The sequence below is a fragment of the Piliocolobus tephrosceles genome, chromosome 9 (genome assembly GCF_002776525.5).
Source record: "Piliocolobus tephrosceles isolate RC106 chromosome 9, ASM277652v3, whole genome shotgun sequence".
NCBI classification, from domain to species: domain Eukaryota; kingdom Metazoa; phylum Chordata; class Mammalia; order Primates; family Cercopithecidae; genus Piliocolobus; species Piliocolobus tephrosceles.
The window spans coordinates 98,544,939-98,689,117 of NC_045442.1; the positions used below are offsets into that span (position 1 = coordinate 98,544,939).

The 144,179-nt window shown below is 37.8% G+C and overlaps 3 protein-coding genes, 1 long non-coding RNA gene and 1 pseudogene across 4 annotated transcripts in view; 3 read left to right on the plus strand and 2 right to left on the minus strand.

Annotated features, from left to right (window-relative positions):
- Positions 1-23,430: 23,430 nt before the first annotated feature.
- Positions 23,431-25,215, plus strand: LOC116418916 (myosin heavy chain IB-like). The gene is made up of 2 exons (XM_031936185.1): positions 23,431-24,063; positions 25,008-25,215. The coding sequence occupies exons 1-2, from the start codon at positions 23,431-23,433 to the stop codon at positions 25,104-25,106; spliced, it is 732 nt and encodes a 243-aa protein (XP_031792045.1). The 3' UTR covers positions 25,107-25,215.
- Positions 23,471-82,194, plus strand: ITGB1 (integrin subunit beta 1). Its single transcript, XM_023218147.2, has 16 exons — positions 23,471-23,695; positions 46,929-46,995; positions 49,843-49,928; positions 52,389-52,611; positions 54,133-54,303; positions 56,562-56,800; positions 58,942-59,097; positions 59,927-60,022; positions 60,323-60,412; positions 62,055-62,195; positions 62,356-62,555; positions 70,528-70,766; positions 70,984-71,206; positions 72,196-72,428; positions 74,117-74,283; positions 80,954-82,194. Exons 2-16 carry the CDS (start codon positions 46,929-46,931, stop codon positions 81,017-81,019), a joined length of 2,397 nt encoding a protein of 798 aa, XP_023073915.1. The 5' UTR covers positions 23,471-23,695; the 3' UTR covers positions 81,020-82,194.
- On the minus strand, positions 37,505-40,692 carry LOC111546689 (annotated as a pseudogene).
- A 1,458-nt stretch (positions 82,195-83,652) lies between the features above and the next one.
- Positions 83,653-94,379, plus strand: LOC111546660. Its single transcript, XR_002732858.2, has 2 exons — positions 83,653-86,983; positions 92,639-94,379. It is a non-coding gene; the product is annotated as an uncharacterized LOC111546660 (long non-coding RNA).
- Positions 94,380-97,307: 2,928 nt separating this feature from the next.
- The window catches only part of LOC111546654 (coiled-coil domain-containing protein 7), a 218,018-nt gene continuing 171,146 nt past the window's right edge, over positions 97,308-144,179 (minus strand). Inside the window, exons 12-22 of the mRNA XM_026446846.1 lie at positions 140,982-141,065; positions 130,525-130,608; positions 130,223-130,306; positions 129,900-130,004; positions 129,743-129,808; positions 129,416-129,499; positions 128,000-128,083; positions 127,201-127,323; positions 124,029-124,154; positions 121,460-121,549; positions 97,308-97,357 (exon numbers count right to left, since the gene is read on the minus strand). Coding sequence (XP_026302631.1) covers positions 97,308-97,357; positions 121,460-121,549; positions 124,029-124,154; positions 127,201-127,323; positions 128,000-128,083; positions 129,416-129,499; positions 129,743-129,808; positions 129,900-130,004; positions 130,223-130,306; positions 130,525-130,608; positions 140,982-141,065 — 980 coding nt within the window. The remainder of the gene's footprint in view (positions 97,358-121,459; positions 121,550-124,028; positions 124,155-127,200; positions 127,324-127,999; positions 128,084-129,415; positions 129,500-129,742; positions 129,809-129,899; positions 130,005-130,222; positions 130,307-130,524; positions 130,609-140,981; positions 141,066-144,179) is intronic.

A 144,179-nucleotide genomic window follows, 5' to 3' on the forward strand; every position in this document is an offset into this window, starting at 1 on the left:
GGCCCTACCAGGGCGTGAGAGGCCGCAGAGTACTGGGCTCCGAATTAGGACTTTGTTCACTTTGGAAGTTGAGGGACAGAATATCACCCTTACAAATGGGAATTTAAGTGTAAACAGCTCTCTACTTTCCCAGGTGACTCTGCTTTAAAAACAAGCATATAAACATTTCATTTTTAATGAAATAAAATTATAAGACTCTACCTTTGTAGGTAGCTTTGTAGGTTTGTCTAAATTAATACAATAAATGAGTTCCTTTCTTGGCTCAAAGGGACTAGGTTGGGAAAAAAATATCATTGTTCATAAAATTTTAGAGTTGGAAGGGCTCTTGGAAATCATCCAGTCTGATGACAGGGAAACCTGGCTGCCCATGGAAATGACATGGACAGCCTTCAAGAACAGACATAGCTGGGCACGGTGGCGCATCTGTAATCCCAGCTACTCTGTAGGCCGACGCAGGAGGATCCCTGGAGTCCAAGAGTTTGAGACCTGCCTGGGCAACACAGCAAGACCCCTATAAGAAATATTTCAGGACGCAGTGGCAGGCACCCGCAGTTGCAGCTAATCGGGAGGCTGAGGCAGGAAGATCACTAGAGCCTGGGAGGTTGAGGCTGCAGTGAGCTAGATTCGCCACTGCACTCCAGCCTGACAAGAGAGCTAGACACTGTATCTGAAGACAAAACAAAGCAGAACCCCAGGCCCCACCTGGGCCAGCTGTATGGGATTCCCAGGGTACTGGCATGACACATTTTATTTACTCAAACGTCAACTTCTTTCTTTAGTTTATTACCTCCCAAGAAAGATCAGTGAAGCTGGAGAAGCACTGACTGCTGAGAACTGTTCGACTCTTCGGGGAAGATGCGAGTTCAGTAAATAGATAACAGAGGCAGAAACGGCAGGCGCGAGAAGAGTCCGTGGCATAGGAGCTCCTGGCCAGGACGCCAGGAGCAGAGCGCCAGGGTTTATCTGAGCAGCGTCATCGCTTCCTGCATTTCTGAGAGTCCTGCCCTGGGAGGAGTCCGGGCGCTGCCCCTGCCCCCACAAGCCCATATTCCTCCTCTCCCGCACTGCATTGCAGAGCTAGGACCGCACTGAGAACCCAGAGAGCCCTGTTGAGCCTTGATGCAGCAGCGGATCTGACAAATCCGCCAGGTGCACAGAGCACCTGACTCATCGTGATGTGTCAGTGACTTGGTGACTGGACGCGGTTCAGCACAGAGCTCCTAGCCCCATCCCTCCCCGAAGGCGATGACAGAGGTGTAGGCTCCTAGAAGCCGCCAAGCCTTGCAGCAACGCTGTTTGCAGGAGACGCACCTATGGCAGAAGTTCAGCCAGTAGCTTCGGGCTGGCTTTTCTGCTTCATGCAAGTGAATACAAAATTGTTTCCTTCCCTCCGTCCCACCTCCAGTGTAGTAAAGCTGATTTTTCTTAGCAGAGAATGAGCAAACGTTAATTTTTTTAAAAAAGATACATTTTTAAAAAGCAAACAAATCCAATTCAAAGAAAGATGCATTGCTGTGACTGAATTATCCAATAAGATGCATTTATTCAACAGATATATTGACTACCTACTAAGCACTAGACACCGTTTTAGGCATTGTGGAACAAAACAGGCAAGTATTCTTGCTTTCTGAAACTTACATTCTTTTTTTTTGAGACGGAGGAGTCTTGCTGTGTCGCCCAGGCTGGAGTGCAGTGGTGCAATCTCGGCCCACTGCAACCTCCACCTCCCGAGTTCAAGCAGTTCTCCTACCTCAGCCTCCCTAGCAGCTGCGATAACAGGTGTGTGCTACCACGACCGGCTAATTTTTGTATTTTTAGTAGAAATGGGGTTTCACCATGTTGGCCAAGCTGGTCTCGAACTCCTGGCCTCAAGTGATCCGCCCACCTCTACCTCCCAAAGTGCTGAGATTACAGGCCTGAGCCAGGGCGCGTGGCCTGGAACTTACATTCTTAAAATGCAAATCATAAATCTTGAATCTTGATAATTAATGAAACACACATAAATGATGGTTTCCTTTCCCCGAATTAAGAGTTTCCTAATGTTTATTTAAGTCTTCATATTTTAATATTTAAAGGAGCAGCAATTTAATTAAGTGGGAATATTTGAAATAGTGTGGCATCACAGCAAATAGGAAGAATTAAGTTAATCTCACTCTTCCATAATATAATAGAACCCCTTAAAGTCACACATTAATGTGAAAAGCAAAGTTTAGTAAAATCTATGATTGAGGATCAAAATTCACAAACTGTCAAATGTCACTTTTTTTTTTTTACTTTGGAGTTAATCTAAAAACTACTGATTTATTAATATTACCAGTAGCTACCATTTATGGAACACTATCTCTGTGCCAAGCACTGTGCAAATATGCATTTTAAAAAATTAAATTATTGCCATGAACCTTTGAGGCTGGTCTTGCTCTGCCCATTTTACAGTGATAACTGAAATACAGAGAGGTGAAGCAACAGGTCCAAGATCACATAGCTCTAGAATGAAATTCAAACCCGGCATCTGGGATTAATGAATAAATTCTAGTGCCTTGCCAAACCTTCTTATGAATCTATCATGGATTATAGACAGGAAAATTATAACCTAGTGGTTAAGGGCTTGGTGTCAAGCACACTCGATTTGCATCCTGGCTCTGCTGCTACAAAGCCAAATCATAACTGCCTCGTTGGGTTATCCTGGGGATTATAGGATAATTCACGTGAAGCACATGGGACAATTCTTGGGTCTTAGCTCCCAACTAATGTTAACCATGATAATGACGGTCAAAAAGATGTTGCAAATCAAAACCACAGTGAGATACCATCTCATACCAGTTAGAATGGTGATCATTAAAACGTCAGGAAACAACAGATGCTGGAGGGGATGTGGAGAAATAGGAATGCTTTTACATTGTTGGTGGGGGTGTAAACTAGTTCAACCATTGTGGAAGACAGAGTGGTGATTCCTCAAGGATCTAGGACTAGAAATACCATTTGACTCAGTGATCCCATTACGGGGTATATACCCAGAGGATTATAAATCATGCTACTATAAAGACACATGCACACGTATGTTTATTGCAGCACTATTCACAATAGCAAAGACTTGGAACCAACCCAAATGTCCATCAATGATAGTCTGGATAAAGAAAATGTGGCATGTATATACTACAGAATACTATGCAGCCATAAAAAAGGATGAGTTCATGTCCTTTGTAGGGACATGAATGAAGCTGAAAACCATCATTCTGAGCAAACTATCCCAAGGACAGAAAACCAAACACTTCATGTTCTCACTCGTAGGTGGGAATTGAATGAGAACACCTGGACACAGGGCGGGGAACATCACACACTGGGGCCTGTCGTGTGGTGGAGGGCTGGGGGAGGGATAGCATTAGGAGAAATACCTAATGTAGATGGCGAGTTAATGAGCGCAGCACACCAACATGGCACATGTATACCTATGTAACAAACCTGCACATTGTGCACATGTACCCTAGAACTTAAAGTATAATAATAAATAAATAAATAAATAAATAATGATGTTGGTTGTAGGCCAGAATCTTGACTTAGGTATAAACCCTCTTCCTATTTTAGTCTCCCAAATTTTGAAGTTTGAGTTCCTGAATCTTTAGAGGATAATAATGATGGTCATCAAATTGCTGTTTTATTTCTTTCTTGACTTATCATCATTGTTATCAAGTAGGTAATAGAGTGGTATGCTAAAGAGCAAGGGCTTTGAAGCCAGAATAGGGTGTAAATCTTGGTTCTGGAATGTGCTTAATGTGGAACTTGGACTCATCATTAAAGTTTTAAGCCCCTGTTTCTCAAGCTGTCTACAGTGAAGGATCAGTGTTTTTTTTTTAACCTTTGCGCCTTGCTTTTTTCTCCTTCCTTCACTTTTTCTGTTCTTCCTTTCTTGTTATTTCCCATCTGTTAGGGACCAATACTTTTACAAAATGCAATAAAAATATCTTAGCAATGTCAAATTGCTATACATATTCCTCAATACTAACTCTCAAGTTTTGTTCTAAATTCATTGTGGACTGTTAACAGTTCTTTTTGTTTTTTTTTTTTTTTCTTATTTTTTCAGAAATAGAATGGGTGGATCGGGTGCGGTGGCTCATGCCTGTAATCCCAGCACTTTGGGAGGCCAAGGTGGGTGGATCATGAAGTCAGGAGTTTGAGACCATTCTGGCCAACACGGTGAAACCCTGTCTCTACTAAAAATGAAAAAATTACCTGGGCTTGGTGGCGCGTGCCTGTAATCCCAGATACTTGGGAGGCTAAGGCAGGAGAGTCGCTTGAACCAGGGAGTCAGAGGTTGCAGTGAGCTGAAATCATGCCATTACACTCCAGCCTGGTGACAGAGTGAGACTTCATCTCAAAAACAAAAGAAAGAAAAAAAGAAAGAGAATGGGTGGTATTTGTTTCCATGAATAAGTTTTTCAATGGCGATTTGTGAGATTTTGGTGCACCCATCACCCGAGCAGTATACACAGAACCCAATTTGTGGATTGTTAACAGCTTTTAGATCACACTTTGAATGTCATTACTCTAAGCTTTTGCTTCCTGTGTTTCCTAATTTATAATGTTGGACCCTAATATTTATTTCACGTGATGATTGTCAAAAATCAAGTGAAATAATATAAATAAATTGCTTATTACATCAAGTGTCTAGTATATTGTGAACACTGAGAAATTAGGAGCCCCTTAAGATGCCTATGTCAAAAACAGGGACAAAGAGACAGGTTTGTAAGAAGTAGACACTCAAGTATTCATAGATGAGTTCCATCTAGGTTAATTTTCTGCCCACCCCATTGGACAGCTCAGTTGTTCCCTTGGGGGACATATCCCATAACTCCTGTTTTTTTCAGTGATGTCTTAAAAGGGGTAAGTGACTAGCCTGGGCCAAGCCACGAGTCGTCCCAAAGCTCTGCACATTCTGAACTCTCAGCCTGCTGTTCTATTTTGCTCAGTATACGCATGACCCTAGGATGACACTAAAAATAAGCAGTATAGACATTAATATGCCTATCTAAAAAAAGTGAGTACCTTATGATCAGGATTTTAATTGTGGCTCAGGATTGTAATTCTCCCTGTAAAGCACAGTCAAATTAAATTGAGAAAATACCACTTAAATAGTCTATTTAATAACAGTGCTATTACTGCATTGGCATCCATTTGGCTTCAGGAGTGGGATGAATAGAGGTCCTTGCAAGGCTAGAAGAGGGCACAGTGATGCCCTGTAATGACACCCATCGGAATGATTCATGTAATAGACAGTGATGGGTTGTCAGGAAGTGCAGCTGCATCACAGTGAATGTCAGCAGCCTTCAGGCAATATACAAAGGCTGTATGAGCATCTAAGTGTTTAAATCATGGTGCTGACATGAAACAGGAAGGGTTTCCCTGCTCATAGTATTCAATTGATTCTGGCACAAGCTGCAATAAAGCACCAACAAAACATAAAAAAGGAAGATAGCAAATATCACTAAGATGTGTCTGATTACTCTAATCCTGAGTGATAGCCTCAAAATTCTCAGCAAAAATCACATCGTAGGCCGGGTGCGGTGCTCACACCTGTAATCCCAGCACTTTAGGAGGCCGAGGTGGGCAGATCACCTGAGGTCAGGAGTTTGAGACCAGCCCGGTCAACATGGTGAAAGCCTGTCTCTACTAATAATACAAAAATTAGTTGGGCATGGTGGCACATACCTGTAATACCAGCTACTCGGGAGGCTGAGGCAGGAGAATTGCTTGAACCTGGGAAGCAGAGGTTGCAGTGAGCTGAGATCATGCCATTGTACTCTAGCGTGGGCGACAAGAGTGAAACTCTGTCTCAAAAAAAAAAAAAAAAAAAAAAATCACCTCATGGAGACAGCATGAGGCATGAGTAAAAGCTCTCAGAATTCAGATTCATACCAAATGTAAGTGTATGTCAAAGTATACCCAATAATCACTATTAAAACTACTTCGCATAAAGTATATCAGAGAACAACAAATCCTGTTGTAAATAGTATTTAACTTTTCAGCTGTGATAGGGAAAACTGTAACACTGAAACATATCCGAAAGATAATATCTGTCAAATTTCAAGCACCTGAAAAAACTTCTATAGGAAATTGTTACCAAAACACCAAAGGTTTGGTCTAGGTCCTGCTGCTGTTGGCACAGAAAGCCAATGACTGAGAGAAGAGTTGCCAAGGAAGAAGGCTTTAATTGGGTGCTGCAGTTGAGGAGATGGAAGCTCAGTCTCAAATCCATCTCCCCCACCAGCTAAAACTAGGTGTTTATATAGCAGAGAAGAAATGTAACAATGTGTAAGAAAATAGGAACTCAGAAGGGGCAAGGAAGCAATCATGTTGAATGAGGGGTCCACATCTATCCCATTGTTTGGATGTGGTGATCTGGGGAGTTCTAGTTCTTTGGTACTTTTTTTTTTTTCACCAGGCCTGATGGTCATTTCTTGGGGAAGGAACTCAGATAAAACAAATACAAGTTTCAAGCTTTAAGACCAGAGGGTCAATTTCTACGTTTATATTATAAAAAATAACAATAACAACTATCTATGGGACTATGGGTGAATTTCAAAAGTCTCAAACGTAAATAAACTGTTAGAGGAAAAAGACGTGAAAGTCAAATAAAAAGTCAATACGAGTCAATTCAATGAGAAGAAATATCAATACAATGACAGGTTATGTGGTCTAAAACAATGAAACATATCCTAGAATTGATCATTTTCTACTAGTTGAATTGGCAACATCAGTTTCATTATCAGAGGGTACATAAAAGTAGTGGTGTAGAGCTGGAAGAAGAAAAGTTCTAGCTTCTAAAGCAACTGGAATAGAGGAAAAAGAACATTAAAGAAATGACATGGAAAGTAGCACAAGAAGAGAATAAGGCAGGCTGCAGGTAAGCAACTAAAGTGGCTATGAGTAGGAGCTTCCAGCCGCACATATGTGGGTTGAGATTTTTCTCTAAAATCGGGTTGGTGGCTGGGTGCAGTGGCTCACGCCTGTAATCCCAGCACTTTGGGAGGCCAAGGTGAGAGGATCACTTGAGCCCAGGAGTTCAAGACCTGCGTGGGTGAAATAATGAAACCCTGTCTCAAATAATAATAATAATAATAATTTAAAAATAATAAAGTAAAATGGGTTTGGCAATGTCTACCTTGAAGATTTAATGAGATAATATATGGAAAGGACTTAGCAAGATCCTAACATGTGCTTGGGTAGTTCTGAAGCCATAACCACAGACCTGAAGTCTAAATGACTCTTAAAAAACTCATGCTTTTCCTTTGGTCCTTTCTTGGAGAAAGATCTCCTGTTGTTTAGCTTTTAAGCCATCCTAGATGTCATCCTGTCTTCAGTTTTGCCTGCCATTTTCATTTCCTCTCTTTGGGATGGCTCACATACTCATTTCCCCCTTCCCAGCCTCACTTTGGGACTTCTGTGCCCTTCCAAGGTTCATAATCAGGAAATGGAAGAGTGATTAGTACATATTTCTAGTTCAGAAGTCCTCTCAAGAAGAAAAACAACTAGAATGATACTGATGATTACACTTTATAAGTGAACAAACAATAATATCCATGAAAGATTTTAAAAATAATTTTATGCATAACTAGAAATGCTGGGAACTAATGAGCTAAAACAGTTTGAAATTATATATCAATGTGTACTAGGAAAACACTACCCACAATAAAATATTTTTAAATGAAATTTGGATTTGAAATTTTTTTTTTGAGACGGAGTCTCGCTCTTGTTGCCCAGGCTGGAGTGCAATGGCGTGATCTCAGCTCACCACAACCTCTGCCTCCCAGGTTCAAGTGATTCACCTGCCTCAGCCTCCTGAGTAGCTGGGATTACAGGCATGCACCGCCACGCCTGGCTAATTTTGTATTTTTTTAGTAGAGACAGGGTTTCTCCATATTGAGGCTGGTCTCGAACTCCTGACCTCAAGTTATTCGCCTGCCTCAGCCTCCCAGAGTGCTGGGATTATAGGTGTGAGCCACTGCGCCTGGCCTGAAAATTTTTTTTTAATTCTACACTGATACCTTAGCAAGCTCAAACCCAAGCTGCAACTCTACTTGTAAATAGTGCAATACTGACTTTCTTTTCTTTTCTTTCTTTCTTTTTTTTTTTTTTTCCTTCCAAGACAGGGTCTCCCTCTGTCACCCAGGTTGGAATGCAGTGGCACCATCATAGCTCACTGCAGTCTAGAGCTCCTGGACTCAAAGGATCACCTCAGCCTCCCGAGTAGCTGGGATTGATGGCATGCACCACCACACCCAGCTAATACTTAAATTTTTTTGCAGAGACGAAGTCTCACTATGTTGCCCCAAGTGGTCTGGAACTTCTAGGCTCAAGTGAGCCTCCCAACTCAGCCTCCAAAAGTGTTGGGATTACAGGTGTGAGCTGCTGCTCCTGGCTGATATTGTCTTACTACGTAAATGACAGTAAGATTTAGATATACAGTAAAAAAAGGAAAAATAAATTTATTTTCAATGAGTTATAGTAAGTTCAAAATTTCAAAATGAAGGGCAAGTATTCAACCTGACACTGGTAACATTAGAATCTAATCAAAATGGGATAACAGCAAAAGTTATTTCCTTTCTACCTATTTTTGCATATATCCTGATTCACCACCTGCAAGACTTTTACTATGCTTGAGGTGCTGCTACTAATTTACATTTTAGGCCTGTTTTAGATGAGTCATCCTGTGAAAAAAGCTGTGGCCTCAACTATATGTAATCTTTTATGCCAAGTAATATTAAGTGTTTCTTGGAACATCTGACAAAAGGTACATTCTGCTCTGCCAGCCTAGTGCTAACAAAAATATTTCTCCTTAATAACCCAAGGTAAAGAGCATATATATTTCTGAAAATCATAAAGTCCTGGGCAGGATGAGAAATCATTTTACATGTTCCTCAGGCTTAAAGTTTGGATTAACTATTAAGTAGCAAATAAGACTCTAGCCTGTTGGTAAACATCTCCAGAGATGATTATTGCAAAACTTCAGAGACTCATTGCTGTTCAACAATTCTTTGTCTTCTTCAAACAGAATTCAAGGGTTGGGTTTATCCTCATTTCCTCCACTGTGAAGCGGAAGAGCTGAACACCGGCCTCACCCTCACTGCAGATACTTGACGTTGACAAAGTGGTCTAAATGCATTTAATTTTCCTCAAGTGTCTGCTGTTTTCTGTACATAGACATACAATCGCCACCTGATGAACCATCCCTAAAGCTTTATCTCTCACTTGAACAATTTCACTGTCTTTTCCTTGCTTCCCTGCAGAATTACCTCTCTCCTTCGCACACACACTAACAATTTTACCTTTCGATATTTAACTTACTGTAAACTTCCATTTTCTGTATCAGAACTATCATTTTTAAATTATTCTCATCACAGGCACCAAAATTCAACTTTTTTTCCTCTAGAGGTGGGAGATTTTTCACGAGAAAATAATGCTTTTTGCCTTTCATTCAAGTGGCTGTTTTCAGTGATTAAACGAAAACATTCAGGCTGTTTTTAGATGTCTGCTAACTAACTCAATCCTGGGGACACGTCTGCAGAACTCCTGATCATGCCTCAGCAAAGATACCAATTACTCCAGTTTCTACTACAGTTGTTTAATACTAGTGAAAACTGTAGCTGCGAAACTGTAAATGTCAACCAGTGATTTCTAATTCCTCTGAAAATCAAATTTCCCTCACAACTTAGGCTGGCTTCAAACAGCAACAACTACTATTAGACTCCTAATTTAATGTTATCCTGTCTTCTATATTGCTCCTCTCTCCTATTTTTAGCTTCTTGATTAAATTCAAGTGTAGTCTCTTTAAAGACCTGCTCCTCCCGTGCCAATTTTAATCAGCAGGGTGTGGGTCCCCAGGTGCACCCTGGCAGATTGAATATTTTTCAGAGTGCCAAAGTGAAAACGGTTGAGTGGCTTTACTATACATAGTAATAGCCTAGTATAATGTGAAGGCTCTTATCAGTACCCAGCCCTCAACCCTCCTGGTTCAGTCAGTCCACTGGCTTTAGTTTTTTCTCTTAGCTTTTACTCTTTTGCCCTTTGATCTCTGTGGTTCTTCTCTGAACTCTCATCACCAAGTTAAACAGGCCTAACTCTTCTGAAGGGATGAGTGCTATAGACAGCATTCTTAGAAGGCTCCGACCAGCCTGTCAGTAATGACACAACAGAGAAAATAACAACGTCTTGAGTGTTAAGGTTACTGACCAAGGCCCCGGGGTAGTTGCCACTGCCCAATCAGGCCAGTGAGACTGACCCAAGGGTGCTCAAGTTGGTGGTATCCCAAGGTATTTTAAAGGAAAGGAGCTAAAATATGTACCAGCACCATCATTTCATAACATCTAGTGTTTCAGTTAATTTTTGCATTACATATATTATCTCATTTAATTTACTATCCATAAGAACCCTGAGAAAGAAGTTCTTACTATCTCCATTTAACAGAAGAAAAACCTAAGGCCCCGAGAAGAGGTGTTAAAAAATCAGAAAGAGATTCCAGGCTTGTCTGACTTCAGAGTGCCAGCTTTTACATCAAAGCATGCTGTTCTGCAAAATACGGTGGGCTGGGAAAGGCTTCTCAGCCCACCAGGATGCTTTGGGGTCCTATTCAAATGGTCAAAATGGTGTATGAAAAAAAGAAATGGTATATAGCTTGTGGCACGGACTATCAGGTGTTTTCACACTTACTAGAAAATTGTCCTCTATAAATATTGAATTTTCTTCTTCAATGAGTGGTTCTGAGTCAACCAGAGAGATGTAAATGTTTTACAAATGTTTTGCAGTAGCATATGAAGCCTCATAACTTTGCAGAAACCAGTAGCTTCTATTTCACTTTCCTTACCCCTGTTTAATACTGCTTGGAAGGGTGCGAAAAGGTGACTAGGGATATAAGAAAAAATAGAGAGGAAATTGATATGGTACCAAAGATATAACATAGAAATATTTTTCTAAAATAGACTTTGGGGTGCTCGAACAGGATTTCTAGGAGGCTAGATTCAAGTTAGTAGTAAGTTGTCCCTGCAGTTTTAGGATCTGGGAATATGCTTGATTACTATAGAAAGCTTTGGCTGCAACTTTTATATTAATGGGGTCTACAAGCATACCATTTTCAGACTAACATTTGTCAATGGCTCTATACTGTCAGAGTTCACCTGTCTCTATCAAATCTGTGGACAGATGGTCCCTATTTTGAGTTTATGTAAGTTATTTTAGGTTAATGTTATAGTTTATTGTTTCTGGGTTTTCCATTCTACCTTTTTCCCCCCGACCCACTTTCCAATATACCAACATGATTTTGATACTAATTCTGTTTTCCACAATTAACTATCCATGCAGATTATCTGTAAATGAGTAAGTCTCTCAGTACCACCTAGGACTCACTCTTGTAAAACGTTTACATCTCTCTGGTTGACTCAGAGCCACTCATTCAAGAGGAAAATTCAACGTTTCTAGAGGACAATTTTCTAGTGTGAACACAACTCATAGTCTGTGCCACATACCATATCATTTCTTTTTTCAAAAAAGTAGATTTTATAAAGATATAATTATAATCACCAAGTATTATTTAACGTCCTTAAAAGTACCATCAATACTGTGCTACATTTGTTTCATACTGAAAGTCAGAGTTCTTGTTAAAATAAGTCTTTTTCTCTGAAAATCAGAAATTGCCATATAGGATAATAATATATTGCACATAAACTTCTAATGATAAGCATAAGAATTTGCTTCCTCAAAAAGGGGAGTTATTTTGAGGTAGGTACATTTTTCAAACATAGCTCCTAATTCATTTTCTGCTACTAGAAGTTTATGTTTGGCAGGGGGAGAGATGAAGTGATGAATTTATATTTTCATTAATGTGTAATTTTGACAACTAAAGTTAGAGCATGTAAATTACCCTTCATGTTATTTTTATTAATATTAATAATACAATTATTGTATACTACAATAATTGTTCAATTGTAATTAAACTATGCAGTGTTTCCATCAATTTAAAGAAAAACAACAGAAAAGATTAAGTGGAGTGGGCAAATTTATTCAAAGCATAAAGTTAGAGTAAGATTAGAAGGAAATTCAGGAATATGAAGGGAATTTTATTTGTTGAAATGTTGACATTATGTAGTACATATTAATTTCTGTACATTTATTTTTATTTTTATTTCTTTTTGAGACAGGGTCTCACTCTGTCACCCAGGCTGGAGTGCAGTGTGACTCGATCTCGGCTCACTGCAACCTCCACCTCCTGGGTTCAAGCAATTTTCCTGCCTCAGCCTCCCCAGTAGCTGCAACTACAGGCACCAGCCACCACACCCAGCTAATTTTTGTATTTTTAGTAGAGACAGGGTTTTGCCGTGTTGGCCAGGCTAGTCTCAAACTACTGACCTATGGTGATCCGCCCGCCTTGGCCTCCCAAAGTGCTGGGATTACAGGTGTGAGCCACTGCGCGCAGCCTGATTTTTGTACATTTAAAATGCAGCATGTGTAATATATAATTTTAACTCTATATTATGAAAATTTATAAATACACAAGTAGAGTCACATGTCATGACCCATGGTATGTCTATCACACGAGATCAACAACTATTAATGTTTTATCATGGTTACTTCATTCAACTTTTTCTTCTTATCTCTCTGAGATTTCTGGTTATTTTATCATTTTTCATGTCATTTTATCCTTATTTGTCTGAAAAACTGTGACATTTTCTTACATACTCATACCAGCAAAAAAGTGATGATTTCTTAATATGATGTAAAACACAGTTAGTTTCCAAAATTCCCCCAATTATCTCATAAATGTCTTTTTATACTTGGTTTGTTAAAATCAGGATCTAAATAAGTTCCACTTATTCCATTTAATAGTTATGTCTCTTAAATCCTTTTTTCTCTTCATATTTTCATTCATTCATTCTTTTTTTTTTTTTTTTTTTTTTTGAGACAGAGTCTTGCTTTGTTGTCCAGGATGGAGTGCAGTGGCATGATCTCAGCTCACTACAAACTTCACCTCTTGGGTTCAAGTGATTCTCCTGCCTCAGCCTCCCAAGTAGCTGGGATTACAGGCATGCACCACCATGCCCAGATAATTTTTGTATTTTTTCTACAGATGGGGTTTTACCATGTTGGCCAGGCTGGTCTTGAATTCCTGGCCTCAAGTGATCCACCCACCTCAGCCTCCCAAAGCACTGGGATTACAGGTGTGAGCCACCACACTCGGCCTGTTCATTGGTTTTTAAAAAACTTTTCAATATGTTTTTACTTTTTAAAAATAATAAACTCATGAGTTTTTATAAATTTAATGTGCTTGAATAAATTGCAGTCATTTTTCCTCTTAGATATTCCATTTCTCATCTTGGACAGTGGAAGTCTTTCAAGCTGGCCCCATGTTCTTCTAATATAACCAAACTAATCTTAAAGAGTCTCCTTGTTTTCTGGTGTGTGTGCACACACACACATACAGACACACACACACACACACAATCCATCTTATTCATTTCTTATTTCAAGTTTCAAATCTATAATTTTCAAAGCACCTGGTTGGTATTTCCAATGGACCACAATTTTGATACTAGATGTGCTCCTTGCTTCTGAGTTATTAATGTTTTTAAGTCTTCTCAGTGTACCAAAGTAGGAAATGGTATTTTTTTAAATTGTGGCAAAATACCCATAACAAAATTTATCAACTTAACCAGTTTTAAGTATAGTACAGTTCAGTAGTGTTAAGTACAGTCATGTTGTACAACAAATCTTCAGGATGCTTTGCATATTTCAAAGCTCTATACCCATCAAATAACATTCTCCCAGTCCCTCAGTCCATGGCAATCACAATTCCATCTTTTGCTGCTATGAATGCTCTACTCTAGGTACCTCATATTAGTGGAATCATACAGTATTTGTCTTTTTCTGTGGCTGACTTATTTCACTTAGCATAATGTCCTCAAGTTCATCTGTGTTGTAGCATGTGTCAGAATTTCATTCCTTTTTAAGACTGAATAATATTCCATTGAATGTGTGTGCCACATTTTGTTTATTCCATTCATCCATCCATGGACACTTGTGCTGCTTCCACCCTTTGGCTGTTGTGTATAATGCTGCTATGAACATGGGTGAACAAATACCTCTTAGAGATCCAACTTTCAATTTGTTTATGTATATATCAGAAGTGGAATTTCTGGATCATATGATAATTCTAGTTTCAATTACTTGAGGGACCACCATATTGTTTTCCATAGCAGTTGAGCCATTTTACACTCCCACCAAGAGGGCACAAGGGTTCCAGTTTCTCCACATCCTCACCAATGCTGGTTATTTTCTGGAATTTTGTTTTGTTGTATTTTGTTTTAATAACAGCCATCTTTATGGGTGTAAGGCGGTATCTCACTGTGGTTTCAATTTGCATTTCTCTAATGATTAGTGATGTTGAGCATTTTTTCATGTGTTTCTTGGCCATTTGTTTATCTTCTTTGAAGAAATGTTATTCAAGTCCTTTGCCCATTTTTAAATTGAGTTGTTAGTTTTTTTGTTGTTGAGTTCTAGATCTTTGTATATTCTGAACATCATGCCCTTATCAGTTATATGATTTGCAAGTATTTTCTCCTATTCTGCATGTTGCACTTTTCAATGTATGATTATGTCTTTTCAATGCACAGAACTTTTAAATTTTTATGAAGTCTAGGCCAGGTGTGGTGGCTCACGCCTGTAATCCCAGCACTTTGGAAGGCCGAGGTGGGAGGATCACTTGAGGTCAGGAGTTCAAGACTGGCCTGGCCAACATGGTGAAACTCCATCTCTACTAAAAATACAAAAATTAGCCAGGCATTGTGGTGGGTGCCTGTAATCCCAGCTACTCGGGAGGCTGAGGCAGGAGAATCGCTTAAACCCACCAGGTGGCGATTGCAGTGATTGAAGATTGCACCATTGCACTCCAGCCTGGGTGACAAGAGCGAGGCTCTATTGCAAAAAAAAAAAAAAATCATAGTCTACAAAGTCTAATTTGTGTATTTTTCTTTTGGCGCCTGGTTTTTGTTTTTGTTCTTGGTGTCTAGGAAATTCTTGCCAGATCCATGCTTCCTTGCCATGAAGCTATCTTCCTGTGTTGTTTTCTAAGAGTTTTATAGTTTTTATTTTAAGTTTAGGTCTTTGATCTGTTTTGAGTTGATGTTTGTACATGATGTAAGGCAAGGATTCAACTCATTCTTTTGCATGTGAATATCCAATGTTCCCAGCACCATTTGTTGAGGGGACTAAAATGTCTTGGCACCCTTGTTGAAAACCGTTTGACCATACCACACACGTGAGGGTTTATTTTTTGGTTTCCTATTTTGTTCTATTGGTCTACATATCTACCTCTATGCCACTATCACACTGTTTTGATTACTATAGCTTTGTAATAAGTTTTGCAATCAGGAAGTGTTTTTTCTTTTTCAAGATTGTTTTGGCTATTTACGGTCCCTTGAGATTAAATATGAATTGTAGAATAAATTTTTATATTTCTGCAAAAATGCCACTGGAATTTTGATAAGGATTTCATTGAATCTGTAGATTAGTGTCAGTAATATTGACATTTTAACATTAAGTCTTTCCATCCATCAGGATTACTTATCTTTAATTTCTTTCAGTGATGTTTTATAGTTTTCAGTGTACAAGTTTTTCACCTCTTTGGCCTAAATATTTTATTATTTTTGATGCTATTGTAAATGGAATTGATTTCTGAATTTCCTTTTGGGATTGTTTATTATTAGTGTATCGGAACACAACTGATTTTTGTGTGTGTTGATTTTGTATCTTGTAACTTTGCTGAACTGACAAGTTCTGACAGCTTGCATATGTGTATATGTGTGACGTTTAGGGTATCCTACATATAAGTCATGTTGTCTTCCAGCAGACATAATTTTACTTTTTCCTTTCCAGTTTGCATGTCTTTTATTTCTTCTTGCCTAATTGCTTTGTCTAGGAATTCTAGTACTATGTTGATTAAAATTGGTGAGAGTGGGCATCCTTGTCTTGTTCTTGATCTTAGAAGAAAAGCTTTTAGTCTTTACCATTGAGTATGAGGTTAACTGTGGGTTTTTCATATATGGATTGAGTAACAGGAGTTCTACAGAGGTAATAGTCAAGTTGAGATCTGATTGACAAGAAGTAGTCATGTAAAGCGCATTTCAGACAGGGAGAATGGTAAGGACAGAAACTCCAAGATAGGAATAAATTTAATGAGGTTATGGAATAGAAAGAAGGTCAGTGTGATTAAAATATAGTAGGCAAGGAGGAGATATTTTTAGATGAGGTCAAAGAAGAAGAGAGGTGGTGATTTTATTTTAAATGCAAGGAAGAGCAACGTAATTGTATACACAAAGCACTGTGTTAAGCACACAAACACATAAGATATAGCCATTGCCCTTAGGAAAGATACAATTGTTAAGATCTCTGATAAAAAATAAGTAGTTGACAAATTTTGGAATGACAATTGAAAAATCTTAGCCATGCCTGTTTGTAATGATATATAACTCTGATAATGTCATATCCTCCTTTCCACATATGTATACATAGTTGTTGAGTGATCAAGGGGGCCTAATAGCACTCCCACACTACCCATTTCTGTGTCAATTAAGAGACAGACAAGGAATAACACAGAGATGAAAACACGTTATTACTATTGAAAATATCGATATTGGAGATCATGGCTCACATATGCAGATAGATTGCATTCTCATTCTTTAAAAACAATTTTTTGGCCAGGTGCGGTGGCTTATTCCTGTAATCCTGGCACTTTGGGAGGCCAAGGTGGGCAGATCACTTGAAGTCAGGAGTTCGAGGCCAGCCTGGCCAACATGGTGACACCTCGTTTCTACTAAAAATACAAAAAGTTAGCTGGGCATGGTGGTGGGCGCCTGTAGTCCCAGCTACTCAGGAGGTTGAGGCAGGAGAATCGCTTGAATCCGGAAGGTGGAGGTTGCAGTGAGTCAAGACTGAGTCACACTACACTCCAGCCTGGGCAACAGAACAAGACTCCATCTGAAAAATAAAAAAATAAAAAATAAAAAAACCAATATTTTTCTTTAGAGATAGGATCTCATTCTGTCACTAAGACTGAAGTGCAGGTATGCATCATAGCCTTGAACTCCTGGGCTAAAGTGATCCCCCCCATGTCGGCCTCCCTAGTACCTGGGATTACAGGCACAAGCCACTGTGCCTGGTTTGACTTCTTATTCTTGAAACACCAATTACAGACTTGCTTGCCTGGTCACAGTGGAGCTAGAACAGGGCCGACACTGTCTCTGCAAAATTATACAAGAGATCAGAGACAGTCAAGTGGAGAGAACAGATTCCAGACTCTGGAGCCAGACTGACTGGGTTCCAATCTTGGTTCTGTAACTTACCAGTTATGCAATTTAAAATCTGTTGTCTCAGTTGCCTTGCTTATAAAATGTGGGTACCTTTTTTTTTTTTGAGATGGAGTCTCACTCTGTCACCCGAGATGGAGTGTAGCAGCACAATGTCATCTCACTGCAACCTCTGCTTCCCAGGTTCAAGCGATTCTCGTGTCTCACCCTTCTAAGTAGCTGGGGCTGACTACAGGCACGAACCACCATGGCCAGCTAATTTTTTGTATTTTTAGTAGAGATGGGGTTTCACCATGTTGACCAGACTGGTCTCAAACTCCTGACCTCAGGTGATCCGTCCACCTCGGCCTCCCAAAGTGCTGGAATTACAGGGGTGAGCCACTCTGCCCGGTCAAATGTGGATACTATTAAAAATACTTTGTTGACCAGCCTGGCCAACATGGCGAAAACTCATCTCTACTAAAAATACAAAAAAAAGCCAGGCATGGTGGCAGGCGCTTGTAATCCCAGCTATTCGGGAGGCCGAGGCAGGAGAATTGTTTGAACCTGGGAGGCAGAGTGAGCTGAGATCACGCTCCAGCCTGGAAGTGCAGGTATGTTATTACACTCCAGCCTGGGTGACAAGAGCAAGACTTCGTCTCAAACACAAAACAAAACAAAACACAAAAACTTCACAAAAAGGATTATATACTGCAAAGCATTGTGCATCTTGTTAAACTTGTCTAATTTTTATTTAAAACTGATGATTATTCCATTCCTTAGATGTATTTGAATTTATTTAATCAGAGGATAATTGTTTAAATGTAAGAATGCAGTTCCATCTATCCTGTAATCTAGAGATCACACATCAACAACATTTACTGGTGAAATTGCAAATGAAGTGCTTCATTTCCACAAGTCAGTGTTCTGACTATAAGAGAAAAATTTTTTAGTTGACGTTTTTGGCATGTGGAAGCCACTGGAAAATTATAGATAATGAAGTATGTATTTTTATCATAAAAGGAGTAGAGTAATTAAGGACTTCAGTGTAAACTTAGTTAAATGAAGAGTCAGGAATACAAAAATATTCTAATATTAACCATCAAAACTCTTCAGATTAAGATTATTTCATTTTAGTACAATAACACAAAATGCAAAATTCTTTCAACTTGAAAGTTTACCCAACGGCAGCCATAAGCAGTTCTAAATAGGGAATTCTTGTGGTCATAGAGGGAACAACCTATGACATCAGCCAACAACAATGCAGAAATCTTAAAGTAGAAGCGTCACAGGACTTGCTCTTCCAAATGCTGCATGACAAATATTACTAGGAAATATACTTAACATTTATTTATTTTTATTCTCAATTTAAATAAAAATTTACAATGGTTTTAGTTACGGTGATTTTTAGACATGATTTGAAGTCATTTAAGTCCTAATACGTAAATTGGAATTTGAAATTAAAAGTTCGTTTCTCTTTGAAGTTTATCTTACCTTGAAAAGTAGACATAAACAGCACACTTTTTAGTTGTGCGGTTCCATCACAAAAGATGCTGCTTTTTCTGTTCTACCTCTTGCAGGTTAAATAACATGCAGTGACAATCATGTTATAAGAAAATATTTGGAAGTACTATCTGATGTTTTAAATATTGTTTTAGATAAGACTAATCAATATACAACTCACAGTTCCAGGGCAACCACAGAGACATTTGTTTAGGCATGTAGTCTCTAAAAGAATTAATGGTATAAGTGCTTAAAATAGTTGTTAAGATCTCATTCAAACCACAACAATGCAGATATATAAGTAAAATTCTGTCTAGAATTTTAGGGGTTTCATGGTATCCCGTTCATAGGCATGAGGCAAGAACTCTGCCTAAGATAGTATGTTGTGGGGATTAATTTGTGTGTTCTAGGGGAAGAGGGTGGGAGGGAGGTGCAGGGAAGGTGTTCTTACTTACCCCAAATGCCTTTTTTTAAGTAAAAAGTATCCTTCCTACTCCCTAATGTATCTGGCCTGAAATTGAGCTGTTCCTAACTTAAAAATGCAACTGCTAACTTTCCTCAAGATGCAGTTAAATGAGAAAAGAAATAATATTTTTTATAGTCACTAGCTGTAACACATTGGCAACACAATCATTTCCTGTAATGAGTGACCCTGGTTCCTAAAAATAACTCCAGTGCTATTCAATTGCTTATATTGGGCATTTTTTTAATTCTTATTTGGGAAGGACATTCCCTTCCACAGCTGAAGAAACTCAGTGTTTGAAAAGAGCTGCCTAAAACACTGTTCCCCGTAGGCTGTTAAAAATGTTCAGCATCTGAATGCTGGTAAGGAATGCTCACACCCATTGGAGGCAATGCTGTGTGGACTCGAAAAGGAAAAATGGGGCCCCTATATATGGAAAACAGGAAGCAGAACTAGTTGAGGAAGCCTTACTCATCTGTGACCCATATTCAAAGCCATAGTCCAGCCAGTGTTAGTTACCTAGAAAAGGAAAAGACTGAATGGCTAGCCTAAGCTCTAAGGGACACATTGCAAATCAGGTTAGACTGTTGTGCCATTTTTCCACCTTATTTTCAAATAAGCAAAGAAATGAAGCCTCAGTACAGGCTGGTGGATACACTGACATATGCCATACCTAGTCAATTGCTGGTTGCCTGATAGCAAACTTAATTTTTTACAGTTCCTCTGGCAATACTCCATTATGAGTATTGAAGAGTGCTCACTAAATTGAAGCCCTCAAGCAAACAAAAAAAAAAAAGTTGCAAATTCAATACACTTCCAGTTTCTCTGCATTATATGACTATTTGCATGTTATTTATACATATGGAGACTGAAAAAGGAGGAACTGGCAGGACCGTCTCACCCCTTCTTGTTTTTCAAAATGTCAATAATTCCCAGGGCTGCTTTACACCAATACACACAGATTCACATTTTTAGAGATGGGTCTCACTGTGTTGTCCAGGCTAGACTACAGTGGCATGATCATAGCTCCTCGGCTTAAGAGATCCTCCCACCTCAGCCTCCTGAGCAGCTGGGACTACACACATGCACCACCACACCTGGCTAATTTTATTCTTCATTTTTCAGCTGGGGCTGCGGGTCGGTGGGGGCAGTGGTCTCACTATGTTGCTCAGTCTGGTCTTGAACTCCTGGTCTCCAGCAATCCTCCCGCCTGAGCCTCCTGAGTAGCAGATTCACATTTTACAACAGTGATTTTACTTTCTCAGGTAAAGGAATGGAGTTATTCATGATTCAGAAGCACTTCTATGTTAGTATTACAGGATGTTATCAGAGACCTCTATTCCCTCCATCCCTATCCCTTCATCTTTTTCTTTGTTTAATGTTTAAAGGAGTTACATTCAAAGAAACTGGAAGTGACAGATGAGAAAAATATATCTAGGTTAGTCTACAGAAACAGTCCTTAGAAAAGTGGCTGAAGACTTACTTAGCCATTGTCAATCAATTTGCTCCAAAGTCATCACATATATTTATTATACAATGGTATTTAAAATCCAAGTCCCATTGATCAGCCAGGGTACTGTCAAGACTTTTTTCTTAACAAAATCTCCTAGTAGGGCATTTTCATCACACAGCAACTGCCTAATTCTTCATACTCACCCCCATGCTGCAACTCACATTTTCCCCTTACCATCACCAATGTTGAAATTAGTCTTCCCCTATAAACCTGGAACCTGATTTGCAATATATCATGAATCTCTTTTGAATTTCTAAAATTCTTCTTTTTATTCCTTATTATCTGGACACCCTTCTTTTATAGAATGATCATATAAGTTGTCATCTATACTAGGACATACTTTTGAGAGTGAAAAGGGGTGTTAATCAATAATAACATAAGCCAAACTAATAAAAACCTAGGCATCCAATAATGTCTTTCTTGCTGAGCAACTTTGAAACTTTACTTTGGAAAATGTTAGGTGAATAAAGATACATTTTGAAGAGCAAGTAGTAGTATCACCAGTGACAAAACCAAAGGAAGCATCAACTTTAATTATTTGACATAATAATGACTTAAAGATGGCAGAAGACAATTGATAATAATTGGGAGACAATGTAGGTAAAGTATGGATTTGTCTTGAATTTAAGACACTAATGATGTTTTATTAGGTTGGTGCATGCAGCCATCTGGTCAACCTTAGACATGGGAAGGCAAGAGCCCTCTGGTTGACCTTAGACATGGAAAGGTGAGAGCTATCTGGTTGATCTTACACATGGGAAGGCAAGAGACATCTGGTAGACCTTGCACCAACCTACTATGATAAGATCTAGCAATGTGGCTTGCAGTATTCCTACTTACCAGGATTTCCTGTTTAGCACGTATGCTGACCAATCTTTGCTTAGAGTATTCAAAAATTTCATAGTTAGCTCACTGTCCACCCATTATTTGTATGAAATCACAAGTAGACTCGTACTCTTGACTGATCACTGCTTTTCTTAGAGATAACCTGTTTCTTTAATTTCTTTTTCCTCAAAACTCATGACTTCTGTACACAAATTGCTACCTCACACATCAGTTTAGTCAAGTCCCGGGAGAGCAAAAGGACCCATTTACTTATTTATCAGATATTATCTGAGCCCCTATTATGTGTCCTCACAACAGTGCTCGACAGTGGTGTTAAAAAGGTCAGTAAATTGCCCTGGAGGAACTAATTTAGTTAAGAGTTGTGCATATGTAAACCTCATAATGTTCTTGTAGCAAAGATTAGCCAGTGCCTCCACCAGTCATGTACAGGGGAAAAAATTCTGAGAATTGCAGTGCAAATCAGGCATGGACCAATTATGCTTTTGAATTATACAGTTTTCTGTGCTGAGACTGGGGCAATTCTGATGAATTCTCAACAATGGTAAAACCCGTACCTTTAAAATTCAAGAATGTTGTGTTCTAATGGCAGTTTGACCATTGAGATATTAACACAGGAACATCATTTAGCCTCTTAAGCTTGAACATCCATTAAGTGGGAAAAATAGTGCTTATTTCCTAGAGGTCTGCAGACATTGGCTAACCAATAGTTTTTTGATTTTGCTGGTAAGTAATGTGCAAATTTTCTTAGATGTGATCGCTTCATTTTCTCTTATATTTTAGATTGGCAGCAGCCAAATGGGCGTTCCAGCCCCTAATCTCCTGCAAGATTCTTCTCAGTTTCATAAATCTGGTAATTTTTTAGCTCTTTTCCCAACAGGGTGCTGCAGCTCACCAAGTGGAACCTATAACATTTTCTGCTACCAGGATAGCAGCTTGCCAGCAGCATATACTGAAATTACTGGGTTTCAGTATGATGTTGGCTGGTACGGACTTCAATCATCGAATCGACATGCGCCCAGCCATTCTCATAATGAATGTTTCCTTCTCTTTCAAACGTTCTGTTTCCAGCCCCCATCTCCTTTTTTTTTTTTTTTTTTTTTTTTTTAAGAGGTTTGAAACAGAAACTCCACTCCTTAGGAAGAAACTTTTCCTTCTCATCCCTGTTCCTCATAAAGGGACCTCCAGATAAATCTATCAAAAGCAGGACCCAACTCAACAGGTTTTCTAAAACGTTCCCCAGTCCCACCACCCTTCGTGGCACCCACGGGTTTCCCAAGTCTTCACCTTTCTCTTAGACACTCGCAAGCACATTATCACTCCGGAAAAGCAGTCCTGGCTTAGCCAGTTCCCTTCCAGAACGACCACGTGGTTTTTAGCCCCACGGAGTCCTGCAGGGTATGGGGGGCTCATGGTACCGATTTGCCTCGGGACTGAGGGGGCTTCCGGGGTGCAGGATCTCTCGTGCTCTAAACGGGACATCAGTGGACAAACGGGAGGGAGGGTCGGACGCGCGGATCCGAGGAAGCGGAACTTAAAGAACACGGGCCCAGCAGGCTACACCAGGAACGCGCGGGGCTCTAGGGAGCAACCGACCCCTCCCGCCCTTCGCAGAGGAGGAAACTGAGGCACGACGACTGTCTCGGCGGAGTCCCGGCCGTGCCCTCCGCAGCCTCCCTCAGGCGCGCTCCCGAGCGGGCCGGTTCCTTTGTCCCGGTCGCGCTTCCTGCCTCCTTCTGCACCTCCTCCTCGCCCCGGGGCCGGGCTGACGCGGCGGGAGAGGAATGCGTTTCCGGAGGGAGAAGGCGGCGGCGGCCTCGGGAGCGGGATCAGACGCGCAGAGGAGGCGGGGCCGCGGCTGGTTTCCTGCCGGGGGGCGGCTCTGGGCCGCCCAGTCCCCTCCTCCCGCCCTTGAGGAGGAGGAGTCGCAGCCACCCGCCGCGCCCGAGACCCAGGAGGCCCCGCCAGCCCGCAGGAGAGGCCGAGCGGGAGTCGCGGAACAGCAGGCCGGAGCCCACCGCGCCGGGGCCTGGACGCCGCGCGGAGAAGGTAGGGGCCGGCGGGCCTCGGGTGTGGGGGCGCGGGCCGCGGCCTCGGGTCTCTCGTGCGCGACCGCACTTAGAGCCGCCGGCCCTGGCCGCGCCGGGACCTTTGTGCCAGGCGTGGGGGCGGGGGCGGCCGCCGGCGGGTGGGGGCTGGGGCGGGATTCCAGGCTAGTCCGGGAGGAAGTCCGCACACCGCCACCCTCCTCCGGTCCCCGGCGCTGGCAGCCTCCGGGCGCCGAGTCGGCCCAGCCGCGTTCCGAGCGCGAGGGTTGCGGGCCTGGGCGCTGTCACGTCGGGGCTGTTGGAGTGCGGAGGATCGGGCCTGAGCGGCCCCTGACACCTGCGGTCTCCCGCCAGGCTGGGCGAGCGCAGGTGGGAGCCAGCGAGGCCACCCGGGGCTCAGCGTTTGGGACTCGTCGCTCCCCTGGACTGGTCCTGCGCCTTTGTCTCTCGCTCCCTCGCTGGCTGCTGTCTTTGGAGCAGCGTGGAGCCGGCCGTCGGCGCCCGCCGTTGGCACTGGTCTCCTCCGGCTGCCAGGAGGCGGCCCTGGGGCCAGCGCCACGGTGGGGGGAGGCGGGAGCCGGGATAGAAAGTGGCCTCGCGGAGCCGCTGGGGACCGGGGGCGCGTCGGCGGCAGGGCAGTACACTTCCCCGTGTTTATAAACGCGAATGCCGGGAAGTCGGGAGTCTCCGTCCCCTGCCGGGCACCCCGGGAACCCCGGGACCAGTACACAGGGCCACGGCCACTTTGCCCTCAGACTCGGTTCGCGAGCCTGAGAGCCCGTCCTGTGTCTAGTATCATTTTTACCGCGTGTCATTTCTTAGGCTTCATAAATTGGATTTATGAGATTCCCACTCTCTAAGTAACTTTCATGTAATCAAATTCGTGCTTTTGAGTCCAAAACTTTGCACTCATTGGTATGATCATTAGTAAGTTGCACTCTCTAAGCTTCCGTTTCCTCATCTGTGAAATAGGAACAATACTACCTACACTAATAATTCATTTTTATAACAATGACAGTGAGGGCCAGGTTTAGCTCTAGGCATTTTACATGTATTATTTAATTCTGGAACCGCTCTAATGAGATTGCTACTGTTTCTATTTCCATTTTCCGAGTGAAGAAACGGGGGCACAGGGAGCGAAAAGTAAGTTCCCTATGGTCATCGGGAGCTCCTGGAGAAGGCATGGGGTCTAGCTCCAGAGCCTACGTTTAAACCAAAAGTAACCTTTCTAACTATAGTCGTGAAAATCAAATGCAAAATGTAAAACACTTAGCTTGAGAGTAGATGCTCAATGAATATTGACTCTTTTTCAGCCCTTCTTTTATAGTAAAAAGATTTCTGGGAAGGTAATTGGTAACATCCTTAGTAAGGTTTCTTTGGGCCAACATGCCACATGGATAACAGGTGGGTAGAATTACTAGGTTATTTTGTTTTGTTTTGAGACAGGGTCTCTGTCGCCCAGGCTGGAGTGCAGAGGAGCCATCACAGCTCACTGCAGCCTCAACCTCCCGTGCTTAAGTTATTTTTCCACCTCAGCCTCCTGAGTAGCTGGAACGACAGGCGCTTGCCACCATGCCCAGCTAATTTTTTAGTTTTTTGTAGAGGCAGGATTTCACTATGCTGCGCAGGCTGGCCTCAAACTCTTAGGCTCAAGCAGTCCTCTCTCCTGGAGCTCCCAAAGTGTTGGGATTACAGACTTGAGCCCTTGAGCCTGGCCCTTAGGTTATTATTATTTTTCTTATTGTAGTTCTGATGCTACAAAAATAACGTGCTAGAGGAATTTAGACATCTGTCTTAAACCACATATGCCCTTTATGATAGGGTATACAATAGACCACTTTTAGAAATGATTAAGGAACTTTAGTTGGCAGTTACCTGTTCAATTGTGGACATCAAGGCCCAGAGGGGTCAGGACTTAAGAGTCTCACTATAATTCTCATATTTTTAAATAATGTTGGCTCATTGATCAATATTATGTAAGTGACTGAAGATGGTGAAGTGTTAAATAAAAAACATTGGTATTTTGATTACAGGCATTTGGGGAGAAAGCCATTTTACTTATCCCAAAATTGAGTATGAAGGTGGAAGATGTTATTAGAATACTAGCTAAAAGGACAAAGAATGTGGTTAGTAGTTTAATTCTGTAAAAAGGAAGCAAATAGACTGTTTAACTCATCTATGTTGACTTCAGACCTAGACCTACAATTTTAAGTGTTTGTGATTTTCTTAACAATGTAAAGTTCTGTATTAAAGTTATTTTTTAATACCCTCAACATTCTGTACATGAAACGCATGGAATCAACAGTTCTGAAAGTCACTGCATTTAGTAATTTTAACAATTAGGCAGCTTTCTTCTTAGCTTTCTCGTCAGTATAATTTAATTTAAATCAGCCCCAAATTACCATCACGAATGAAAATGTAGTTCTACATTGGTGTTCTTCCTAACTCTGGGAGTGACACTGGGGACATCTGGTCATACTATAATAACGAAAAGTGGTCAAACAACTTAATATGGTGCCAGTTTTACTAAGAGTGCTTGCCACTGATTTTAATGTCTTTATTGTTTGACTTCTTGATGAGTAAGTTGTGGCTTACAGCAGGGAGTGGTACAGTGTTCTCTCTGAAAAAAATATTCATTCATATTCTGTAGCTGCTCTGGTTTGCCCTTAACCATGCTGCTAGTGTGATAAGCTGAAAAATCTTGTAACTGGTAAAAAGTTTCAGAGAGCTTTCAAGTTCCAAGAACTTAACTTTCTGAATATGTAGCAAGCTGCATATATCTGAAAGGATTCATTTGGACTTCTGTCAGATTTTAGCAGATTTTCTCACTCTGCGAGAGAGTTAGGATCTGTTAGGTTGTGGGTGGAATCCTAGAGATTATGCCAGGTAAATATGTAAGTGTCTGTATTATATTAGCAGTGTTTACTCTGACTTGGTTTTAGGTTCTGAGAATTTGGCTGGTTGTATTTTCAGAGGTGGGAGGTGTGGAGTAGAGAGGTTAAGATACAGAAAGGTGCATTCGTCTTCTGAATCCTGAAGTGTTTTGCTAGGGGTATCTATAGCTGTGGAAAACTGAAAGAATATTATGGTATGTACCCAAGTTAAAGGGGGTACAGTCCGTAAACGTCAGAATATTAGCAGCCTTCCAGTATGCCTGTCGGTAGGTGAAAAAAAAAAATTTCTCTCTTTCAGGAGCTGTGTACAGAAGGATCCAAACTATACTTTATGCATGTGTTATTGCTTTAAAAGTGGCTGTGAGTTTTTAGAGGTCGACTAACTTTAAACTTGCCGTTTGATTTGTGACTTTAGAAAGTAGAGTTAACTATATTTAGCAATATGCCTAAGCATGTGCATATCACCTCACAAAACGTGTGTGTGCATGAGAAAAGCTCCAGTACACATACATATGTATATAAACACACATACACACAAGCATATGTATGTATGTATTTCTTGTAGGACCGGTCTCATTGTACATAATTTCAAAGTGCAGGTTCCTGATCTCCAGGGATGCGTAAAAAGACTTACTGAAGTATGGGAAGAAAATTTTAGGTCTACTATTGTTTGTTGATCTCATCACTTCAAAGTTTAAAATTTTGATTATGATTTATATCTTACTGTATTGCTGTAGAAGTGCACGTATTGGAATTTATAAATTGCATGTATTTTGGGTATATGTATGCTTAGAATTTTTTTAGTGATAAAGGTGAGTGATCAGAAACCTTTGCAGATCCCCTATATGGAGGATGATTTGAGTGGAGTTCAAGAACTAGTGTATTTAGGAGGGAGAATTGAAAAGACTTGATAAGAGAAATGAAAGAAACCCAATGTGACACTGGTTTCTGGCTAGGAGGTGCTGTTCACTGAGGTGAGAGGGTGACCACAAGCCGGGGCTGCTAGTTGGCTGGAGCAGAGGGGATATGATGACCTTATGAGGCTGAGTGGTTTTTTTTTAAGGTGACCAGGGACATAGGTGGAGATGTCTAAATTGCAGTTGAATACACAGGGTGAGAGCTAAAAAAAAAAAAAAAAAAAAAAAAAAAGAGAGATTTCAATTTGGAAATTCTCAGTCTATTAAGTACTGGTTGAAGCTATAGGCTGTGCACACAAACACCAAAGGAGGGTGGGGAGTGAAAAACGGGCTGAAGGAGGACCTGGGAACACTTTTAACAGTCAGGGTGGGTAGAGGAAGAGGAATCCAGAAAAGCATTTACCTTCCCCAGTTTCTTCTCTGAACTTGTAATTCCTTTGAGTGACATTTTTGTGAGTGGCATAGGTATTTCTGGGTTTTTCCGGTGATTGGCATGTTTGAGTTAAAGACAAAAAGACTTCATTGGTCACATCCCTTTGTGGTAATTTATTTTCAGATACCTGATCAGAGAAGCAGTTTGATGTAGTAAAGGCTTCTCGATTGGGAGGCAGGAAACCTGGGTGTCAGTGCAGGGTCTGCCACTGAATTTCTGTGTGACCTTTGTCAGAGTACTATACTTCCAGGGCGTTGGTTTCCACATTTACCCTATAAAGCAGTCTGCATGTTTCTGTTGTTCTCTTGTTCCAGGAGTTGGAGAATAGCTGCTGCCTGATGTAAGTAGAATGCAGTTCTCTCTCCCCATGAGCAACTGTTTTTTTTTTTTTTTTTTTTTTTTTTTGTATCACCAGAGAGTGTAGGCGCTGTGCCACTTACTCCTTTAAGGATGCCTGCCAGCGCTGACCAGCAACATCTGTCACAACATCTGTCACAACAGCTCTGCATCAGGATGTAGCTCGGCTGTACATTACATTTTATTCTATCAGTACAATGAGTACCAGTTACCTGAAAAATGCTTTACTCAGTGGGCATGAATCAAGAAGTCGACATGGTCTTTGATGTTTAGTCTGTTGTCTAGTTGGAACAAGTTGTGTTCAGTTCAGGAAAACATAAATACCAAAGAGTGTTTTATACAATGTACTGTACCATAAAATATTCCCTAATAGTGTTAGAAAAATCTCAGCATTTTCTTGTGTGGTTTCGGAACACGTTGTGTAGGAGATGAGGCCTGAGCTTGGAATGGTATGAGTGAAGGTTGGATGACAGATGGTCACAAACACCAAAGGAGGGTGTGGAGTGAAAAACGGGCTGAAGGAGGACCTGGGAACACTTTTAACAGTTATTACAGCATAGGAAGAATCCAGTCTAATTTCACAGATAGTACTTGGCCACTTTGTTACTTATTAGGAGTTATGTATAATATCATATATGTATCACAATGATATATGAAGGCTATATTTTAAAATGAAGGCCTGGATTCTTGCCCTCCAACACTAGCCTGATGAGAGACACAGACTTGAATAAAATTAGTTAGAAGTTTGAACAGAAATAACACTATATTATTGAGCGTCACTGAAGGTTTGTCATTCGCTGTGCTGGCCACTATCAAGGCTATTTTGGAACCACAAAGAAGGAGTAATTAAGTTGATTGTGATTGGTGAGGAGATGAAGAGGCAATAAAGGCGAAAAGGAAGAAGAAAAATCAGCATTCTGTTTTGTGTAGGGAGTAGTTTCAGTGGAGTGATGAGGAAAATATTTACATACAAAATTAGGTATGTACCATTTGAAGTATGGAAGTCACATTTTTCTGTATAAATGTTTATTGAATGAATATGTAAATAACTTAAGCTTTCATAATCTATGAAATTAGGAATAGTAGATTATTCTTCCCCTATGCACAGTATTTTATGGTTTATGTATGATTTTCTTCATATGATTTCAGTGCTTCTTTTAAAGGGGTGGTACGGGGTCATGTTTGATTATTGGAGGAGGAAATTGGAGTTTGAAAAAGCATATTTGGTAGTATAATGTTATATTAGGAAAATGTTACAAAAAGTATAATAGGGAGTAAGATTTATGCTTATTAAAGAAGCATGGATTAAAAAGATTGAGAAACATTTATTAAAGAATCACTGAGGTTCTTGTTTTAGAAGGCCATGGTTAATGAGTTGGAGAACAAGAAGCAAATTTGGTAATCAAGTAAATTATGAGCTGTTGACCACTTAGAAAGATATTTGCTGATAAAAGCTTTCATATAATGATGTTTTATCTTTCCAACAATTCTATGGTAGATACTATTTACAGCTTACTGATGAGTAAATTGAGAAACTGTTTTCTTCCTATGTTTATCATGGTTTTAAAACATTTATCATATATTTAAAATGCTGTATGCACTCCACCGCAGACAGGATGGAGAGGAAGATGTGACAAAAGATGTGGTCAAAATTAGTTTTAATCAAGGAAGCATTTTGGAATGATCTGCTTAAAAAGGGGATATAATTATGCAGTTTGAGAACATAATTCTCCTTAATTGAAATTACGGGGAATAAGTCTTGCTGTCAGGTGCTTATTGATATCATTGATCATGATGGTTCTTTTGCTAGCTCCACTCACAGTTATCTTTGTAAACTTGGCCCAGAGTAAACTTTCTCAACCAAAACCGTTTCCAACTTCTTTCCTCCTCACAGGGAAAGGCAAAAAAGTCTGTAGACAGAGAGAGTGAAAAGAAGGAACAGAATACTAGGCTGGTTTGAAAAACAATCAATTGCTAGGTAATAATGTCTTACCTTTTGAGTGGAAGGAGCTGGGAAGAATTAAGTTCAGGCAGGTTTTTTGCTCATTTTGCATCAGCCCTTCATATTATGGCTTAATAGCTTTGTTTAAAGTGTATTTTTCTGCTTTTAAGTTCATCCTCTGAAGCCTTGACTTAATTTTGTGTCCCTTTACCCCCATTTGAATGAAATGCTTCATTTTTTTCCCATTTCTCACATGAAGCTATTTTTTTTTTTTTCAGGGCAGGGAGGGGCTGGTGGTGGTGGTGCTATACCAGTTGTCTGTTTATGAGATCACCATTAGATGACGTTTCTAATTGGCTTGAATTATTTGAGTTTTGTGTGATTTTCCTGTTATGTTGATTCTGTTCTTCATGTTTAGGAGTTCTGTAGAGGATTCCAGCCTAAGTTTTCTTCCTTTTACATTTTGTGGTTTTACTTTTTGATCACTGTCAAGATCTATTTGAGATTTTCTGACTTTCTTGAAGTAGCATAATGAGTTCTAGATTTTCTCTTATTTTTAAAGAAGATTCTTCACTGACTCCCATTCACTTTTTGTTCTGTAGAAGTCTTTCCTAGGTGTTAAGTTTCCAGGCTTTACCTCCCCTTATCCCCAATATACCGTCTGTTAGGCATTTTGTTTGCCAAAGCATACTACATCCATTTTTTATCTTTCCGTTGCACTTGTAGATTGGGTGTTGCTAAAGATCTTGCGTATTTCATTTTCCTGGAGAAGGTGGGTAAAGTCACTAGTGATGAATTTTATCTTCAATCTGTTGTTGTATAATTTTCTTAAGGTATCTAGCCCTGTTGTGAGCTGTTCTCAGATTTCAAATTGTTTTGTGAACCTATAGCTTTGGAGCAGCCAAACCTTTATTGTTAGAGCTTCTTAGCCCAAGCTAACATCATTGTGTGAGAAGGGGTTAGTGCTCTTTAAAAAGCCATTTTTCTTCTGGGTGGGAGTAGTGCAGTTTAGACAGTTTTCTAATTCAGACTACTTTTCTTTTTTTTTTTTTTTGAGACAGAGTCTCGCTCTGTCGCCCAGGCTGGAGCGCAGTGGCCGGATCTCAGCTCACTGCAAGCTCCGCCTCCCGGGTTTACGTCATTCTCCTGCCTCAGCCTTCCGAGTAGCTGGGACTACAGGCTCCCGCCACCTCGCCTGGCTAGTTTTTTGTATTTTTTTTTTAGTAGAGACGGGGTTTCACCGTGTTAGCCAGGATGGTCTCGATTTCCTGACCTCGTGATCCGCCCGTCTCGGCCTCCCAAAGTTCTGGAATTACAGGCTTGAGCCACCGCGCCCGGGCCAGACTACTTTTCTATTTGTCAAGGAGAGGAGAAGAGGACTTCAAATGTGGTGTTACATCTTTGGGATCCCTTAGCCTCTTCTCTTTCATGTCTCCCATTTTTTTCTTCTCTATTCTTTCTGATAAGTTTTGTTAATCATTAATGCTAGCTTATTAATACTTGGGCCATAAACACCTCTTCAGTCACCAACACACCTCTTCCTGCCAATGGAAGGAAAAAAAGTGTTGAGTTTTAATTGTTCTTCCTGTAAGGAGAAAGGGGCCCTTTCCATGGGAGGAACTCTTCTCCACATGTCACCCTCTCAGATGGTACAGAATTCAGAAAGATTTCTCAGTTTCTTCCATTCGTGTTTTTCCCGTTTTTATTACTCTCTATGTGGGATAAGTGGGAGGAACCTCATGTCTTTCAGTTTGGCTCTGTGTTCTTTTTCTGGAATATATTGATTTTTAAATGCTAAAATCTGTTACTGACCTATTTTTTCCCCCCTTTTAAAAGCAGATACAGAAAGTAATGATGGTAGAACAGACTTGGGATGAATCCAACTTTATTATAATTTTTAGGAGACATTTATGATATACCTCTATAGGTATCAGAATCTTTTCTACTGTTAAGGTGAAAAGATTTGAGATTTTGTGAAATCCTTTGTGTATTCTTTTTATTTGAGTTGGTGTTTAGGTGGCTTATTTTTCAACTCTGAAATGAACATAACTTGTTACATTTTTTTAAGGTTATTTTTTTCTAAAGTGTAAGTGTTAAATTTCTACAAATATAGTCCATATAAAGTTTCTAAAGATTGTATCTGTAAATTTAAAAGGAAATGCCAAATGAATTATTTGTAAAATAGTTTTAAAAAGTTAATAAGTAATGAGCGTGTATTTAAAAGTTTGAACATGATATAAAACCGTACTTTTATGGATAAAGATTAGTTTACAGTGAAGATTAAAACAATTATGCACTATTTTTGACAATGGAAACAATTGCATATATTTCGGTTAAGCACTAAAATGAGATTATTTGTGGATGGTGTTTAAGATTGTTTATTGTTCAGGGAATGAATTATGACCCCTTAGATAAAATTGCATATGGTAGAAAATGACCTTAAGGTGAAATGCTTTTATAGGAACAAGACACAAAACCTTTGTCTGTACTTATGAAATATGGCAATTAAAATGACTTTTCTTGGCCTCTATTAAGTTCAAATGCCCAAGAAATAAACTCATAGAACATTATAAGCCCTTTCCATTTCTGTGCTCTGAGTCAGTTCTAACACTAGAAGGATGTTCTTTATAAAGTAGTGATTAAGTAGGCTTTCAAAAAATTATAGTTTAATGAAGTCAGGTCATAGCTTTTGGATACAGATGGTCAGGTTTCAATTCCACCTGTGCAACTTTTGATTCCACTATTGCAAGTTGTTTAATCTCTCTGTGCTTTTGTTTCCTCATCTGTAAAACAAAGACACTGCTTTCTCCACCTCATAGAGTTACCTGGAGGAGATAGATGCTATTATTTTATTATTATTATTATCATATCCATTTGAAGGTGCTGAAATAAAATTCTAATTTTTCAAAGTTCTAAATGAAATAACTTTTTGTTACAAATTACTTTAAATCATCAAAACTTAGTGTATTATGCTCTTCTTGCCTGTGCCTAGTCTGGCCCTCTCAATTCAGAAATCGGTCTTTTTTTTTTTTTTTTTTCAGTAATCCAAAGTGAGCAGCAGTCGCTGAACAAAATCATATTGCTAGTTGTGTTTGGTTAATGAAACAGAATTCGTATTCTAGTCCTTTCAGGGGGGTTTCCTTTCTCGTGATGTAAGAACCTCGTCTTAGTCTTTCTGCTGCTATAACAGAATGCCACAGACTGAGTCATTTATGTCAAGGTTCTGGGGACTGAGAAGTCCATTATCAAGGTGTTGGCATCTAGTGTCTTCCTGCTGCATCATCCCATGGTAGAAGGCGGAAGGGCAAGAGAGCAAGAGATGAGGAGGAGGCCAAACTTGGTCTTATATCTGGAACCCATTCCCCACTCCTCTGGTAATAGCATTAATCCATTCCTGTGGCAGAGCAGAGCCCTCGTGACCTACTCACCTCTTAAAGGTCCCACTTCTCATCACTGTTGCTTCAGGGATTAAGTTTCCAACATGTGAACCTTGGGGACACGTTCAAAGCATAGCAAACCTCAAAGGTTCCTCCTTATTTCTATTCATATTAGGTATGTTATTCCCTCCCCTCAATCTTTTCTTTTTTAAGGGTTTCTGTGATATTAGTGTTTAGAGTATTTGTATTTTGTCTACTCTGTTAGTATAAAACATCTAAGGTTTTGCTGCTTTTATTACTTTATGAACACATTTGTCAGGAATCTGATTGTTAGAAAGCACATTAAATAGAATTCTACTTGGATGTGGAATCTATAAAGTACAAAAAGGTTTTGGTGTTGAGGATGTCAGTGTATGAATGGCTATAACAATCCACATTAATCTATTTTCTGTAGTTGTGTTACTTCTAACTTTCAAACTTTATCCTTTCTTTCGTATCTTGTGTCTTCCCTAAAGTGGATCCAGTCGGTTTTCTGTTTATAATTACAACTGAAAAAAGCAAAGCATTCAACCGTGGTTACTTGTTTATTCAATTACGTTGTTATTGTGCGCCTCCTATAACATTTGGTAATAATCATAACAAGTAACACCCAGGTACTTACAATTGGCCAGACATTGTTTTAAATGTTTTATGCTTATCGACTTATTTAAACTTCACAAAACCCCTACGAGGTAAATACGACTGTCCCCATTTTAAAGGTGAGGAAACTGAGACACAGATTAATTTGCCATTGTAACTCTGCACTACACATGTTCTACGATGGTAGATGCCACAAATGTCTGCTGTCATGAAGTTCAGTGTTTTATTTTTTGATACCTCAATGTATCTCCAGTTGTTTTTATTGTTAGTTTCTTCGTTTATTAAATATTAAGACATTGCACTAGATACAGAAAACATGGAGAAATTTCTAGATGATGACAATTTTTAAGGCAAGTCAACCATACATATCATTAGTAGATGTATAAGAGCTACATATGCCCCAAACAGGAAACTTTTTAAATGAAGATTATTATATATGTTTTAACATACATATGTGTATGTACACACACACACACACACATACACACACGGCTATATGTGAATCACCTGGCTTAGTCTTTCTTTCCTCCCCAGTTCTTGCCATGATTTGAGGGCTTCAAGAGTTCATGCAGATGATACTTCTCACACCTTGGTCAAGCAGTTTTCTTCCTTTTTTTTATTTAATGAAATTTCAGTTTATTCAGCTAAAGACTATGCCTGATAACCTAGTGATAACCCATAAGTTTGGTAGTCCACAACATTTTTATAAAGCACATAACATTAACATTCAGATGAGGCATTATAAAAAGTTCTTTAAAGAATGAAGTGGGCCGGGCACGGTGCCTCATGACTGTAATCCCAGCACTTTGGGAGGCAAAGGTGGGTGGATTGCTTGAGGTCAGGAGTTTGAGACCAGCCTGGCCAACATAACAAAACCCCTTCTCTACTAAAAATGCAAAAGTTAGCCAGCTGTGGTGGCACACACCTGTAATCCCAGCTACTCGGAGGCTGAGGCAGGAGAATTGCTTGAACCCAGGAGGCAGAGGTTGCAGTGAGCCAATATCACGCAACCGCACTCCAGCCTGGGCGACCAAGAAGTGAAACTCAAAAAAAAAAGTCTTTACTGTAATTCTTTTAAAAAACCTTGGTTCGTCTTGAAAGATTGATGAATTTTTGAAATACCTGCAGAAAAGGAAAATAAATTCCACCCCCCCCCCCCGCCAAAATACGTAAGAACCACTTACTGGCACTTGTGTTTGAAGTATCTGGAGAAAAACAGGACAGATTTTAAAAGGCAATTAATAACAGCTGTACAAGGACTTGTTTCATTTGCTTTAGCACCAAGTAAAGTAAGAGTAAATATGCTGTGGAAGACAGAGTTGGGTTTTTCCTCCTCCTCTCATATGCCCCACTTCTCCTACCAGGTCCCAGTACATCAGCAGCCATCCTTGTTGCCTCACTGAGCAATCACTTTAGATTCCAGTTTTTAAAGGCTTGCTCGGATGAAACCAGTAGAGTTCTTTCCCCCTTAAGATAAGGTGGCAGTGAATGTTAGCAGGTATCAATTTCTTTGATCAGGAACGAAGAACTCCTTCAGAAAACTCACTTTTTTGGTCTTTGTTAACCTGTCATGTAAATTCTTTTTATTGGCACACCTTGTTTACTAATTATGATTGATTGCTATTTATGCCAAGGGAACATTCCCCAGGCCTGCCTGATCTGTTTACTAATGACAAAGTATGCTTACTTTACGTAATTCCATAGGTTTTCTCTTTTATTTTTGGGAGGAGGGGTGTAATAACTTGTTATTTATCAGGGCAGATCATATATTTGGATAAAAAAGAGAAACCGGCAAGTAGATCCTAAAGTACGTTTCTTAACCCGAGTAACATCTGAAAACGTAGATTTCAATTATATTTTGTTGAAAATTCATTCAACTTTGATGCTTATCCAAGAACTTATAATGTCAATTTCTCACAAAAATTATAACCCTCAGTACATACGTATTTTATAGCAAATTGAAAATTCTGAGTAAATTGAAAGTATGTTTAACAACAAAATAAATACAGCATATATGTATGGTTAGCTTAAACATTTATTAGTGTAAAGGCAGCAGTGAATTTGTATCTTAAAACAAATCTGTAAATCCAGTTGCTTTTTTTCTGAAATTTTATGTAGTATCACTATGTTCCACAATGCTAGAAATGTCTTTTTTGGCATTAATCTATGCAGAAATTTCTGATGAGATATTTTCCCCAAATGACATGGAACTTTTTAAAACTTTTCCAAAAAATATGGACATTTTATCAACCACTTACTCTTAATGAACAAAAAGTTAGATTACTACCAATTGTTCTTTTAATTTTGCTCTAATGTGTTTTAAAAGTTTAGAAATCTCTGATGGTTTTGCAGGTAACTGGATAAAACACGCTAGATGATTTCAAAAGATTAATCTTAGGTTCTGACTCGTTTGGCACATCCTTAGTATCCAGAATAAAATCAGTAGAAATAAAAGTAATATAACTTTCAAAGAATTCATACATACTGGAAGTCTTAGGAAAAGCAGTTTTTTTGTTTGTTTGTTTGTTTTTTGAGACTGAGTCTCGCTCTGTCACCCAGGCTGGAGTGCAGTGGCTCTATCTTGGCTCACTGCAAGCTCCGCCTCCCGGGTTCACGCCATTCTCCTGCCTCAGCCTCCAGAGTAGCTGGGACTACAGGCGCCCGCCACCGCGCCCGGCTAATTTTTTGTATTTTTAGTAGAGATGGGGTTTCACCGTGGTCTCCATCTCCTGACCTTGTGATCCGCCCGCCTCGGCCTCCCAAAGTGCTGGGATTATAAGCGTGAGCCACTGCGCCCGGCCAGGAAAAGCAGTTTTTAAATGCAAGGACTGGGAGGTTGGCTCATCTTACTAGTTACACGCATTTCTCCTCATGAAGTAATGGCAGCTTTCTGGCTTCTTTGTGGAACTTTAGTTTGTAGAAGAGCTTGGTAATATTCCAGGACTGGCCGGGCGCGGTGGCTCAAGCCTGTAATCCCAGCACTTTGGGAGGCCGAGACGGGCGGATCACGAGGTCAGGAGATCGAGACCATCCTGGCTAACACGGTGAAACCCCGTCTCTACTAAAAATACAAAAACTAGCCGGGCGAGGTGGCGGGCGCCTGTAGTCCCAGCTACTCGGGAGGCTGAGGCAGGAGAATGGCGTAAACCCGGGAGGCGGAGCTTGCAGTGAGCTGAGATCCGGCCACTGCACTCCAGCCTGGGTGACAGAGCGAGACTCCGCCTCAAAAAAAAAAAAAAAAAAAAAAAATATTCCAGGACTGGCTTTGTTTGGGCCTCATAAGCCTTTAGTCTTTTGATAACCGTCTCCGGTTTATCATCCTCACGCTGAATGAGAGGATCGCCAGTCACATCATCAGTGCCCACGGTTTTGGGAAGGTTGAATTCAATGTTGTAGACTCGGCCACTGGCAGGATGAATCTAGTGAGCAGTAAGGCATTGTTTAATGACCTCAAAGGGCACATTCGGGCTAATCACTGTGTCTGAGAAGCTCTATCTAGGGCTTCTGCCTGTGGAAGTGCCCTTGGAAAACCTTCCAACAGCTAGCTGTACTAGGTGAGATTTTTCAGCTCATATAGGGCCAGCCGAGTCATGACATCATCTGGGATGAGTTTCGTTTGGTCAGTGAAAGTGTTAGCCAACACATCAATTTCTGTGCCCCGCAGCATGCTGTCCCGGAGCAGGTCTCCACTGGAGAGGTGCTTCACAGTGTTTGGTGACGTGTGACAACTAGTGCTGTTGCCTGAGCCCAGGGACCCTATGATCACGGCTGCTGCCACGTGGACGCCCCCTTACAGACCAAGGCCCACACCGCGCCCGCACAAGGGCTTTGGCCCAGCCTTGGAGCTTACCTGCTCTGCAGCCCAGGCCCAGCCGGCTGGCAGCAGTGCTAGTGAGTGGGGACTGTGGCTCCCAGGCCTTCCCTGAACTCTGGTCTAGCAGTTTTCTTATCTCTCAACTTTAGTGGCCATTGGCCACTGTACTGGAAACCTCGTGTGTCTTTCATCCTCTTGGCTTCCGCTCTGATTCCAGCTGGTGCTGCTGGGAACAGTCTGTGGTCACTCCTGGCTGACTGCATGCTGCCTCAGGTGCCTCTCTTTTGCTTAACCCTGTAACTCCTCTAACCGGCTTTGTTGTCTGTTCCTTGTCTGTTCCCTCTTGTCTGTCCCTGGGCACGTGCACTGTAGTTCTTAGAAGTATTAGGGGAGTTAATGCCCCTTGAGGCAACCTTTTACCTGTGCAACTGGAGTTGATACATTTCCCTGTTGACTTTCATTGGACAGACTTTCTAAGTACTTCTCAAAGTTTTCCACAAGGTCAAGTCTCCAGGCACTCAGTATGTTAAAGATAGTATCTTTGTATTGGCTTTTTCTCTTTTTCTTGGTTCACTGTGTTCAAAGTGTCTCTCTCTTTTCCTGGGGTCACCTTCCAGTAAACTGCCTGCACGCCAGTTCTGGTCCCAGGCTCTGCTTTGGACAGAACCCTAGCTAAAACAGTGACCTAGTACTGTATTTTTAATACAGGCTTCCCCCCTCCTCTCAAGACTGCCTGTCTCTGAAATTGTAAATTCTTAATTGTCTTAGGTTCCAGCTCTTTTCACTTCCTTGTTTCCGTGGTCCCCTCTCCTCTCACCTCCCTGGTGTGATGTCTGGTCTTTTGACTTTTTCCTCTTATTTGTTAACTTTTTGTTAGCACTGTGCCTTCTTTGCCCCCCACCCCCACCTTTCTTCTTGCACCTGCCCTGCAAACCAGGAAGTAAATTTAGTGATTCCAAATTGGAGTCTGAGGGACCATGGGAGGTATTCTCAGAGATTTGGGCATTTCTACAAGAATTGAAAACAAATTGTACTTTCATGTTAATAATAAACATTTAGTTTATCTGGTTGACCATCTTATAACCCAGTAATATAACTTCAGCGTCTATGTTTGTACTTGGAAGTTAATTTTAGTTTCATAATGTATAAGAGCCATGAGCATGAGACATTTTATATCTATCTTTAAGTTGGCTTATATACTTAAAGTAATTGAAAATTTAAATTGTCATTTGGGTATCTATAGTAACACTTTTCTGTTTAGAGAAGTTCTGCACATTAAGTAATTCTGAGACATTCTTCTGAGTAATGTCAGAGAAAAATGTCACACAATTCAGTAGAGTTGAGCAAATATATTTTTACTTTTTAAAATTTTTTGAGACAGGGTCTCACTCACATTACCCAGCCTGGAGTTCAGTGGTGTGATCATAGCTTACTGCAGCTTCTACTCTGGGACTCATGGCCCTCTCCCCTGGCCCCCACCCCCACCAAGTTTTGCTGTGTTGCCCAGGCTAATTTATTTTCTTACAGAGCCAGGATCTCTAGCTAGGCATGGTGGCTCATACCTGTAGTCCCAGTTACTTGGGAGGCTGAGGTGGGAGGATTGCCTGAGCCCAGGAGGTTGAGGCTGCAGTGAGATGTGATCATACCACACCACTGCATTGCAGCAAGATCCTGTCTCCAAAAAAAAAAAAGAGAGAGAGAGAGACAGGGTCTCGCTCTGTAACCCAGGCTAGTCTTGAACTCCTGCCTCAGGCAATCCTCTTACCTCAGCCCCTCAGAGTGCTGAGATTGCAGGCATGAGCCACCATGCCTAACAGCAGAGTTTTGAGCATAGACTTTGTGCCAAGTATTTCTAGTTGCGATAGCTATAAATAAGATACACCCAGGCCCTATTTTCTTGGAGCCTAGAATCCATCAGGGAAGACATGTTAGCAGATAGAAGTGAAATGAGTGTTACAAATATGCCTGTATAAATTAGGGTGTCCAATACCTGGTGGATCTCACCATTGCAGGCTCTCACTGTAATGCTATTGCGTTTTCCTAATTTTCTGCAACCCCTAAGCCCTACCTCTTTTCCTAGGAGTTGTTCTTTCTATTTCAGAAAAAAACAGCCATACATGAATGAACTCTGTTTGCTTTCTCACCTCCTGCTCTGCCTTAGAAGAAAGGCACCCATGTCTCTGTTTAGGGTGATCCATCCCCTTGGGCTCCAGATGCCATCCCTCTTTCCTCCAAGGAGGCCTGGCTTCATCACTTACCTTTTCTCTTTCTTGTGTCTTCACCTCTTCAAGTTTGCCCCCAGCTCTCCTTTCTTCGTAAGTATTCTTTTCCTCCCAGTCGCATCCATGTTCATAAGTTCAGTTAGCACCTAGGTTATGACAACTCTCATGTCTGTGTCTCTAACTCGACTTACCTCCTGAGATCCATACTCATGTTCTAGCTTCCCAATAGGCATCTTCCCTAGATTTCACAGTAAACCTCATTTTCTCCCCTAACTCCATTCTGCCTCCTATATCTTCTTTATTCAAAAGTGACGATTATTCTAAATTCCTTTCTTTACCCCATCCTTCCTTTGCAAGTAAACTTCAGATCCCTCATAGCTACCTTCTGATCATTGTTCGTCATCTTGTTTGTTGCTGTTATCTGAATTTGGACATTTGTCACCTCTCACTTGAACCTTTGCAGTAAATTCTGTATTTGTCTTCCAACTCCTGTCTTGCCCCCTATCCTTTTCTCCACTGAGTTTCTGCCATATATATGTAGACGTGTTACTAGCCTGCCCAAATTTTTTCAATTCCCCTCCTATTTATAGAATGGAATCCAAACTCTTTTAGCATGGATGGTATTTGGCTCTCTGTAACGTAGCTCCTCCTGCCTGCTTGGTCTTCGTTCCTGTTATTTCCAACTCATAATTTAAGTCTCAGAAATATTTCAAAATTCCTTTTGGCCTTTTTGATATTTTAAGATTTTAATATAATATTATTTATACTTACAATAGAAAATTATAATGAGAAAATAATCACTCATTCCACCAAGCTATAGCTACAAAAACATACATTTTTCTAGTCTTTTTTTCTATAAAAAGAGAAAAAGTGAGACAGTTCCAATTTGGGGTTGCAGGGAGCTGCCCAAATGCATATGCTTAGAAATAAGATTAGGAAGGAGTTTCGCCTTGGGACTGCATGGCTTTGCGTGTGCAGACCTTTTGCCTGGAATATCTTCTCTTCACTTTTCTCCACACCCGTCTCCTGTGTGCCTTCAAGTCTAACTTAAACACTGCCATGTCCCTGACGCCTCTGAACTTGTCCAGGCAAATTTCAATGTCCTCAGTGCACTGCGCCCCTGTTTATCACTGAAACCATCATATCATAATAATTTGTATTTTTGTCCTTGAACTGAAAGTTCCTTGAAACAGTGACCCTTGTATTTCCTGATATGGCTCAAAACCTGACACAGCTGCCTGAAGAGGAACCTCCAGAAAGGCAGGGGGAAACCAGTAGAGTTCAAGGGAGTAGAGTATGTTAAAGCATGGTGAATAGTCTTACATGTTGCTTTGTATAAATTCTTTGGTAGTGAACCGATACACTTCTTCAAGTGCATATTGTAGTGAGTCAAAAAATGTATGAATGAATGAATGATGAACGAATGAATGCAGAGAGTAAAGTAAGGCCTGGAAAGAGTTCTTTTGCAAGAGTAGTTTCACATATATGGTTGAGCATGGACATCAGTTATACAGTTATGTGCCACATAATGATGTTTTTGGTCAATGATGGACCACATACACGACGGTGGTCCTATAAGATTATGACAAAGCTGAAAAACACCTCTTGCTAGTAATGTAGTGTCATAGTACAACACATTTCTCACATGTTTGTGGTGATGCCGGTGTAAACAAATCGACTGTGCTGCCAGTCATGTAAAAGTATAGCATTTAAATTACAGTGCATAATACTTGATAATAAACAACTGTATTACTGCTTTATATATTTACTGCACTGTATTGTTTTTTTGTTGTTGTTGTTGTTGTTTTTTTTTTTTGAGATGGAGTCTAGCTCTGTCGCCAGGCTGGAGTGCAGTGGCACAATCTTGGCTCACTGTAACGTCTGTCTCCTGGGTTCAAGTGATCCTCCTGCCTCAGCCTCCTGAGTAGCTGAGACTACAGGTGTGCGCCACCACACCCAGCTAGTTTTTGTATTTTTTGTAGAGATGGGGTTTCACCACATTGGCCAGAATGGTCTCGATATCTTGACCTTGTGATCTGCCCATCTTGGCCTCCCAAAGTGCTGGGATTACAGGCATGAGCCGCCACCACCAGCCTGTTGTTATTTGAGAGAGTATTTCTCCTTATAAAAAAAAAGTTAAAACAGCCTCAGGCAGGTCCAGGTTCTTCAGGAAGTGGTCCCGAAGAAGGAGATCTTTTAGTAGATGACAGCTCCATGTGTCATTGGAGACAGGATATGTAGGTGCAGGACAGCGACATTGATGATCCTGACCCAGGCCGCTGTGCAGGCCTATGCTAATGTATGTTTGTGTCCATAGTACCGTGTGTGTTTGTGTCCACAGTACCGTGTGTGGTAATGTCAGTGATATCCTGTTCAGTGAGTGTTTTGTGCAGTGTACTTACTTGCCCCACTCACTCACTTACCCACCCAGCCACCCACCCAGAGCAGCTTCCAGTCCTGCAAGCTGTATTAATGGTAATAGTGGTGTATCAATTTTAAAATCTTTTGTACCATACTTTTGCTGTAGTTTTTCTATGTCTGAGTGTGGATACACACATGCTTACTGCAGCATTCTAGTTGCCTGCAGTATTCAGGACAGTTGTGTGCTGGACAGGTGTGTAGCCCAGGGGCAATAGGCTGTACCGTAGAGCCTGGTAGTGTAGGAGGCCACAGCATCTCGGTTTGTGTAAGTGCACTCTGGTGGTTGCACAAAGATGAACTTGCCTTCGCATTTCTCAGAGCTCTTTCTTCGTTAAGTGACACGTGAAGGTACTGGCTTGAGGAGAGGGAAGGTAGGTAGGAAATGGAGACCAGTGTAGACAACTGTTTCTAGGTCTTTGACCGTGAAGAGGAGACACGCATTAGAATTAGGACAGCATCTGAAAGGCATCTTTCCCTGTTATCCCCTCATACTCTGTTTTATATGGAATGCCATTGGGAGGAAACCCCTTTGGGTCCTTTTCTCAGCATAAGAATCACCTGGAGTCCAGGCCCCATGCTCAGAGATTGTGGATTTTAGGCCTAGGGTGGGCATCCAGGTAAACCCAATGCAGTTGTTCCCTAGGCCCACTTAGAAAAGTGCTGTCCTGGGGGCTTTGTGGCATAGGACTTGGGTGCCTGTTCCTTCCCCTTCCACGCACACGTGCGGGGGGCACCCACTACTGGTAGAAGGGAAGATGAGCAGCGTTGAGAGACCAGCAGCGCTGAGAGCGAGGCTCCCTGGCCTTCTGCCTCTCCTTTCCTGTCCAGGTCTCTGTGGCTTGCCTCCCTCAGGCCACTTCTAACTGTGATCTCCTCTCTACCTCCTGGTCCTGTAGGTCTTCTGGGTTCTTAATGGGCCTCATCCTCTAGCCTTTTCCTTTCCTTGAGAGAAAGTCTGGCCTTTTACAGACATCACTAGCCAATGGCAGTGCCTCTCTATTTCTTGCCAGTGCCCGGCCAGTCGCAGGATCGTTGACATCTGTCCTTAAACTGTTTCCAGCTGCTGGCCTTGTTCTCTCAGCTGTTCTTTAACACTGAAGCCTTTTTTTTGCCTGCTTCTGGATTTGGAGCTCTTCTGGAGGTATGAGGGTTTCAGATCGTTGATTTTTGCCTTGTCAAGGTTTATAGAAGGAAAAGGACAGTGACATTTAAAGTAGTGTGGCTTTGAATATTAGGAATCATTTTCTGTTACCTAATAACTTCATCTTAGTGGTGATTGTCTGAATTGTATGATATGTTGACAGATTTCTCAAAGCAGTCTCTAGCGATCCATTAAACAGCCTGAGTTGTATCCTGAAGAAACATGTATCTGTCCATATATGGAACAAATAGTTGTTCCATTCCCTTTGTATGGAAACTGCCTGCATGCTTCATTCATCACAGTAATGCATTTCCTCAGGAACTTTTAATGTTCCAGGTGTCTGTTGTCATAGCTTTGGAATCATTGATAACATTATTTGACTTGCTTATAATTATAGTCTCATGGATTTATTACACATTAAACCTTTTAGGCAGGCCTTGGAAGATGAATTTGTTAGGCATTTCACACTTCTGTGACACTCAGATTTTGGTGGTCTCTTGGATACAGTCACAAGTAATACGTAAGCAAAACTGCATGCTCAGGCATAACAACCTGCTGGGCTGAGCACAATTGCAGAAGTGGATGACTTTTCACATTACTCTTAACTCTTTTCTCTCGGGTGCTCAGAGCACAACTTAAAGCATTCTGTCTGAGCTAGGGGAATAGCATCCTGGAATGTAAGCCCTTGAAGATGGAGGTCTGTAAAAGAAATATTCAGTGTTAACTTGGAATTCAGTGAATTTTTTTTCATATTAAAGGAAATTTATGAAGAGAAAGAACTGCACAGTTAAACTGTGCTACAGTTGTTTTCATTTAAGAAAGTAGAAAGAAGACAGTTTAAAAAACAAACGACCCTCATTTTTTTAATATTGTGCATGTAACTCTTTATCTTCAGATTATATGAAACTATTAGTGTTTTTTTTTATATTCCTCGCATCTTTTTTTCTTCTGCCTTGAGAAAGTCAGGTTCTTCTCATCTTATTGTGTACTTTACATCCAAAATTATTTTGTAACTCTTTTTTTTTTTTTTTTTTTTTTGAGACAGAGTCTTGCTCTTTCGCCAGGCTAGAGTACAGTGGCGCGATCTCAGCTCACTGCAACCTCTGCCTCCTGGGTCCAAGCGATTCTCCTGCCTCAGCCTCCCGAGAAGCTGGGATTACAGGAATGTGCCACCACGCCCAGCTAATTTTTGCATATTTAATAGAGACGGGGTTTCACTATGTTGGCCAAGATGGACCTCGTGATCCACCCGCCTTGGCCTCCTAAAGTGCTGGGATTGCAGACATGAGCCACTGCACCTGGCCCTCTATAACTCTAAATGTTGCTACATTTTATTATTGTAATGACTAATAGTCCATAAACTTGATGCAGTTAGATTTTCCTGTTATTGGATATAGGATATTTACATTTTTGCTCTTGTGAATATACTGGAGTACTATACTGAATGTGTATGTGTGTATCACCTTTTATGTATTTAATTATTTCCTTGGGGTAAATTCTGAGTAACTGGATTATTAGAGGGTAGAAATTTTTTTATGGTTTTTGACATAAATTGTCAAATTATTTCCCAAAAAGTTGTATCAGTTCACAGAGCTAGCAGTTGGTTTCTCGCAGCCATCTGCTATAGGTTTGTTGAGTTAAAAAACTTTCCATGTTTGCTAGTTCATCTTATGTTGCTTTAATTTACGTTTTTCAATAATGATTGAACCTAAACTTTTTTTTTGTATAAATTTGCCTTTTTGAGTATTTCTTCTTGTGAAGGGACCGAAGCTTATATATAATTATTAGAGTGGCTACTAGTCCAAGAGCAGTAAGTAGTTAAGGGATGAAGTGAGCAACCAGTGGCTATAGCCGTCTTTGACCAATCAAAGATATAGATTCATATCATCGTGAAAGCTTTGATTCCGAGAAAATAGTTTTATACACACACACACACACACACACACACCCCTAATGGTAGGAGATTGGGGTAGTTGTATTTAATATATAGAATATTACCTAATTTTTTTGTTAGAGGTTCTAGAAGACGAGACTTTTTCAGTTTGTCTTATGCCGTCCTTTTTTTGATGGGGGAGAGGTGGGGGTTCTGGACACTCTAGGAAGTTAAAACTGAATATTTTAATTGCATGCATAGAAGTTGATTTTCTCTTCTTTTCTTTTCTGTCTTTTTCTTTCTCTTTTTCTTTTTCTTTTTTTTTTTTTTTTTTTGAGATGGAGTCCTGCTCTCACCCAGGCTGGAGTGCAGTGGCATGATTTTGGCTCACTGAAACCTTTGTCTCCCAGGTTCAAGTGATTCTCCTGCCTCAGCCTCCCGAGTAGCTGGGACTGCAGGCACCCACCACCAGGCCTGGCTAATTTTTAGTAGAGCGGGGGTTTCTCCATGTTGGCCGGGTTGGTCTCAAACTCCTGACCTCAGGTGATCTGCCTGCCTCAGCCTCCCAAAGTGCCAGGATTCCAGGTGTGAGCCACCACTCCTGGCAGAAGTTGATTTTCTTAAAAAAGAGAGATAATAGGAAAACAAGCACAAAAATCTATTTGGAGCCTTATACAGGATGTTGGCCTTAGCCTGAGGAGAAATAAAAACTGGTGAAGCGCATTGTTAGCAGGGGGATGACTTGATCAGGTTTTTGAAAACGAATGTTCAGCATTGAGGTAACTGAGGCATCTGGATATGGCGGTCTGGGCCCCTGGGAGTTGCAGGAGATAAAGGAGATAGAGATTCCGTGAACTGAGTACTGTTGGTAGCTTTTATGGTGTTGAGGGATACCTAACACTGATTTTTTTTTTTGAGCCCTGTTAAATAAATGTTAAAATATATTCGGTTTGCTTTAGGAAAGGCACGAATGGATTCTGGGGCTCTGGTATGGAAGCTATTTTCGCAGTGTAGGTGCAAGGTGAGGGAACCAGCTAGGGAGGGGAGATGGGCGAGGGTCTGTGGAGAGGGGCTGGAGTGAAATGGTTTGAGAGACACCACGTTTATAAAAGCAATAGAAGGTACAGTGGGAGAATACTTTCTATTTAATGCATTTTTCATTTTATTTCTTTCTAATTAATACAAGGCACATTTTACATTTCAGATGAATTTACAACTGATTTTCTGGATTGGACTGATCAGTTCAATTTGCTGTGTGTTTGGTCAAACAGGTAAAAACAAAAAGTTTTCTTAGTTGTCCTTTCATTTCTGTATCTTGTATTGCTCTTTGACCAGTTAGGTTCATGTGAGAACCTAAGTCGTAATCATGCTGCTCCTTCTGGAAGCCCTGCAGTTATCCCTCTCACTCAGAGAAAGGTCAAGATCCTTCATGGTCAGGCTCCCCTCACCCCTGCCACCGGGATGATGGGAAGCAGGTTGGCTGGTGAAGTTCTAAAATGATAGGGATTGGGCACACTGCAGGAAGATCTTCTGAGAACACGGGAGTGTGTAAGTGAACAGAAGGCAAAGGCAAGTAGTATATTTAGAAGCAAATGAAGTAGATGTGTAGAATGGAGGATTATGAACTATCCATTATTATCTACAAAGACTTTCTAGAAGACATTCTCACTCTTTGATAAAGAAGTCTTGCAAAATGTTGGCATCATCTAGGAGAGCAGTGAAAATAAAGCTGAAAATGTATTTAACACTTCTATAAAGATGTGGCTCCACATCTGGAATAATGGATATCCAGTTCTGTCCTCTAAGTCTTGAAAAACTACACTGCATAGAGCAGTTTGGTATCAGGATTGGAAGGTAGTAAAAATGAAGCAGGAGACCGTAAAAGTATTGATACATTTAAAGTACTTAAAATCAACAGTAGCAAAAAAATTCTATGTCAGAACGCTGTAAACAAGATGAGAAACTAAACAAAGGTTCGACTTCATTAATATGTGTAGAAATCCAGTAAAAACTGAGGAACATAAAAAAATTTGCAAAAGACATAACAAAATTATAAAAGACATGGTTAGTAAAAATATGAAACAAGGTAAAACCTGAAATTGGTAGGCTTGACCACTGAATTGATATTCTATTTTACACTTATTAAATGAGCAATAGTTTTTCAATATTAAGCGCTTTGTTTTCTTGGGAATGTGATAAAATGGTATTTGTACACTGCCATTTTGTGGGAGCTTATGTTAGTAGTGTTGCCCTATAGTATCCATGGGGAATTGGTTCTAGGACCTCCTTTAGATAACAAAACCCACAAATGCTCATTGACCCTGATATAAAATGGCATGATATTTGCATATAACCTACACATATCCTCCTGTATACTTTAAATCTTCTCCAGATTACCTATAATACCTAATATAATGTAAATACTATGTAAATAGCTTTTATACTGTATTGTTTAGGGAATAAAACATTTTTGATCTGTGGTTGCTTGAATCCACTGATTTGGAAACCACAGATACAGAGGGTCAACTGCATATTACTTTTGGGTAGAAATTAAGTGTGTATAAAGAATTTTAGAAGTGTTAATATACTTTTCAACTTAGTAGTTATTCTTTTGGGATTTGTGAAAAGGAAATAGATGGGTACTAAGGTTTATAGATAAGACTGGTCATCAGCATGTGTATATGTGTGTAGTACAGTATGTGTATATGTGTACTTGGGGTATTTATGTGTTCATGTGAGCAAGCATGTGTGAACTGTGCACACATACATTTGGAAACAATCTAAATTTATCCAGCATTAAATAGAGTACACTCATATTGAAATATTACATAATCATTAAAAGCTTTTTAATTCTTTTAAAAAAGAATTTGTAATAAGAATAAAGCACTTAGGATAAGGTATAAAAACAGTATACAAAACTGTACAACTGTATATATAAAGTGTATCCTCTGTTTCATGTAAATAATACATCTATTAATATATATATATGCTTGCTTCCCCTTGCTATTTATCTGCATAGGAAAAAGACTGGAAAGAAATAGGCAAAAATGTTAGCAACAGTCCTCTCTTAGTTAACAGATTCAGTGAGTTTTAGTTTTTTCTTTATGCTGTTATGTGTTTCCCAGATTTTCTGTAAGAAGCATATGCTGGGTTTATAATCAGAAAAGATACGTTGGAGACAGTCTGTATTAGTGCTTACCATGTAGAAGGCATACTCTTCCTTAGGTGGATGCAAAGAAACCTAAAACATACTTTGAACATAGGGCCTGAGAAATTCTGGGATTATGGATTAGATGAATATGGACTTTTCAGTTATTTAACATACTGAAAGCAAAGGGAAAGCCGTGAAGATTCTTGTGGGTATGGTAGTATGAGTTAAATAAAGAAATAATACTTTACCCAGTTGTAAGAAAACTCATTTATGACAATCAAGAATGATAAATTCTGAATTATGCCTTTGAAAAAAAGAATGTTGACTTCAATATAGAAGACAAGGAAGATAACTTATGTTTCTCTGTGGCTTTCAGTGTCAAGGTGATCAAAAATCATGGTCTTAAATTTCGCATTGTTCTCACTGGTTTGTGGGAGCTAAAAATTAAAACAATTGAACTCATGAAGATAGTAGAAGGATGGTTACCAGAGGCTGGGAAGGGTAGTGAGAGGATGGGGAAGTCTGGAGTGTTACTGGTTATAAAAAAAATAGAAAGAATGAGTGACCTAGTATTTGGTAGCACAACAGGGTGACTGTAGTCAATAATAATATAGTTGTATATTTTAAAGTAACTAAAAGAGTATAATTGGATTCTTTGTAACACAAAGGATAAAGCCCTGAGAGGATGAACACCCCATTTACCATTATATGACTGTTATGCATTGTATGCCTGTATCAAAATATCTCATGTACCCCATACATGTATACACCTACTATTTACCCACAAAAATTAAAAATTAAATTTAAAAAACCCTGCAGTCTTTGGGGAAGGTCTAGTTTAGATGGTAACTACGTCATAGTATTTATATTTAACATATATATTGCATTGTCATTGTGATTTTGATTTTTCATTATTTTCTCTCTGACACTTTACATAACATGTTCTGTTCTTTCTTCTTTCTGACAGATGAAAATAGATGTTTAAAAGCAAATGCCAAATCATGTGGAGAATGTATACAAGCAGGGCCAAATTGTGGGTGGTGCACAAATTCAGTAAGTAAGGTTGCTCAAGTCCTTTCCATTTCTTCTCTGGTCATTTAGTGTGACTCAGTGCTGTATCCTTGGGAAGCACATTTTAATTTTTGTGTAAATCAATACTTATTGAATAACCTAATGGTCTGGAGCTATGTGGTTCAACACAGCAGCCATTAGGCATATGTGGCTATTGAGCACTTTCATACAGATTAGAATTGCTCTGAGTTTCAGAGATATACACGATTTCAAAGACTTAGTATTAAATAAATAATAATGGTGAAATGATAATTTTTGTATATTTAAAAATAATGTTATGCCTGTTAAAATTCATGTTCTCTTTTTCTTTTTCTAGTGTGGCTACTAAACAGTTTTAAAATACATATAATCATAGCTCATCTTTGTGGCACGTATTATATTTTTACTGGAGAACCTTCAAAAAATCCTAGTCATTTAGTTTGACTGTTTTAGATTTCCCCTCTTTTGGTGGGGAGGTATGAATTAACCTTCCTAATTATATTTGAGTTAAAACTACTAGAATTGATTTGCATCCTAATATAAGCTCATTGAGGTCAATTAGGGTTTGGATTTTATTCACTTTTGTCATCTCTGTGCTTTTGCTAATACGGTACCTTCCACAAAGCCTACTAAACGTTCAATGAGTCAATGAATGAATGAATGAATAAATCAAAAGAGGTGGTAAGGAGAATCATTTTGAGGTTGTATAATTTATTCACAGAATAAATAACTAATATCAGAAGGTCAAGGGGTTATTGATTGTGTTTTCATGCAGGCATTTGGGTCCAAATTTCAAGTGCCTGTATTTGTACGCCTAAGTGGTCAAGTGTCAGATATGTCGTATGGTTTGACCATATGAAAGAAAAAATGAGAGGTTTTGTTGTTTTTTTTTTTTTCAAAAATTTTCTAATGGTACTTTCAAAAAGTGGTAAGCTGGGATTACATTGGCAACAGTGGAGGAAATAAGGAGTGTTGTGAGTTTGTCTCAGGCAAGGCTTATGTAACTGAAGCTCTCAGTTTTCATATCTGAAAATGAGGCTGATCATGTCCGCTTTATCTATTGTTACAATAATTAGAATTGATGAACTTAAAGCGGTTTCACTTAAAAAGTTCTAAATAAGTGGTAGCTGCTATTATTGTTAACATATCCGTTTTATGGGGACTATAGTTTATCTGTAGTTGAGGATTATCTTGGCTTTTGAAATTTGGAGCATAATTCTTAAAATTTTAAAGGCTTTCTGAATATATTCAGTGAAATTTTATTTGGGTGTCATGATTGTAAAGTTTCCTGGATTGATTAGTATTTAGAAATGTGTAATTCACTAGGATCTTGCACTTTGGTAGGTAGTAGTTTAGGTTTAATAAATGAAAGTAGTGCAGCTTTGAATTATCTGATTTTGGTATTCCCCTCCAGTTGTTGATTACATAAATACTCTCATTAGTGTGATGTTTCTCTTAAAAATCCTTGTAAAAACCATTATATGTTCTTTAAATTTAAATATCTTCACTTACTATTACTTTATATAGCACCGTTAAATTGATGTTTGATAAATAAATACCATATATAATGTCACTGATCCCCCTCCCCATTTTCACATTTCTTGAAACACCTCTATTCACAGTCTTTATATAGATCTTTAACAGCAGTGTTTTTGAATTCACTAAGGTACTTTTCAGTTATCTGATTAAATTTGTATTTGTGTCTAAGTTGTTTGAGGTATAGCACATTTAAAATCTTTGTCATTACTAGAAATTTTACTGCTGCAAATACCCATTCACCGCCATTAGGATCTTTTTTTCCTTTTTTGAAATTTACCTGGCATTAGGACCTTTACCCTTGTCATATACTTACTATTTTGCTTTTTAAAAAATTTTAAAAAATGTGTTTACAGTAATAGCTAATACTTGCAGTTTTTTCAAATCTGTGAGAATACTTACTTAATCTGTGCTAAATTTCATGTTCTCCTTTTAAAAAATGCCATAATTAATTGAGATGATTTTAAGCTCATCTGTTTTCCCTAAACACTGGGTCGTTCAGCATATTGTGGTGGGGAGAGTGCCACATGAGAGGCTTTGTAAGGACTTTTCAAAGGGAAATTTTGGAGAAATGATCTGATACTTGGGTGTATGTATACATTATTAGTAGCCATTAACCATGCTCAATTAGTGATTTCACTAAAGAAATTGCTTTTGATTAGATACTCTGAATTACAAGATAGAGCATTTACTACGTACACTTGGGTCAGTTCTGGGAAAGGTATTACTTTCTTGGAAATGATTGTTTTTAAACAAGAACCCTTACCACAGTTTGGATGAAGGGAGCATTTTGTTGAAAAGCTAGAATTGAGGTACAGTAGATGTGATTTGATGTTTTGCAACTCAATTGCTTATTTGCTATCATTGTGTAAAAAGGTTTGACCATTACACTTTTCATTTATTACCTGTATTTTATATGTCATTTAGACATTTTTACAGGAAGGAATGCCCACTTCTGCACGATGTGATGATTTAGAAGCCTTAAAAAAGAAGGGTTGCCCTCCAGATGACATAGAAAATCCCAGAGGCTCCAAAGATATAAAGAAAAATAAAAATGTAACCAACCGTAGCAAAGGAACAGCAGAGAAGCTCAAGCCAGAGGATATTACTCAGATCCAACCACAGCAGTTGGTTTTGCGATTAAGATCAGGTATGGAATATGGAAGCCCAACTCTGTCAATACCTGTGTGTTTACTTGAGGCATTTGACACCAGCTTTATGCAAACTCTGACCATTTTCTGTTGAAGGCTCGTTTTTACGTGTGGACTGGCACTCAAAAATGTGGAATTGGTTAAATTTTAGAAAATTTTTGCACATGCAACAATTGTAAAACATATATACTTGGAATAATATTAAATGTTGCCTGATGTTCAAAGTAAATTTTGTTAAAGATTCAGAAAATATTAATTAGCTTTAGTGAGTTTTAAAAATGAAAGTGTTCATCCTCTGGTCTAATTATATAATATATTATAAAAGCAACAGTTTAACCTGTTCTTTTCCTTTGTATTTGTTTAGTATTATTAAACGGTGAAGGTTTTTGTAATTATGTCTGTCAGTCCCACATGTAAACATGAAGGAAAAGACAAGCCCTCTTTCTCCCTTTTCTGGTTTCCAGCCTTCTTGTCAGGAGAATGGTAGAGTGGCCCCGTCCCCTGACTTCCCTCCTGGCGTCCTTCCTCCCCTCCCGGCGCCCTCCCTCAACCTGCTCAGCCCTCTCCTCCTCGTCTTGCTCTAGCAAAGCTCCACCATCGCATTCAGCTTGCAGACCCAGGGGACCCTTGTCAGGGCTTTTTTTTTTAAAACCCTTCTGTACCAAGTAACACTTTGTACTTTTTGAAATGCTCTCCCCTTGATCAGTGATACTACTCCTCGGTTTTTCCTTGTGTCTCTTACCTTTGCCTTCCAGGCCTCTTTTTGTGTCTTTTTTCTTCCTCCCTTTTTGTAGTCCACCTGAATGTCAGTTTTCCTCTCATGGCTTTAAAACCCAACACAGACTTTTTTCTTGAGCTTCAAACCCATTTCTCCAACCTGCCTATTAGAAATTTTTATAGAGAAAACTACAAGTTAAAATTTTAATTACATTTTCATCCAAACCTTCTTTCTCCTGTATTTCCTAAGTAAATTACATTAACATCTCTTGCATCTCTCTCTTCTCCTCCTTCATCATCTCTCTCTGGGTTTGTTTTGTAGATTAGCTAGTCTCTTTGCCTCAGTAATTTATTTTTAAAGCTTTCTGCCAGGTTTTCTAAAATAAAAATTGGATCGTGTTATTCACTTGCAGGGAGTGGCATCCCATTACACACAGAATGGAGTTCACAACTTCAGTGTCTAAAAAGTTGTACCCTATCATGTGTTCTGCCTTCCTCTCCCCAGACTAATTTATGGTGTTTTGTTTGTTTTCTTCTCTTATAAACTGACTTTTTGTCTGTTTTGTCCACTGTGGATTGGGAATGTCTTTTTTTATCTTTGCATCCTGAAGGCCTGGTGTTTTAAGTATTTGTTGAATGAAATTGAATTCATACCCATTGAGTTACTTATGGAATTCCCAGGTTTTTGTAAAAATTATGACAGCATGTTTTATTTTATTGTGTTTACCATGTACATCACATTTATTTGGTTTTTCTCGTTTGCCAACAGGCAAGTTTCATTTTCTAATCTCTTGTCTAATTAGGGGAGCCACAGACATTTACATTAAAATTCAAGAGAGCTGAAGACTATCCCATTGACCTCTACTACCTTATGGACCTGTCTTACTCAATGAAAGACGATTTGGAGAATGTAAAAAGTCTTGGAACAGATCTGATGAATGAAATGAGGAGGATTACTTCCGACTTCAGAATTGGTAGGAATGTTAGAAACATTGATCATTTTCATTATAAAGTCTTGGCAATTCTCAAATGTTGTTTTATATTTTCTTCCTTTGTTGCTCACTACATACTTGTGAGATAAACAGGCCAGTTTTTTAGCCTTTTCTGAGTGGAAATTGATATTCCAGTCACACGTTTAATAATCTTTTCTGCCACCTTGTTCCTCTGTCACTGGATGCTACAGTTTAACACAGATTGTACCTCATAGATAATGACTTGCATGCTTGTTTTCACACTAACTTGATCATTTATCTTATGACTTATTTATTTTTATTTTTATTTTAAGAGTTTTGTTCTTGTTGCCCAGGCTGGAGTGCAATGGTGTGATCTCGGCTCACTGCAATCTCCGCCTCCCGGGTTCAAGTGATTCTCCTGCCGCAGCCTCCGGAGTAGCTGGGATTATAGGCGTCTGCCACCACGCCCAGCTAATTTTTTGTTACTTTAGTAGAGATGGGGTTTCACCATGTTGGCCAGGCTGGTCTCGAACTCCTGACCTCAGGTAATCCACCTGCCTTGGCCTCCCAGAGTTTTGGGATTACAGGCGAGAGCCCCCACACCTGGCCCTTAGGACTTATTTTATAAACATGTTTTGAGTACCCAGATTTTATCTAATTACTAGTTAGTATGGCTGCACCTGCCTGTACAGCCTGATCTCACCTTAGACCTGAATTTTTCATATGGTGATGATCTGTTTTCCAAACCTTATTTTTCCCATTTCATGCGTCCCCAGCTTAACCTCTTTTTTGCCTGCTTCTCTCCACTCCTGTTGCTGCAGAGGTTTAGCAACAGAATATTAGAAAGATTTGACAATCATGAGGCCTAAGAGCTGCCTTTCAAAAATTACCCCTATCTTAGTGGAAACTTTAAAAAAGAGCACTTGCTTAAAATGTTCTTTTATTCAGTAAGCATAATTCAAGGACCATAGCATTAGGGAGCTCCTACCAAATTAGTCTTTTTTAAAATGGCCAGAAGTCTAGAATATTTATTCATTTGTTCAGCATGCCATTATTGAGAGCTGGTGTGCCAAGAAAATGAATGTGAGTTATTTTTAAAGTAGGGAGGCAAAATAAAAAGATTGACTTAGGTCCATTTGACTTAGTCCATTTGCACTGCTTTAAGAAAATACTGTAAACTGAGTGGCTTATGAACAACAGAAATTTATTTCTCACAGCTCTGGAGGTGAGAAGTCCAAGATCAAGGCAGATTGAGCATCTGGTGAGGGCCCTCTTCTGGGTTCATAGATGATACCTTCTTGCCATGTACTCACATAGCAGCAGGGGACAGCAGCTCTCTGGGGTTTCTTTGATGAGGTCACTGTAGGAGTCTATTCTTACGTTGCTATAAAGAATTATCTGAGACTGGGTAATTTATAAAGAAAAGATATTTAATTGGTTTACAGTCCTGCAGGCTCTACAGGAAGCATGGCGCTAGCATCAGCAAGGCCTCTGGGGAGGCCTCAGCAAGCTTCCAATCATGGCAGAAGGCAAAGTGGGGAGCAGGCTTCTCACATGGTGGGAGCAGGAACAAGAGGTGGGGGGAGGTGCCACACAGTTTTAAATACCAGATTTCATGAGAACTCACTCGCTATGTCACTCACTATGTCTGACCATGGCTTGGTCAGAATAGCACCAAGCCATGAGGGATTGATCTGCCCCCTTGATCCAAATACCTCCCACCAGGCCGCACCTTCAACATTGGGGATCACATTTCAACATGAGACTTGGGTGGGGACAAATACCCAGACTGTGTCAGTCACTAATCCCATTCATGAGGGCTGTGCCTGAATGGACAGACATTCAGTCCGTAGTAACCAATATGTGGTAACATAGATGAATTTTTTTTTTTTTTTTTTTTTTTTTTTTTTTGAGACGGAGTCTCGCTCTGTCGGCCAGGCTGGAGTGCAGTGGCTGGATCTCAGCTCACTGCAAGCTCCGCCTCCCGGGTTCACACCATTCTCCTGCCTCAGCCTCCCGAGTAGCTGGGACTACAGGCGCCACCACCTCGCCCGGCTAGTTTTTTTGTATTTTTTTGGTAGAGACGGGGTTTTACCGTGTTAGCCAGGATGATCTTGATCTCCTGACCTCGTGATCCGCCCGTCTCGACCTCCCAAAGTGCTGGGATTACAGGCTTGAGCCACCGCGCCCGACCAGATGAATTTTTTAAAGAATGCAAATCTCCGTCTTTCCATCTATCCATCCATTCATTCATTTATGTACCATTTTTTTCTTTACAGGATTTGGTTCATTTGTGGAAAAGACTGTGATGCCTTACATTAGCACAACACCAGCTAAGCTCAGGAACCCTTGTACAAGTGAACAGAACTGCACCAGCCCATTTAGCTACAAAAATGTGCTCAGTCTTACTAACAAAGGAGAAGTATTTAATGAACTTGTTGGAAAACAGCGCATATCTGGAAATTTGGATTCTCCAGAAGGTGGTTTCGATGCCATTATGCAAGTTGCAGTTTGTGGAGTAAGCACATTCATTTCCTATAAGGGAATATTGTTTCTGTTACGTGTGTGAATTTTAAGTGTGATTTTACTATGTTAATAGAAAAATTGACCTTAATTTTCATACATTTGATTATCTTAGAGAAGTAATTTAAGTAAACCCTTAAATTGCCTGTATACAAGTGCCTTTATAAAAGCATATTTAATCTGTATGCAAACCAGGCAGTTAGTTTATTCATGCAGGCTTTTAAAAGCCAGAATGCTAATCTTTTCAAACAGTGGGGCAACCTCTCTGTACTGTAGCTGGTGGTCTGGATTTTAGAAAAGCCCTTGTGTCTTGACTTTCTGGTTTTGTACCAGAGATAGAATTGATGTTATTATCTGAGGCATCACCAGGAACCTTGAAATTGCTCAAAGGGAGAGTGTCTTGTATCATTTTCCTTTGGTCAGTTTTCTTCTCACTGTCTTTGAAAGACACATCTTTCACACCTTTTGAATTAGTTATTCAAAAAGAAATAACTTTTTAAGCTCTAGTTTTTAAGCAATATGAATAGATGTATTTTGAGAAGTGGTATAATATTTATAATTTTAATTGTAAGATTTTTAGTAGCAAGCCCATCCATATTGGATCAGTAATTGGCATTTTATGATGCATGTAGCAGCAGCGTATTTTGAGATGACACTTTAATGGTGTGGCTGAGGCTGAAACTAGAAAACGTTGTGAGGTCAAGTTTGTCCTGTGTACCTACTCTTGTCTCCTTTTTGTTCCATCCAGTGCCCCTATTCTCTAGATGACCTTCTTTGATTTTAGACGCCTCTTAATGGTTATTTTTCAGTCAGTTTTTGCTAAGGTGCTAATTGATGCCCAAAATAGTAAGTGAAGGAATGTGGATAGTAATACAAATTTTTCTATCACCACTGATGCTGGGCAGTTTACTTAGTCTCTCCAGGACTGTTTTGTTTTCTTTAAGAAGAGATGATAATAGTTATCTACCTCATAGGGCTCTTGTGAAGTTAAAATGCATCAATCTCTAAAAGTACCAGTGAGCATTCAGCAAATACCAATTCCTGTATTGTTGTTACTTTAGAGTTTTCACTAGAGTGTTTGCAATTTAAGGTTAGTCCCTGCTATTATAGCCGAAGCAGGTAGCATTCCAGGTAGTGCCTAGCCTTACACCTCTTTTCTTGTTGGCCAGTGATGTATGAACCTGTTAGCAGCTCGTTATGGAGAGAGCATTCTCTGGGCTGCCTCTAACTAGGCCTTAACCTGTGGGATTAAATGAGCCATAGCACCCTTGGTTGTGGCTATTTTTCTGTGTTGGTCATGCTGATCCACTTCTCTAGATGCAAAATGATTCATCACTCCGCTTTTGAAAGATTGCCAGTATTAATAAATGTGATTACCACCTTAAAGGATTTTACAGTCTTATGAAGATCTAAACAGATGTATTAAATAAATTAACTAAAGCAAGTAAATTCCTGTAGTCATAAGATTTTATAATTATAAATTACCATAGTGACAAAAGGATTTTACAGTTACTTTAGATTCTTTATTGGAAAGGTCAAAAATAAAGTAAATGAGCAGATAAACAGTACTGATTGAGGAGTTAGAATGGTGAAATTATCCTTAAACAAGAAAATTATTTCTGTTATAGAAAAAGGGAAGCGTCATATGGTGGGCTGATAAAGAAGGTGTATGGCATAAAATATAGAACAGAGATGGGCGGGTGGGGACGAGACAGCAGCAGTGGGGGTAAAGTAGGAATAGGCTGAGACACTGTCATTTATTCAGCAAATGCTCATTGAGCACTTACTGCTTGCCAAGCAGTGTGCTGGCTTGCTGGCTGCTGGAGATACGATGATAAGCAGAACCAAACCAAACCAAACAACAACAACAAAACAACAACAAAAACAGTTTTTAAAAAGAACTGAGAGATTGAGAGAGATGGATGGTCAGGCAAGATATGGTTGTACATGGGATGGAAGAGCTTCATTCACTGGGCTTTGTGCATTTCTCAGCAAGATAATTAGCATTGTATAAAGAGAAGACACAGAAAAAACATAATTGGGTTAAAATACAATGGTGGCCTGTATGAAAATTAAAGGATTTTTGTTGAATTACTGTGAATAGTGTTTTAAAATTGAAATCCTTTTCTTTTCAAGTCACTGATTGGCTGGAGGAATGTTACACGGCTGCTGGTGTTTTCCACAGATGCCGGGTTTCACTTTGCTGGAGATGGGAAACTTGGTGGCATTGTTTTACCAAATGATGGACAGTGTCACCTGGAAAATAATATGTACACAATGAGTCATTATTATGTAAGTGCTTAGTTCCTTACATAGCAAATGTGTTTATGTTGGATTTTAATGTTCAATACTAAGAGTTTGTGGGTGACTGGCTTGGGGTTTCTCAGGGTTTGAGGTTTTGCTATTTTGGTAAGTAGGGGTCCTGATTGAAAGTGCAGGAAAGCTAGTGTTGCTATTTGTGAAGATGCGGCTTTGTATTTGCTTCCTTCTGCTCAGACAAGGGCCTCACTGGGGTGGGAAAGGGATGCCCAGATGCCACTTTCACTCTTTACCTCAACTCCCTGCCCACAGCATTTGGTAGCACAGTCAGTACTCTTTCTAAATAAGTAATTTAGTCTCATACTCTTTGTCTTATATGATTTTTAAAAGCAATCACTCTGCCTTTATTGAAAAGAAATATTGGCAAAAGCATTCAGGTTCTAGAAGAAATCCAAATGGGAAATCTTGGTCTTTTTCTTAAGTTGTAGATAATAGAATATTTAATTACTGACTTTTCTTTAATTTAATTATCCCTATATTTAATATACGTAGATAATCTTACTATTTAAAACCTTTTGAATATGGAATTTTTTGTTCATACATGAAAGTAAAGAGAAGAGGATTAGCAATTCATGTATACACACTACTCACTTCAGCAGTTTATATTTGATACTATTATTTGAAAGCAGTCTTGTAATCTACTTTAATGTATGCAAGCAGATGTACTCTAGCTATATATAAATTACATATGTAATCTAGTTAAAGCAGTCTTGTAATCGAGTTATGTATAATCTTGCATGTATGACTAGAATAGATTATAAGGGTGTATTTACATACTAAAATATATTACTTGATTTCTTAGGATTATCCTTCTATTGCTCACCTTGTCCAGAAACTGAGTGAAAATAATATTCAGACAATTTTTGCAGTTACTGAAGAATTTCAGCCCGTTTACAAGGTAAATGTGTGAGATAAAAAGAACAAAATTCTAAATATTTTTGGTTGAGTTGTTAGAGGCAAATCATGTCTGAATTGAAATGTGGGAAAATGCCACCAGATAGGCAAACCGAATTTTACAAAAGGGGTTTATATTAATTTTTAATTACATATTATAAAACCGGTTTCTAGGTTTGACTCCTAAAGTTAGTTAGGATGAGACATATGGGAACTGGCATTTAAAGATAAAAGTTGCTCAGTAGATGCTAATTGGTTGAATGAATAGTAGATGTATTTTACGTGTTTTATCTTTTAATTGCAGGAACTGAAAAACTTGATCCCTAAGTCAGCAGTAGGAACATTATCTGCAAATTCTAGCAATGTAATTCAGTTGATCATTGATGCATACAATGTGAGTACATCTTAAATAAGATCAGTTTTGGACAATACCCTGTTGAGAATACTTTGTTCAAAGAAAGTAACACTTCCTTCATACACACTTTAGCGAGCCCAAAGTACTCCAAAAATCTTAACTCTTAAAGGTGTGTGGGGAGTTTTTCCAAATAACTGTTTGTTTATCATTAAGGAATAGATCTCCTTATTAGAAAGCAATTGTAAAGCATAACTTACATTTAAACTTACAGGATTTCTCCAATCTTTTTCTTCCCCAAAATATCCTTTATAGAGTCATCTATTCTGATAGAATAGATGACTTTTCTGATAGAAAAGTTGTTTTTTCCCCCCATATATTCAGAGGATATAGGTTTCTATTCAGGAGGTACACACACTCATATATACATATACCATAAAATATGTAAAAATGTAAATATACGTGATTTGCCTATTTCAAAAAGATTTATAGTGTTGTTTTCCCCTCACAGAGGGGAGGAAGTTGAATTGAAATTAAAGAGGAATTGGCTTCTCCTTTTTGAGCATAATTCAGTGTACTTCAATCACACTGAGTTAGCCTTAATTAGCGATCATTTAAATAATCTGAAAGCAATTGTAATATTATGGTAACCCTTGTGTGCCTCGTGCACTGCTTTCAGCCGCCATCCCCCTAACCCTTGGCAGCTTGAATTTTAGACATTTTTTACCTCGTGTCATGGGGGTACCATAATGCTTTGGAAAGGCCTGACTCAGAGGGGTTTTTACAAAGGTTTTTAAGGTTTTGCTGGTTCCACAGCTTTTCCATTCTTCCCTGTCTTAGATAATTTTCCTAACTCCTGTTCTTTCAGGGGTGTAAACAAGAGATAGCTTACCATTTTACCCTTCTCCATTTGTCCTGAATAGTCTCATACGTTAAACAAGCACTGGTTTGAATCCTCCTTGGGGGATTTTGGTTTTTTTTTGTTTTGTTTTTTTTGGCTGGGCTACAATGGTTCCTTAAGCAAATTTGTTCCTAGACTGCATAGTTGATTGTTTACCCTAGTCCGTAGTCGTAGTTAGCTGGAGAGGTAGAACTGCTGAAATACCATTTTGCCAGTGGGGAAGACAACATTTATTTCACTTTTTGTGTGTGTGTGTGTAGATGGAGTCTCGCTCTTGTCTCACCCTCCCGAGTAGTTGGGATTACAGGTGCATGCTGCCATGCTCGCTTATTTTTTTTTTTTTTTTTTGTATTTTGGCAGAGATGGGGTTTCACTGTGTTGGCCAGGCTGGTCTCCAACTCCTGAGCTCAGGCAGTCCACCTGCCTCCGCCTCCCAAAGTGCTGGGATTATAGGCATGAGTTACCACGCCCCGCCTGTTGCACATTCCTAAGACTTCTCCTGATCAGCAGCGGCCCTCCACGCTGTGTGATCCTGAGTATTTTAACTCAGCGGTTAAAACACGAATACTCTTTTCAGTTGTGTATTTTATTTTACAGATTGGATCCTTATTAATTAAAACCTATTTCTCTGGCCTCTATGTTTTCTAGTTACTCAATTGGATTTGGCTTGTAAATATTTTATTGAAATACATTTTTTTCTGAATAGTTTATTTATCCATTGGTTTTATGCATTCAAGTAGATCCTGTTCGACTTTTCCTGTGTATAATTAGGCATTCTTTTAGTCCCTTTCCTCAGAAGTCATTTTGGAAAACGGCAAATTGTCAGAAGGAGTAACAATAAGTTACAAATCCTACTGCAAGAACGGGGTGAATGGAACAGGGGAAAATGGAAGAAAATGTTCCAATATTTCCATTGGAGATGAGGTATGTTGTATAAAGCATTTTCTGTAGAAAACATTGGTTATTTATAAGCAAAGTTAGTTTGTACTTTGAGAAACATTAAAATAAGTGAGCAACTTTTTGAAATATTTTTTAGTAGATTTAAATTGCTTAATTGGTTGTTCATCTTTTTTTTCCCTTCAAGGTTCAATTTGAAATTAGCATAACTTCAAATAAGTGTCCAAAAAAGGATTCTGACAGCTTTAAAATTAGGCCTCTGGGCTTTACGGAGGAAGTAGAGGTTATTCTTCAGTACATCTGTGAATGCGAATGCCAAAGCGAAGGCATCCCTGAAAGTCCCAAGTGTCATGAAGGAAACGGGACGTTTGAGTGTGGCGCGTGCAGGTAAGCTGGGCATTGTCAGACAGTGACAGAGCTACATTGGTTTAGAGAGTATAGGCAGGTCATATTTTGGGACATCCAGAGAATATCTCTCTATTTGGAGCAAATATTTTTTCCAACCACGGTTGCTTACCACAAGATCAGTTTGATGATCTCGTGTGTGATATTTATACAAAGTTCCTTCTTGCCTTTTTTCTTAAAGTAATTACTCTTTAAAATAAAAGATTTTATAGCCATGAAAGAAGTATATTCAACAAATTGTTAAGGTAGTGTTTCTCTCATGTGAGAGCAATCTGAATTTTTTAGAACAAAATAAGCTTATGTAAAATATGTTTATAGAAAAACAAAAAATCAAACCGGTGATGGTGATTTCGTTGGGGAAATGGAATTATGAAGCAATAGAAGATGTTTCTCTTGTACTACATGTACTTCTGCATTGTTGGAATAATTTTTTAAAAATAAATATGTGTTGTAAAATAAAGAAAATGGTATTTTCAGCATGTAGTATCTGATACTAAGAAAACTAACAAAATTACTTCAGATTTTATTTTCACACTGTGGTTACTTTTTGTAATTGAAAATTAAAAACTGAGTATACTTTGAATACAGCTTTCTCCGTAAAAGAATAGGAAGAGGGGAGAGTGTTTAATCCAGTCTCAGCCCCGAATGAGTAGGCTTAGAATGCTGTTGACCATGAAAGAAATACATGGCTGTAGCTCACTATCAGTTTTTAATTGTCTGTGCTCAGTAATAATTTAAATGTTAGAATTTTTTTATCTTCGATGTTGTACATATCCTGTTTGAATCATGCAGGCCCATTTTTAGTAAAATGTCATTTAACCAAAAAGATTATCTTGAAAATACTTTGCCTTTCTTTCCTTTATATTTTTACCAGATACAGAATCAGTGCAGTCAGTGTCTGTGAGCATTATGTGTTCTAAAAATACACAAGGAACCTGAAAAGTCTGCACTTGTAGGATAAATTTGTTTTTAAATAGTATACTAGTTATATTTTTAAGTGGTATGCACAGTATGTTTTTCTTCAACTTCCATACACTTTTTTGCATATGTGTATTGTATTTTTTTTAGGCTAACAGGCCATTGCTTTAAATTTAGACAGTTCACCTGGAATAGTAAATGTAATAGCATATACTACTTGAAAATGTAACTAATGTACTCTTTAAAATTAAGTTTCTTCTGCTTTTCCACATGTGTCATTCACTATTTATTGCTAGATTACATTTTCATCTTGACCAAAATGGTTACTTTCCTGAATAAATTCTTTTCCTAGATTCTTGCACATATTCCGTATGAACTTGAGTTCATACGGAACTGAAATGTACATGTGCGCCTGTGTATATTTATCCATGCTTGCACATGTGTGTACACTTTACTACATGTCTGTGACATGTGGCATGGACGCTCCCACCTAATAGATTGGTAGCTTGAAGAGATTTTTTATAGTTTTATTTCCTTTCCCAGTTTTTCTCTTTTAAATTATTTTTCCAAGATTCTTCTTCTTCTTCTTCTTTTTCTTTTTTTTTTATTATACTTTAAGTTCTAGGGTACATGTGCACAACGTGCAGGTTTGTTACATGTGTATACATATGCCATGTTGGTGTGCTGTACCCATTAACTTGTCATTTACATTAGGTATATCTCCTAATGCTATCCCTCCCCCTTCCCCCCACCCCACCACAGGCCCTGGTGTGTGATGTTCCCCAGCCCGTGTCCAAGTGTTCTCATTGTTCAATTCCCACCTATGAGTGGGAACATGCGGTGTTTGGTTTTCTGTTCTTGCGATAATAGTTTGGTGAGAATGATGGTTTCCAGCTGCATCCATGTCCCTACAGAGGACATGAACTCATCCTTTTTTATGGCTGCATAGTATTCTGCCACATTTTCTTAATCCAGTCTGTCATTGATGGACATTTGGGTTGGTTCCAAGTCTTTGCTATTGTGAATAGTGCTGCAATAAACATACATGTGCATGTGTCTCTATAGCAGCATGATTTATAATCCTTTGGGTATATACCCAGTAATGGGATGGCTGGGTCAAATGGTATTTCTAGTTGTAGATCCTTGAGGAATCACCACACTGTCTTCCACAATGGTTGAACTAGTTTACAGTCCCACCAACAGTGTAAAAGTGTTCCTGTTTCTCCACATCCTCTCCAGCACATGTTGTTTCCTGACTTTTTAATGATCACCATTCTAACTGGTGTGAAATGGTGTCTCATTGTGATTTTGATTTGCGTTTCTTTGATGGTTAGTGATGATGAGCATTTTTTCATGTGTCTGTTGACTGCATGAATGTCTCCTTTTGAGAAGTGTCTGTTCATATCCTTGCCCACTTTTTGATGGGGTTGTTTTTTTCTTGTAAATTTGAGTTCTTTGTAGGTTCTGGATATTAGCCCTTTGTCTGATGAGTAGATTGCAATAATTTTCTCCCATTCTGTAGGTTGCCTGTTCACTCTGATGGCAGTTTCTTTTGCTGTGTAGAAGCTCTTTAGTTTAATTAGATCCCATTTGTCAATTTTGGGTTTTGTTGCCATTGCTTTTGGTATTTTAGTCATGAAGTCCTTGCCCATGCATGTGTCCTGAATGGTATTTCCTAGGTTTTCTTCTAGGGTTTTTATGGTTTTAGGTCTCAACATTTAAGTCTCTAACCCATCTTGAATTAATTTTGTATAAGGTGTAAGGAATGGATCCAGTTTCAGCTTTCTGTGTATGTCTATCCAGTTTTCCCAGCACCATTTATTAAATAGGGAATTCTTTCCCCATTTCTTGTTTTTGTCAGGTTTGTCAAAGATCAGATGGTTGTAGATGTGTGGTATTATTTCTGAGGGCTCTGTTCTGTTCCATTGGTCTGTATCTCTGTTCTGGTACCAGTACCATGCTGTTTTGGTTACTGTAGCCTTGTAATATAGTTTGAAGTCAGGTAGCGTGATGCCTCCAGCTTTGTTCTTTTGACTTAGGATTGTCTCTTTTTTGGTTCCATATGAACTTTAAAGTAGTTTTTTCCAATTCTGTGAAGAAAGTCATTGGTAGCTAAATGGGGATGGCATTGAATCTGTAAATTACTTTGGGCAGTATGGCCATTTTCACAATATCGATCCTTCCTACCCATGAGCATGGAATGTTCTTCCATTTGTTTGTGTCCTCTTTTATTTCATTGAGCAGTTGTTTGTAGTTCTCCTTGAAGAGGTCCTTCACATCCCTTGTAAGTTGGATTCCTAGGTATTTCATTCTCTTTGAAGCAATTGTGAATGGTAGTTCTTTCATGATTTGGCTCTCTGTTTGTATGTTATTTGTGTATAAGAATGTTTGTGATTTTTGCACACTGATTTTGTATCCTGAGACTGCTGAAGTTGCTTATCAGCCTAAGGAGATTTTGGGCTGAGACAATGGCGTTTTCTAAGTACACAATCATGTCATCTGCAAACAGGGGCAATTTGACTTCCTCTTTTCCTAATTAAATATCCTTTATGTCTTTCTCCTGCCTGATTGCCCTGGCCAGAACTTCCAACACTGTGTTGAATAGGAGTGGTGAGAGAGGGCATCCCTGTCTTGTGCCAGTTTTCAAAGGGAATGCGTCTAGTTTTTGCCCATTCAGTATGATATTGGCTGTGCGTTTGTCATAAATAACTCTTATTATTTTGAGATACGTCCCATCAATACCCAGTTTGTTGAGAGTTTTTAGCAGGAAGGGCTGTTGAATTTTGTCAAAGACCTTTTCTGCATCTATTGAGATAATCATCTGGCTTTTGTCTTTGGTTCTGTTTATATGCTGGGTTACGTTTATTGATTTGTGTATGTTGAACCAGCCTTGCATCCCAGGGATGAAGCCCACTTGATCATGGTGGATAAGCTTTTTGATGTGCTGCTGGATTGTTTGCCAGTATTTTATTGAGGATTTTCGCATCGATGTTCATCAGGGATATTGGTCTAATACTCTCTTTTTCTGTTGTGTCTCTGACAGGCTTTGGTATCAGGATGATGCTGGCCTCATAAAATGAGTTAGGGAGGACTCCCTCTTTTTCTGTTGGTTGGAATAGTTTCAGAAGGAATGGTACCAGCTCCTACTCGTACTTCTGGTAGAATTGGACTGAATCTGTCTGGTCCTGGACTTTTTTTGGTTGGTAGGCTATTAATTATTGCCTCAATTTCAGAGCCTGTGATTGGTCTATTCAGAGATTCGGGTTCTTCCTGGTTTAGTCTTGGGAGTGTGTATGTGTCCAGGAATTTATCCATTTCTTCTAGATTTTCTAGTTTATTTGCATAGGGGTGTTTATAGTATTCTCTGATGGTAGTTTGCATTTCTGTGGGGTCGGTGGTAACATACCCTTTATCATTTTTTATTGCGTCTTTTTGATACTTCTCTCTTTTCTTCTTTATTAGTCTTGCTAGTGGTCTATCAATTTTGTTGATCTTTTCAAAAAACCAGCTGCTGGATTCATTGATTTTTTTGGAGGATTTTTTTGTCTGTCTCCTTCAGTTCTGCTCTGATCTTAGGTATTTCTTGCCTTCTGCTAGCTTTTGAATGTGTTTGCTCTTGTTTCTCTAGTTTTAGTTGTGATGTTAGGGTGTCAATTTTAGATCTTTCCAGCTTTCTCTTGTGGGCATTTAGTGCTATAAATTTCCCTCTACACACTGCTTTAAATGTGTCCCAGAGATTCTGGTATGTTGTGTCTTTGTTCTCATTGGTTTCAAAGAACATCTTTATTTCTGCTTTCATTTCGTTATGTACCCAGGAGCCATTCAGGAGCAGGTTCAGTTTCCATGTAGTTGAGCGGTTTTGATTGAGTTTCTTAGTCCTGAGTTCTAGTTTGATTGCACTGTGGTCTGAGAGACAGTTTGTTATAGTTTCTGTTTTTCATTTGCTGAGGAGTGCCTTACTTCCAAATATGTGGTCAGTTTTGGAATAAGTGTGGTGTGGTGCTGAGAAGAATATATATTCTGTTGACGTGGATAGTTCTGTAGATGTCTATTAGGTCTGCTTGGTGCAGAGCTGAGTTCAATTCCTGGATATCCTTTTTAACTTTCTGTCTCGTTCATCTGTCTAATGTTGACAGTGGAGTGTTAATGTCTCCCATTATTATTGTGTGGGAGTCTAAGTCTTTTTGTAGGTTTCTAAGGACCTACTTGATGAATCTGGGTGCTCCTGTATTGGGTGCACGTATATTTAGGATAGTTAGCCCTTCCTGTTGAGTTGATCCCTTTTCCATTATGTGATGGCCTTCTTTGTCTGTTTTGATCTTTGTTGGTTTAAAGTCTGTTTTATCAGAGACTAGGATTGCAACCCCTGCTTTTTTTTTTTTGTTTTCCATTTGCTTGGTAGATCTTCCTCCATCTCTTTGTTTTGAGCTTGTGTGAGCTTGTTTTAGATCTTTCCTGCTTTCTCTTGTGGGCATTTAGTGCTATAAATTTCCCTCTACACACTGCTTTAAATGTGTCCCAGAGATTCTGGTATGTTGTGTCTTTGTTCTCATTGGTTTCAAAGAACATCTTAATTTCTGCCTTCATTTCGTTATGTACCCAGTAGCCATTCAGGAGCAGGTTCAGTTTCCATGTAGTTGAGCCTCTGCATGTGAGATGGGTCTCCTTAATACAGCAGACTGATGGGTCTTGACTCTTTCCAATTTGCTGGTCTGTGTCTTTTAATTGGGGCGTTTTGCACATTTACATTTAAGTTTAATATTGTTATGTGTGAGTTTGATCCTGTCATTATGATGTTAGCTGGTTATTTTGCTTGTTAGTTGATTCAGTTCCTTCCTAGCATCAATGGTGTTTTCATTTTGGCATGTTTTTTGCAGTGGCTGGTACCGGTTGTTCTTTTCCACGTTTAGTGCTTCCTTCAGTAGCTCTTGTAAGGCAGGCCTGGTGGTGACAAAATCTCTCAGCATTTGCTTGTCTGTAAAGAATTTTATTTCTCCCTCACTTATGAAGCTTCGTTTGGCTGGATATGAAATTCTGGGTTGAAAATTCTTTTCCTTAAGTATGTTGAATATTGGCCCCCACTCTCTTCTGGCTTATAGAGTTTCTTCCGAGAGATGCGCTGTTAGTCTGATGGGCTTCCCTTTGTCGGTAACCCGACCTTTCTCTCTGGCTGCCCTTAACATTTTTTCCTTCATTTCAACTTTGGTGAATGTGACAATTGTGTGTCTTGGAGTTGCTCTTCTCAAGGATTATCTTTGTGGCATTCTCTGGATTTCCTGAATTTGAATGTTGCCCTGCCTTGCTAGGTTGGGGAAGTTCTCCTGGATAATATCCTGAAGAATGTGTTCCAACTTGGTTCCTTTCTCCCCAACACTCTCATGTACACCAATGAGACATAGATTTGTCTTTTCACATAGTCCCATACTTTTTGGAGGCTTTGTTCCTTTCTTTTTACTCTTTTTTCCTCTAAATTTCTCGCTTCATTTCATTCATTTGATCTTGAATCACTGATACCTTTTCGATACCCTTTCTTCCACGTGATCAAATCGGCTACTGATGCTTGTGCATGTGTCACGTAATTCTTGTACCATGGTTTTCAACTCCATTGGGTCATTTAAGGTCTTCTCTATGTTGTTTATTCTAGTTAGCCATTCGTCTAGTCTTTTTTCAAGGTTTTTGGTGTCTTTGCAATGAGTTCGAACATCCTCCTTTAGCTTGGAGAAGTTTGTTACTACTGATCATCTGTAGCCTTCTTCTCTCAACTCGTCAAAATCATTCTCCATCCAGGTTTGTTGTGTTGCTGTTGAGGAGCGGTGTCTTTGGAGGAGAAGAGGTGTCTGATTTTTAGAATTTTCGGCGTTTCTGCTCTGATTTCTCCCCATCTTTGTGGTTTTATCTACCGTGGGTGTCTTTGATGATGGTGATGTACAAATGGGGTTTTGGTGTGGATGTCCTTTTTGTTTGTTAGTTTTCCTTCTAACCGTTGGGACCCTCAGCTGCAGATGGTAGTGACATACAAATGAGGTTTTGGTGTGGATGTCCTGTCTGTTTGTTAGTTTTCCTTCTTTGTTAGTTTTCCTTCTAACAGTCAGGACCCTCAGCCGCAGGTCTGTTGGAGTTTGTGGGAAGTCCACTTCAGATCCTGTTTGCCTGGGTGTCACCCGTGGAGGCTGCAGAACAGCAAATATTGCAGAATGGAAAATGTTGTTGCCTCATCCTTCCTCTGGAAGCTTCGTCTCAGAGGGGCACCTGGCTGTATGAGGTGTCAGTCGGTCCCTACTGGGAGATGTCTCCCAGTTAGGCTACTTGGGGATCAGGGACCCACTTGAGCTGGCAGTCTGTCTGTTCTCAGATCTCAAGCTCCATGCTGGGAGAACCACGATTCTCTTCAAAGCTGTCAGACAGGGACGTTTAAGTCTGCAGAAGTTTCTGCTGCCTTTTGTTCAGCTCTGCCCTGCTCCAGAGGTGGAGTATACAGAGGCAGGCAGGCTTCTTTGAGCCACGTTCGAGCTTCCCGGCCACTTTCTTTCCCTAGTCAAGCCTCAGCAATGGTGGACGCTCCTCCCCCAGCCTCACTGCCACCTTGCAGTTCGATCTCACTGCTGTGCTAGCTGCTAGCAGTGAGCGAGGCTCCCTGGGCGTGGGACCCTCCGAGCCAGGTGCGGGATATAATCTGGTGTGCCGTTTGCTAAAAGATTATTGGAAAAGCACAGTATTAGGGTGGGAGTGTCCTGATTTTCCAGGTACTGTCTGTCACAGCTTCCCTTGGCTAGGAAAGGGAATTCCCCAACCCCTTGCACTTCCCTGGTGAGGCGATGCCCTACCCTCGTTCGACTCACAGTCTGTGGGCTGCATCCACTGTCCGACAAGCCCCAGTGAGATGAACCCAGTACCTCAATTGGAAATGCGGAAATCCCCTATCTTCTGCATCGCTCATGCTGGGAGCTGTAGACTGGAGCTGTTCCTATTCGGCCATCTTGGAAACTCTTAAATTATTTTTGTTTTGTGTGATTGCAATTTTGGAATGTTTCTTCAGGTGCAACGAAGGGCGTGTTGGTAGACATTGTGAATGCAGCACAGACGAAGTTAACAGTGAAGACATGGACGCTTACTGCAGAAAAGAAAACAGTTCAGAAATCTGCAGTAACAATGGAGAGTGCGTTTGTGGACAGTGTGTTTGTAGGAAGAGGGATAATACAAATGAAATTTATTCTGGCAAATTCTGCGAGTGTGATAATTTCAACTGTGATAGATCCAATGGCTTAATTTGTGGAGGTAAGTAAAGGACCTGAAGTGGTTGTAAGATGTGATCCCATCTAATGCCGCAAAAAATCTAGCGTTTACTTGGTGCATAAGTAGAAAAGGGGTAGCTCGAGGGTCAGTTCCGCCCCAGGTATACTTTCTCACATGTTGTTGCTTATTTTACTTTTCAGTCAATACTGTGATTGTATATTTTTACCATTATTTTGAGAAATGATATGCTTAATTGCAGGAAATGGTGTTTGCAAGTGTCGTGTGTGTGAGTGCAACCCCAACTACACTGGCAGTGCATGTGACTGTTCTTTGGATACTAGTACTTGCGAAGCCAGCAATGGACAGATCTGTAATGGCCGGGGCATCTGCGAATGTGGTGTCTGTAAGTGTACAGATCCGAAGTTCCAAGGGCAAACATGTGAGATGTGTCAGACCTGCCTTGGTGTCTGTGCTGAGCATAAGTAAGTATTTCCTAATTGCTTGAAATAGTTGATACTTCCTCTTGGCTCTCCTAAGCCTGTATTGTTACTAGAACCGGAACAGTGCCAGTATTAGAATATACTATAAATAAAATGCCTGCCACGTGGAAGCCTACTCTTTAATTCCTAAAAGTTCTTTCTCAACAGCTAGTATGTATTACATGGTATGAAGTGTGTCATGTGAGAGTTGTACTATCATTTTGATCTGAATGTGGTAGATAATTGAATTTACATGGTAACCTTTATTTTGGCAATCGAGATTTAATTTAGTTTGTCATTACCAATTTCTTAATTACTATCTTTTGACAAAACTAAGCCAAATTAAAGATTTTTCCTCTTGAAGGATTATTATACTAGTAACATATTTAAGTTATTTAAATATTATGATTTTGGCCGAGGACAGTGGCTTACACCTGTAATCCCAGCACTTTGGAAGGCCAAAGCAGGTGGATCACTTAAGGTCAGGAGTTTGAGACCAGTCTGGCCAATGTGGTGAAACCTCATCTCTACTATAAATACAAAAATTAGCCAGATATGGTGGCGTGTGCCTGTAATCTCACTACTTGGGAGGCTGAGGCATGAGAATTGCTTGAACCCAGGATGCAGAGGTTATAGTGAGCCCAGGTTGCACCACTACACTGCCTGGACGACAGAGCAAGATCCATGGCAAAAAAAAATTATTATGATTTTATGTTACATATTTAATATGTGATAGGGCTAATTTATTTTACTGTCTTTTATTTCTTAAAGCGTTTTAATTTGAACTGTAATAAGTCTTTAATTTTATTATGGAAATTAGCGTCTTTTTACATAATTTTTCTATCCACAAATGTAATGCACCTCTTCATTTATTCAAATCCTCCTTCATAGCTGTTTGTTCAATTTGGTCACAAGAGTTTAGCATGGGAAATATGTTTAAGCAAATATTTATGAAATAAAATTTAAATATAATATGTGTTTTTTTTTAACAGAGAATGTGTTCAGTGCAGAGCCTTCAATAAAGGAGAAAAGAAAGACACATGCGCACAGGAATGTTCCTATTTTAACATTACCAAGGTAGAAAGTCGGGACAAATTACCCCAGCCAGTCCAACCTGATCCTGTGTCCCATTGTAAGGAGAAGGATGTTGACGACTGTTGGTTCTATTTTACATATTCAGTGAATGGGAACAATGAGGTCATGGTTCATGTTGTGGAGAATCCAGGTAGAAATGCGATGATTGCAAACATTCTTTTATATCTTATATGTCTTGTTTCTGCTTATTTAGGCCTAACATCCAGAAACAGCCTCCAGCTGGAATATTTTAGGTCAAGTTGGGAAATTTTTCATCTCTCAAAGCTTAAAATATTGCCTAATTAGCTGTATAAGAAATAAGGAAAAGAGAGTTCCACTTTTAAGTTTTCTAAGTGGAGAGTTTGAAGATTAAATGCAGTGATTTATGTAAGACACTTAGAATGATGCCTGACACCAAGTGCGTAGTAAGAGTTTTTTTTTATGATTGATGATTTCAAAATTAGAGCTTGATTTAAGTTTGAATACTGGGAAGGATAATTTTTTTAAGGATATTAATATAAAGTTGATTTTGTTCAACTTCTCTGAAGGTGAAACTTTTTTTTTTTTTTAATCTTAGTTTTCCTGGTAGCCTTTTTGTAGATTCTTTGGAATTTCCTACCTTAGTGTACATGTTTTTGTGTAAACATAAGCTTTCATTTCTCTTGGGTAAATACTAAGAATGGCATTTTGGAGCATATGGTAAGCATATGTTTAACTTTGTAAGAAGCTGCCAGGTTCTTAGAGTCCTGTACTGTTTTGAATTATCAACTAGGTGTTTTGCAAATATTGTCTCCCAGCCTGTGCCTCATTATCGTTTCATTTTTTTAAATGTCTTTTGAACACCACAGGTTTTAATTTTGATTAAGTACAGTTTTTACCAAGTTTTTGTTTTGTGGCCTTTATTTTTACATTGTCTTTAAGAACTCTGCCTAACCCAGGATTTTAAGGATTTTACTCCTGTGTTTTTTTCTAGAAGTTTTATAGTTTCTGGGGTTTCACATTTAGATCTGTAACTCATCTTGAGTTATTCTTAGTGTGTGACAAAGGGCTGTTTTTTTCATATCAGTGTCCACTTGTTCTAGGGGCATTTGTTGAAAAAAGACTGTCCTTTCTCCACCTTTGTTGAAAATCAGGTGACCTTGCATGTGTAGGCCTGTTTATGACTCTATTCTGTTCCATGTATCTGAGTGTCTGTCTGTTAGCTATACCACATGGTCTTGTAGCTTTCTTTATATAGCTAGCCCTGAGAGCAGGTAATATGAGTCTTCCAACTTTATTCTTTTACAAAAGTGTTTTTGAGACACTTCCCCTCGTTCACTGCCTTCCATGTAAATTTTAAAATTGGCTTGCTGATTGCTACAGAAGTTCTACCAGGAGTTTGAGTGGGATACCATTGAGTTTATAGATCAAACTGGGAAGAACTGACATCTTAACAGTATTAGGTTTTGTAACTCCTGCACATGGAGTATCTCTCCATTTACTCAGTCTGAAAGATTTCTTTTTATCAGTGTTTAGTAATTCTTAACATGCAAATCTTGCATATATTTTGTTAGACTTATATGTAAGTTTTTCATGCTTTTTCATTCTATAGTAAATATTACTGTTTAAAAATTTCTGTTTTCAATATGTGGAAATAAATTGTATATATAGAAAAGTACATGATTTTTGTTCATTGATTATGTATCCTGCAAGCTTGTAAACTCACTTGTTAGTTCTAAAAGCTATTTTATAGATTCTTTGGGATAGTGTGCGTTCACTCTCTTGGGTGTTTATTCCTGTATTTTTTTTTTATAAGATACTGCCCAGCTTTGTGGTGCTCATTATAACCTTATTTTCCAGAGTGTCCCACTGGTCCAGACATCATTCCAATTGTAGCTGGTGTGGTTGCTGGAATTGTTCTTATTGGCCTTGCATTACTGCTGATATGGAAGCTTTTAATGATAATTCATGACAGAAGGGAGTTTGCTAAATTTGAAAAGGAGAAAATGAATGCCAAATGGGACACGGTAAGTTACAAAACATCCAAAAAGCAAAGTGGCTCATAAAGTAAATGTAATACTCCTAAGACTTATATATTAACTGTCAGGCTGATCATTAAAGTCCCTTTTAAGTGTTTTATTCCCCCAAAAGTTTCTCACTCAAGGAATTTGCATTTAGTGAAGAAAAGAAAGCATCCTAAATATATCCCATTGAAACAAAACATTGATTATAAACATGTATATTCTTGGTTACTGTGGCCAGTATTTTTATTTCTTTAATAGTTTTGATCCTAAATCTGCCTTTTCATCTAATGTGGAGTAGAATCCTAAATAATGTTATCTGTGTAGCAAGCTATTCAATGGAAAGCTGTTTCTTTCTTTAAAAAAAGAAACGAAAAAACAAAGAACCTTCAGTGAAAGCCAGATTCAAAAGGTTGTATACCAAGTTTGTCCAACTTGCAGCTTGTGGGCCAGGACATGCAGCCCAGAACAGCTTTGAATGTGGCCCCAACACAAATTTGTAAACTTTCTTAGAAATTGTAAGTTTTTTTTTTTTTTTTGGTGACTCTTTTTTAAGCTTATCGGCTATCGTTAGTGTATTTTATGTGTGGCCCAAGACAATCATTTTTCCAGTGTGGCCCAGGGAAGCCAAAAGATTGGACACCCCGGCTGTATACAGTATGATTCCATTTAGAAGATATTCTGGAAAAGCAAAACTGTAGGGGCAAAAATCAGTGGTTGCTAGGGGCTGGAACGGGGGAAAGGGTTGACCACAACAGGGCATAAGGAATCTTCCTGGGGACAATCTTGATTGTGGGTAGATTTATGTATTTGAAAACTCACAGAACAATGTACTTTAAAAAGATGTGTGCTCCTCTATGAAAATTATATCTCAGTAAACTTTGGCTTATAAAAATCTTAAAAGCCCTAAGTGACTGAAAGTTTATGTTAGCATTTTTAGAGCTTTGAAATATGGAGTCAGAGGGTGGGGTAACCAAATGTTGGCCTTTGTGTATTCATCTTTTGATACAAGAAAGCAATGACAGCCTTCAGTATTTTTAAATTGTAAATGAATTGTAGTTAGTTGCACTTTACTACAGTTTCCTTGGGTTTTTTAAAATTATCAATTTTTTAAATTATAAATTGCAGAAGGGTAGAAATAGAAAAAAAATTCCCTTTATAGTGTTTGAACACTATAAATGTCCTTTTTTTTCTGATGAAATCATTAGAAACTATTTCTTTTACTTTAGCAAGAAAATCCGATTTACAAGAGTCCTATTAATAATTTCAAGAATCCAAACTACGGACGTAAAGCTGGTCTCTAAATTGCCGTTCGTATTTTCCTTCACTTTCTGCCTTTGCATGTGAACTTTTATCTTTTTTACTGCACTGTGTGTCCTTATCACTATTACTGGTCTTTTTTTAAGTCTGGCTTTGAATATCGCTATTGTGGCTTTTCTTTTTGTGTGTTAACTTCGCATTTTTCTTAGACTGTAAAATAAGTAATGTGATATAGAAACAGCAGCTATGTTGTAGTGAAAAGAGAATGTGCTTTGCAATCTGTTAGACATTAGGTCAAATCTCACCTCTTCCACTTAGTAAGCAGAACAGCATTGAGCCACTTCACTTCTCTCATCTATCACAGGGAGTCAGTACTCTGTATTGTATGGGGTGGTTGTATTTGGCAAACGCACTCCAGTATATGAAATCAGCCTGTCAGCTCTAATCCTCACAACAGTCCTATGCTTAGAATGATATTATCCTTTTTTCTTTTTTTTTTTTTTTTCTTTTTTTGAGACAGAGTCTTGCTCTGTCGCCCAACCTGGAGTGCAGTGGTGTGATAATAGCTCACTGCAACCTCTGCTTTCCAGATTCTAGCAATTCTCCTGCCTCGGCCTCCCGAGTATCTGGGATTACAGGTACCTGCCAGCACGCTAGGCTAATTTTTTTATTTTTAGTAGAGACGGGGTTTTACCATGTTGGCTGGGCTGGCCTTGAAGTCCTGACCTCCAGTGTTCCGCCTGCCTTGGCGTCCCAAAGTGCTGGGATTACAGGTGTGAACCACTGTGCCCCACCAGTATTATCCTTAAATAACAAATTTGTTATGAGTAAATTTTAGAGTCGGATAGTGAAAATTGATCATGAAATCCAAATTGCAGAATAGAAAATTAAATGTAACCTAGTGTGATATTTGTATGGTATGCAACTACAGTATCATTACTGGTTCTCAAAAGATTTGAGATCAGTTTCTTGAATATAACTTGAAATTTCATTAAAAGCCAGAAGACCCTATATATGTATGTATATTATATGTGTGTGTGTGTGTGTCTGTGTATGTAAGAATGATTCTAATTTTCAAATGTAAGTTTATAACTGTTCATACCTGAATTTTCATGAAATATTTCCAGCATATTCTAATATAATCATGCAAGCCCCTAAAACTCTGATAACAAAGGTTAATTGTGATTAGAACTAAATTCTCCTGACTGGTGATTGAGAACTCTTCCTCCTTTTCCCAACTGTCTGACTGTAATAGGGCCTGGAAGATTTCCATTTTTCTCACTGCCTACCTTATTGTGCAGATAAAGACAGTGTTGGTGACACATACAGATCATTGTGTCTCAGGCATGATTCTAAAATCTTAATCTATAATCTTCATAGTGAAAGTTGTAGGAATGTTTTACATATGAGAAAACTGAGACACGTAAGGGTTATGTAACTTGACCGAGTTCCCATGGCTAGTTAGTCAGAGAGCTGAAATTTGAACCCAGGCAGTTGGGCTCCAGAGTCCATGTTCTTGTCTACAACATTGTACTTGGTAGCAGTTATGTATCTTCAGAAGTCCCTGTTACCTGGTTAGGAAGAGGTAGATCACTCTTTATAGAGATTTACAGCCTTTTTACAATTTGTTGTTACTCTGTCAGAGTTAACACTGCTGCTGTTGGCAAACATCATGTTAGGAAAATCACTTTAATACATGGAACCCAGTGCTGTAGTTGTACTTATTGACTATTGAGAGTGTGCTTACAAACTGATCATGAATAAGAGCTTAAAGGATAGGAATGTTTAATAGTTACAAGTGATATAGGAAGTACTGATAACATTATAAGTCATTAACTTATCAGATTTTTATTTCTAAGTAGATCGTAAGACTTTTTAAACTTAAATTTGATGGCAGAAAATTATATTCAAATTAACATACGGGCAGGTTGGTACAAATTTGTGTTAGTCTGAGACAACACATTTTTCTCGTTCTCACTTAGTACTTTACAGAAAGTCATTTTTAGAGGAAAACTGATTAGCCAATGACATTGCCAGGCTTTTTTTTTTTTTTTTTTTTTAAATAGATATTATTTTCTTCAGTTGTAGGTCAAAAATAGGCAAATGTTGACAATTTTGTATGGTTATTTCTCACAGGAGGAAAAATTTCTGACCTACTGAGGTGAAATTTTCACCCTTGCTGTACCTTTAATTGTATTTTGAAGGAAATTATCAGTAAATGTTACTTAAACTTAATGTTTATAATGTATATATGGCTAAAATGTTGCTAAAATAAGCATTTTATGTAATTCAAGAAGCAAAAGTTTGGTAAAAATTTTTCTATGCATTGTTGAAGTCCAGGCAATTTGATGGCTACAGATTATTTTAAGAGATGTTTTCTCAAGAAAAAGTAGAAATTAACAATTGAAATAAATGAAGGAGCATCAAGAAATTACATCACGCATTATAAAAGACTTTTCTGATACGGACCAAGGTTTTGCCAGTCAATTATGTCATGAAACTTTTTGAAATAATGGGTAGGCACTAATTACTTTGGCACCAGACTACCATGTAGGAACATTCAAAAGAACATGTCACATTACCAGCTTCTAACTGTTGGAGAGGGTTTAAAAAAATAGTCTGTCCTCATCTGCTGCTATGCGGGTTTAAATGTGGATCCCAAATCTCCCACAGTTCTGCATTACATATTGAATACATTGTAGAAATGGTTCTGTAGCTACCACTGTCATCCATTCCAGAGTGAGCACAAAGATGACATTTTACTGAGCTTGAGGGCTTCCTTTCACAATGTAACCCTGTTCTCTTGATGTGGATTTTATTGGGGTGAGGGTGGTATTGCACTCTGAATGATGGAAACTAATCTGAATTATTTTAGTTCACCTTCATTTAAAATGATGCCTAATGCAGATAGTGAGCTTAATTTTACCTCTAACCTTGCATGTTAAACTGTTGTTTGAATGGACTTTGAAATAATAAATACAAATGTTTGTGTATATGACAAGACAGATTTTTCTCCAAAGGTAAGTTCTTCCATGTAAATTACACTTTGGACTCATCTGTATAGGGCTTTTTTAATTTTTTGTTTTGTTTTCTTTTTTTTTTATCCTTCCCTTATAATTCTTGAGTATTAAATACTAGATTTAGCAAATATATTATTTTAAAGAAACTTAGATGGTAATTTATTTTCCCAATATATTTGAAGGAATGTGTAGCACTTAGCCTCAAATCAGATAGGATATAAATGTGGAGTGTAATTTATTTGCACTCTGGCTTTTTAAGATGGTAGTTGCTAGAATCCAGTTTCCTGACCCCCATTTTGAAATGTCTGCTCTCACAACTATATAATGTATTAGCTTCAGTTGAGACTAGAGCTGAGAGTTTGATGTACACAGTTTTGTCATCCACATCATATGCTGTTTGAGGGATCCTGAGCTTGTCCATGTTTCTGCAACAACCATTCAAGGTGTGTTTTGAGGAGGGGGAGTAATGAGGACTGAGGCATGTTGTCAGGTTCTGATTGGTATCACATGAGCTGCTGAGCTGACATCACAGAGGTTTATTTGGTGTCTTGCGGGACCCAGCCTTTTATATGCTACATTTTTCCCTCAGTGGTATGGGATACCTACAGGATGAAGTTCTGACCTCACAGCAAGGCTTCTAGGGCCGTTCTTCCTTTGTCTCCTCACCTCAAAACATATGCCCCCTTAACTCTTTTTTTTTTTTTTTTTGAGATGGAGTCCTGCTCTTTTGGCCAGGCTGGAGTGCAGTGCTGCGATCTCGGCTCACTGCAATCTCCACCTCCCGGGTTCAAGTGATTCCCCTACCCCAGCCTCTTGAGTAGCTGGGATTACAGGCACCCGCCACCACGGCAGCTAAGTTTTGTATTTTTAGTAGAGACGGGGTTTCACCATGTTGGCCCGGCTGATCTCAAACTCCTGACCTCAAGTGATCCACCAACCTCGGCCTCTCAAAGTTCTTGGATTACAGGCATGAGCCACTGCGCCTGCCCTCCCCTAACTCTAAAAGCTTCTGAACTATATATATTTCTATTTAAATGTCCCATTCTTTTCCCTACACCTTGACTTTGCATAGGTTTCTGTTTACCAGCCAATAATTTATAGTCAATTTCACAATGAAAATCTCTTTAATCTTCTTAAAGTTGATAACTTTTTTCTTATACTATTCCCAGATTATGTTCATAACTCTATTGTCAACTTTATCAGAGTGCCTTAGTTTCATGTCTCTCACCCACCAAACTATACCTTCCTTGAGGGCAGAAATTGTGGCACCAAAAGGCAGATCCAAATACAGTCTGCAATGAAGTGTGAATAAAATTTAAAAACAAAATTTACTTTTAGATCAAAAAATGTTTTTAGATGCTATTTTTTAAAAAATCACCTGCAGTTGGTTCTATAGTGAGATATAAAACTGAACAACATTCCAAAATCTTAATTTTTTCCTGAAAAAAAATTTTCCTGGTAGTTAACAAGTATTTTTGATTTGTACTCACTGTAATTTGCTCTGCTATAGTGTTATTTGGTCACACTTCTCACTTGGCTTTCAAGCCTGCTTTCAATTTATAAGAACAGGAGAAAAAAGATGCTATAGCAAGTATTTACATGTAGCACTTGCAGTATAAGAGAATTTTTAAGGAAAATGGTGATACGGTGATATGTTTTTTTCCGCTGAAAACATCACTGTCAGTATATTTTTGGATCTTGAAAGATCTCTTGTGTTTATGGCTTGGAGCCTGCTTGCTAGCCTTGATTTCAGTACTGTTTACTAAATTATAGCATTGCAATAAGACATATCACCATTATGATATTGAAGAATAACAATTATTTCATAAGGAATGGTAATTATCTAACATTCTAAGCAAATTTGGCAGTGTGACTTGGTGGGGCACAGTGCTGTCCATGACACAATGACAGCCTTACCCTCTAAATTAGTAACTTCTGTTGGAGACCCCAGAAGCACACCTCCCTCCCAGCAGTGAAAGCTAAGGATTCCCGTTTTGATTAGCAGGCGCATTCTGTTCACGATAAAGGGATAAGAATCAGGCAGTGATGGCAGCAGAGTTCATGCTTCCTTAAGGCAGGCGTTACAAACTAATTCAAAGGAGAGAATTCACGATGACAGTACATTCTGTGCCATGGAGAACATTCTTAAATCAAGCCTCCAATGGAGGAAGGACTCAAGAATGAAATAGCACCAGATAGGGGCATCATTAGACTTGTAAAGCAAAGCTTCCATTTTCTATTTTTATATAAGCCGTTATTAATGCCTTTAAAACAACCGTGATATCTGGACAAATAAAATGGACTTCTTAAGATGATTGCAACTTTTAGTCTTGATTTATAAAAATTATTCTACATAATTTTAGTAGAGTGATAATTTTTCTCCCTTTTTTTTTTAGGGTGAAAATCCTATTTATAAGAGTGCCGTGACAACTGTGGTCAATCCGAAGTATGAGGGAAAATGAGGACCACCTGTGCACATCCCACAACACTGAATGCAAAGTAGCAATTTCCATTGTCACAGTTAGGTCGCTTTAGGGCAATATTGCCATGGTTTGGTTCATGTGCAGGTTTTGAAAATGTACAATATGTATAATTTTTTAAATGTTTTATTATTTTGAAAATAATGTAATTCATGCCAGGGACTGACAAAAGACTTGAGACAGGATGGTTATTCTTGTCAGCTAAGGTCACATTGTGCCTTTTTGACCTTTTCTTCCTGGACTATTGAAATCAAGCTTATTGGATTAAGTGATATTTCTACAGTGATTGAAAGGGCAATAGTTAATGAGCATGATGAGAGTTTCTGTTAATCATGTATTAAAACTGATTTTTAGCTTTACAAATATGTCAGTTTGCAGTTACGCAGAATCCAAAGTAAATGTCCTGCTAGCTAGTTAAGGATTGTTTTAAATCTGTTACTTTGCTATTTGCCTGTTAGACATGACTGATGACATATCTGAAAGACAAGTACATTTAGAGTTGCTGGTGTAAAATAGGTTTGAAATAGTTGATCTGCACAGGCCATGGGAAAAATTCAGAGAGTTAGGAAGGAAGAACCAATAGCTTTAAAACCTGTGTGCCATTTTAAGAGTTACTTAATGTTTGGTAACTTTTATGCCTTCACTTTACAAATTCAAGCCTTAGGTAAAAGAACCGAGCAATTTTCTGCTAAAAAGTCCTTGATTTAGCACTTTTTACATAAAGGCCATACTTTGCAAAGTATTTGCTGAATGGGGACCTTTCGAGTTGAATTTATTTTATTTTATTATTTTTATTTTGTTTAATGTCTGGTGCTTTTTATCACCTCTTCTAATCTTTTAATGTATTTGTTTGCAATTTTGGGGTAAGACTTTTTTTATGAGTACTTTTTCTTTGAAGTTTTAGCGGTCAATTTGCCTTTTTAATGAACATGTGAAGTTGTACCGTGGCTATGCAACAGCTCTCACCTATGCGAGTCTTACTTTGAATTAGTGCCATAGCAGACCACTGTATGTTTACTTCTCACCATTTGAGTTGCCCATCTTGTTTCATACTAGTCATATTCTTGTTTTAAGTGCCTTTAGTTTTAACAGTTCACTTTTTACAGTGCTATTTACTGAAGTTATTTATTAAATATGCCTAAAATACTTAAATCGGATGTCTTGACTCTGATGTATTTTATCAGGTTGTGTGCATGAAATTTTTATAGATTAAAGAAGTTGAGGAAAAGCATTTCTGGTTGGTGGGTAATTCACTTATGAAGCTAAAACATAATTCTTTAAAAAAGTGTTACTAGGAACATAAGGAGAATGGTATGGTAAAATAGAGACTTGAAGACTGTCCTTGGGTCCTCTGAATAATGGTTGATAGATCCTTATTCTGCTGTGCTGGGAGACAGATTTCATCCCAATATTAAGCAGAATTAAATTTTTGAACATCTTAGAGCCATTAGTAGGTGCTGGAAATTGTATCAGTTTATTTAAGATAGGGGATTGTTAACTTTTTTGATAAAAATTAGGAAAAATTTTACTTTTATTTGGCTCTGGTTTATGTTTGAAAGGATATATCCATAAGAACTACTTGTGTAAAGCTTATTAGAAGAAATATATACTCCTTAAGCATACAACAAATGTCAGAAATATTTGGAGGAGAAAAGGTTTCAGCCTTACTAGCCTCTGAGGTTTACACAATCCCTTCACATCCTGTTAATTTATCTTCTTTTAGTTACTCCATTTAAATGTGTTTCGTAGCTTAAAGCATCTTTGAGGTGAGAATTACACATTTTTACTAATAGTTTGTAAGATCCATCAAAAAGTTATCTGTATTTATTACTCTCTGTCACCCTGTTTCATCTTGTTTACCACCATCCATAATTCCACTTAATTCATTTCCCTATGCCTTAGGCATAATCAATAAAGTTGAATTGCATATCTCTGCTCCAGAACTCTGCTCTTATAATGGTATTTTAAAAATATATTAGAACAAAGTAACAAAGCATATCTTCTATATGTACGTATTTTTTTTTCCAAACACGTGTTGGAGGCTGGAATATGGTGAATTTTTAGATTTTATATTACAATGTATAGCAGACAAAAAGATTTTCTAACTATAGGAATCCCTTTGTTGGAAGTTGGAGGAATTGCATACAAGTTTATTTCTCATGCTGACCATAAGATCCTAAAATATTTAAATTGGATGACTCAGTTTGACATTTGAGCAATTCTAGGCTTGAAACTGGCAATTTCAAAATATAGTCTGAGAAATTGATAATAGCATATCTATCTATATGTAGATATACACACCACACATTGAGATGCTTTGACTGAAGCCATATAGAACTTCATCACTAAAATATTTATTTTCCCAGCAATAGTACTTTTTGATCTCCAGTGAAACACTTTCCAAAAAGCAAGAATCCAGGAAGCAAAATAACAATCAGAATTTTTTTCCATTTATACTATAGAAATTTACAAAATATTAAGTATCATGAGTACATTATTCGGCTAATGTCAAATAGTGGCATATTTTACCGTGATTCCATGACATTTTACAAAGTTTTCTTACTCTTTTCCAGTCTTACTTCATGAATGTCCTTAATACAGACACCCAGGTAAGACCTTGAGCATACAAGAAGAACAGTTCATAATACCACTTAAAAAGTCACCTGTGCTCAGCTTTTTGTTTTTACCTGGAATTTTTCCTTTCTGTTGCCCACTGCAGTTTGAGAGAGAACCTGGAGTAGAGGCCATTTGTCTTTATCCCTTGGAGGCTTAATGTTTACATTTTTTAAACGTTCATTTTTATAGATTCCAGGGGTACATGTGCAGGTGTGTTAACATGGACATGCTGCGTAATGGCTACTAGTGTACCCATCACCTTAGTAGTGGACATTATAGTCAATAGGTAATTTTCCACCTTTCACCCTCCTACTACCCTCTCTTTTTTGGAGTCCCGGGAGTCTGTTCTTTCCCTCTATATGTCCATGTGTACCCATTGTTTAGCTTCCACTTACGAGTGAGAACGTGTGATACTTCATTTTCTGTTTCTGAATTATTTCACTCAGGGTGATGGCCTCCAACTCCATCCATGTCACTGCGAAAGACATGACTTCATTAAGGCCTAGATATTTCTGATCTGATATGCTCAAAGAAGTTCAGAAACAAAATGAGTATCTCCTCAGGACTCCTTTTCAGCCTGTAAAGATCCTTCACTGGCTCTTTAGAATTTCTTTCATGACTCAGGATTCTTCTGAGAATTTAGGGATAGGTGGAAGTGGCTTCTGAGTGATGAGTGGGAGCAGATTTTCAAGGTGGTTTAGGTCTAGATTAAGTAGCCCATCAAGTCTCCACTGCTCTGAGGGTGGTATGTCATCTAAGTGTGAACCTTTAGGGTACAAAAATGGTAGGAGAACCATGAGACAAGTATTAAGGTCACTGATGTGGCAATTCTTATCTTCATTTGCTTCTACAGTTAAGTCTTCACTGGACTTTTAATTAAGATTTTAAATTTTTGAGGGTGTAGAGTTTCCATAAAAAGTCATCAGTGATAATAAATTTTATTTGACTTTCTACTTATTCTGGATTCTAAAACAGATGGACATATAAACAATTTACCTTTGGATCAGTTTGAGAGAAGAAACACTATTCAGAAGATTTAAATCCCAGAATTTAATCCATTGCTTTACTGCAAGTTTACAGAACTGCAAGTTTACATTTGTCTTCACTTTTATCTGCAGTAGTTGATATATTGACTTTACACGTGAAAACTTATACTAATGTTGCTTACTGACCAAAATTATTCCTGGGTGGTAAAGAAACCTTCAGATTTTCTACAGTAACCACTGATGGGCCTCCTAGCAGCCATTTTAAACATAAATTTGATGTTGTTGCCCAAACATCCCCAGTCCGTTTCAACTTTCAGATCCTCAAGCCTACCATAGTCCTTTGTGTTTGGTATTGCTTTCCTATCCTTAAATGTGGTAGCTCCTTGAGCACAGGGACCTGTGTTTTGATTCACTGTGTCTGCATACTTCACTTCGCAGAACATTTTCAAGGTCAATCCATGTTGTAGCATGTATCAGAACTACACTCCTTTTGTGGCTAAATATTCCATTGCCTGCGTATAGCATATTTATCCATTCATTTTTCAGTGGACACTTGGGGTATTTCCACCTTTTGGCTCTTGTGGATAATGTTGCAATAAATATTGGCATGAAAGTATCTGTTCAAGTTCATACCTTCAGTTCTTTATATGCCTAAAAGTAGAATCACTGGATCATACAGTAATCGTGTTTTGCTTTTTGAGGAACTGCCAAACTGTTTTCCACAGTGGCTGTACCATTTTACATTCCCACCAGCAATGTATAAGGGTTCACCAGAGAACCCTCAGAACAGAACAGATACTTCACCGGAGAAGATCAATGGCAAAAAAATCAGAAAAGAAAAAAATGGAAATGCAAATTAAAGTTCACAGTGAGATATCATTAGATACCAATTAGAATGGCTAAAGTTTAAATGGCTGAAAATACCAGTTGTATCCTTAGAACAATATCTGGCACAAAGTAAGGTGTAGGCAACCAGTAAGTATTTGTTGAGTAGATGGATTCATTTCTGTAATTTGCTACCGTGCCCACCTACCTATTAGCATCTGCAGTGACATACTGGTCTTCCTGCCAGTTCTTCTAGATAAACTCTCCAAGGCCAGACCTTCCACTTGTATTCCTCTTCCAAACTCTGTCACCTTGTGCCTGCTAAGACAAGCAGTTCTCTCCTCTCCTGCATCATCAATTTTCCCCTCTTCTGGGTCATTCCCCTCAGTAACAAACATACTATAGTTACCATCTCTGATTCTCTCTTTCCTTTTACAATTTGGGAGTTGTCTAAACCATATACCTGTGACCAAATGATTTTTGACAAGGTTTCCAAGTTTGTTCAATGAGGAAAGAAAAATCTTTTCAACAAATGATGCTGGAATAACTGGATTTCCACAAGCAAAAGAGTGAATTCAGAGCCCTAACTCACACCATATACAAATGTTTACTCCAAATGGATCAGTGAAGAATGGATCAGACTTTTAGAAGAAACATAGGGGTGTACTTCATGACCTTTAATTTGCCAAAGGGTTCTTAAGACACCAAAAGCATGAATTACAAAAGATAAATTGGACTTCATCAAAATTAAAATTAAAAAATTTTTATGCACAAAATTAAAAATATTTGTGCATCAAAGGACATTATCAAAAAAAGTAAGGCAATCTACAGAATGGGAGAAAATACTTGTAAATTATATATCTGATAAGGGATTAATACCAGAATATATAAAGAACTACAATTTAACAAAAAGTCCAATTAAAAATGGGCAGAGCATTACTAATTTCTTTAATGAAGATACATGAATGGCTAACATATTTTGTAAAGAGACTCAGAATCATTAGCCATCAGGGCAATGCAAATTAAAACCGTAATGAGGTACCACTTCACACTTACTAGGATGGCTCTACTCTTTTAAAAAGTGGAAAGTAAGTGTTGGCAAGGATAGAAATCAGAAACCAGAATGCACTGCTGGTGGGAATGTAAAATGGTACAGCCACATGGAAAACAGTTCAGCACTCCCTCAGAGCTAAACATAAAATTACCATGTGACCCCTCATTTCTACTTTTAGATGTATAGTCAAAAGAAAGTAGGGATTTGAACAGATACTTACATGCTCATATTAATTGCAGCATTATTCACAGTAGCCAAAACTTGGAAACAACCCAGATGTCCATTGAAAAGTGAATGGATGAAGAAAATGCATCATATATGGGACAGTGGCATACTATACAGCCATAAAAGGAATGGAGTTTTGATACATAGAACATGATGAACCTTGCAGATGTTATGCTAAGTGAAATAAATAGACACAAAAGGACAAATATATGTTCCACTTACGTGAAATACCATGAATAGGTAAGTTCCCTAGAGACAGAACAGTAGTTACTAGGTACTGCGGGGTGGTGGAAGTGGGAAGTTATTGCTAATGGCTGTAGAGTTCTGTTTGGGATGGTTAAAAATTTTGGAAATAGTGGTGATGGTCACATAACATTGTGAAGGTGATTAATGCCACTGAAACAAAGTGGCTTTAATTGCAAAAAAAAAAAAATGAAAAGGCAAGACATAGTGGGGAAAATGTTAGCAAAGCGTATTGTCTGATAAAGGACTTGTGGAACACATAAAGATCACTTAGAGTCTAAAACAAGAATAAGAAGACCCCCCCTAAAAGATTTAAACTGGGCAAAATATTTGAACAGATGCTCCACCAGAGAAGATGAATAGCAAAAAAACAAGCAAATGGAAAGACAAAATCATGAGATGCCATTAGACACTCACTAGAATGGCTGTAATTTAAATGGTTTCCAAGGACGTGGAACAACTGGCACTGTGATTTAGTGTTAGTGAGAATGTGGACTAGTGCAACCACTTTGGAAAACGAGTTGGCAGTTCTTGAAAAGTTAAACATATGATGTAACATTTGAGTCAGCCATTCTACTTTTGAGCATTTACCCAAGTGAAGTGAAAACAAGTGTCCACACAAAGAATTGTTACACAGTGTTCCTAGCAAGTCTGTTTATAATAGCCAATAATTGGAAACAACCCACTGTCCATCGACAAGTGAATGCACAGATTGTATATTCAAACAATTTAATACGACTCAACACCAAAAACTAATAAACTGGATACATGCAACAGGCTCCAGGGGAGTCAAGATTTCCCCTTAGTTATGGTTGGAGATGGTGTTACTAGGCTTCACTGTAGGGGTGACTTGGGAGCAGTGAAAGGACCAATTGCCCGGCCCTGACTCAGATACCTGAATCCTCATGGTGCCCGAGAGGAGGCTGTGCTGAGGTAGGCACTTCCCCTGCTGCCACATTCCTTCTGCTCCTCTTCTCTCTGACCCTCAGAGGTCAAGTGGGACACCCTGGAAAGGGAAGCAACTGCCTGCAAGGCCAGTACCCTCCCCAATTTTTTTTAGGTAACAATCTAAAAGGACAAAGCAACAGGGGGCTGCTTGGTCCTGCAGGGGCTTGTCAGGTGAAACATCCAAAGAGAGGAAAAGGAACAAAAGTTTGTGGTCACCTAGATTACAATTTATTCTAAAGATATGACTTAAAAGGAAAAAAAGGGACTGATTATCTTGGGTTGGAGCAGCCATACCAGAGAGTACCCACTTCCGGCCTCCCTCTGTTGCTCTTATCAACCAGAGACTAAGAAAACTTCAGCTTCAGGAGGCTAGAAACCTAAAGCAAATGAAAGAAAAATAGGAAAGAAAAAGAGAATGTCGGATTAGGCAGCTAGCTACAAGTCAAAAGTGGGAAAAAGAGAGGAACTTCAAGGACTAAGCAAATGCCAGTGTAGCAAACATAATGCTAGCCTCAGATCACCTATTGATTTGCAAACAAACCTCTGGATAAAGGAGGAAGGAAAAAATAATATGTTTATAGATAATATTTGGATGTAAATATATAATAAACTAAACTGCATTCCCACCAGCAGTGCATTCTGGTTTCTGATTTCTATCCTTGCCAACACTGACTTTCCACTTTTTTAAAATTAGAGCCATCCTAATAAGTGTGAAGTGGTACTTCATTAGGGTTTTAATATAATCAAATCCAGTTAGAAATTAAAAATTCATATATACTGAAGAATTTAACAAAGGGCACTGATTGACTTTTATGCTTCTACAGCATAGGTTCTAACTTTAACAATGTTAATATGCACTAATAGAAAATAATTCATGAACTTAATGGTGGACGTTCAAATTATAAGCCTGGGGATTACACTAAATTCCACTGCTCCCATAAGCCTGAGAAGATAACTACATATGAAATTTTAAAAAATGACTATGCCTCACTTTAACTGTAGCCTTGCCTAAGTTTCCCATAGTCATGTATCTATTGATGTAAAATATACTACATTGGGCATAGATGGAAGGTCTGGCACAATAAATAATAATTAAGTCTTCGGTACTTAAAAACTTGGTTAAAATGCGACCCTGTGAACCTCCAGTTAAGATAATTTATGTGACCCAATGTAAGTTGAAACAAGGCATTCAATGATTACAACTAATTCTATAAAACCTAGTAAAGACGTGATTATCACTGCTGCTTTCAACAGCCCAATTTTTCCGTTCCCAAATCTGAAAAATACATACATACATACACACACACATACATATAGAAAGGGCATCTCATGATGATGGATTACTACAACCTTAATGCTGTGGACCCATCCATTAGGGCCGCCATAGTCTATACCTAATTCATTTAAATTGCTAATTTTATTCAGTTACCTGGTAAATCCTTTGCTCTTAAGGGTTTGGCTGACGGCTCTGTTTAGTGCTTATTTCCATTGCCTCTCAGCTTCAGTTTACCTCCCCTTCTGCAGGGACCCAGTGCAGCTTTCCAGACCGCCTAGGAGGTCTCCCTGTCTCTGTTATCGCACGTGACCTTTGCAGGCGAGATCTTAGCAACATCCCCCTTCTCCAGGAGCGTGGGGAGGATGTCCTCCTCCAGGAGATTCATGTAATACTTTAAAGTACTTTAGTACTTTTGAGTTCTGGTGGAAATGTATTCCTCATTTACAACTTTTACTTTAAAGTCATTAGACACTCCTGTGAATGGCCTCAAAAAACTCCACTGGAGAAGCTTTGGCAGCCATTTGCAATGCCTCCTGGAGCCTTTGGACTACTTAGGATGGCCTTTAGTTGCCTGGAGCTTCTGATATAAGATATTACCCCCTTGGCCCCCTGGTATCCACCATTAGAACAACAAAGGACCACTGCCTACTGGGCTGTCTTGGAAATGGGAGACTGTGAGAGTCCTTGAGCCTTTCACCCTCCAGACCCAGCTGCCCCTTATGCTTTGGGTCATGGAAACTGCAGCTCACAAGGTTGGCACAGCTACCTAGGCCGCCTCAAGGCAGGATGAAGCAAAACCTGGGCCCCCTGAGACTTCCACCTGCCGGAGTGGGCAGCTTCCTCTGGCCCAGGTCCCTTGCCAAATACCAGGAGCTCATTCCTCCCCTAGACTCCCTGACTGCCTGGGAAGCCCCGTGGGGTTAATGGAGTGAACAGTAATGGGAGTCGTAGACCATGCAAACGTCACCGCTAATCATCCTTGATGAAGTTTATGGAAAGCTGTTGCTTTCCATCCCTTAGCCAGGATATCCCTAAAAAAGGACAGGACCCCAAAACCACCACTGGCCAAAACTTCAGGCAGTCATCTTAGCACGGGATGTCCTGGTCAACAACTGGCTTCATCTTCATATTTATTGTAAATATGAAAACTGTCCCCTTCACATCAAACCCTCCAGTAAGCTCTTACATCACAGACCCCCAAAGCATTAAATCAAAATCACATATCTCCACACAGACTAAGGTCAAAATGTAAGACCTTGCTAGCATATTCCTTGTTCCCTTCAGAGTTAACATGTTACTAATAACACCCAAGGCATATGTTTTACTTCTTAGAATACACCACCTTGGCTCTCGAAAAAGACACTGAATAGAACTTTCATGTCCCTGATAGGTCCCAAGTAACTAGTTTAATTGAAAGACTTAATGATGTCCTCAACTCCTTGAAATTCCAGTACCACAAATGCATTCCTGAAGTTTTCTAGTTTGTCCTGGGCTTTATCTATTATTATACTTTTTTTTTTTTTTTTTTTAATCTTGTCCCCATCCGGTAAGGGCTGGAAGCCAGGTTGAGGATGTGTCGTGTCCTGGGGCTCGTTAACCACAGATTGTCCTGCAGGCCAGGCAGCTGCTCATTGGCTATGGAACGCATTTTGGGTGATGGCAGAGCCCTCAGGAATGGGATTAATGCCCTTATTAAAGAGGACTGAGGGAGCCTGTTTGTCCCTTCCATCATCTGAGGACACAGCAAGGAAACAGAGGATCACAGTGTCTGTGAAGCTGGAAATGGGTCCTTGGCAGACACCCAATGTGACAGTGCCTTGATCTTGGACTTCTCAGCCTCCAGAACTGTGAGAAATACATTTCTGTTGTTTATAGGCCACCCACTTCATGGCATTTTGTTATAGCAGCCTGAATGGCCCAAGACAGGTGTTTAGGTCAAGGTTTGATTTTTTGGCTTTCGTTTATTTTGCCTATGGATGTCCAGTTGCCCAATCACCATTTGATGGAGAGGCTGGCTTTCCTCTCATGAATTGCTTTTGCATGTTTTCAAACATCAGTTGAGCATATTTGTTTGATTGAGACTGTTCTGTCCCATTGATTAATAAGTCTTTCCATTTGCCAATACCGTGTGGAATTTATTAGGTAGGTAGTAAGTGTTAAAGTAGAGATGGCATTCTTGTTTTTCAAAATTGCTTTAGCTGTCCTAGTTCCCTTGCTGTCCATATACATTTTTATTACCAGATAAACGTGCACTTCTTATTATTTCAAAGTATAGTAGTAAGAAAACATCAGAGTAGCTTCATCACAAATACCGAGCTGTCGTTACTGGGAAATCCAAACAGTCCTGCATCAGAACCTGTTTTCCTGATTAACCCAATAATAAAATAGAGCAAAGGCTGGCTTTCTTGCTAAACAGGTTTCACTTTCTTATTATCATCCTAGTCTGTGTGGCTTGGTAACAAGAAACCTTAATGTGTTCACATTTGTCTCTTCATAACAAATGTCTATGACATAGTTTGGTGGGGGGGAAATGAAAACGCAAGCACAGAAATCAGGGCTTGGTGAGGTTCAAAAACGCCAAAATTTTCATTCTAACTAAATGAGTTGGGTATATATTTCCATTATCAATGAAAGGGGAACGGATATTTTAAATGAATCATATCGGAGAAAGAATGAATGGACACAGATGCACTTATGCTTGCCTAGTTCTTGGAAATAATATTTTTGTATACAAAGAATTAGGATCATCAAATCACCATCTTCATCACTTTAATTTTCTTAATTTTAAACATGATGGCAGCCTCATCACTGTCCTTTAATGTGAAATTTGTTAACTGTCCTCTAATTTGAAATTTGTTAAGCATGAGCATATGCTTAAGTGCTGATATCTTTCATTTGAAATTTGTAAAATTATAACTGGGATGAAGAGGTCTTTAGAAAATACTGTAAGACTGTTAGATATTTTGTAGGAATGTGAGATTAAATTCTCTAACACAGGTTTTGAGTTAAAGAAAAAAAAATCCTTATTTCTTACTGAAGAATTTAAAACTAGTTTATGTATGTACATATATATATGTATTTTTTTTAATTACCTACACTATGAAAAGGTACCTTTAAACTAGTAGTTAGGCATTGTTTTATGAACATAAAACAAGCAAAACTGAGTATGTTGAATGAAAATTTAGAAATAAAACATCCCAATCCTGAGGAATATGAATTACTAAAGTTTTAGTCTAAAATGACTAGATGATATAATGATACATAGCTTGAGGACTGATAATAGTAAGTAAATGAAAGTCAATTTATTCAGAGAATTGAATGGGAAACTAATATCATTTAAGCCTTTTATATAAAATGCATCAGCTTTATGAATCACAAAATTAAAGAATAAATAATACTAAGATTAAAATTTCCCCATTATATTACAGAGAAAACCATGTTCTGAGCTGTGGACTTTTATACCTGGATGTCTACTCTGAGGCCATCAAAAGAACTCACTCATAGATCAGTGTGCCTCATTTCATAGTCTGCTTTGGATTCCCACACACCCACTGATCCAAAGTCTGTGGAATAAGGAGGCATCTTTCAGCAAAGAAGGCAGACATGAAAGTGTACATTGTGATCTCTCTAATTGTTACGAAGTTGAAGAACTGGCCAAACTGATGTATGTTGACAGGAATCAAAACAGGGGCCACCTGTGAAGGGGTGGACAGTGTTATCTGAAAAGTTGCAGGGGAGATTATCTATGTTAATGGACATGAGCCATACATTGAGAGGGCTGCTGGCTACTGAAAGGAATATAAAATTTTAAAAATTTGTGAAATCATGCAGTTAACATCTGCACACTTCACTGTATTTTAAGTTTTTATTAATATAAAAGAATAAGAAAACAGAATAGTATTCCTGTTAAACTATAATAGAGAAAAGTATGCTTTATTTACAAATTTCTCCCACTAGCCGATCATACAATTGACCAATTCAGGGTGCCCACTGCTGGTTGGATGCCAGGCGGAATGTCAGGGTGTTCTCTGGTGTCTGTTGTGGCTGTGGGATCCATGGTTACTGGGCGGAGCCCTATGGTGGCTGTGGTGCCATGGAGGGGCTGCAATCTTCTGTGGAGCTGGACCCTGCGCTGACTCCTGGGAAGCTGGATGAGGAGATGGTGGGGCTGCCACCCCATGACCCGAGTCCTCAAGTCACTTTCCACAGCCTCGATGGGAAGACAGTGGTGTGTCCACACCTCGCGGGCTTACTGCTGAGTCTCTTACTTTTATTGACTTTGTCTCTTAGGAACCGACTCTGTGTAAGAGGTGAAAGGCAACTTGCAGAAACACTGCATTCACAGGTGAAGGAGGAATGCCAGCTCACTGGCAAGAAAACAGATTGTAGAGACTGAGGCATCTTTAAAAGATGTCAGGGTACAGAAAATGTCTTTCAACACCCCCGGCTTTGTAGATGCTTACAAGACGGTAAATAGCACCAATGCGATGCTGATGGAGAAATTCATGTCCCTGATTTAAGAACTGAAAGAAGAGAGATCCAGACTCTCCAGGCAACAAGAGAAGCTGGTAGAGATGCTAACAACACTGGAGGCCCTGGGAGAGGCCATGAGAGCCACCCAGTCACGAGGAGCTTTTCTACACCTGCCAGGCAGCTGAGAGCCAAGCCCTGCTGCTCCCTCCCCCACGAGGGGGCTGGGTCTTAGAGCAGCACTGTTCTCTCCCCTCCACTCAGGCCTCCCGAGCTGCCAGGCTCTGATTCCACACTGACTCTATCTGAGTAGTCCTTGAGGTCACTGGATCCGGGGCACCCCACCCCTGGCCTGGAGTTCCTCCTCCTCCTCACTGTAACACCGCAGCCAGCTCCTCAATGGGCGGTGCCTCCAAATCTAAAGAATACGGAGGTCCTGAAGCACACCAAGAAATGGGGGACTTTCTCTTCACAGAAAGTTTGAATTCTGTCTCAATGAGACAGAATGCCATACTTGAGCACCTCATCTTTTGCTCAAATTGAAATGTCATCAAACTGTATTTCTGAAGTCAACGATCTGTAAATATGATTTATGTATTAATCTCCTAAGTGAACAATTTATATTTTACCATCTACATAATTATTGTATTATGCTTTAAAAATATATTTAGTTTATCAATAAAGACATTCAGTACTCAATAGCAATTTTTTTTCTGGAGTTTTATTCCCAACAGTTGTAAGTCATAAGTTAAAGTGCCAGTTTTTGGCCTGAGTATTTGTTGAAAATGTTATGCAAAGGGAGATTTATTTGGGGATAAAGTGAAAGGAATGTTTAGAGAAAAGATTTTTTTTTTTTTTTTTGGAGATGGAATCTTGCTCTGTTGCCCAGGCTAGAGTGCAGTACCGTGATCTCGACTCACTGCAACCTCTGCCACCTGGGTTCAAGCAATTCTCCTGCCTCAACCCCCCGAGTAGCTGGGATTACAGGTGCACACTGCCACATCCAGCTAATTTTTTGTATTTTAGTAGAGATGGGCTTTCACCGTGTTGGCCAGGCTGGCCTTGAACTCCTGAGCTCAGGTAATCCACTTGCCTTGGCCTCCCAAAGTGCTAGGATTACAGCCGTGAGCCACCGCACCCAGCCAAGAGATTTTTTTTTTAACTTTTATTTTAGGTTTGGGGGTACAGGTGAAGTTTTGTGACATAGGTAAACAGGTGACATGTGGGTTTGTTTCCTCACCCAGGTATTAAGCCTAGTACCGTATAGTTATTTTTCTGCCCCTCTCCCTCCTCCCACCCTCCGCCATCAAGTAGACCCCTAGAAATTGAAAGTCTTCTAATCGACTCCAAAGTTAAAAACAGTAACATCAGATAACTTCTTCCAGTACAATTGCTGTGTAGGTGGAGAGATGGATTTCTGGTATTTCCTACTTCTCCATCTTCACAGAATCTTTATTTCATTCTTTTAAATAATTTTTGTCTCATTGTTGATGATGCATTTTGTTCATATGTCATTTTCCCTGTTTTTGTCAGTTCTTTGTGTTTTACTTTAGGTCTTTGAGCATATTTCAGATAGTTGCTTTAATGTCTTCATCTAGTGAGTCCAATACTGAAAGCTAGTAGGAATTTACTTCATTCTTTTGAAGGGATGATATTTTTTTGTTGTTTTTTGTTTTAAATGCTTTGTAGTATTCATTTGAAAACTGGATGTGAAAAAACAAACACCTCTCCCAGTCTTTGAAGACTGGTGTAGAAGATCTTCACTAATTAGCAGGCCCCTGAGTTTTGGGATCAGCTTGTCTTTGTGGGTATTTTCTGGGAATGTGTCCTGCCGGGGCCTTACTGTGCCTTTTCCTCCCCAGTTTCTTTCATATAGATGACTGCTTAGATGTCTTAATTTTCCAGAGTCCCACCCCAGCTTCTTTTTAGGCCTCATATGTTCTATTATATCCTTCTGCCCATAATTTCTGTGCCTAGACATACATATATCTGCTTTCCCCCTGCATTTTCCATGTGGCATGGTGCCTACCACTGCCTTTCACTGTTTCCACAGCTTAAGGTCCACACTGAGCCCTGAGTCCAACAAGACTAAACCAGTCCCTGTGGGAGCCCACAGATAGGTTTGAATGTGACAAATATTCTCTATTCTGCTTCTTCTGGTTTGAGGGAGAAGACTGGCAATTGGGCTGCTTACTCCTAACTGCCTCATGCCTCATTGGTGGGGCAAGGGCAAGTGAAAATGCCATAAAATTTCCTATGTATATATTTAATGTTTCCATTAGGGAACAAGGGCTGAAGCTTCCTACTCTTCCATCTTCTTTATGTCATTCCTCAAAACCAATGTAAATCTTGTAACTGTGTATAAAGTGTTTATTATCAAATACTACTAGTTTTCCCTTAAATCTTATCAATGGAAGGTACCTCTATAAATTCCTTAGCTTTATTTCTTGCTTCTCAGTAAGACTGTACATGATAATGATGCCTGTTAAATTAAAATCTTGGAAATCCTTGAGCAAGGGTATACAAGCATCACCCTAGGCTCTCTGAAACTTTTCTCGCTTCTTTCCAGACCTATTTGAAACCTTGTTTCTCCATACTAGTGATGCTAACTCTAAAGGTAACCCAGATGCAAATAAGAGTTTACAACCCAGCTCATAATCCACATCCATTAATCAGGACCGTGCCCTATTTGGTGTTTTTCTCTATATATCTTTTAACCCCTTTAATTTCTGCTTTGAACAGCTCTCTCAACTTACACCTGTGTTGTGCATTCTTCCCTTGCCAGTAAGCAATAAATTCAGTTTGTTTTAAAACTGCTGTTTGGCCACCCTTTTTATATTGCTTCTTACATGCCTCATATCTTCATAGCACTTTTACAATTACTCTCCAATTGATCTTATAACTGGTGGTTATAATGCTTTTTCCAAGACCATTAAGGTCAATTAGCCTTCCCCTAGGAGACAAATACAGTGTCCTCTGCCCACTTCGGAAATAGAAAACCTAACCTGGCAGTACAATGTTTAAATTATAAAATCCAACATACACCCTCAAAACAGAAGCTGTTCTTCTGTCCACATCTAAAATTTTGGGCTTCTTATTCATCTTCTCATTTTGTTCTGCAAATGCTCTGTGGTTGATTAGTTTAAATTTACAGACAAGTTGCTAAAATAATTCAAAGACTTTCCACATGCCCATTACCTTGGAGCTCAATCCAGGTTTTCCATTTTGCTTATCTATACCTATTTCACACTCCAAACATGTAAAAGCCCGCTCCCACTCTTCATCATACCTTTACTTATTTATTCAACCTCAGTATATACATAAAGTGTTTTCAGAATTGTTAACCTGGACCCCTACAAGAAACAAATTTAATGACTAGAGTTCAGTTTTTACATAGAGAGTTTTTGTTTTGAATATTATAGTTTCTCATGTGATTTCAATTTTGCAGTCAATATTAGGTTGTTAAAACATTTGAGGATTATTCTTAATTAAGCAGAGTATTGATAAAATATTAGGAATATGTTCTGTAATGAAATAGGATATAATATATCTCTATTCTGTCTCTTGAGTCTAAGTAGAACTTTCCTTAATGATCCCACTCAGCAACACCACTTTCAAATATACTATTTAATCTTCACAGCCGTAGAGATCATGCTCATAAAGCATTTTCAATGGATCTGTTGAAAATAAACAGATAATGTTTTTGGTGGCAGGCATTGATGCAAAGGCTACACTTCTATTATCTCATTTAATCTCCTTTAAAATGTTTTAAAGTTTCATTCTAGCTTCATCAGTGGGTATAACTTATACGATGGCAGAATTAACCTCAATGTTATGAACCATTTCTAACAGTGAGAGACTTCCTACAATTGAGAGAGTAAGATCTCTGTAACCAGATATATAATTAAGTAGAGGGTGAATGATCAGCTTTCAAATACTAAGTTGTAAAAAGAATCCTACAGGAAGTAGAAAATTATACATCATATATGATTTGTTATAATGCAAACTCTGAGCTCTAGAGTTGCTTAAAGAAATATATGGAACAGAGGTAGGTGAAATGGGATAAACTGTTATCCTTTACTTAAGTCTCAAAGCCTCTCATTTTTCAACACTAACTTACTATCCTGATGGAGAATATATCTGTTTTTCTTTAAAATGTGTCTGTGTACTACTGAGAGGTACCACGGATATGACAAAGAACCCATTTCGAATCTAACTCTGGGATCCGCAACTACTGTCTATTATATATTGAGCTCCTCTAATAACATGTGAAAGAGTTAAACTATTAAACACAGAAATTGAAATACTTACTGGATTTTTTTCACTGAAGCAGTAGCCTACCAATATAAGCAGGTTTTGAAATGGTGTGATAATTTTTGGATTCTGAATAAGATCTAATTAAATATATAATACTGTTCTTTCATTTTGTTGTACTCATTTGAGTTATCAAGTAAGAAACCAAAATATTAATGCTATTTAGAAATATTAGAAGCTGATACAAATTCTAAAAATAAGACAAATTGTCACATAAAAAGAGGCATATGATTAGAGATGATGGTGACTATAATGAAAATTCATCAGTCTCAGGGCCAAAAGAGAAAATAAGACAATATGAAGATACTGGATTCCTAACATTTAATATTTATAAGAAATTTTTCGCATAATACTTTTCAGTGTTCCTCTTAACTAGTGTCAGTGAAGTAATTATCATTTTAACTAGTATCAGTTAAACTTAATATTCATGAAAACATTCCCAAACAGCATAGTTCTTTGAGTTTATAAACAATATCTTTCATAGTTCACCTAAATTGCTTTGTAGCCTCACTAGGTTTAATAAATGTTATATAAATAAATACTTTGTTCTGATCTCTTCAATACATTTCTAGTTTTAATATGAAAAAAAGTAAAGCAAGATATTCTCTTTTTAAAATTAAATTCCTTTAACTGGAAGTGTAAGAAATGTATGGAGGTGACTTTTCTCTATTAGAGGATCATACAGAATAGACTTGCAAATAATATGACGTTTAAAGAATCATACATTTTCAAAACATGCAGAGCACAAGTTTTGTTTAATTGATTTTACATCACACCAGAAAGCACTACAGGGACACTGGCGATAGAAGCAAGCTGGAACCTCAACATGGAGCTCCTTTCTTTCTCTCAGCAACAGAAAGGCTTGATCTTAGAAGTTCAAAATTGTTCCATATGGTAAAGAGACGTTCTGAAAATAAACCAACAAGTAATTGTGATTTTTTATGTAATTCAACTTCTAATATACACACATACAAACCTTTCTGAAATGTTCAGTCTTGTACATGTCTTGATGTTGAGGCATATTTTCCACTAATTGAAAGGCATTTTTCAAAATATTATCTAGAGCTCTTTTCGAAAGTCAATGATCTTTCAATGCTAAAATATTCCTTTTAGCTGAACATTGACAATGACTCCCTCCTTGTTCAAATTTTAGTTAGGCTTCTCTAAGCCCTCTTCTCAACTAGGCCTCATCCTTGGCCTTGGCCTTGGCCTGTCTTAAGCAAAAAATCCTGCTAAGTCAGTTTAGTGAGACTCTCCCATGCTTGATATCTAACCAAGTTTCTCACCCCTTGCCCTTAATGTCTAAGTCCTTAATATGCCTCTAAGAAGAATCTTGTTAGGCCAGTTAAGCAAGAATCCCTCTACACTTGATGTCTCCTCTTAATAATTTTCCATCTGCTGACCCCTTCACTCTGCTCTTTGTCTATAAATTCTTAGCTTTCTTTGCTGTACTTGGAGTTGAGTCTCCCTCTTCTATTGCAATGGTCTTTAATAAAGTCTTCCTTACCATGTTTATCAAGTGTCAAAAATTTAACAACATTATGAGACTGGCTCTTATGGACTTTGTCCTTGTGATGGAGTATATACTAGAGGTTAAACTCGTTGTCTGTAGAGTCCACTCGTCTCGTTACACATCCTTTATCTGTTACTTATGAGCTTTATGTCCTTAAGCAAGGACATAAACTTGTGTCATTGATCCTCAATGATGAATGTGTGCTCCGAACTGATAGGCTTAACTATGAGAAGATGAGATCTCACAGGTGAGACTGTATCCACACATACCTTTTACCACTGTGACCTCTGCTCAAACTGAAGGGTTTGAGAATTCTGTGCTCTTTGCAAGCAAATTATGCCTATAATTGTGGGGTATAGGGGGTGGGTAAAGACATGTTGACCATGAGCACCCAGCCTGTAAGCTTACCATCTGCAATATTGGTATATGACTGGCTGTCTAGGAAGGTGATAAAAGGGTTAGGAAAAAACAACAGTCAAAAAGCCTTTTCTAAGTTTGAATCTGTGAATTCAGAGACTGCAGTCTTTGTCTCAGTGAAACGCTGAGTGGGAGTTCCTGCTTTTAGATTTAAACAATGATAAATGAAAGTTTCAGGCTTTGTGCACCAAGATCTCACTCAGTTAAAAGTTATGAGTTCCCTCAATTGGACTGATCAACACCACTTATTTCTTAGCCCAATGGCTCAATAATTTTGTTGAAAATTCATATCCTGTAAGTTATAATTAATGCCCACAACCTATTAAAAATTTAATTTTATTTGCCACTCCAGTGCTCATTCACTTAGATAAGAACACAACATATTGAGAACTGTTTTTAAAATCAGAAGTAGGGCAGTTGCCCCTGCATCATAACTATAACTCTATGATCAACTGGTACCTAGGAACTCCCCAGTGAACATACCTTTTGTCTCTGCACCTGGAATCATGGCCCCTCTGCAAAATGTTAGCCACCAACTTATAAAGGGAGAAAAGAAGTTCCTCAAACCCTCCCCAAAAGTAATCACATGTTGTTCTTGAAAAAGAAAATGGGATTTTTGTCTCTAAAAAAGTACTATGGCATCAAATGGTAACATTATCTTACTAGTCACTTCTGTTGATATCTGATCTCCTGAATGTTTAGGACACTAACAATTTGATTTAAATTAGAGATAGTGTAGCCTTAACCAAAACAGCTGGTATTGGTACAAAAATAGACACATAGACAAATGGAATAGAATAGAGAGCTCAGAACTAAGACGGCACATCTACAGCCATCTAATCTTCAGCAAACCTGACAAAAACAAGCAATGGGGAAAGGAGGCCCTGTTTAATAAATGGTGCTGTGATTACTGGCTAGCCATATGCAGAAAATTGAAGCCGGACTCCTTGCCTGCACCTTATACAAAAATTAACTCAAGATGGATTAAAGACTTAGATGTAAAACCCAAAACTATGCAAATCCTAGAAGAAAATCTAGGCAATACCATTCATGATATAGGCATGGGCAAAGATTTCCTGATGAAAATGTCAAAAGCAACTGCAACAAAAGCAAAAATTGACAAATGGGATCTAATTAAACTAAAGAGCTTCTGCAGAGCAAAAGAAACTATTATCAGAGTGAACAGACAATCTACAGAATGGTAGAAAATTTTTGCCATCTATCCATCTGACAAAGGTCTAATATACAGAATCTACAAGGAACTTAAACAAATTTAAAGAAAAAAAAAAACCCCATTAAAAAGCAGGCAAAAGACATGAACAGACACTTCTCAAAAGAAGACATTTATGCGGCCAATAAACATGAAGAAAAGCTCCACATCACTAATCATTAAAGAAATGCAAATCAAACCCACAATGAGATACCATCTCACACCAGTCAGAATGGTGATTATTAAAATGTCAAGAAACAACAGATGCTGGAGATGCTATGGAGAAATAGGAATGCTTTTATACTGTTGGTGGGAGTGTAAATTAGTTCAACCATTGTGGAAGACAGTATGGCCATTCCTCAAAGATATAGAACCAGAAATGCCATTTGACCCAGCAATCCCATTACTGGGTATATACCCAAAGGGATGTAAATCATCCTATGATAAATATACATGCACATGTATGTTCATTTCAGCACTATTTATAATAGCAAAGACATGGAATCAACCCAGATGCCCATCAGTGATAGACTGGATAAAGAAAATGTACATATACACCATGGAATACTATGTAGCCATAAAAAGGAATGAGATCATATCGTTTGCAGGGACATGGATGGAGCTGGAAGCCATTATCCTCAGCAAACTAATGCAGGAACAGAAAACCAGTCACCACAGGTTCTCACTTATAAGTGAGAGCTGAACAATGAGAACACATGGACACAGGGAGGGCAACAACACACACTGGGGCCTATGGGGGGTGGAGGAGGGAGAGCATCAGGAAAAATAGCTAATGCGCGAGGCTTAATACCTAGGTATTAAGGTATTATCCTCATTCCAAAGTCTGTTAATGTACCTTCTAACCAGCAGTCCTTGCTGAGCCTCCATTTGATCAAGAAGAACTCAAAGAAGACAACTGTTTGATGTTTGTGTGGTTGGCTGGTTGATTCACTGTTTGGGGTTTGGAAGTGTTAGCACTGGGGCCATGCACTGAGCCACCCCTAAGCCCTTCCTTAAGGCTGTAGGTCTAAGAACATGCACATTTCCCCGAACAACGACCTCCAGCAGAAGAAAGCAAATGCTGTTTTACTTCAAATCATGGATGCTGCAATCATATGATATTTGATAAGCTGCGAAACATGTTTATTTAGCAGATACTGTAAGGAATTTTCTGAACACCTCTTTAATGTATGAGGAAGGTTGTCCTGCTACGGATGCAATTCAATTCTTCGTTTTTTATTACTATTTCAAACATATATATTTATATCAAACTTAGATGATAAAAATTTAAAAAGGATAAGGATGAGGATAAGGTTGATGGGTGCAGCAAACCACCATGGCACATGTTTACCTATGTAACAAACCTGTACGTCCTACACATGTATCCCAGAACTTAAAATAAATTAAAAAAAAAATAGAGATAGTGACAAGTAAAGAATGGTTTGCGAGAGGGACCCTTGCCAATTTGAATGGCCTTAACAGCATGAATGGCCCCATACATTTTATGAATAAAATACTATTCTTCCACTGCTTTCTTTCTGGACAGCGCTTGTTGATAAAGATAATATCCTAATTTATATACCAAAACAGACTTCCCATTAATTTTTGGCTTCAGCAGTCCCGATTTGTCTTTAGCACCACCATCATTAGATCAATCAAAAGAAAAACACATTCAAAAGACTAGAGAAATACTCCCTGTTGTCATTGAGTTTGTTTAAAGCATTCATATGATCTCCAACAGGTTGTCAGCTATTGGGTTTCTCACAATAGAACCAAAGGAATTTTTGAATTTCCGGGGTTCATTAAGTGTTCATTCTTAGATCTGACTACCTCATAATCTGGGACTAGCCTCATCTTTGATGGCAGCCAAAGTCTTCCAAAGACCCTAGACCCTATTCACATTTGCCCTGATTCTGGCCTAATTTGAGCTAATTAGAGTTATTGGTTGAAACTGGCATCCCCTGCTCAATATTAAGGGTTTTCCTGCTCTCCTGGAAAAGTATTACATTTTACCCCAAAGCTCAGTTGAAAGACTATTCCTGCTTCTACTTCTCCAGGGAGCTATATTTAGCTATTTCTGCTAATAATAGCAGGAAGATTTCCTGTATATTCCTCTGTCTTCCCAGGTCCTGGTGGCTATTGGATCACTGGTAATTCTGGAGTTGCATAGTTCAATATGGGAGCCACAAGCCACATAGGATTATTTACTAACAAATGTAGGTAAAATTAAAAATCTAGATTCCCGGTCACACTAGCCACATATAAAGAGCCCAAGAACCACATATGACTCATACCGCCCATACTGTAGGGCCCAGGTGTGGAACATTTTTATATCACAAAACATTCTACTGAAAAGTGCTGCCACGAGGAGTCATAATTGCCATGAAAAAGAGGTAGAAGGAGGAATATTTAAATGAAGCCAAGATAGCTTGAATCTATTAACTGGGTCTCCTCTACCAGTAGGTACAGGACCTGGATTAAAAAAAAAAAATCAACTGCAAATATTTGCATATGGGCTTGGGCATTAGTTTATTTCCCTTGTATCCTCTTGTATCCTCTTCAAACAATAAGCTCCATGGTTCTCAACTCTGGCTGCGTATTAGAATCACACAGCAAATCTGGTTTAATTGGTCTGGGGATGCAAGGCAGAAAATTGGTAGGTTTTAAAAGCCCCAGGTGAATTCTATTTTGTATTTAGGCTTGAAAAGTACCGATTTAGAAAATACATTACCTCATTTAATCAAATAAGTATTCTATAAAGGCAGCGCTTCAGTCAAAATAAAACTTCATCAATGTTTTATAGAAAAGCCTGCTGAATCCCAGACTTAACTAATGGGAATTAAGATACAGCTGGTATTGTTATCCACGTAGTTCATAGGGGCAAACTGAGAAGCTGGATTGGATCTAGTTTAGATAACTCTAACAATCACCATCCATTGCAGGTAGTCTTCTATACTAAACTAAAACGTACGTTGGAAAAATAATTATAGAAAGAAACATAAAATCCACTTCATTCATACCCCAATTATCGGCAACTTGCAATAACAATTCTGCTATTCATTTCTGCATATATTCTCTCCCAAACCCTCACCAGAGTTATTAATATAGTTCACATTCATGTTACCTCTGGGATCTTTCACAGTTTTAGAGAATAATTGATCATTAGGGAATAATTCCTCCATTTATTGTCTCTTGACAATTTCATTATGCTGAATTCATGAGTTTTTCTTACCATATAAATTGTTCATTTTTTTGTTACTATATATAATGTTATTTACATTATAAAATGTAAATAATATCTTTAAAATGGGAGATTATAAAGGATGGAAACTATTTCAGTCATTTTATTTCACTTTATTTTGTTTGAGTAGAAATCCAATTTTCTTTATTATTTTTGGCAGAAACATAACTCTAGAATATTTAGATTAATATTACTCCTCATTCCTCTGATTCTTGCTGGGGAAAAACAGGAAAATTTAAGGCATAAAAGAATATTCTGCAAGTCTAAATATCCATGTCAGTGATAACCCAGATTGGGTTTAGGACAGTTTTATAGCCAATAATATTTATGCTCTTCAGGGGATAGTAAAAATGCAGCTACAAATAATATTTTAGTGTTATAAAACATTTAATTGGTAAGAATCACATTTTTAAAATTATTAGCAGTTGTATTTTGTGCCATTACAAATTCTACAGAATATGCTTTAACACATGTCAGGTTATTGTCATATTTTTTTACATCTTTTTCTTTTTCTAAGTTGGTTATGCATTGTTCAAAAAAATTAATATTTTGAATAGGGTGAGTATTTTTATTATTTGTGATTTAAAAGATAATTGCATAACTTTTTTAAATTGAAAAGAAAAGTAATAAGGTAATTTGAAACTTTCAAACTCACCACTGCCTTGTCAGGCCTTCTATGATCTGGGCCTAGCCTGTTTATCCACTGTATTTCCAGCTGTTTTTCAATAAGCACCATCCACACGAGTCAGTGTTATTTTCAAAAGGCTTCTATACTTGCAGTTTCCTTTCCTGCATTTCCAAATTTGTCCTGTTGCTTATCTTGCTCAGAATTTGCTTCATTCTCAAAAGTATGGGTGTGGTACGGATTTTCGGGCAGCAACATGTAACACTTTAAAGAAAAGTTATGTGTTAATTGAAAGAAAGTTTAATTTTACTTTAGTTGATATAATTTTTATTGTATATGATATCGTGGAAAACAGAATGTATGAATAATATAAACAATGAAAATGGAAAGTGGTATATAAATCTAACTACCTATTGTTTTTATAGAAATGATGCTGTGACATTCTCAACTTAGAGCAGTATAAATACAGATAATGGTTCTTCAACTTTAGCCAGCAACAGAATCACTCACACAACTTACTAAAATGGATTTCTGGACCTGAACCCAGAGCTTCTGATTCAGCAGTTCTGGGGTTGGGGCCCAAGAAACTGCATTTCTTAGAAGTTCCCAGGCGATGCCCATGCTGCTAGCCCAGAGACCACACTTTAAGAAGTCTTAATGGAGACATTCAAAAAGTTCCAATTCACTGGAATTTTGTGTTTTGGCATATGAAAAAATGTATATACTTAATATGCCTATGGTTCTTCAAAAAATCAGTTTTAAATGAGAGGCCAATTTGTAAACTGCAACAAAAGGACCAATGAACTTAGTATGAGGGAGGAAATAACAGCAAGTCCATTTTAGGCAGAAGACTCATCTTTAAGCTAATGGAAACTAAGATGAAATCATAAAATATCTCTTGATTTCAATAATCTTTGTTGCAACATTGTTTGTTACATAGAAAAAACTGGAAACAACCAAAGTGCCTGTTTAACAGAGGCTCATAAGCTATGACAGATCCAAATATAAAGGACTTAAAAAACATTGGATTGATTTGGATGTGCTGATACGGAAAGACTTTCAAGATATGATACAAGTCTACAGTAACCAAAACAGCATGGTACTGGTACAAAAACAGACACACTGACCAATGGAACAGAATAGAGGGCCCAGAAATAAGGCCGCACATCCACAGCCATCTGATCTTTGACAAAGCTGACAAAAACAAGCAATAGGGAAAGGATTCCCTGTTCAATAAATGGTGCTGGGAGAACTGGCTAGCCATATGCAGAAAATGGAAACTGGACCCCTTCCTTAAACTTTATACAAAAATTAACTCAAGATGGATTAAAGACTTAAATGTAAAATCCCAAACCATAAAAACCCTCGAAGACAACCTAGGCAATGCCATTCTAGACATAGGATCAGGCAAAGATTTCATGACAAAGATGCCAAAAGCATGGTACTGGTATAAAAGTAAATACATAGACTAATGGAACAGAATAGAGAACCCAAAAATAAAGCCAAATACTTCAGCCAAATGATCTTTGATGAAGCATACAAAAACGTAAGTTGGGAAAACAACATCCAATTCAATAAATGATGCTGGGAAAATTTGATAGCCACATGTAGAGAATGAAACTGGATCCCTATCTCTCACCATGTACAAAAATTAACTCAAGATGAATTAAAGACTTAAGACCTGAAACCATAAAAATTCTAGGAGAAAACCTACATAAAATTCTTCTGGGTATTGGCTTAGGCAAAGAATTTATGACTAAGACCCCAAAAGCAATGAGGAGTGAATGAAGAAAATGTGGTGAGGATATGTATATGTGTATATATATATACACATATATGTGTGTGTGTGTGTGTAGATATGTTGGTGTGTGTATATATAAAAGATTTATATATGCACATACATACACACACACACACACCTCACGGAATACTACTCAGCCATAAAAAGTAACAAAATAACGTCTTTTGCATCAACTTGGATGGAACCGGAGGCCATTATTCTAAGAGAAGTAACTCAAATCGGAACCCAAATACCACATGTTCTCACTTATAAGTGACAGCTCAGCTGTGGGCACACAAAGGCATACAGAGTGGTATAATGGACACTGGAGACTCAGAAGGGGAGAGGATGACAGGTGGGTGAGGGATGAAAAACTACCTGTTGGGTACAATGCACACAATTCCAGTGATGGGTGCACTAAAATCCTAGATTTCACCACCATACAATTCATCCAGGGGACAAAAGACCACTTGTACCCTCACAAAGCTATTGAAGTAAAAAAGTTAAGTTGCAGAAAAGATGTGTGATTTCTTTTAATAAATAATAATAAATATACATTTTATATTAAACTATATACACATTTATGTTAATATATTTATCTTTATAATTGAATATAATTATATACGTACGTATAAAAATATATATCTGACTTTCAGCATAGAATGCATATTGCTCTAAACATTTTTGTCTTTATGTTGTACAAAAAGCTTGAGATGTTATCTTTTGAGACAGGATTTGGTGAGGGAAAAGTGATTTTAATTATTAATTGTATACTTTTCTATATCATTTGCATTTTAACCGTGTATATATGCATTATTTCTTGTTTAAAAATATCAAAAATTCATACCTGCAACAATGACTATCATAAGAAAGACAATAACAAATGGTTGCAAGGACATAGATAAATGAGAACACTCACACAGTGCTGGTGGGATGGTAAAATGGTACAGCCACTTTAAAAAGTAGTGTGGCAGCTTCCTAAAAATTAAACATAAATTTCCTACACAACCCAGCAATTCCACTAATAGGTATATATCCAAGATAAATGAAAATATATATCCACAAAAAGAATGGCACATGAATATTCATAGCAGCATCATTCAAAATCGTCTAAAAGTGAAAACAATCCAAATCAATCCAAATGTCCACCAGCTGGTGAATGGATAAACAAAATGTGGTACAGACTTTTCCATTAATAGAAAAGAATAATGTGCTGATACATGCTAAAACATAGATGAATCCTGAAAACACTACACTACAACTTCTTGTCTGGCATGTAAAGAGCTTGGAAGTCATCTCTTCCATTCACATAGTAAGAAAAAAGCTGACCAAACTTAGATCCATATGAGAACTGAGGTCACAGAGCAAACCACTGCCCCTAAAACTAAAGAGGCAGTTGAGTAGATACAGAGAATCAAAATTTACTAGCACAGAAACTGTAAACATTATAAAATATTTAGAAATAAATATAACAAGAAAGGACAATGCCTTTTTGGAAAAAAATTGTAATTCTAATTGTTGGCTACTTATAACAAGACCTGAAAAAGTATTGAGACATAGAAATATCATTTACTATATTAAAATATCAAATTCCAAAGTGTACATATATATACACACACACACACATACATATATATTATATAATGCAATTAAAATCAGAAATTTTGAGAGCTAAAGAAATACATTTGTATTTAATAAATTTTAAAGATTAAAGATGAAGTGTTCAAGAACTAAAATGAAAAGAAACTGAACTCCTGTTACACAATATATACAGAACTCTGGATTAGAGAGTTAAGGCTAAAAATACAATTTAAATTAGAAGAATAATTAGAAAAATATGTTTAACCATAATGATAGAAAGAATCATAGGAAATCCTGAAGCTTAAAACTTAAAAGAAAAACATGTCAGACTACTCATTCTTATAGACGTGAATGTGAAAAGAGGTAAAAAATAATATCAAAAGAGAAGTAAAGAAGGAAATGTACTTGCAGTAATGGCAGAGTAGTTCACATACAGCACGACTTCCACAGATTTGTGCGTAACCACCAAATAAACCTTGAATTCTATCTCAATCATACACGGACATCCACATGAATCACGTACCTAAATCTTAAATCCCAAAGTATAAAGCACTTTAAAGCACACATAGGAGAATATGTTTGCGACCTTAGTGATGGCAAATAGTAACTATTAAAGTAAGCTCGATTATTAGACTTGATCAAATTAAAAACTTCACTCATAAAAGGACAGCATTAAGCAAACAAGCATGCTATGAGTAGAGAAAAAAGTGTTTATTCTACATATAGCTTATAAAAGACTTCTCTGCAGAATATGCAAAGTACTTTTATGTTAATATTAAAATGACAAATAAAAGTTGAGTATATTTTTTCTAAAAGCAGATACACAAAAAGAAGGTATACAAAGGACATACAAATGATGAAAATGCATGTAAACAGTATTCACCATTAGTCATCAGTGAATAGCAAGTTATAGCCACAATGAGATACTCATACACACACACACACACACACACACACACACACACACAAGAATGGCTAAAGTTGTAAAGTGACAATACCAAATGCTGATGAGAACGTGCAGCAACTCTTACCTTTGTTGGTAAGAGTGTAAAATGGTACAACTACTTTGAAAAACAGTTTAGTAGTTTTTTTCCTATAAGGAGTGTGTACTAATAGAACTTGATTAGAAAGGAGTATGAGGAAACCTTCTTAGAGTGATGGCAATGTTCTGTTACATAATCAAATTGTGGGTTACACAGCTACAGGCATTGTCAAAACTCACCTGTTATAATAACTAAGATTCATTCCTCCATGTAAATTCAACCCCCAGAATGAGAACTACAAATAAATATTGAACTCTAGTTATATGTTTGGTTTTCATCACTGTATGGCTTGGTAATCCTTTTTGTGAATTTTAAGTTTAAGCAAACAAGCAAACATATTAAGGGTAACAGCCACCATGTTTTCCCATTATTGGAAAAGGTAAATTGAGATATGGAAAGGGGAATGAGTAGATTAACCCTGTAGTATATTGAATTAGAGTTGAAAATATCTGCATGAACCCACAGGTTTATACAAACAGACACATTCTTTAGCTGTTTCTGCTCAGAGAACCTAAAAGCAATGACACATCAATAGGAACGAGCACACCTAGCACCAAATCTTCATTTCTAAATATTATTTTCTATTAAAATGAATCAGGGATTCTTTCAAAAGAGAATTATTCAGTGGCTGACATAAATGGAAAATGCAAAATCATAAAACTTCTAGATGACAAATCTAGGTGTCCTTGGGTGTGTCAATGACTTTTTAGATATGACACCAAAGGCACAATCCATGAAAGAAATAATGGATAAGCTAGACTCCATTAAAATGAAAAATGTCAGGCCGGGCGCGGTGGCTCAAGCCTGTAATCCCAGCACTTTGGGAGGCCGAGACGGGCGGATCATGAGGTCAGGAGATGGAGACCATCCTGGCTAACACGGTGAAACCCCGTCTCTACTAAAAATACAAAAACTAGCGGGGCGAGGTGGCGGGCGCCTGTAGTCTCAGCTACTGGGGAGGCTGAGGCAGGAGAATGGCGTAAACCCGGGAGGCGGAGCTTGCAGTGAGCTGAGATCGGGCCACTGCACTCCAGTCCGGCGACAGAGCAAGACTCCGCCTCAAAAAAAAAAAAAAGAAAAATGTCTGCTCTGTAAAAACATTGAAAGAATAAGCCACAGAGAAAATCTTTACAAAGGACATGTCTGCTAAAGAACTGTTATTCAATATACACAAAGAGTTCTTAAAACTTAATTATTTGTGAAAATGAACAACTCATTTTAAAAATAGTTGAGGGTACTATGTGTTTTTTAATGCCAACAATTTATTTAAAAAGACAAAACAGGCAGTGGAAAATGTAGATAAAAGGAGAATAAAGAGATTAGCCATCGAAGTAATTAATGGTACCAATGGATTATAACTAGTTGAATAAAATAAAATCCATGAGCTCTGCTCATATGAAACTAAAAGAAGGAAGAAAAGGAGGTAGTGGTGAGGAAAGGAGAGAAGAAAGGGAGAAGAAAGCAGAAGAAGGAAAAAGGAAAAGCTTTTTTTAAAAAAATAGAATGGCAGCTGATAAAGGTAAAAAGAATGATCATATTAGAAAATTGCAATAGATATTTTAAAAAAGTAATGGGTGAGTTTATGAGAAACTCACCCATAGGTAAACTCACCCATAGACAGACTCACCTTTAGAATAGTCTCACTCTTAAAGACTATTCACATGGTCTCTATGTATCTGCCCCAAATTACCTATTACTTATAAAAGCAAAAAAATGTACTTTACAGTAGAGAAAGAAACATAATAGACACCATTACAATCTAATGATCAAAATTGCCATCACAATATTTTGAAAAAATATTATCCATTGAGAAGGACACAACATTACTTCTGGAATACTCTCCCAAAGATGTATAACTTAACCTGAAAGTAACCATGAGAAAACTTAAGATAAAACCAAATTGAAAAAATATTCTACAAACTAACTGGTGTTAAAAATACGAAGGTCAAGACACAAAAAGAAATATAAATTAACTATTCCAGATTAAGAGATACTAAAAAAACCCACAAATTTAGTGCATGGTCCTAGATTCAGTCTTAGTCCAAAAAAAATCTATAAAGGACATTATTATGACAAATGTAACTTGAATATGGATTATGGAGTAGATGATAAGTTGAGTCAATGTTAAATTTCCTATTTTTGGTAATTGTGTTGAGATGATATATTATCATTTCTTAAGAAATACTAAAGTTTTATGGGTGAAGAGACATTATGTCTCCAAGTTATCCCTCTGCAGTTCAGAAAAAATATTTTATGTATTAAATATTTATAATGTTTATAAATATATGTACCTAATGTTTATAATACATACATATACATATGAAGACAAAGAACATTATAAAGCAAAAAGGACAGAATAAAACTGAATAAATTCTAGAAGGGATGGGAATCCCTTCTAGAATTCTTTCAGTTTCTCTGTAAATATGAATTGATAGAAAAATCAAAATATTTTTAAAACCCTATTACACAAAATGTTTCTATGAAACAAAAAAGACAACTAACAGGAAAATGGGCAAAGAATATAAAAGGCAATTCACAGAAGAAATTAAAATAGAAATAATAGTAAGTCTATTGTTACTAAATATAAATAATTCTCATTAAAGATAAAACTATATTCTGTTTATTTTTATTTTTAAAATTATTTAAAATTTTTAGTAAAGCATACATTACATAAAATTTACCATTTTAGCCATTTTTGAGTGTACAGTTTAGTCGCATTAAATCCACTCACACTGCTATGCAAGTATCACTACCATCTACCTCCAGAATGTTTTTTATCTTGCAAAACTGAAACTCTCCCCATTAAACATTCCTTCCTTATCTCCTATCCTCAGTTCCTGGCAGCCATCATTCTACTTTAAAGACACAGGTACATATATGTTTATTGCAGCACAACTTACAATAACAAAGACTTGGAACCAACCCAAATGCCCATCAATGATAGCCTGGATAAAGAAAATGTGGACCAGGGGAGCAAGATGGCCGAATAGGAACAGCTCCAGTCTCCATCTCCCAGCCTAGTGACACAGAAGACTGGTGATTTCTGCATTTTCAACTGAGGTACTGGGGTCATCTCACTCGGGAGTGCCGGACAATCGGTGCTGGTCAGCTGCTGCAGCCTGACCAGCGAGAGCTGAAGCAGGGCGAGGCATCACCTCACCTGGGAAGCGCAAGGGGGAAGGGAGTCCCTTTTCCTAGCCAGGGGAACTGAGACACACAACACCTGGAAAATCAGGTGACTCCCACCCCAATACTGCGCTGTAAGCACACCGGCACACCAGGAGAATATACCCCACACCTGGCCGGGAGGGTCCCATGCCCACGGAGCCTCCCTCCTTGCTAACACAGCAGTCTGCAGCAATCTAACAGCAAGGCAGCAGCAAGGTTGGGGGAGGGGCGCCCGCCATGGCTGAGGCTTAAGTAGGTAAACAAAGCCGCTGGGAAGCTCGAACTGGGTGGAGCTCACAGCAGCTCGAGGAAACCTGCCTGTCTCTGTAGACTCCACCTCTGGGGACAGGGCACAACTAAAAAATAACAGGGGAAGCAGCAGAGGCCTGTGCAGACGCGAACGACTCTGTCTGACAGCTTTGAAGAGAGCAGTGGATCTCCCAATAGGGAGGTTGAGATCTGAGAAGGGGCAGGCTGCCTGCTCAAGTGAGTCCCTGACCCCTGAGTAGCCTAACTGGGAGACATCCCCCACTAGGGGCAGTCTGACACCCCACACCTCACAGGGTGGAGTACACCCCTGAGAGGAAGCTTCCAAAGCAAGAATCAGACAGGTGCACTCGCTGTTCAGCAATATTCTATCTTCTGCAACCTCTGCTGCTGATACCCAGACAAACAGGGTCTGGAGTGGACCTCAAGCAATCTCCAACAGACCTATAGCTGAGGGTCCTGATTGTCAGAAGGAAAACTATCAAACAGGAAGGACACCTATACCAAAACCCCATCAGTACGTCACCATCATCAAAGACCAGAGACAGATAAAACCACAAAGATGGGGAAAAAGCAGGGCAGAAAAGCTGGAAATTCAAAAAATAAGAGCGCATCTCCCCCTGCAAAGGAGCACAGCCCATCGCCAGCAACGGATCAAAGTTGGTCAGAGAATGACTTTGACGAGATGAGAGAAGAAGGCTTCAGTCCATCAAACCTCTCAGAGCTAAAGAAGGAATTACGTACCCAGCGCAAAGAAACTAAAAATCTTGAAAAAAGAGTGGAAGAATTGACAGCTAGACTAATTAATGCAGAGAAGGTCATAAACGAAAAGACAGAGATGAAAACCATGACACAAGAAATACGTGACAAATGCACAAGCTTCAGCAACCGACTCAATCAACTGGAAGAAAGAGTATCAGCGATTGAGGATCAAATGAATGAAATGAAGCGAGAAGAGAAACCAAAAGAAAAAAGAAGAAAAAGAAATGAACAAAGCCTACAAGAGGTATGGGATTATGTAAAAAGACCAAATCTACGTCTGATTGGGGTGCCTGAAAGTGAGGGGGAAAATGGAACCAAGTTGGAAAACACTCTTCAGGATATCATCCAGGAGAACTTCCCCAACCTAGCAGGGCAGGCCAACATTCAAATTCAGGAAATACAGAGAACGCCACAAAGATACTCCTCGAGAAAAACAACTCCAAGACACATAATTGCCAGATTCACCAAAGTTGAAATGAAGGAAAAAATCTTAAGGGCAGCCAGAGAGAAAGGTTGGGTTACCCACAAAGGAAAGCCCATCAGACTAACAGCAGATCTCTCAGCAGAAGAACTCTACAACCCAGAAGAGAATGGGGGCCAATATTCAACGTTCTTAAAGAAAAGAATTTTAAACCCAGAATTTCATATCCAGCCAAACTAAGTTTCATAAGTGAAGGAGAAATAAAATTCTTTACAGATAAGCAAATGCTTAGATATTTTGTCACCACCAGGCCTGCCTTACAAGAGACCCTGAAGGAAGCCCTAAACATAGAAAGGAACAACCGGTACCAGCCATTGCAAAAACATGCCGAAATGTAAAGACCATCGAGCTTAGGAAGAAACTGCATCAACTAATGAGCAAAATAACCAGTTAATATCATAATGGCAGGATCAATTTCACACATAACAATATTAACCTTAAATGTAAATGGACTAAATGCTCCAATTAAAAGACACAGACTGGCAAACTGGATAAAGAGTCAAGACCCATCAGTCCGCTGTATCCAGGAGACCCATCTCACATGCAGAGACATACATAGGCTCAAAATAAAGGGATGGAGGAAGATCTACCAAGCAAATGGAGAACAAAAAAAAGCAGGGGTTGCAATCCTAGTCTCTGATAAAACAGACTTTAAGCCATCAAAGATCAAAAGAGACAAAGAAGGCCATTACATAATGGTAAAGGGATCAATTCAACAGGAAGAGCTAACTATCCTAAATATATATGCGCCCAATACAGGAGCACCCAGATTCATAAAGCAAGTCCTTAGAGACTTACAAAGAGACTTAGACTCCCATACAATAATAATGGGAGACTTCAACACTCCACTGTCAACATTAGACAGATCAACGAGACAGAAAGTTAACAAGGATATCCAGGAATTGAACTCATCTCTGCACCAAGCGACCTAATAGACATCTATAGAACTCTCCACCCCAAATCAACAGAATATACATTCTTCTCAGCACTACATCACACTTATTCCAAAATTGACCACATAATTGGAAGTAAAGCACTCCTCAGCAAATGTAAAAGAACAGAAATTATAACAAACTGTCTCTCAGACCACAGTGCAATCAAACCAGAACTCAGGACTAAGAAACTCAATCAAAACTGCTCAACTACATGGAAACTGAACAACCTGCTCCTGAATGACTACTGGGTACATAACGAAATGAAAGCAGAAATAAAGATGTTCTTTGAAACCAATGAGAACAAAGATACAACATACCAGAATCTCTGAGACACATTTAAAGCAGTGTGTAGAGGGAAATTTATAGCACTAAATGCCCACAAGAGAAAGCTGGAAAGATCTAAAATTGACACTCTAACATCACAATTAAAAGAACTAGAGAGGCAAGAGCAAACACACTCAAAAGCTAGCAGAAGGCAAGAAATAACTAAGATCAGAGCAGAACTGAAGGAGATAGAGACACAAAAAACCCTCCAAAAAATCAATGAATCCAGGAGTTGGTTTTTTGAAAAGATCAACAAAATTGACAGACCACTAGCAAGAATAATAAAGAAGAAAAGAGAGAGGAATCAAATAGATGCAATAAAAAATGATAAAGGGGATATCACCACCGACCCCACAGAAATACAAACTACCATCAGAGAATACTATAAACACCTCTATGCAAATCAACTAGAAAATCTAGAAGAAATGGATAATTTCCTGGACACTTACACTCTCCCAAGACTAAACCAGGAAGAAGTTGAATCCCTGAATAGACCAATAGCAGGCTCCGAAATTGAGGCAACAATTAATAGCCTACCCACCAAAAAAAGTCCAGGACCAGATGGATTCACAGCTGAATTCTACCAGAGGTACAAGGAGGAGCTGGTACCATTCCTTCTGAAACTATTCCAATCAATAGAAAAAGAGGGAATCCTCCCTAACTCATTTTATGAGGCCAACATCATCCTGATACCAAAGCCTGGCAGAGACACAACAAAAAAAGAGAATTTTAGACCAATCTCCCTGATGAACATCGATGCAAAAATCCTCAATAAAATACTGGCAAACCGGATTCAGCAGCACATCAAAAAGCTTATCCACCATGATGAAGTGAGCTTCATCCCTGGGATGCAAGGCTGGTTCAACATATGCAAATCAATAAACGTAATCCAGCATATAAATAGAACCAAAGACAAGAACCACGTGATTATCTCAATAGATGCAGAAAAGGCTTTTGACAAAATTCAACAGCCCTTCATGCTAAAAACGCTCAACAAATTCGGTATTGATGGAATGTACCTCAAAATAATAAGAGCTATTTATGACAAACCCACAGCTAATATCATACTGAATGGGCAAAAACTGGAAAAATTCCCTTTGAAAACTGGCACAAGACAGGGATGCCCTCTCTCACCACTCCTATTCAACATAGTGTTGGAAGTTCTGACTAGGGCAATCAGGCAAGAGAAAGAAATAAAGGGTATTCAGTTAGGAAAAGAAGAAGTCAAATTGTCCCTGTTTGCAGATGACATGATTGTATATTTAGAAAACCCCATTGTCTCAGCCCAAAATCTCCTTAAGCTGATAAGCAACTTCAGCAAAGTCTCAGGATACAAAATTAATGTGCAAAAATCACAAGCATTCTTATACACCAGTAACAGACAAGCAGATAGCGAAAGCAGGAATGAACTTCCATTCACAATTGCTTCAAAGAGAATAAAATACCTAGGAATCCAACTTACAAGGGATGTAAAGGACCTCTTCAAGGAGAACTACAAACCACTGCTCAGTGAAATCAAAGAGGACACAAACAAATGGAAAAACATACCATGCTCATGGATAGGAAGAATCAATATGGTGAAAATGGCTATACTGCCCAAGGTTATTTATAGATTCAATGCCATCCCCATCAAGCTACCAATGAGTTTCTTCACAGAATTGGAAAAAACGGCTTTAAAGTTCATATGGAACCAAAAAAGAGCCCGCATTGCCAAGACAATCCTAAGTCAAAAGGACAAAGCTGGAGGCGTCACGCTACCTGACTTCAAACTATACTACAAGGCTACAGTAACCAAAACAGCATGGTACTGGTACCAAAACAGAGATATAGACCAATGGAACAGAATAGAGTTCTCAGAAATAATACCACACATCTACAGCCATCTGATCTTTGACAAACCTGAGAGAAACAAGAAATGGGGAAAGGATTCCCTATTTAATAAATGGTGCTGGGAAAATTGGCTAGCCATAAGTAGAAAGCTGAAACTGGATCCTTTCCTTACTCCTTATACGAAGATTAATTCAAGATGGATTAGAGACTTAAATGTTAGACCTAATACCATAAAAACCCTAGAAGAAAATCTAGGTAGTACCATTCAGGACATAGGCATGGGCAAGGACTTCATGTCTAAAACACCAAAAGCAACGGCAGCAAAAGCCAAAATTGACAGATGGGATCTAATTAAACTAAAGAGCTTCTGCACAGCAAAAGAAACTACCATCAGAGTGAACAGGCAACCTACAGAATGGGAGAACATTTTTGCAATCTACTCATCTGACAAAGGGCTAATATCCAGAACCTACAAAGAACTCAAACAAATATACAAGAAAAAAACAAACAACCCCATCAAAAAGTGGGGAAAGGATATGAACAGACATTTCTCAAAAGAAGACATTCATACAGCCAACAGACACATGAAAAAATGCTCATCATCACTGGCCATCAGAGAAATGCAAATCAAAACCATGGTATGTGAGATACCATCTCACACCAGTTAGAATGGCAATCATTAAAAAAATCAGGAAACAACAGGTGTTGGAGAGGATGTGGAGAAATAGGAACACTTTTACACTGTTGGTGGGATTGTAAACTAGTTCAACCACTATGGAAAACAGTATGGCAATTCCTCAAGGATCTAGAACTAGATGTACCATATGACCCAGCCATCCCACTACTGGGTATATACCCAAAGGATTATAAATTATTCTACTACAAAGACACATGCACACGTATGTTTATTGCGGCACTATTCACAATAGCAAAGACTTGGAATCAACCCAAATGTCCATCTGTGACAGACTGGATTAAGAAAATGTGGCACATATACACCATGTAATACTATGCAGCCATAAAAAAGGATGAGTTTGCGTCCTTTGTAGGGACATGGATGCAGCTGGAAACCATCATTCTTTGCAGACTATCACAAGAAGAGAAAACCAAACACCGCATGTTCTCACTCATAGGTGGGAACCGAATAATGAGATCACTTGGACTCGGGAAGGGGAACATCACACACTGGGGCCTATCATGGGGAGGGGGTAGGGGGGAGGGATTGCATTGCGGAGTTATACATGATATAAATGATGAATTGATGGTGCTGACGAGTTGATGGGTGCAGCACACCAACATGGCACAAGTATACATATGTAACAAACCTGCATGTTATGCACATGTACCCTAGAACTTAAAGTATAATAAAAATAAAAAAAGAAAGAAAAAAAAAGAAAAAAAAGTAAAAAAAAAAGTATGTTCCATGTGCACTAGAAAAAAAAATGCATGTTCTGCTGCTGTTGGATGGAAAGTGCTGAAGGTCTTTAGTTTAACTAATTTCCATTTGCTAATTTTTGTTTTTATAGTGGCTTCCTTAGGGAGACTGTTACCTGCAGATATTGTCTGCAGGTTTTAGTTGGGCAACGTGCAGTGGCTCTGGTTCTGGGTAGGCACAGTAGTGGAGTCCATTTCTCACTGTAAAGGACTTTAAAGATCCTTCTGTTCTAGTTTCCCCATAGTGGGAGATTTACCTGAAGGCATCTCTCTTGGTGTTGAGCCTGACACAGGCCAGAGGCAGCCAAGCAGTGCTGTGTTTATTACAGGGAACAGGTGCTCAGAGTGGCTGTGGAGCTGGGGTCTGGGGCTCAGTGTCTTGTTGAACTGCCATGGCACCTGTGGTGTAGGTCCAGGTTTATTCTTTCAGGTATGGATGATGCAGCTCTCCCACAAGGCCAAGTACTGTGACTCTGAGGCACTTCCCAGTATCTTAGGCCCAGGATCAGGCATGTTGCTGACTCATCCTCGGTGTTAGGGTGCAGCAATAGCATGGCTCTGGGAAGGAAGAGGTTTTCCAGAGGTTCAGGCCCCAATGAGCAGGGTACAGTTGCAATTCAGGTTACAGAACCAATAGGACACAGTGGCAATTCATGCACCAAGAACTCTAAGCCCCGGAGTAATGGGATACAGCAGTGACTCAGGCTCTGTGAGGTCAGGTGCAGTGACAGCAAGGGTCCAAGAATGATGGGGGCACATCTGTGGCTTTGGCCCAGGGGTGTGTGCAGCAGTGCAATGTCGGCTTCACTCCTAGGGAGGTGGGGAACCTCAGTAACTCAGGCTCTAGAGGACTATCCTGATCCAGGGAGGCAGGGTGCTGTGGATGTTCAGTCCAGAGGGTAGGGTGATCAGATCAGATTAGTGTTTCTGTAGGAGGCTGGCCTATGTCCATTTTAAAATTGAGCTCTGTTGTCGTGGTTGAGTTGTAGGAGGTCTCTGTATATTCTGGATTATTAATACCTTATCAGATATGTGGTTTAAATATATTTTCTCCCATTCTGTGGTTTGCCTTTTTACTCTTGATATTTTCCATTGATGACTGAAAGTTTTTAATTTTGATAAATTCTAACATGTCTATTTTTTGGACAGCGTGTTTTGTATCATCTAAGAAGTCTTTGCCAAATCCAATATAAGGTTTTCTCTTATGTTTTCTTCTAAGAGTTTTAAAGTGTAGCTCTTAGTTTTAGGTTTTTGATCTACTTTGAGTTAATTTTTGTATGTGTAAGATAAGGGTGCAACATCATTATTTTGCACGTGGATATCTAGTTTTCTCAACATTGTATGTTGTAAAGACTATTTTTTCCATACTGATTAGTCTTAGCACTCATGTAAAAAATCATTTGACTGTATATGTGAGGGTTTATTTCTTAGCTCTCTATCCTATTGCATCAAAATATGTGTTTGTCTTTAGGCCAATACCATGGTTATTGTAGCTTTGCAGTAAGTTTGGAATTATGAAGTATAAGTCTTTCAATTTTGTTCTTTATCAAGGTTATTCTGACTATCAGGTCCCTTATAGGGACAGGGTGGGTCTCCGACCCCTGGTCCGTGGCCTGTTAGGATCTGGCCCACACAGCAGGAGGTGAGCAGTGGGTGAGCAAGGGAAGCTTCATCTGTATTTACAGCTGTTCCTCATTGCTGGCATTACCACTTGAGCTCTGCCTCCTGTCAGATCAGTGGCAGCATTAGATTCTCATAGGAGTGCAAACCCTATTGTGAACTGCACATGCTAGGGATCTAGATTGTGTGCTTCTTATGAGAATCTAATACCTGATAATCTATCACTGTCTCCCATCAACCCCAGATGGGACCACCTAGTTGCAGAAAAACAAGCTTAGGGCTACCACTGATTCTACATTATGGTGAATTGTATAATTATTTCATTATATATTACAGTGTAATAATAATAGAAATAAAGTACACAATAAATGTAATGCACCTGAATCATCCTAAAATAATTCCCCTACCACCATTCCATGGAAACATTGTCTTCCATGAAACCGGTCCCTGCTGCCAAAAAGGTTGGGGACTGCTGCCTTAACATTCTGTATGAATTTAAAAAAAAAAAAAAAACTTACTTTTTTTCTGTAAAAAAAAAGCATTTGGGATTTCGATAGAGATTGCACTGAATCCTTAGATCACTTTGAGTGGTACTGACATCTTAACAATATTATTTAATATTCTTAATATTTCCAATGCATGAAAAGTCTAGTTCTGGCTTAGATGCTTGGAAATAGGCATTTCATGCATTTACTAGCAGAACTATTAGCTATAGTAATTTGAAAATTTTCCTAATATCTATTAAAATTAAAATGATATATACCTTTAATGCACCAACCTCACTCACATGTTCTTTTTTATAGAAATGCAATCACTGTGATATAAATATATATGAACAATGGTATTTATTGTACCATTGCTTGTAGTGGCAAAAAACGATAATAAAATGCTATTCAGTAGAGGAATCATTGAATAAATTAGGACACATTCACATTGTAGAATATCATGCAGCAGCTTAAAAATGTGACAGATGAAAGAAATTTCTATCAATTTACCTGGGTCAAAAGCGAGGAGGATATAAGCATATAAGCCTGTTGTTATTCAGAACCACAAACCACTGTTTACATATATATTTTTACATGTTTGAAGAAAGGTTTGGGAAATGATACCTTACTCATAAGATTGGTTGTTTGGAGAAGGAAGCCTAGAGGTTTGAGGTTGGTAAAGAAAGACAATGAGAAGAATGTAGCATAAAGTTTTATTTCATATGTCTGTATTGTAGTGATTCTTTTACCTTTATAGATAGGTTTTCCAATTGTGTTGGTCACAGGAGGCAGAGCAAATTCAATAGTTTTTTGGTTTAAGGTAACAACTTTCGAATGCCCTAAAAAAATGAGAACAGTGTTATTAAATTATGTGGAGAATTAAGTAATTTCAACTTTTAAAATGTTAAGATAAATCTTAGTCTTCTAAAACACAGTTTCCTTACAACTTTTTTTCAGTAATTTAGATAAAGCAGCTTACCTGACACAAATATTTTCTCTCTGATTTTTTTCTTGCCTGGTATTTGATATTTTTAAGAGTGCATTATAAGAGTACAAATCAAGAAAAAGAAAGACTAAAGCAAATTAACATAGGATCAGAAAACAAAATACCACATGCTCTCACTTAGAAGAAGGAGCTAAACCTTGGGAAAGCATGGACATAAATACGGGAACAATAAACACTGGCGATCCCTAGTGGGGAGAGAGAGGGGGTCACGGGCTGAAAAACCGCCTATTGGGCATTGTGCTCACTGTCTGGGTGATGGAACCAGTCATATCCCAAACCTCAATGTCATGCAGTATACCCATGTAACAAACCTGCACATGTAACCCCTGAATCTAAAATAAAAGTAAAAAATATGAAAACAAATAAAGACTAAACGTCATAGATAAAAATGTCAGAGAATAAGCCTTTTTGCAGGACAGCAAAAAATGTAAATAAATGCAAAAATGCAAATTTTTAGATAAAGTTTTTATCTCTATATAAAACATTATATCATTTTATTTAAAAAGAAGTTTTCATTCCCACAATAAGAAATCTAGTGCTATAATTAAGAAGGAGATACTAGAAATGCAATTGTAAAGATACATATTTTGAACACTGCTAAAAACAAAACTATATAATTAAAACTATTTTCAACACCTGCTTATTTGGAGGAAAGATGCTGACTTTAAAAGCAGAATGTGAAACATTTGAATGGTACTTTCTCAAAATTAGTGAGTAAAATTTTAATATGTTGACTTTCCTCAGTATACTTTTTGCACAGAAATGAAACATTCAGTTCTTCCATTCCTTAAGGCAAGTGTTTGCTTGAAAAATGTATATCTGCCATTATTTTTAGATTCAAAGGCCAAATGCTTTCATGAAAAATTTTTAAAAAGTTTATGCTATTATAATTTTCATTCAATCCATAACAGAAGACATTATTATTGCTCTCTAATCATAAAGTAAAAGTATATATAATAGATTATTTAGACCATTTATTAATTTTATTCTCCTCTTTGTTTTCTTTAAGCATTATTATTACTGCTTATAATTAGTATATTCATCAAATAAAAGACTTGGGCTTAGAAAAAAACCCAAATTATAAGAAAAACCAGTAGCTACATTAATGAAAAGAAGTATTGTAGGTGATATGAAGTAACAGGTGAACCCCAAATCAATTACATTTATCTAAAATATAATGAACAATGACTGACCCAGCTTGAGAAGCTATAAAAAGCTAGGCGTTCCAACCAATAAAACTCCCCTTTTGAGTCCTAGCATATCTTTCAACTTTATTTTGTATCCACTGAAGCCCAGGATTTTGCTTATTATTTTAATATATATAATTGTCATATATAATTTCTGACCATTTTTTCTTCTAGCTCACTCGGAGAGAAAATGGATTTCACTTTCTTTGCTTACATTCATTTGCTTCCCCAGAAGCAAGCCCAAATATCTTTTTATTGTTTTCTTTTTCCTTTTATATTGCATGTAGTGAAAAAATAAAACAAAAGTAATAGTCAACTTTCTGCATTTCCTGTTGATTTTTTACTTAGAACCTTTATGAATAGAAAGTGCCATGGATATTTATTTTAGACCACAGAATAAATCAAAGAAAAATCGTTTACATTTTTTAAAAAGTTCAAACTCTCAGGAGGCTGAGGCAGGAGAATTACTTGAACCCAGGAGGCGGAGGTTGCAGTGAGCCGAGATCATGCCACTGCACTCCAGCCTGGGTGACAGAGCAAGACTCCATTTCTAAATAAAATAAAATAAAATAAAATTCAAACTCAGTTAACTGTAGAAAATGTACCAGGGTGATAATTATATAATGATGCCTCTGGAGCGACAGATAAGAATCAAATCTTAGTTCTTAGATATTAATGGAGTTAGAAGCCTAGGAAGATGATAATGAAGGGAAGGGAAAAACTAAACATATGATTTATTTTTCTTCTCACCTATCCTTATGTTGTATTTCTATTGTATGCTCTCCCTGGGGTTGAATAAAAGAGGGACATGTAAATATAAGAAAGAGATTATAAAATGAGTTTATCTCAGTCATCCACAAAACCTATAGTAGTGAACAAGACAAAAAGGTGGAGAACCAAAATGGAGCTCCAATTTAGTCACAATGGAGAAGGGGAAGAGAAATGCCAGGGACACTACTCATTGTTAAGAATGAACAAATGTTAGATAAACTTAACTCACAACTTACTTTCATTTATGTTTTGCTAAACTGTTATATGACTAAAGCTATTACAACTTGGTTATTTACATTTAGTTATAGCTTTATTTTAAAAATCACACCGTACACTAAAAATATTAAAAGTTACCTGAAGGGAGTTGATTCAGTAAAGGAAGATGGATGTCTTTAGCAAAGCTTGAACTAGCCCTATATGTTCTATAAACTGCTTTTGAAGGTGCAATCACATAGGGTGAAGAGTACTCATAAGTTTCCTCTAGAAAAATTTAGAAAATATGTTAGCCATACAATAGATGACATTTGTAATTATTTTTAATACTCACACAGTATATATGCACACAACATCAAAGCATCTAAATATATAAAGCAAATGTTTAAAAAAACCTGAAAAGATACATAGACTGCAATAAAATAATAGTAGGGAATTTCAATAGCCCCAACTATTGAACGAGACACAGGTCATCCAGATGGAAAATAAATAACCATTGGACTTGAACTACACATAAGATAAAGCATGTTTATCAGACAATTACACAATGTTCTATCCAACAGTAACAGGATACACATTCTTCTCAAGTGCACAAAGAACATTCTCCAGAATAGATCATATGTTAGGCCACAAAAGAGGTCTTAACAATGTAAGATCAAAATTACATCAAATATTAACTACATATCAGTAACAGGAGAACAAAAAGAAACCTAATAGATCTTTGAAACATTAAACAATATGCTCCTGAAGAACTATTGTGTCAAGGAGGAAATTAAAAAGGGAAATTTAAATATATCTACAGACAAAAGAAAATAAAAACATAACATACAAAAACTTATGGGATGCAGAAAATGTAGTCCTAAGAGGAAAGTTTATAGCATTAAATGCCTACATCATAAAAGAAGAATCAAATAAACAACCTAAAATTACACTTTACAGAAGTAGTAAAAGCAGAACTAAGCATAAATCTACCAGAAGAAAAAAAAATGAAGATCAAAGCAGAAATAAAGAAAACAAGAGACTAGAAATGATCGATTCCATTTGCCCCAGTCTGCATTCCATTCTGGTATCCTCCAACATCCTGGTTCATTTATTTTTTCATGTATATTTTTACTGAGAAAATTATAATGCTATTGAATGGTGAAATAGGTGACCTTATTGTATGGATTACTGATTGCCATATTTGCCTTCGTTTCTCCCCGCTTTTGGTTAATGGGAATGTCTTCTGTGGTCTGTCCCTGTCTCACCACTGTTACATTGCGTGTGTGTGTGTGTTTGTGTGTTGTGAGAGACAAGTGACATTTCAAGAAAACTCTGTATCAGAAGAAGCCATATCATAGAAGCTGACTCTGAAAATGATTATATGTATCACAATATCGTGGTCTTTGGCACTGATGCCAAAATTGGATAAGGTTTTGTGGGGTACTGGGAAGAGCTGATTCTATTTTGCATGTGGGAGGGCCGTGAATATTCTCAATCAGCAGGAACACCGTGGTGGATTGATTTCAGTGATGGTCTCTGTGTTCTTGCCTACTTGTATTGATGTTCTTCCATACTAACTCTGGTCTTAGTTATATGACTTTGGTGAATATGACAAAAGTAAACGAACGTGAGCAGAGACTTCAAAACTGCTTATACATTGAGGCTTGCCTGCATGCTGCTCTTAGAACTTGAAGACTCCTAGCTAGTTGGCTGGATGATGAGAAACATGCAGCCAACTCACCTCCTGGGCCAGTTATTAAGTTCAGTCGCCAAACCACCCTTCTAAACTCTGCTTTATGATATGGGATCTGGGATTCTGCAGACCACATTTTTGCTTTGCAAAGTAGCTCCAAGGCAGACCGTACAAGATAGGCTAGATAGAGGAAAACTGCAAATTTGGAGGAAAAAGGACAGACTTGTTCTTCTCATTTTGTTCCTGGTGGGCTTTGAGAGCTTCCTGTCTCTTTTCAGTTTCTGTGAAGAACATCTAAGTATTGTTTCCTTATCCCAGAAGTAGCAATTCCTCCCATGGCAACAAAGAGTTTGCATTTTTTTCCAATATTTGCAGAACCAGTTTTATTATTCCTCCCTGCTTAGAAACTAGCAGTAGATGGCCAGGGCACCTCCTTCAGAAGTATGGATCCAAGGTCCCACCACAGAATCAGGGACACTAGCACCATCCAATCTATACCTTATGCAGAGACCTCCTTCAGTTCTGGATATGGCAATTCCTTTCTGTAATTGCTTCCTCCATGTAACCTTAGAATTCTTTTAATACTTTCAGTTACCAAGTTAACAACTTTACACTTAGTCATCTATTTTTTACATTCTTGCTTTTTTTTTTTTTTTTTTTTTTGAGATGGAGTCTTGCTCTGTTGCCAGGCTGGAGTGCAGTGGCGTGGTCTCAGCTCACTGCAACCTTCACCTCCTGGATTCAAGCGATTCTCCTGCCTCAGCCTCCCAAGTAGCTGGGACTACAGGCACTTGCCACCATGCCTAGCTAATTTTTGTATTTTTAGTAGAGACAGGGTTTCACCATGTTGGCCAGGATGGTCTCTATCTCTTGACCTCATGATCTGTCCGCTTCAGCTTCCCAAAGAGCTGGGATTACTGGCGTGAGCCACCACACCTGGCCCTCTTGCTTTCTTTTTGAACAACCAGTGAAGTTTCTATTTACTGAATGGGCCCACTCTAAACATCATTGTCTCAAACAACAGCCAGTCAACTGCTATACATGTGGGTGAATTGATAATTTGACCAAAAATGCATGCTAGCCCAGCCAAGACAATCATCAGTTACCTAAGTGGTTACTGTTTTATGCTTTTTAAAGTTTTAGGGTAGATATGGAGTAGTAAAACACTAACAAATATGGAAATAAAAATTAAAATAAGAGTGAGATATAATTTAGTAACTTTCAGATGGGTATAAATGAGAAAAAAAAACCAGCAATCCATATTGCAGATGGTTATGCAGAGAAAAGAATTTTCCCTAAAGATTGCCAAATAAAATGTTAATTTATTAGCCCTTTAGGAAAGCAATCTGGAAATATCATTTAACGTTAAAAATCCATGTGTACTTTAATAAGAAATCTCAACCCTAAAATGTCATTGCTCTTTAATAGAATGATTGAATAAAGTGTTCTTACTATGAAGTATCATGCTGCCAATAAAAAGGATGAATTAAAAGAATTTTATTTTTACGCTTGTAAGAATTTTCCTAAGAACTTTCTGAAAAAAAAGTAAGATGCATAAAGAGTAAATGAAAAAGCATACTTTAAAACTATTCTAGGGAATTAGATACTGAATTCATATCTTCATACATAATTCTTTACCTTTATTTTCAAAGGGTGATAAATTGATCACTTTTGTTGGGAATTTAGTTGGTGTAATCCTCCTAGTGAAGATACCTTCTTGACGTTGTACGGACATATCTTTGTTTTTAAATAAGTTCACATCTAAAATAAAATTTTAAAAGAAAAAGTGTATGAGTACTCCTGACTATTCACACACTAACCCCCAACTCCACGTATTTGTCTCTATTTCTGCACTGGTAATTTTTCTTCCCACATTTTATGAAATGGCCACTTGTCTATTACTTAAATTTCTGTGTAGTCTCTCATCATTTTCTCTTTCTCGTCTTTGTTCTGCATTCTGTGATAATATCTTCCTTAATTTCAACCTTTATCCCAACTTCATTTTAGTTTGACCAAATGTTCATTTCTATAATTGATCCGTAGTCTACATTTGAAGGGATACATTTAGAAAGATAGTTTTGGAGTTCAGAGGTCTATGCATAAGCTACTGGATCCCTCCCTGCCCCAATTCAAACAATGTTTATTAGATTTATTTTTCATTAATCCTATTGTTATAAAAGTAACATGGATTATTGTAGAAAACATTTATTTAAACAGAGAATTATAAACCTCATATTTTTAAAAAAATCATTGTCTAGAGGTTTTAAAAACTTTCTAGCTAATTTCCCATTGATAATATGAGAGTTTAATTATAAGAGAAAATTCATGAAGACATTTGCCCATGAAATATAGGTACTGTTATCATTAAAGATTCACTCTAAAACCCCAGAGAAGATAACTAAACTGTAAATATTAGACTTAAAATTATTATTCGCACCATAGTGAGTCCTTAGTTGTGTCTTTATCTCACCAATTGTTTTACTTGAACCAATAGCATTTGTCGAGGGTTCTACATCAGTCTCTATAGACATAAAATAAATTTCAAAACACTTTGTAAGGTAACCATTTATATTACATACGTAGTTTAGTTCTTTTTTCTTTTTCTTTTAATTTAGAACCAGGATCTCGTTCTGTCACTTGGGCTGGGGTGCAGAGGTGTGAACATGGCTCACTGCAGCTTCAACCTCCTGGGCTCAAGTAGTCCTCCTGCCTCAGCCTCTCCAAGTAGCTGGGATGACAGGTGTGCACCACCACACCTGGCTAATTTTTGTATTTTTTGTAGAGACAGGGCTTTGCCATGTTAACTTTTGAAATTTCCATCTTATCTGATATCAATCTCTATTAGCTTCCTTTTCTTCCTTAAGAATAATTTCCTTTAACTCTAAGAACACACTTGTAATAAGTGCTTTGAGGTTTCGTTGACTAGGTCCAACACCTGGGACTCTCACAGTTATTGTGGCATGCCCTTTTCCTTGGTGTAGGTCACACTTCACTGTTTCTTTGCATATTAATAATTTTTGCTCAAGATTTGACAGTTTCCATAATATACTGTAGCATCTCCAGATACTGATTTCCTCCTCCTCTATCTGGGGCTTGTCATTGTTCTCTCCTTATTATTTGCATAGCGATGTGACTGGGCTATTGTACTAAAGTCTCTTGCCTATAGTGTGAAGTGCTACTGCTGCTCTCCAAGGGGCAGAACCTTGCACATGCATCCAGTACCTTGGATAACATTGGTTTTAGAGGGCCGGCTTTGAATGTGTCTCTTTACATTGTTTCTCTGTTAGCTGTCTGCCTCTTTTTGTATCACACCAGAGATCAAAGAAAATTGTATAACTACATAACAACCTTACACCAAGATGAAAGTCAGTAGTGTAATCTCTGAATTACATAACACAAATAAAGTACTGTATTGTAGGTGAGATTTTATAAATTTGCCTGACATTTTTATCAAATAGAGGGAATGGATAACCAGTGAAATAGTTATGTGTTGTACTCCTCTTGTCATCACAGTCTTCAGCTAGCCTTTCTGCTTTTGCTAATTAAACATCACTTTTCAGAAACGAAAAGTAAGTAGAATAGCTTTGGAAATGCCTACACTGAGACTACTCTAAGGTAACTGTAACACTGAATTTTTATGCATTACTTTTCAAATGGATGAGTTTTAAAATCAAAAATATGCTAATGTTCCACTGATAGTAAATGCTAGAACTTAATTACAGGATATTCATGATGAATTTTACCTATGTAACACTAACATGTAGGCACTATTGTCATGAAATGTCTATATTTAATTTAACTCAGGGAACATAAATAGGTCACAAATATTAGACTCAAAAATTCTTTTTCTTACCCCGGTGACTCTTTAATTGTGCATTGACTGGTTCCTTTATTATATCTCTTCCAATAGCATCTTTTAAGCGTTCTTTATCAGTCTCTATAGAATCAAACAGATTTCAAAATACTTTATAAGGTAAACATTACTATACATGTGTATACATGTGTGTTTAACTAATTATAGAAGGATATTCATGAAGGATTTTACCAATGTAACACTATGATATAGGTACCTATATAATAATAACATGTAGACATTGTTGTCATTAAAGGTCTGCACTTAATTTAACTCAGGGAACATAAATAGGTCACAAATATTAGACTCAAAAATTCTTTTTCTTACGCTGGTGACTCTTTAATTGTGCATTAATTGGTCCCTTTATTATATCTCTTCCAATAGCATCTTTTGCTATGGAAAGTACTATGATATAGGTACTGTTGTCATTAAAGGTCTATACTTAATTTAACTCAGGGAATATAAATAAGCCTAAATATTAGACTTGAAAAATTCTTTCTCTTACCTTGGTGACTCTTCAGTTGTGTAATGATTGGCCCTATTATTATACCTCTTCCAACAGCATCTGCCAAGAATTCCTTATCAGTCTCTATTGAAATAAAACAGATTTCAATATATTTTATAAGGTAAATATTACCATACCTCTGTGTGTGTGTGTGTGTGTGTGTAATTATGGGAGGATATTCATGAAGAATTTTACCTGTGTAATAACATATAGGTACTATTGCCATTAAATGTCCACACTTAATTTAACTCCAGGAATATAAATAAATCATAAATATTAGTCTTGAAATTGCTTTTCCTTACCTGGGTGACTTTTTAATTGTGTCTTGATTGACTCGTTCCTTACACCTCTTCCAATAGCATATGCAAATAAGTTCTTATCAGTCTCTATAGAAATAAAACAGATTTCAGTATATTTTGTAAGGTTATCATTACTATATTTGTGTGTGTTTGTGTGTTTAATTATAGGAGGATATTCATGAATAATTTTACTTATGTAACACTATAATACAGATATTTTGTTATTAAAGGTCTATACTTAATTTAATTCAGGGATTATAAATCAGCCGTAAATATTAGATGTAAGAAATTATTCTTTTTCTTACCCTGGTGACCTTTTAGTTGTGCATTGATTGATCCCTTTATTATACCTCTTCCAATAGCATCTGCCAAGTGTTCCTTATCAGTCTCTGTAGAAATAAAACAGATATCAATATATTTTGTAAGATAAACATTACCATATCTCTGAGTATATGTGTGTGTTTAATTATAGGAGGATATTCATTTAGAATTTCACCTATATAATACTAACATATTGGTACTATTATCATTAAAAGTTCATACTTAATTTAACCAGGAATATGAATAAACCATAAATATTAGTCTTGAATTTTTTTTTACCTGGGTGACATTTAAATTGTGTTTTAATTGACCCCTTTATTACACCTCGTCCAATAGTCCAATAGCATCTGCTAAGAGATCCTTATTAGTCTCTATAGAAATAAAGCAGATTTCAATATATTTTATAAGGTAAACATTTTATGTGTGTCTATGCATGTGTAGTGAGTATTTATTATTATAGTAGAAGAGTCGCAATATAATGTCTTATTGCAGTAAGCATCACAAAACAGAATTTGAAGGGCTATTAGCAATCATATAAGCCTATTATATTGAAGTTCAGAGATGTTTCATGATTTGAACAAGACCACATCAAGATAATGACAAAACTGATGCACAAATTGACACTTTGTAATTCCTTAACCAGTGACTTTACTATATAATGGCATCTCTTATGCAAACTAAAATTATCCTAGAAAGTTTATGATGATAAATAACTTTAAATTTTACACCAGTAGCACTATCTACTGTGGGATGTACCTGGTGAGATAAAACATAACATTTTTAAGAATAGGTCAATTTGCAAATCATGGTCTCCACAGTCACAGAGAGTTATTGTGGGGCAAAGTGCTTTGATTTGTTCATAAAGACTTCATGTCATTTCTAAGATTTGTAACTATAAATCAAGTATGGATCAATAATGTAGAAAAATAATTAGATATTTTGTGGAATATGAAAATGTGGCTTTCATATCTTCTTGAGTTTGTAGACTTTGTAGCTGGGGAGGATGAAGTAAGGAAACTTGTAGTAGCATAAGCATTGAGATTGCATTCCTTTCCACTGGAGTTTTTATGTGATTTGAATCTTTTGCTAGATTTGAAAACTACTGACTAGGTCATATAACAGGAAAAATACATGAAAGTTATGAAAGGCGAGTTCATATTGAAAAGGGAAAATTAGAATGGGTGACTTGGGTCAACTGGTGGACCTAATATTTTGTGAAAGAAAGTTGTTTATAGCAGACTATATGCTAAAGCTGGAAACCTATAATGACCTAGATACCACAGAGTAAAATTTTGCTCTGAAGAAATGTCTGAGCTCTTGAATAAATGTTAAGTTTTACAGTGTAACATCTGAAGCCCAAATATACCACCAGTGAAATCTAAACCAAAGTATGGACCAGCTGAGGCATCATTACCAAAATGAACCGAGACACATAAGAACGTATTTTCCATAAGTACACAGCTATATTTTGTGAACATAAGCAGATCTATAGAAACATAAATATAGGGAATATGAGCAGTCATATTTTAGCCTCTCCGATTATTACTCTAACTAGTACACATAAGAAGGAATGGTTCATTTCAAGTGAGTATGCAAAGATTCTTAGATAATAAGAAGGAAGGCAATGAGAAGAGCATTTTAGGGGAGATAAGGTTAAGCATTTAGGAAGAGAATCTATGTGCTAAAGTAATTTACAATCTAGTAACATTCATGTTTCCTCCCATACCGTATCCTCTCATTGCTTTAATTCTTTATAAATATGATCCTGCCTGGAATTCACTGAGATATTTTTACCAAATAAATAACATATCATGCTATATGCTTATGTAAAATGTTCAATTCAATGTTTTTTAAGATGTTGACATATTTGTGTAGTTCTGACTACAGTCAATTTTAGATTTTACCGGAGTTTATACTAATCAAATTCCAGTGAAGTACAGAAATATTACTCCCATATAGCGTTATTCCTTCTTCAACATTTTTGCACTATTATGTGTACTACAACTACATATATTAAAGGCATTGTTATAATTGATGTTATGATTAATTATTTATATAATACTGTGTGTTTTAATTAAGCTAAGAAAGAAGAGCAAGTACATATTCATAGTATTTACTATACTAACCTTCTTGTTTATATATTTTTTGCATTTGTTCCTGTGGATTTGAGTTACTATCCAGTGTTATTTTATTTTTTAAACTGTTTAAAAATTTTTATTTTTTTATTTCAGTAAGTTTTTGGGGAACAGGTGGTGTTTGGTTTCATGAATGTTCTTTAGTGGTGATTTGTGAGATTTTGGAGCATCCATCACCCAAGCAGTGTACACTGTACCCAATGCGTAGTCTTTTGTCCCTTGACACCTCCTACTCTTTCCCCAAGTCTTCAAAGTCCAACATACCATTCTTATGCCTTTGCATCCTCATAGCTTAGTTCCCACATGAGTGAGAACATATAACGTTTGATTTTCCATTCCTGAGTTACTTCACTTATAATAATAGTCTCCAATTCCATTCAGGTTGCTGTGAATGCCATTATTTTGTTCCTTTTTATGGCTGAGTAGTAATCCATGGTATATACACACCACATTTTCTTTATCCATTCGTTGATTGATGGGCATTTGGGCTGATTCCATATTTTTGCAATGGCAAATTGTACTGCTATAAACATACGTGTGCAAGTATCTTTTTGTACAATGATTTCCTTTCCTCTGGGTAGATACCTAGAAGTGGGATTTCTGGATCAAAGGGTAGATCTACTTTTAGTTCTTTAAGGACTTTCCACACTGTTTTCCACAGTAAAAATGTTTCCTTTTCACTGCATCCATGCCAACATCTATTATTTTTTGATTTTTTGATGATGGCCATTCTTGCAGGAATGAGGTGGTATCACATTATGGTTTTGATTTGTGTATCCCTGAGAATTACTGATGTTGAGCATTTTTCTATATGCTCGTTGGCCATTTATATATCTTCTTTTGAGAATTGTCTATTCATGCCCTTAGCCCATGTTTTTATGGGATTTTTTTTTTTCTTGCTGAGTTGAGTTCTTTGTAGATTCTGGATATTAGTTCTTTGTTGAATATATAGATTGTGAAGATTTTCTACCACTCTGAGGGTTGTCTGTTAACTCTGCTGATAATTTCTTTTGCTGTGCAGAAGCTTTTTAATTTAATTAAGTCCCATCTATTTATCTTTGTTTTTGTTGCATTTGCTTTTGGGTTCTTGGTCATGAAGTCTTTGCTTAAGCCAATGTCTAGAAGGGATTTTCCAATGTTATGTTCTAGAAACTTATGGTTTCAAGTCTTAGATTTAAGTCTTTGATCCATCTCGAGTTGATTTTTGTATAAGGTGAGAGATGAGGATCCAGTTTCACTTTTCTACATGTGGCTTGACAATTATCCCAGCACCATTTGTTGAATATGGTGTTCTTTCCCCACTTCATGTTTTTGTTTGTTGTCAAAGATCCATTGGCTGTAAGTATTTGGCTTTATTTCTGGGTTCTCTATTCTGTTCCATTGGTCTATGTGTTTATTTTTATACCAATACCATGCTGTTTTGGTGACTATGGCCTTATAGTATAGTTTGAAGTCAGGTAATATGATCCCTTCAGATTTATTCTTTTTGCTTAGTCTTGCTTTGGCTTTGTGGGCTCTTTTTTGGTTCCATATGAATTTTAGGATTCTTTTTTCTAGTTCTCTGAAGAATGATGTTGGTATTTTGATGGGAATTGCATTGAATTTGTAGATTGCTTTTGAGAATATGGTCATTTGTTTGTGTCGTCTAGGATTTCTTTCAGCAGTGTTTTGTAGTTTTCCTTGTAGAGGCTTTTCAAGTCCTTGATTAAGTATATTCCTACCTTTTTTGTTTGTTTGTTTGTTTGTTTGTTTTGGCAGCTATTGTGAAAGGAGTTGAGTTCTTGATTTGATTCTCAGCTTGGTCACTATTGGTGTAGACCAGCACTACTGATTTGTGTATGTTAAGTTTGTATCCTGAAACTTTGCTGAATTCATTTACGAGTTCTAGGAGCTTTTCGGATGAGTCTTTAGTGCTTTCTAGGTATATGATCATATCATCAGCAAACAGCAACAGTTTGATTTCCTCTTTACCGATTTGGATGCCCTTTGTTTCTTTTCCTTGTCTGATTGCTCTGGCTAGGACTTCCAGTACTATGCTGAATAGACGTGGTGAGATTGGGCATCCTTGTCTTGTTCCAGTTCTCAGGGGGAATGCTTTCAAAACCCGTTCGGTATAATGTTGGCTGTCGGTTTGTCATAGATAGTTTTTATTACCTTACATTTTGTTCCTTTTGTGCCAATTTTGCTGAGGGTTTTAATCATAAAGGGATGCTGGATTTTGTCAAGTGCTTCTTCTGCATCTATTGAGATGATCATGTGATTGATTGTTGTTTTTAATTCTGTTTATGTGGTGTATCACATTTATTGACTTGCATATGTTAAACCATCCCTGCATACCTGGTATGAAACCCACTAGATCATGGTGGATTATCTTTTTGATATGCTCTTGGATTTGGTTTGCTAGTATTTTGTTGAGGATTTTTTCATCTATGTTCATCAGGGATATTGGTCTGTAGTTTTCTCTTTTTTTTTTGTTATGTCCTTCCCTGGTTTTGGTATTAGGGTGATACTGGCTTCATAGAATGATTTAGGGAGGATTCCCTGTTCTGTATCTTTTGGAATAATGTCAATAGGATTGGTACCTAATGTCGGATAGTTCAGCTGTAAATCCATTTGATGCTGAACTTTTTTTGTTGTTGGCAATTTTTAAATTACCATTTCAATCTTGCTGCTTGTTATTGGTCTGTTCAGAGATTCTATACCTTCCTGGTTTAATCTAAGGGGATTGTATATTTCCATGAATTTATCCATATCCTCTAGGTTTTCTAGTTTGTATGGGTAAATGTGTTCAGAGTAGACTTGAATAACATTTTCTATTTCTGTGGTATCAGTTGTAATAACTCCTGTTTCATTTCTAATTGAGCTTATTTGGATCTTCTCTCTTCTTTCCTTGGTTAATCTTGCTAATGGTCTATCAATTTTATTTATCTTTTCAAATAATCAGCTTTTTGTTTCATTTATCTTTTGTATTTTTTTGTTTGCTTGTTTCATTCTTGTTTAGTTCTCCTCTGATCTTTGTTATTTCTTTTCTTCTGCTGGGTTTGGGTGTGGATTGTTCTTGTTTCTCCAATTCTGTGAGGTATGACCTTAGATTGTCTATTTGTGCTCTTTCAGACTTTTTGATTTAGGCATTTAGTGCTGTGAACTTTCCTCTTAGCAATGTTTTTGCTGTATCCCAGAGGTTTTGATTGGTTGTGTCACTATTATTGTTCAGTTCAAATAATTTTTAAATTTCCATCTTGATATCACTCTTGACCCAGTGATCATTCAGGAGCAGGTTATTTAATTTCCATGTATTTGCATAATTTTTAGCGTTCCTTTTGGATTTGATTTCCAATTTTATTCCACTGTGGTCTGAGAGAGTACTTGACATAATTTCGATTTTCTTATCGAAATTATAAGACCATATGACAGGCCATATGGTCTGTCATATGGTCTGTCTTGGAGAATGTTCCATGTGCTGATGAATAGAATGTATATTCTGCAGTTGTTGAGTAGAATGTTCTGTAGATATCTGTTAAGTCCATTTGTTGTAGGGTAGAGTTCAAGTTCATTGTTTCTTTGTTGACTTTCTGTCTTGATGACTTGTCTAGTGCTGTCAGTGGAGTATTAAAGTCCCCCACTATTATTGTGTCATCTCATTTCTTAGCTCTAGCAGTAATTGTTTTATAAAGTTGACATATCCAGTATTAGGTGCATATATATTTAGAATTGTGACATTTTACTGTTGGATTAGCCCTTTTATCATTCTATAATGCCCCTCTTTGTCATTTTTAACTGCTGTTGGTTTAAAGTTTGTTTTGTCCAATATAAGAATAGCTACTCCTGTTTGCTTTTGATGTCCATTTGCACAGAACATCTTTTTCCACACTTTTACCTTAAGTTTATGTGACTCCTTTTGTGTTGAGTCTCCTGAAGACAGCAGAAACTTGGTTGGTGAATTCTTATCTATTCTGCAATTCTATATCTTTTAAGTGGAGCATTTAGGTCGTTTACATTCAATGTTAGTATTGAGATGTGAGGTACTATTCCATTCATCATACCCTTTGTAGCCTGAATACTTCCCCCGCCCCCCCCCCCCCCCCCACCCCACTGTGTTAATGTTATATGGGTCCTGTGAGATTTATGTTTTAAGGAGGTTCTATTTTGGTGTATTTTGAGTGTTTGAAGATTTAGAGCTCCTTTTAGCAGTTCTTATAGTACTGGCTAGGTAGTCGCAAATTATCTCAGCATTTGCTTATCTGGAAAAGACTGTATTTTTCCTTCATTTATGAAGCTCAATTTCACTGAATACAAAATTTTTGACTGATTATTGTTTCATATAAGGAGGCTAAAAATAGGACCCCAATTCCTTCTAACATGTAGGGTTTCTGCTGAGAAGCCTGCTGTTAATATGACAGGTTTTCCTTTATAGGTTACCTGATGCTTTTGCCTCACAGCTCTTAAGATTCTTTTTTTTTTTCTTTTCTTTTCTTTATCTTGACTTTAGGTAACCTGATGACTATATGCCTACATGATGATCTTTTTGCAATGAATTTCCCAGGTGTTCTTTGATCTTCTTGCGTTTAGATGTCTAGATCTCTAGTAAGGTTGGAGAAGTTTTTCTTGATTATTCTCTCAAATATGTTTTCCAAACTTTTAGATTTTTCTTCTTCTCAGGAACTCCAATTATTCTCAGGTTTGAACATTTAACATAGTCCCAAACTTCTTAGAGTCTTTGTTCATTTTTCAAAATTCTTGTTTCTTGCGTGTGATGGATTGAGTTAATTCAAAAGCCTTGTCATCGAGCTCTGAAGTTCTTTCTTCTGCTTGTTCAATTCTATTGTGGAGACTTCCCAGTGCACTTAGCATTTCTCTAAGTGCATCCTTGAGCCAGAAAGAGAGGCATCACCAGAAATCAACCTTGGCAGCCCTTTGATTTTGAAGTTTTAGTGTTCAGAACTGTGAGAAAATCAATTTCTGATGTTTAAGGCACCCAGTGCAGTATTTTGTTCTGGCAATCTGGGCAGTGAATACACACATTGTCACCATACCCCCTTTTATGCTTTAATTATGGTTTCCTTGAATTCTGTGAACCTATTTATAATAACTGCTTTGTAGTCTTTGCCAAGTCTAACATCTTGGACTCCCACAGAATTTTTTGTTGCCTACTTTTCTTCCCCCTGTGTATGGGTTATGCTTTACTGTTTCTTTGAATGGCTCATAATTTTAAACTAAAAACTAGGCATTTTATTTTTATTTATTTATAATGTATTTATGTTAAAATTTCAACTTTCTTTGATTCAGGGGTTACATGTGCAGGTTTGTTACCTGGGCATGTTGCATGTCACTGAGGCTTGGAGTATGAATGATCCTATCACCAAGGTAGTGAGCACAGTACCCCATAGGTAGTTTTTTACCTCCCGCCCCCTGACTAGTAGACACCAGTAGTCCCTGGTGTCTATTTTTACCATATTTATGTCCATATCTACCCAATGCTTAGCTTCCACTTATAAGTGAGGACACACTGTATTTGGTTTACTGTTCCCAGGGTTAATTTGCATAGGTTAATGGCCTCTGGCTGCATCCATGTTGCTGCAACAGACATGATTTCACTCTTTTTTATGGCTGTATAGTATTCCATGACATATATATGTACCAGATTTTCTTTATCCAGTCCCCCACTGATGGGCACTTAGGTTGATTCCATGTCTTTGTGATTGTGAATAGTGTTGCAATGAACATATAAGTGCATGTGTCTTTTTAGCATAATCATTTATTTTCTTTTGGATACATATCCAGTAATGGGATTGCTGGATAGGATGGCAGTTCTGTTTTAAGTTCTTTGGGAAATCTCCACACTACTTTCCACAGTGGCTGAACTAATGTACATTCCCACCTACAGCCTTTCCAGCATCTGTTTTTTATTTTTATTTTTAAATAATAGCCATTCTGACTGGTGTTAGATGGTATCTCACTGTGGTTTCGATTCACATTTCTCTGATGATTAGTGATGTGGAGCATTTTTTCATGTTTGTTGGCAGCTTGTATATCTTCTTTTGATAAGTGTCTGTTCATGTCTTTTGCTCACTCTTTAATGGGGCTGTTTTTTGCTTGCTGAACTGTTTATGTTCCTTACAGATTCTGGATATAGACCTTTGTCTTATCCATAGTTTGTGAATATTTTCTCCCATTATGTTGGTTGTCTGTTTACTCTGTTAGTAGTTTCTTTTGCTCTGCAGAAGCTCTTTCATTTAAGTAGGTCCCACTTGTCAATTTTTGGTTTTGTGGAAATTGCTTTTGAGGACTTAGTCATAAATTATTTTCCAAGGCCAATGTCCAGAATGGTGTTTCCTAATTTTTCTTTTAGGATTCTTATAGTTTGAAGTCTTACATTTAAATTTGTAATCTATCCTGAGTTAATTTTTTCATATGGTGAAAGGTAGGGGTCCAGTTTCATCTACATATGGTTAGCCAGCTATCTCAGCACCATTTATTGCATAGGGAATCCTTTCTCCATTGCTTGTTTTTGTTGACTTTGTCAAATATCAGATAGCTGTAGGTGTGTGGCTTTCTTTCTGGGTTCTGTATTCTGTTCCACTGGTCTACACGTCCGTTTTTGTATCAGTATCACAGTGTTTTGGTTAATGTAGCCTTAAAGTATAGTTTGAAGTCAGGTAATGTGATACTACAAGCTTTGTTCTTTTTGCTTATGATTGCTTTGGGTATTCAGGCTTTTTTTTTTTTTTTTTTTTTTTTTTGGTTCCTATGAATTTTAGAATAAAAACTGGATATTTTGGATATTTTGGATGATATTATAGACAAATCTAGATAATGATTTATTCATCATATTTCAAAACTTGCTGTTTGCTTTTTAGTGATTCCTTTTGACTATTTTACATTATTTTTCTCCACTACAAGAAGATTCTAATATTGTTCCTCCGGGAGCACTGCTTTTGGTATGCACACTGCCACTTTTGAATGATAGTGGTTTCAGGGGGACTCTCTTTAATGGCCTCTTTCCCTTATTTCTCTGTTAAGCTCCCTGCCTCTTTCAGTATCTCACCAAAGATCAAGGAAAAATATGCCTAACACTGTTATTCCAGAAGTAAATTTAGTTGTGTAATCACTAAATTGTGGAACACAACTAAATAACTTTACTGTAGCTGAGATACTGTAAATTTACCTGATATTTTTATCAAATAGAGAGAATGGGTAGCCAATAAAATGACTATCTGTTATATTCCTCTTCTTATCACATTCACAAGTTAGTCTGCATGCTTTTACAAATTTAAGGCAACTTTCCTCTCTAAGCCAGAAATATAAAATGATAAGTACAGCATCTGTTTTCATTTTCTTTAACTTTCATTTTAAGTTCGGGGTACAAGCGCAAGTTTGTTATATAGGTAAACGTGTGTCATGGGGGTTTGTTGTATAGATTATTTCATCACCCAAGTATTAATCCTAGTACCTATTAGTTATTTTTCCTGATCCTGTCCCTCTTTCATCCTCCACTCTCCAAAAGGCCCCAGTGTGTGTTGTTCCCCTCTATGTGTCCATATGTTCTCATCATTTAGCTCCCATTTATAGGTGAGGACATGCAGTATTTGGTTTACTATTCCTGTGTTAGTTTGCTAAGGATAATGGCCTCCAGCTCCATCAATGTCCCTGCAAAGGACATGATCTTGTTTCTTTTTTATGTCTGCATAGTATTCCATGGTGTATATGTACCAACCTTTCTTTATTTAGTCTATTACTGATGGGCATTTGGGTTGATTTCATGTCTTTGCTATTGTGAATAGTGCTGCATTACTAAGGGTAAAGGTTCAATTCAACCAGAAGATCTAACTATCCTAAATATAAACATCTAATACATGAGCACCCAGATTCATAAAGCAAGTTCTTAGAGACCTTCAAAGAGACTTAGGCTCCAACACAATAATAGTGGGAGACTTCAACACCCCACTGAGAATATTAGACAGATAATTGAGACGGAAAATTGTATCAGAGATATTCAGGACATGAAGTCAGCATTGAATTACAGTATAGCATTTGAAATAATAACATCAAGCATATATTTGGGTCACAACAGCCTTGCATTTTCATGGATTCTTTACCAATAAATAAGTTCTAAAACTAATTATATCTAACTAATGTTCCATTGATAGCAAATACTAGAGTTCCACAAATTACAGGAGGAAATTTATGAAGACATTTTCTCATGTAATGATAACTTACAGCTACAGGCATCATCAAATAACCAATTTAATTTAACTTCAGAGCTAAATAAGCCATTAACAGGAGGCTTGAAAAATTCTTGTTCTTACCTGCATGCCTCTTTGACTGTATGTTGATTAGATGTTTTATTATATCTTTTTCATGAACACCTTTCAAGTGTTTTAGGCCAGTCTCTATAAAAACAAAACAGATTTTCAAAATGCTTTGAAAGGTAAATTGTAACATATGTCTGTGTCTGTGTGTATGTGATGGTATATTTGTACATATAAATAGTAATAATTAGCATCAGTCATTAAAGAAGCTGAATTAGTAAAAAAAAAAAAAAAAAAAAAAGCTCTGGAAAAATTTCTGCTCTAAAGCAGAATTACAAAGCTTTAGAATTGGAAGCATTCTTAGCAATCATATAAGCCTAGAGAAGTTTAGTGATTTCAACAAAATCAGATATGTAGTTAACTATAAAACTTATACAGAAATAGATGTTCGTTATTCCTTAATCAGTGCTTTCTTCCACACAATGCTGCCTCTTCTGCAAATTGAAATCATCCTATAGAGTTTATGATAAGAATATAATTTTTAAGCATCTTCATACTTCATACAAGCATATCTATACACCAGGTATGGATATACCTGGTGAGGTGGAATATAATTTTATTCACAGGTCAACTTGTGAACTATGGTCTTTATAATTACAGAAAGTTAACCATCAGGGAGAAATTCTCTGATTCTTCTAAGAATATTTTAGACCCTTTTTATGTCATGTAACTAAAAGTTATGTGACAGCAGTGATTATTGTGGACTGGTAGAAAGTGCCCTCTCAGGTCCATTTAGAATGTAGACTTTGTAGATGGGGAGGAAGAAATGGGTGATTTTGCATTCGTATCAGCATTGAGATTGGATTCCTTTCCCTTTGAGTTTTGATATGATTTGAACTTTTTGCTTGCTTTTGAAACAACTACTAGGGTCAATGACAGAAAAACAAAATCAAAATTAATAAAGGGAATTCATATTAAAAATCGAATAATCTGTATTTATGAAGCTGGGTCATCTACTGGGCCTCAAGTTTTGTGGGTGAACTTGGGTCTTAGCAGAGCATGTGACTGTAGGGTGAAAACTGCAATGACTCAGACATCATAGAGTAGAAGTTTTGCTCTGGAGAAATGGTTGAGTCCATGAATAAATTTTAAAGCTGCACAATGACCTTTGCATCCCATATGTACCACCATTACAGTCTGTATAGAAATAGGAACAATTTAGGGTATCATCTCCAAAACAAAAAGATGCATCAGATTGACAGAACAAGTCATTAATTTAATTAAAATATTTTGTGAAAATGATGACCTATAGCAATAACAACAACAATAAAAAACCTGGGAAACATTAGCAGACATATTTTAACCTTTTTAGTTATTTCCCTGACTTGTATAAGCAAGGAGTATTGATTCATTTGAGTTGATAAGCAAAAGTTTCTTAGATCAGTAATGAGTATTTGAGGACAGATAGGTTTAAGCACTAATACAAAATTATGTGCTAGAGAAATATAATTTAGTAAGAGTCACAATTTTCCTTCTTCATAACATCCTCCCAGTACTTTACATCTCTTTTTAAAAGTGTTACACATGGATTTTATTGAGCTTTCTTTTTAAAAAAGTGTAATATATCATATAATTTGCCCTTGTAAAGCATCTAATTCAAATATTTTAATATATTCACAGAGTTGTTAAACCATCACCATAGTCATTTTTAGAATCTACTTCAGATTTATTCTAATTAATTTCCAGTAAACTATACAAGCATTTCTGCCAAATTTTCTATTCCCTCTTCCTGACATTTATACTGTAGTTATACCTATAAATATTAAAACCATTGTTATAATTATTTCTCTATATAACTTTATGCCTTTTAAAGAACTGAGAAAAGAAAGAAGAACAAGGACATATTTATGTTTATTACATGAACATTCTTGTTTATAATTTCTGGTTCTTTTTATTATTTCCTGTGAATTTGAGTTACCATCTATTGTCATTTTCTTCCTCCAGTATACTATTGTTCCCAGCCATTTCCTTTGTACTGCTGTTGTCAAACATATTGCATGTCTATTACATGTCTTTTATGTGATAGGCCCCAAAATACAGTTTCATATCAATTTTATATATCTATGTATGGTACCACACAATTACATTTTAAATCAATTACGAGAGGAAAAAACAAAATATGCATTTATAGAATATTATGTAATAGAATTATTTCACTAATGCTTTTGTTGAAAAAATTACAATGTGAGGAAACTTGTCAGCCTGAGGAACTTTCTTAAGTATTTTTTCTATAGCATGGCCTGATACCAACTAACCCTGCAAATTTTTATTTATTTGATATTCTTTTTATTTGAGTTTCATTTTTAAAAATAATTTTGCAAAACATAAGATTATTGGTTGATATTTTTTTCTTGCAGCCCTTTGAAAATGCCATCCTACTGCCTTCTGGCCTCCATCATTTTTTTTTTCCCCAAGATGGAGTCTCTCTCTGTCACCCAGACTGGAGTGCAGTGGCATGATCTTGGCTCATTGCAACCTCCACCTCCTGGGTTCAAGTGATTCTCCTGCCTCAGCCTCATGAGTAGCTTGGATTATAGGCCCGTACCACCATGCCCAGCTAATTTTTGTATTTTAGTAGAAACTGGGTTTCACCAGGTTGGCCAGGCTGGTCTCAAGCTGCTGACCTCAAGTGATCCACCCGCCTCAGCCTCCCAAAGTGCTGGGATTACAAGAGTGAGCCAGCGTACCTGGCCTTGGCCTCCATAGTTTCTGATGCTATGTCACCTATTAATCTTACTAGAATTAACTTTTGTATAGTTATAGTTATGTAACTATACAAAATGATGTTTGGACCACATATAAGATGGTGGTTCCAAAAGATTGTAATGGAGCTGGAAATTTCTATCATGTAGTGATGTAACCATTGTAACATCTTAATGCAATAAATTACTCATATGCCTGTGATGATGCTGGTGTAAACAAACCTACTTTGCTGCCAGATATATAAAAGTATAGCACATAGAATTATGTACAGTACATAACACTTGATGATAACAATAAAAAGCTATGTTATTGGTTTATATATTTACTAGACTTGTTTATTTTTATTTGAGTATGTATACTGCTACTTACAAAAAATGTTAACTGTGAAACAGCCTCAGACAGGTCCCTCAGGATGTATTCCAGAAGAAGGCATCCTTATCATAGGAGATGACAGCTTCATGTGTGTTATTTCCCCTGAAGACTTTCCACTGG

Bases quoted from the DNA above. Each gene is read 5' to 3' on its own strand.
- LOC116418916 (XM_031936185.1), top strand. From the start codon at position 23,431: ATGCGTTTCCGGAGGGAGAAGGCGGCGGCGGCCTCGGGAGCGGGATCA. The intron at 24,064-25,007 runs GTGGGAGCCAGC...ACTCTTTTTCAG, and splicing joins GCCAGGCTGGGCGAGCGCAG to CCCTTCTTTTATAGTAAAAA.
- ITGB1 (XM_023218147.2), top strand. From the start codon at position 46,929: ATGAATTTACAACTGATTTTCTGGATTGGACTGATCAGTTCAATTTGC. The intron at 56,801-58,941 runs GTAAGCACATTC...TTTCTTTTCAAG, and splicing joins TGCAAGTTGCAGTTTGTGGA to TCACTGATTGGCTGGAGGAA. The intron at 60,413-62,054 runs GTGAGTACATCT...GCATTCTTTTAG, and splicing joins TGATCATTGATGCATACAAT to TCCCTTTCCTCAGAAGTCAT.